The sequence below is a fragment of the Lithobates pipiens genome, unplaced genomic scaffold (assembly GCF_037356315.1).
Source record: "Lithobates pipiens isolate NorthernLeopardFrog02 unplaced genomic scaffold, aLitPip1_a1.2 Scaffold_16, whole genome shotgun sequence".
Lineage (NCBI taxonomy): Eukaryota > Metazoa > Chordata > Amphibia > Anura > Ranidae > Lithobates > Lithobates pipiens.
This window is the reverse complement of record NW_027507748.1, coordinates 151,568,753-151,700,588: the sequence shown is the minus strand read 5'-3', so window position 1 is coordinate 151,700,588 and position 131,836 is coordinate 151,568,753. Positions and strand designations below refer to the sequence as shown.

General features: G+C 43.3%; 1 protein-coding gene across 1 annotated transcript; it reads right to left on the bottom strand.

The window, feature by feature from the left end:
* Positions 1-39,240: 39,240 nt before the first annotated feature.
* On the bottom strand, positions 39,241-102,495 carry VPS37D (VPS37D subunit of ESCRT-I). The gene is made up of 4 exons (XM_077480624.1): positions 102,207-102,495; positions 57,352-57,523; positions 49,798-49,880; positions 39,241-41,358 (listed from the first exon to the last, which is right to left on the bottom strand). Exons 1-4 carry the CDS (start codon positions 102,426-102,428, stop codon positions 40,567-40,569), a joined length of 1,269 nt encoding a protein of 422 aa, XP_077336750.1. The 5' UTR covers positions 102,429-102,495; the 3' UTR covers positions 39,241-40,566.
* Between the last annotated feature and the right edge of the window lie 29,341 nt (positions 102,496-131,836).

The window sequence follows — 131,836 nt, the reverse complement described above, 5'->3', positions numbered from 1 at the left end:
AAATGTCACAATTTCTGCCAGGGTATGCAAACTTTTGAGCACAACTGTATTATATCTTTGTTTTATTATATTTTTTGTTTATTTGCACATTTTTTTTCTCTCTCTGCAAGGAGAGAGAAAGATGTATTGTATCTTTCCTCTCCATTCACAGAGAGAGAGAGACAGACACAGGGATGGGCTTCACAGTGACTGATCACTGTGGTAGCCAATCAGAGGCTACCACAGCAATCAGGTGACCCGGAATCGTGAGTTCCAGGTCCCAATCGTTACAGGGCTCGGGGCTATTGGTGAGACCTCAGATTCTGTGCGCTGTGCAGCGTGCTCTCAGCATAAAGGGAGACAGGCATATATGCGGCCCCACAGAAAAAAAACCAGTGCAGTGAGGCAGACATCAGCGTCAAGGGGTTAAAGCCCTGATTTGATTACAATTGACATTTTGTAGATTTTGAAATGAGCAGTTCATACAAGGAAACCCACAAACATCTTGCAACTGAGGTTGTTGTGCCTTGAGAAGTGCTCAAAATATTTCAGAGACTTGCAACCAGCTGTACAAAATAATAAGACATTTCTGCTAGAGGGGGCAATAACATCTTTTGATGCAAAGGGTATACTTACTTTTTCTGCAGTCCACTATTACATCTATGGGTATTGCCTGTTCAAGTATGTTAAAATAGTAAAAAATTTCCACAAAGCATATTTCATTTTTCAAATTACGGTACAAATCCCCAAAGTTGATCATTATGGAGAACCATGAAGATTAGCGCAAACTGCTGGCGCTATATACATCCTGTATAATAATATCCTGGCAAGTCCTCAAATGCTAAAAATAACAAGCAAAGACCTCATTGGTGTTAATGTTTCTAGAGGGGAGTTCCTGTGAGATTTATTGACACAATACCATGGAAATGCTTAGATGTAAGGTTTAAAAAAAGGTGTAACAGTCACAACTTTTAGGAAAAAATGTGATTTACCAGCTATAATCTGTAGAAAGAATGTGATTTGAAGCTTGGCTTCCACTTTTAATACTCAGAAAAGGAAAAAAAGACAAACAGCAGACTTTACGGGGAACCAGGGAAACTACAACAGTTAAAAATACCAATGCTTTATTGAATGGTAAACTTAGACAAGTTAAAAATACCATAGGATGGCATATCTTTAATATAGAGTCACATCTCTCATATTGACATTATGTAATATGGATAATTCAACACTTAACTTCATAACATAGCAGTCCAAGAAAAAGGTTGACACATTTTGCATAAATGTTTCCTTTTACACATAGGTCTACCTAGGATCAAAAACAGGGGTGAAATTATGAATTCAGCAGTGGCGATGACAGTTAAGCTGTTAGAAGAGGAAGATTATTTTTAATTTTGGCAACTGGGAATTCTATCCTTTTATAGGAAAGCTTGATGTTGTGGTTGTAGACTTCCTCTTTACAAGAAGCACCCTTATATATCCTACTTATGGATTGTCTGCTGCTATCTCTTTGGATTGATGCATGTGTTTTGTAGGTCCATCCTATCCATCCAGGTGCCTTTGATTGCCCCCAATGGGATTTGAGCTATTATTTTTATCATTTAAGCTTATGTTGGCTGTTGCCAGATGCCATCCCTGTTTTTGATCCAGCTTCCTTATTCTACCTGAAAGCTACAGCTTCTATGATGGCTCTTGCCACATCCAGACAGTAAAGACCAATCTTCTTTGGGTGCTTTGGAGTAGAGCAGAATTAAGGACAAAGTCTTCATATAGGTGGAAGGCTGACATCAAAAGCACATTTTTGGAAGTTGATTACCCTACCTAAGCCTGAGGTATCCGAATAGTCATGTGGATGTTTGCAGATAGCTGGAAGGGAGATTAATCCTTCAGAAGACGGTCATCCAGATACCATGTGACCTGAGGGCAAGAAGGGGTTAGAAGTACCTTTGTGAATACTCTGGGAGTAGAGGATAGGTCAAATGGCAGTGCAACAAACTGGGAATGTTTGCCTCCTACAAACCTCCATTCCAAAAAAGTTGGGATAGAGTAAAATGTACATAAAACTAGAATGCAATGATTTTAAAATCTCATAAACCCATTTTTTATTCACAATAGAAAATAGTACACATATCAAATGGGTAATCTGAGAAAATTTGCCTTTTTAAGAAAAAAATAACGTATTTTTTAAATTGATGGCAGCATTTATGTCTCAAAGTTGGGAGAGCGCAACAAAAAGCTGGCAAAGTACACAGAAAAGCTGGAGGAAAATTTTGAGAGCAATTAATTGGCAACAGGTCACTAATATGACTAGGTATAAAAAGGACATCTTAAGCCTCATACACATGATCGGACTTTGTACAAACTTTCCCATGGACTTTTGTACAAAGGGCGTAGTCCACAAGTTTGTATTGCATACACACGATCGGACATTTTAGACAACAAACCCGAAAGTAGTGACGTTTCAACGTACTGACGACGTACTGAGTTCAATTATTCCAGCGCCACCTTTGGTCAACTTCTCTATTGTTGTCTGATCTTTTGCATTGGTTCTGAGCATGCGTGTTTGTACCGTGTCCAAAAGTCTGATGGTTTTGCGTACACATGATCGGACTTTGCTCCATCGGACTTATGTTGTCAAAAAGTTTGTACGTTCGCAACAGCCAACAAAAGTCTGATGAAAACGGAAAAAGTTTGTCCGATGGAGCGTACACAAGGTCGGATGTTGCTCCAAAACAGCTAATTTGCATGTTTGTTGTCAAAAAGTCTGATCTTGTGTACGGGCCTTTAGAGTCAGTGGGGTTGATTTACTAAAACTGGAGAGTGCAAAATCTGGTGCAGCTGTGCATGCTAGCCAATCGACTTCTAACTTCAGCTTGTTCAATTTAAGCTTTGACAAAAAAAACTGTAAGCTGATCGGTTTCTTTGCAGAGCTGCACCAGATTATGCACTCTTCAGTTTTAGTAAATCAACAGCAGTATGTTTCAGAAGTAAAGGTTGGCAGAGGTTCACAAATCTCTGAAAGGCTGTGTCTAAAAATTTTCAAACAATTTCAGAATATTGTTCCTCAATGTAAATTGCAAAGACTTTATCACCATCTACAGTACATAATATCATCAAGATTTAGAGAATCTGGAGAAATCTGTGTGCAAGGGACAAGGCCAAAGGCAATGGGGAGAATTCAATAAAGCTGCAATTTCTAGGAAGATCGTGGATTATCTTGAACTTAACTTGGTCCCAGTGTTGGCTGACATAAAATTCAAACTGAAGGCATGGAGCAACCTCCCCCTTTCTTTGACTGGTCAATTAACCTTTAAAAGATGAAAATTCTCCCGAAATGTATGTACCTCTTTAGGAACTCCCTGTGACGGCTCTCACACACCTTTTTCCTCGAGTTGAAACATTTGTTTCTTTTGTTCATACTTAATGTGATTGTAGCCGTATTAGTGCAATTGTGACAGAGAAAATTGAGTACTGTCCGTGATACTTTTTTTATTTGCACTAACATACAATTTTTCAGGACAAGCTTTCGGGTATGTCCCCTTCTTCAAGGTCCAAGCAGTACTGATTTACTGATTTTTGTAAATCAGTACTGCTTGGACCTTGAAGAAGGGGACATACCCGAAAGCTTGTCCTGAAAAATTGTATGTTAGTGCAAATAAAAAAAGTATCACGGACAGTACTCAATTTTCTTTTGTTCGTTATTCAGTCGCTTAGTCGTGTCCGAATCTTCATGACCTCATGGAACATAGCACGCTTTTCTGTCCTCAGCTGCCTCCCGGAGCTTGCATAACTTCATGTTCATTATTTTGATTGATGCTATCTATCCATCTTGTTTTCTGTCATCCTCTTCTCTTTCCTTCCATGTTTCCCAGCATCAGGGTCTTCTCCAGTGAGTCCTCTCTTCACATTAGGTGGCCAAAGTATTCAAGTTGCAGCTTCAGGATCTGTCCTTCCAGTGAATATTCAGGGTTGATCCCCTTCAAGATTGACTGGATTGATTTTCTTGCCGTCCAAGGGACTTTCAAGAGTCTTCTCCAACACCATAGTTCAAAAGCATTGATTCTTCAGGCTTCCTTATGGTCCAACTTTCGCAGCTATAGGTTACTACTGCTATAGCTTTGACTATACAGAACTTTGTTGGTAGGGTGAGGTCTCTGCTTTTTATAATGTTTTTTGGGTTTGCCATTGCTTTCTTCCCAAGAAACAAGTGTCTTTTAATTTCATGTCTACAGTCACCTTCTCCCGTGATTTTGGATCCTAGGAAGATAAAAATCAGTCGCTGTATCCATTTCTTCTCCTTCTATTTGCAGAGTGATGGGATCGGCCGCCGTGATCTTTGTTTTCTTATGTTCAATTTCAGGCCACCATTTGCGTCTCCTCTTTCATCTTCATTAAGAGACTCTTTAGTTCTTCCTCACTTATTAGTGTGGTATCGCCTGCATATCTTAGGTCGTTGATATTTCTCCCGGCAATCCTAATTGCGGCTTGTGATTTGTGGATCCTGGCATTTCGCATGATGTACTCTGCATATAAGTTAAATAAGCAAGGTGACATTATACATCCTTGCCACGCTCTTCTCAATTTTGAACCAGTCAGTTGTTCCATGTCCTGTTCTAACTGTTGCTTCTTGACTTGCATACAGGTTTTTCAGAAGACAGGTGAGGTGGTCTGGTATTCCCATTTCTTTTGGTATTTGACAAATCGTGTTGTGATCCACACAATCGATGGCTTTACTGTAGTCAAAAAAGCAGAAGTAGTCATTCTTCTGGAACTCCCTTGCTTTCTTCACGATCCAGCAAATGTTGGCAATTCGATCTCTAGTTCCTCTGACTCTTTAAAAATCCAGCTTGTACTTGTGGTAGCTCTAGGTTCACATGCTGCTAAAGCCTAGCTTGTTCAATATTCAGCATAACCTTGCTAGCGTGAGATGAGTGTGATCGTACCGTAGTTTGAACATTCTTTTGCACTGCCCTTCTTTGGTATCAGAATGTAAACGGACCTCCTGTGGCCATTGTTGAGATTTCCAATTTTGTTGGCATATTGAGTGCAGCACTTTAACAGCGTCATTTGTTATTAGCAATGCTTTCTGAGGCCCACTTGACTTCACTCTCCAGGAGATCCAGTCTAAGGTCAGTGACTGCATCATTGTGGTTATATGAGACATTCAGATCTTTATCTGCATAGTTCTTCTGTGTTTTCTTGCCATCCAAACCACCCAGGTACAAATATACCACTGTTACCAGGGCGGTTGACCGAGGGGGCTTAGCCATGCCAGACTGCTTTAAATACTTTTTAGCAACTCAACTTGTAACAGTCTACTGGTGGCTGCAGCCTTATTTAACCAACACCTCTGTGGTATTGGAGGTGGCAATAGTTAGATCCCTGAAGGCCCTGCAGTCTCTGGTATTCAGAGGTCCTAAAGCCTCACATGACCTTGCCACTTCTATGTGCACCACGCTTCCGGCTTGGAAAGTGGGAACTCCCATAGAATCTCTTCCCCATACTACCTTGTCTCCACATACCCCTTTATGTTTGAACCCCACTCTTCCACACTTTCATACTAGTCCCAACCCTCAAGTCTGGGCCAAATACAACATTAAGACACTGGAACATATTGCTGGGAACTCCTTTTCCTATTCCCAGATCTAAATGTAACCTACCCTCTCATTTTTACTTTAGGTACCTTCAGGTTTCATATGCTTTCATTTGCAAATTGTTAGGTCACCCAATATCCCATTCCTACTCTGGGTTGGAGGCTATTCTCCGATCGCCATACCCAGAAAAGCCCATTTCTAAGCTGCACAGTTATCTGTTGGTGCTTGTTAGTCCTTAGCTATCCCCTCTGCACCAGAAATGGACTGTGGATATCCCTAGACTGGATGACAATGATTTCTCCAATCTAATCTCAGCCAGAGACAAACTAATTCAATTTAAAATCCTGCATAGGGCCTATGCTACCCCACACAGACTCTAAAAGATGGTCGCCTCACTCTCCCCAACATGTTGGAGATGTTTGTACCAATCCGGCGATATTTTTTCACATCTTCTGGACCTGTCCGACTATTGTACAATTTTGCCAGTGATTGGTTACACAACACAGATAACTATACCTCTCAACCCAAGATATTGTCTGCTAGGACTAGTAGAACAGCTGGCTGTGACAGTGGTCAAGAGGACCCTTATTAGCCTCCTCTTATGCCGCGTACACACGAGCGGACTTTTCAACATCCAAAGTCCGACGGACTGAGTCCGTCAGACTATTCGATCGTGTGTGGGCTGCAACGGACTTTTGACTCGCCAAAGTCCGAAGGACTTTAGAACATGGAACATGCTTCAAATTTTACCGACGGAACTCCGCCGGACCCGGTCCCTTCGAAAACTCCGCTCGTGTGTATGCTATTCCGACGGACTAAAACCGACGCTAGGGCAGCTATTGGCTACTGGCTATGAACTTCCGTATTCGAATCCAGTCGTACGTCATCACGTTCGAATCCGTCGGAGTTTAGTGTGATTGTGTGTGGCCAAGTCCGCTCCGCCGAAAAGTCCGTCGGAACTCCGGCAGAACTCCGACGGAACTCCTTCGGAAGTCTGTCGGACATAAGTCCTCTCGTGTGTACAGGGCTTTATTTTACACTCGTAAAGCAATCGCAATGCGCTGAAAGCAAACTTACCCTCCCACACTGTCTTTCTGGATGCAGCTGATTAACACAAATTTGCCCCTTTACCGAGAAACCTATTCTAATATGGGGATCCCCCATAAATTCCAGAAAATCTGGTCTTGTTGGATACCTCCGCAGCCACAATAGAGGCGGATGAAGTACATTAGCATTTCAGGCGATGCTATAGTGCAATATTTGGGGTTGCAATGATTTTTTTTACTAATGATATAATCCTTTATATGCTGTTTGAGCCTTCAAATATTTTTATTGTCCCCATTCCTCACTGGGGTTTTATTTCGTTTTTCGTTAACTTGTTATGTTTGTTTTATGTTAGGCCTTCTTTTGTATGGCCCTGCCCTGTGGTGTGGGTAATTTTGCACTATGTTGTGTGTACCTTGTGAAAAATTTAATAAACAGATTTTTCAAAAAAAAGGAAAAAAAAAAGAATACTTCCAAAAAAATCACTGTCTGAACACAATTCGCCGTGCCATCCAAAAATACAAGTTGAAGTAAAAGTTTACCCATAACAACTTGATAAAAATAATGTAATGTAGCAAGAAACATACATTAAACATTATTAACCACATGCCAACTGGGCCATAGCCGAAAGACTTCTACAGCGCGGTCAGATTATTCTGGGTGGACTTCCGTGGGACGTCCTCACAGAATTGCACTCCCTGGGGCTCGCACCCGGGAATATTCGCATCATGGTAAATGGCCACTGATAGCGATGGAGCATTACTTGTAAACAAAAAGATTGGTACAGTGTGAGAGGGGGAGAGATCATTTGCAGCACTGTGGGCACTACAGATCCAGCCCACAGCGCTGCTCAGTACCAGTACTCTGCCATACTATGCAATACTCTGCCAAGATTTTTATTTTTTACTGAATTTTCAGTCTTTTTTGATTTATACCGCAAAAAAAAAAACCCAGCGGTGATTAAATACCACCAAAAGAAAACTATTTGTGTGAAAAAAAGGACAAATATTTCATATGGGTTCAGTGTTGCATGACTGAGCAATTGGCATTTTGCTGAAGCCCAAAGCCCCTGATGAGTCTTTAGGCTGTCAGCAGATTGTCCTCTAAAAATTCAGCAAACTGAATAAAAACTATTGAAACAGAAAATGGTCTGTTGCAAAGTAAAAAGCTGTTCTGTGGTCAAACTAATCAAAATGTGACATTCTTTTTGACAACCATGGGTGCTGTGTCCTCTAGGCTAAAGAGGAGAGGGACCTTCTGGCTTATCAGTGCTCAGTTCAGAAGCCTGAATCTCTGATGGTATGGGGGTGTATTAGCGAGTATGGAATGGGTGGCTTGCACATCTGGAAAGGTTTCATCAATGCTGAAAGATACTGTATTATCCAGGTTTTAGAGCAGCACATGCTTCCATCCAGGTGACATCTTTTTCAGGGAAGGCATTGCATAATTCAGCAGGACATTGCTAAACCTCATACTGTGTTTACTGTATGTCAACAGCATGACTGATGAGCAGTTAGAATCCTATATCACATAAGAACTAAACAACATTCCTCTCCTAAAACTCCAGAAACTGGTCTCAGTTTCCCGACATTTTCAGTGTTATTAAAAGATAAGTGGATTTTACACTGTCGTAAACATGGCCCTGTCCCATCTTTTTTGAGATGTGTTGCTGCCACCAATTTCAAAATTACCTTTTTTTCTTAAAATGGTACATTATGAATAAAATATGAGTTTATGAGATGTGCCAATCATTGCATTCTGTTTTTATGGATATTTTACAAAGCGTCCCAACTTTTTTTAGAATCGGGGTTGTACTGCAAATTGCATAAAGCACTGATGAGGTGAGTAAATGGGAACATGCAGATAGGCATCTTGGATGTCTATGGATGCCAGATATTCCCCTTGCCTCAGAGAGGCAATAACCAACCTTACATAGGATGAAAAAAGACACAAGTCCATCTAGTTTAACCAATAGAGACAAAATAAACAAACAGAAATCTCCATATACACAATCCTTTACCCACAGTTGATCCAGAGGAAAGCAGAAACTTAATGAAGCATGGTTTAATTTGCTCCAGTGGGGTGAAAAAAAAACCTTTCTTGATTCTCTAGGAGACAATCAGATATTTCCTGGATCAACACTCTCTGGTGTTATTACCTATACAGTAAATGGTAATATTCCATTATATTTTGTGGACTTGGGAATGGATCCGACTTTATTAAAAAAATAAAAAAATAAAAAGCAATCCACTGAGCTGGCCAGAATTTTTTGAGGGAGCCTATTCCACATTTTCACAGCTATTACTGTAAAGAAGCCTTTCCTCATGTGGACCTTGAAGATTCTATATAAAACTTTGGAACTAGGAGGTACTTGTTTAGCGATTTTAGGTCCAGGATAGGACAAATACTCCCGATCTGAGATGTCTTTGATCCTTAGAAAGGCAAACTGTAACAGTCATCTCCCAACTCTAATCATTATCATAATCATTAATAAGGGTGTTGTTTCATTGGAAAAAGGGCTTTGGGATAGACTTAGTGGATTTTGTGTTCCAAGTCTTATGCCAAAGGGAAGGGCTGAATTTTGGCTTAGCAGTTGAAGCATGGGAAGAGTGTTGAGATGCTCTGTGTTTTGAGGAGGTAGAAGCCCCTAAATGAGGAGATTTTGGAATTTTGCACTGTGGAAGAAGGACCTTTCCTCCTGTGACATCTTTGATGAATGCCAAGTGCCTCACCAAAGAGATACCCTCCTTCAAGAGGTATACTTTATATGTGAGGTGGCTTGCAGGCAGCTTCAGCTGACCAAGCTTTGAGCTACAAGATTATGTGTATTCTAATAGAAATCAGAACCAGTCTAGAGATTTGTGTCATGACTTGTTCTAGGGCAGTGATGGCGAACCTTGGCACCCCAGATGTTTTGGAAATACATTTCCCATGATGCTCCAGTACACTGCAGAGTGTCAGAGCATCATGGGAAATGTAGTTCCAAAACATCTGGGGTGCCAAGGTTCGCCATCACTGTTCTAGGGCATCTACACAAAAGAGTAAAGCACAATGTAATTTCTGTAATTGTTCAATTAGTACAGCCCTGGAATACAGGATTGTGTTAATTGCTCTAGTTCAATTAGCCTGGATTGGAATATCCTTAAACTTCAGCAAAAGCTGGTTGCAGAGCTGGGCCTACAAGAGTAAAGAAAACCTTTAACCTCCCTGGCGGTATGGATTATTTCAGATTTTTGATGCTCAAAGCAGTACAATGTTTTGCATGGAAATTTGGCATTTTATATTGTAGGCCTGTAATTCTTATGAGGGCAGCTAAAGCCGCGTACACACGTAGCCGTCTGTCCGACGTACTTAGTCTGGCGGACTTCCCGCCAGACTGTCCGTCAGACTTTCCGAACGGGCTACTTGCCCACACACGGCACTTTTTCAGTGGACTAATACGGCGTACTAAGTTCGCCGTACTATCCGCCCTACTTTTGAAATGAACGGACTCGCCCACACACGCGGAGGAAAGTCCGCTCATTTCGAGCACGTCTCCAGGTAGGCGGGGCCCGCGAAGGATACGTCGCTGGCCCCGCCGCCTGGTATGGACTTAGAGGGGAACCCCAACGCCGAAAAAAATCGGCGTGGGGGTCCCTACAAAGTCCACAACAGACCCTTGTCCGAGCACGCTACTCGGCCGGCCAGGAAAGGAGGGGCGAGCTAGCGCCCCCCCCCTCCTGAGCCGTACCAGGCCGCGTGTCCTCAACATGGGGGGTGCCTTGGGGAAGGGGGGCCGCGCGGCCCCCCCACCCCAAAGCACCTTGTCCCCATGTTGATGAGGACAAGGGCTTCTTCCCGACAACCCTGGCCTTTGGTTGTCGGGGTCTGCGGGCGGGGGGCTTATCGGAATCCGAGAGCCCCCTTTAATAAGGTGGCCCCCGGATACCGGCCCCCCACCCTATGTGAATGAGTATGGGGTACAATGTACCCCTACCCATTCACCTGTAAAATAAAGTACAAAAAAAACACAACACACAAGATAAAATAATTTATTGCACAGCTCCGGGGGTCTTCCGGGGTCTTCTCGCCGGACTCCTCCGCTATCTTCTTGTAGCTCTTTTACTAGCGGAGGAGCCCGGCATTCTTCTTCGTCGCCGCAGCCTCTTCTTCCGACTTCGGGGGTCTTGTCCCCCTCTTCGGTTCTTCTGCCGGGCCACCGCGCCTTCTTATAGCTCTTTTACAGGCGGTGGCCCGGTCTTCTGTCGCCGCCGCCGCCGCCTTCCGTTCTTCTTCTTCTTCTTCTCCTGGAGATGTTGACTCGACGTTCTCTCCGGCCGCAATGCCAGGGACGCGCTGCGCTGCCACTTATATAGGGACAAGGGGCGGTGTCACATGGGTTGATGTCACATGGGTTGGTGTCACATGGTGACACCGCCCCCTTACGATGTCACAGTCCCGGAGGATGCTGGGACTGTCGCCATGTGACATCAACCCATGTGACCAACCCATGTGACACCGCCCCTTGTCCCTATATAAGTGGCAGCGCAGCGCGTCCCTGGCATTGCGGCCGGAGAGAACGTTGAGTCAACATCTCCAGGAGAAGAAGAAGAAGAAGAACGGAAGGCGGCGGCGGCGGCGACAGAAGACCGGGCCACCGCCTGTAAAAGAGCTATAAGAAGGCGCGGTGGCCCGGCAGAAGAACCGAAGAGGGGGACAAGACCCCCGAAGTCAGAAGAAGAGGCCGCGGCGACGAAGAAGAATGCCGGGCTCCTCCGCTAGTAAAAGACCTACAAGAAGATAGCGGAGGAGTCTGGCGAGAAGACCCCCGAAGACGGAAGACCCCCGGAGCTGTGCAATAAATTATTTTATCTTGTGTGTTGTGTTTTTTTTTTGTACTTTATTTTGCAGGTGAATGGGTAGGGGTACATTGTACCCCATACTCATTCACATAGGGTGGGGCTCCCGGATTCCGATAAGCCCCCCGCCCACAGACCCCGACAACCAACGGCCAGGGTTGTCGAGAAGAGGCCCTTGTCCTCATCAACATGGGGACAAGGTGCTTTGGGGTGGGGGGGCCGCGCGGCCCCCCTTCCCCAAGGCACCCCTCATGTTGAGGGCACGCGGCCTGGTACGGCTCAGGGGGGGGGCGCTCGCTCGCCCCTCCTTTCCTGGCCAGCCGGGTAGCGTGCTCGGACAAGGGTCTGTTGTGGACTTGGGGGGGGCCCCACGCCGATTTTTTTCGACGTTGGGGTTCCCCTTTAAGTCCATACCAGGCGGCGGGGCCAGCGACGTCTCCTTCGCGGGCCCCACCTACCTGGAGACGCACTCGAAATGAGCGGACTTTTCTCCGGGCGGGAAAAGTCCGTTCATTTCAAAAGTACGGCGGACTGGCATACACACGGCCGGATTGTCCGCCGAAATGCGAGCCCGGCGGGAAGATTGGAGTGTAAAACTACATTCTAAGTCCGCCGTACTTTCGGGTCAAAAAAGTATGCCGGAGGCTACACACGGGGGGGATTGTCCGGCGGACTTGAGTTTGCCGGACTTTTCCACCCGCTTGTTTGATCATGTGTACGCGGCATTAGGAATAACACACTTAAATCTGTCCAAACAAGAGTCTAGTAGACAGCCCAGGTATGATAAAGTTTGAAACACAAAATCATGAATTATAATATAATAAATAACTATAAATAATCATAACAAATATTAATAAAAATGATTCAAGGATGTAATCAAATCAAAAACACTAAAACTTTCTCAGTTGCAGAATTGTCGCTGTCATTACTTTCAGTGTTTGATGACGGATCTCCCCACAAATCACTATCGCTCAATTCTGCAAGTGATTCTAATTTTGGTTTTGGTTGCTCTGGACAAGCTCCAGTTTCCAGGCAGAAAGAACAGTATTTATAATATAAAACTGTATGCAGGGCACTGGAGAAACCACTAGGGACAAAAGAGATGTGAAATTATTTGATACAGTAATATAATCTGTGTACGGTATGTATAGTGTGTCTTTAACTTTTTGAATTTGGCACCGTTCTCCATCCCCGTGCGTCGCAACGGTAGCAGGGAACGGAGCCCACCGTTGTGATGATTTGAGCGCAGGATGGCTCGCACATACAGCGGGGGGACATCGCAGGATCCTGGGGACCAGGTAAGTAACTGTATCTGGATCCTGTGATGTGATCCCCAGTGTGGCTCGGTGTTACCGCTTTTGGTACTGAAAATCCACCCTGAGCCACACTCGGGAATATCGCCAGGGAGGTTAAGAGCCTCTCAAACTTTGTCAGAAAAATCCTTGAATTAAGGAGTATATTCTATAGGTACAGTAAGGTGTTTAAAAGTCAGTGAACAGTGATGGCTGTAATAAAAAGGTTTGTTGTCTGAGGAATTGTGACATAGTTGCATAAAAATTGCCTTAGTCAGGTAGGCTACTTGTAATGGGCCCGAGACCGAACTTAGAATTGGAGGCAGAGACCGGGGATAAAATAGGGTCCTGCTGTGGTGCAAGGGAAGCATCTTCACTCTGGGTGTTGAGTTTTTTGCAGGCCTTCAGCAGAGCAAATATTTGCCTGAGCTTTTACTGTGTTTCTCTTGCACCTGCTTTCTGCCATTACGATCAGTGAGGGTGATCCCCTGTGGGGTACTTACAGAGTAGTGTGCGGAAATGGAGTAAGCGTTCGGAGGAGAACGCAGCAACCCAGAGGTGACTGTCCTTTAGTGAAGTTCTTGCGTGAAAAGGCTGGAAGGAGTACTTTATAAAGGACTCTAGGTGGAAGTGGCAGTAAAGTGTGCAACCTGTGATGTGATGTAACACTTGCTCAGCCACCTGAAACGAAACCGCTTAATGCCAAGTTTGAAATGTTTAACACTGTGTGAGTGATTAAGTTTCAAACACAATCCTGGTTTCCTTATAGTTTTAATGTATAAACGCATACTATTTAGGATACATAGTGTAAAGTAAAAGAGATATCATATCATATTTGCTGTGGGACAGGAACAGTGAAAGAAACAGGGTGACTCTGCCTGACCTGTCCATGTCACTTATTCCTATTGGGTCCAGGCTTTGCCCATCACAGTGAGCATATGCGCAAAGGAGTCTTCATGATCTGGGTTCCAAGGGCATGGACTACAGCTCTGGACCTGTATAGCATCCTGCAACTAACTCCACATGTTGCAGCGACAAGGTGAGTGTCCATGCAGGATCCACTGCCTGAAGCAACATTGAAGGCTGTCCTCATGGAGTGGGGTCCCGATATGGCTCCCAAGGTTTTACTGAGATTACACTGCCTCTATTGTATTAGAAGATGGGTAATAGTTGTTTTTGAGTTAAGCAATGAGTGATTTCTCCATAGCGGAGAAGAGGTCCATTACCTTAAGATACTAGCAAAAGCTTCACCGGTGTCCAATCACCTAAAACAGTGGTCTCCAAACTGCGGCCTGGGGGCCAGATGTGGCCCCTTGCCTGCCTTTATCTGGCCCTTGGGGCACTATTCCACTAACTGACACCAATGATAGGGCATGATTTCTTCTACTGACACCATCAATGGGGCACTATTCCTCCCATTAAAACAAATGATGGTGCACTGATGCAGGGGCATAATCTACTCCCACTGCCCCCCCCCCCCCCTAAAGCCTGAAGGACAGTAAACTAGCTCCTTACTTAGAAAGTTTGGAGACCCCTTACCTAAAAGGTACTAGCCTATATCACAGGGTCTATGAATATCAAGCAATGTGCCCTGTACTATGCAATTAGGATAAAGCAGAACTCCGTGAATTATCTTAACATGTTTATTGAACTATGCAATGTTCAAACCCAAAAACTACAAAAAATATGGAACTTGTGGTTCTTTGTTTCACAACTTTTTTACACTTTCTTTTACTAGTACTATACTTGTTAAAAACAACCCAGGGAGAGGTTGTCAGTGCAGTCTTAAGCCTTGTAGACATGATGAGACTATTAGAAAAATGATCATCCATTTTTTTATTTATTTTTTGCATGCTAGTCCCATATTGAAAATTAAAAGGCCTTCATTAAGCTTTGTACCAACGATCAGATTATCATACAATCACTTTGAAAGCAGCATTTTTCATCCAATATTTTGATTGTGTGTACTAGGCATTACCGTTGTGGTTTCTGTCACTTGTGGTCAGTTTTCAGAACTATTTATAGAGGCGGAATGAGGCAGAATAATATTTGTTTGAGGCAACCTTTTTGAAGTTCACAGATCATTAACCACACTAATTAGTCAATGAGTTAGGAGTGTAGCCTAAAACAGCTGAGCAGCAATTAGAGAAAATGAAAACAGGTCAGACCATCCAGATGAGCAGAGGAGACCTAGACAACACTGTTAAAGCCCGTACACACGAGCGGACTTTTCGACATCCAAACTCCGACGGACCGAGTCCGTCAGACTATCCGATCGTGTGTGGGCTGCAACGGACTTTAGCTTCGCCAAAGTCTGACGGACTTTAGAAATGAAGCATGCTTCAAATTTTCCCGACGGAACTCCGCCGGACCCGGTCCCCTTCGAAAAATTCGCTCGTGTGTGTGCTACTCCGACGGACTAAAACCGACGCTAGGGCAGCTATTGGCTACTGTCTATAAACTTCCTACGTCGAATCCAGTCGTACGTCATCACGTTCGACTCCGTCGGAGTTTGGTGTGATGGTGTGTGGTCAAGTCCGTTCGGTCGAAAAGTCCGCCAGAACTCCGTCGGAACTCCGGCGGAACTCCTTTGGAGGTCTGTCAGACTTAATCCCTCTCGTGTGTACGGGGCATTACAAATCCCGCTATAGAGGATTATTTGGGGTGCACTCTCTAGCTATGTTTTTGCTCCAAAAGAAATCAGACAAGAACAAATTGGAAACAAAAATGAGAAAGAAACAGGATTTATTTGTATATATCAGAGGATCATAAAGAGTTACATCAACCAAACTACTGCGCAGACTGAGTGACACGCAGTATACACACAGAAACAAGAGGAGAGGCATCTGAACCCACATCTGCAGAGCCTCACTGCACATACCCTGCACTCACCAAACCAACATTCTAGGCGCATTGATTCTGCCTCACACTGGCAGACGTCACTGTGTACTCACCAAATCACACTTGCAAAGCACAGATATACATTAACATTCATCAGCACGCATATAGAATGGCAATCATTTTATACTATGGCTCACACTACACTTTATTAATCTTTGTCTGGCAATTGTCATATTCTCCCTTTCGTTTTCTTAGTACAGTACATTATAACAGAATGAAAGGAAGGCTCTGATTAATACAGGTGACAATTATAGTTCTTCTTTCAGACACTGATTAATAAAGCCTACGGATCTCTGAACTCACTACAAAGTAATGAAGGACAAATATCCATAAAGACTATTCATTCAGGTAGAAGTTCATACACACATAAAAGAATCAAATCCACACAGAGTTTATGAAATGTATACTTCTGAATACTGTTCAGGTTGATTATGAATGCTAGAGAAATGGGTTTTTCTCATTAGTTTTCAGTAGTTATTTTTTAAACTCATCCAGTTTTTCATAGACCATCTCCACATCTCATAATAAATGTAAAGTGTATGTCAAGGAAAAAATAAAATAAAAAACATTTGCACAACATCCCTGCAATACATGAACATTTCTCAGTGTTTTATATCTTTACAGATCCTGCAAATATAGAAAAATACCTGTTAATCGGCCAGAAATGCACTCCGCTTCTATGAGTTTATACACATCTTGTTGTGTGAAAGTCTTAACATTCACACAAACTGTGGTGAATAAAGTAATGTTTGTGATATGAAAATGTATTTTTTATGCATTCCCTATAAATTGTCATTGTCAATTTGCCATAATGCGGTATTTTCCTGAAATACCACAATCAGGAAAATTAAACTGATAATCATAGGGACAAACCCTGAAAATGGCATTTGACAAACATTACAAGGATTATGAAAATACTGCGATATTTGTACTGCAAATTTAGATTTATTTTGTTTGGATCGAGTTGGGATGTATTAGAACAGGATAGAAAATCTGGGGAAATCCCTCTAACAGCAACACAGAGGGGAATTCCAGAAACAATGTCAGCTTTTTATGGTTGTTGGTTTCTCCATTTAAAATTTTCCCTGACTTCCTGTCCTGTCCACTTTAGCTAATGGAGTCCTGGATACAGTAAAACCTGACAGGGGTTCAAATATTTCCCCAGAAGAAAAGTTTTGGGTGTAGTTACTGTAATTTCCTATTGTAGGCTAATAAGTCACTAAGGACTGAGTGTTGTCAGCCCTACCCAGTATCTTTTGCTAAACTACTTGGTTACTCCCACTCTCCGATCTCTACAACATAAAACCTAATCATTCTGTATTCCAAAAAATAGCTCTTGGGCTCTTTGAGACATTAACTTTTTTTTAAAACCGGTATAACAAAATGCTTCCAGTGGAATATGTAATAGAACATAGGTGAGCAAATAAGTTAATTGTAAGCGTTTATTTACACTGCAGGAGAGAATTTGTTAGCCGAGCATTTGAGTTTATAGAGAAAGTAAACAGTTTAATTCAGATTATCACTGGTGACTCGTAATGTAATGAGGACTGGGTCTACAACAAGGCCTTTAGATATCAAACCTTGGATACATTTGCCAGCAGTTGTATTGCTGGAAGCCCCACATTAAGACATCAAGGCTATGCTATGTTGAATAATGGTTCCTAAATTAATGTCACACTTCCCTGAACATTCAATGTTCCCAATGCTTTGGGGAGCTGGCTACCCTAACTCATTAGCTGGCGAACTGCACCTCTAGATGAGGCTTGTGACCCAACTTGTAAAACCTTAACACAATGATGCCACCATGACTGAAGTGCTTTAAATGACTAAAGAAATCTAAATTTTAATCACAATACAGACAAGGGGCTAATTTATATAGGACCACAGCAAGGCTAAAGATTTCCACCAATCAAGTTTTCAAATAAAACATTGAATATAACTGGTCACTATAGATAACTTATTTATCTGTGCTCCAGTTTTTGCACTAGTTGTATAAATCAGGCTAAAGTTCATTTAAAATAAGGTAAACTTAAGTAAAAAATAAAATTCTCTCGCAAATTTAATTACACTTTATTTCATAATTCACATTTTAAACCAGGTTGTACAAATAACCCTTTAATTCTAGTTTAACATCAAATTTAGGACATCCTAGATAGGGATAACAAATGTAAAATTTTGTGGCACATTTACAGGCTTTTGCTGAAGAGGTCTGAAGGCTGAGCTTTTATTTGTTATTCACAGTCAACAGATTTTCTTTATTACACTTACAAACTGCACTAGAAACATGGAAGACAGTGTTTGACTAGTGCATTTGAAAACCAGATCTACTTTTCTTTGATATTTTGATTATGACACTCGATGTAAGCTATACAATTTTAACAGAAATGGAAGTAATATTCAGACCTGTTCCTATAGAATAAAAATGTAGTTATAAAAATTATAAAAGAGCAGTAGCTTAACCTGCCATTCTAAATGGATCACCAATACACTGAACGGTTTCATACAACTGTAGAAAACAACATATAATAAGTCCATTTTTAAAAAGGTACCCTCTTGTATGCAAGCATTCAACTCATTCCAGGTCTTCCACAAAAAGATATTTTTTTAAGTTCTGGTTGGATAGTTCAGGCCAATTATGAACTTCTTTTTTGGTTCTACAGAGTCTGTTTGAGAGGTCAAATAATAAGTGGCTACAGAGGCTAACCATGCTCATCCTCTATTGAAATCTAACATAACAGATCAAGAACGGTGGAGGGGTAATAAGAGGCACACGAGGGAAAATGACACACCATGTTACTTATGAAGCAACAGCTGGTACTGAGAGGTTCCAAAAGTCTGTTTTTATGGAGGCATTTCATACCTAAAACACAGAACATCTATGGAAATGTTACACCGATGTCACAGGCCCTAAAAACATTTGTTTTACTGCTGATTATCAGGTTAAAAATAGCTGTAGCCATTAGAAATCCTTCATATGTCCAGTTATCAAGGCTGTTGTCTATTTTTCTGTTTTTTGGAAACATTATGCTGGTGGGCTGTTCTCAAAGGTACTCATACACTGTGTGCACAATTATTATGTCCCATACAGACAGTCGGACATTCCGACAATAAAATCCATCGGTTTTTTTTTTCCAACGGATTTTGGCTGAATTTTGTCTTGCATACACACGGTCACACAAAGTTGCCCGAAAATCTGATCGTTCGGAACGAGGTGACGTACAAAACGTATGACGGGACTACATAGAGGCCAGTAGCCAATAGCTTTTGTCTCCAAATTTTTTCTGAGCATGCGTGGCACTTTGTCGGAAATTCACTGCACATGATCGGAAAAAGTCCGATCGTATTTTGTTGTTAGAAAATTTTAGATCCAGCTCTCAAACATTTTTCAATCGGAAATTCCGACAGAAAAAGTCCAATAGAGCCCACACACAATCGGATTTTCCGACAACATAATCCGATCGTACTTTTTCCACCGGAATTTACGACCGCGTGTATGGGGGCATTAGACAAGTGAGTATTTTGACCAAAAAGATCATTTTTATTCATATCGTCTAACTATAAGCTGTATAAGCATGAATGCTTATTGGATTTAAAGGGGTTGTAAAGGTAAATGTTTTTTCACCTTAATGCATTCTATGCATTAAGGTGAAAAAACATCTCACACTGCCGGCGCCCCCAGTCCCCCCGTTTTACTTACCTGACCCCTCGAAAATCCCACGCTCGCCCCCGCCGTCCTCTTCGCCGCTCAGCCTGGCCGCTGATTGGCTGGAGTGGATGGATTGAAAGCAGCGCAGCCATTGGCTCGCTCTGCTGTCAATCACAACCAATGACGCAGCGCGCCGGGGGCGGGGCCTTGTGATACAGCGAGCGGCTATAGCCGCCGGCTGTATCACGGGAGCATGCCCGCAGTGCTTCTCACCAATGCGAGGGAGCTCGCATTAACGTGAGAAGCACCTGCGGGAGGAAGCTGAGACAGCCGCCGAGGGACCCCAGAAGAGCAGGTTCGGGGCCACTCTGTGCAAAACGAGCTGCACAGTGGAGGTAAGTATGACATGTTTGTTATTTTAAAAAAATAAAAAATTTTACTTTACAACCCCTTTAAGCATATCAGATGATGTGTATTTGTGTAATGAGGGAGGGTGTGGCCTAAGGAGATCAACACTCTATATCAAGGTATCCATAATTATTTGGCAGGTCCTTTTCCACAGGCAAAATGGGCCAAAAGAGAGTTTTTTTAACTGACTCTGAAAAGTCTTTCAGAAGGGTGCAGCACTCTTGAAATTTCTAAGATATTGGGGCGTGATCACAGAACCATCAAATGATTTGTTGCAAATAGTCAACAGGGCCACAAGAAACGCGTTGTGAGAAAAAAAAGCAAATGAACTGCCAAAGATTTGAGAAGAATCAAACATGAAGCTACCAGGAACCTATTACCCTCCAGTTCTGTAAATTCCAGAACTGCAACTTACCTGGAGTGCCCAGAAGGACAAGGTTTTCAGTGCTCAGAGACATGGCCAAGGTAAGAAAGGCTGAAACTTGATCACCACTGAACAAGACACAAAGTTGAAACATCAAGACTGGGCCAAGAAATATCTGAAGACAGATTTTTTTAAAGGTTTTTTTGGAGTGATGAGATGAGAGTGACTCTTGACAGACCAGGTGGCTGGGCCTGTGGGCTGGATCAGTAATGGTCACAGAGCTCCACTTTGATTCAGAGGTGGAGGTGTGGTACTGGTATGGGCTGGTATTATTAAAGATGAGTTAGTTGGACCTGTTTGAGTTGAAGATGGGCTCAAAATCAATTCCCAAACCTACTGCCAGCAGTGGTACAGGAAAAAGTCTGCATCTTTCAAGAAGATCATGATATTTATGCAGAACAATGCTTCACTGCATGCATCGCAAGTACCCCACTGCATAGCTAGCCAGTAAAGGCCTTAAAGATGAAAGAATAATGACATGGCCCCTTCCTCACCTGACCTAAACCCTATTGAGAAATTGTGGGAGATTTATGGTGAAGGAAAACAGCACACCCCTCTGAACAGTGTCTGGGAGGTTGTGGTTGCTGCTGCACAAAAAGTTGACCGTCAACAGATAAAGAAACTGACAAGACTCCATGAATGGAAGGCTTATTTATGACCGTCATTGAAAAGAAGGGTGGCTTTATTAGTCACTTTTTTTTTTTTTATGTCAGAAATGTTTATTTGTAATAGTTTCATTTTGTTGCATAATAATTCCGCACACTAATAGTTGCCCAATAATTGTACACACATAGATATTCTCCTGAAAAAGCAAAAACCTCACTTTTACTTTCTTAAATATTCAGGTTTGAAGTTTATTAACATTTTGGATTGAGAAAGCACTGTAGTTGTTCAATAATTAAATGAATCCTCAAAAACACAACTTGCCTAATATTTGTGCACACAGTGTACATGAAATGGTCATTGCCCAATCCTACCAATTCATCTGCCTGCTTCTCTGGTACCACAGGTGACTGCCTTCACCTACCCTATAAGAATTAACATGCATGCTCAGTCAATCGTAAAATACAAAGATTTTTTTGTTGCAAGTTGGATTGTGCCAGCCATTCCAACCATTGTCTAATGTCTCTAGATTGCTCTCTATTCACATGAATACTTTTTTATTATAAAACACTAAGCCAACGCTTTGCTGCTATGGGCTATTGAACTCTGACAACCCCCAAAGTTCCTTCAGCACCCCCCCCCCCTCCCATTTCCCAGAATGACAATCCCAAATTTCAAGAACTTCATTGTGTTGTTCTTAAACCCATATGATAATAAAACAAATCAATTAATACTGTATTACATGCTGTCCATACTCACTGTAGTCACTATGGGATTCATTTTTTCTGTATTCTGCAAAAAAAAAACTGGTTGATCCTGCTGCTTTCTCTCTTTACCTTTTGTTCATGTCCCCAATATAAGCTAGGGATTTTGCATCTGTGGTGGAAACTCTGCACATGTTCAGTTTTCAGTGAGTTTCTGTGCTGAGCATTTTCTCCCTATCACATCTGAACAGCCCATGTGACTATGGAGTAACACATGTGAACGTATACACAGTGGTAAATGACAGCCCACTCCCTCTCTTCTCCTCCATGACCACTAACCAACTAAACACAATGGGGGTGGGATATTACAGTTAGTCTGGTTGAAAAAAAAAAAGACACGTTTATCTAGTACAACCAAATAAATAATTACATGTAGATTGATGAAGGCTTCACCTCTCTTTTATTCTAAGACACAGGCTGAAGGGGCGTGACTGGTAGGAGTCCGCTCGCATGTTATTGCCAAAAGTAATAAAGATTTTATTTCAATATATATAATATATATATATATATATATATATATATATATATATATATATATATATGACCATCTAAAATAGTTTGAGATTATTTTTACTTTGTATTCCACAGGCTGTTTTTTTTTTTCGTTTTTGTCTTTAACGTGGTCAGCAGCAGAGGACTAGAAGCTCCTCTTGCTTATGTTTCCCTGCAGACAGGCTGGGAAAGGTCTGGGTTATGTGGCAGCTGTATTTCAATTAGGAAAAGGTTACTTAGATGTTGTTGTTTTTTTAAATATTTACAGTGCCATTATCCACATTCAAAAATAGAAAGGACAATGTAAATTTAATAATGTGTGTTTAGTATTACTTTATTATCATAAAAATATTTTTTAGAGACGTTGCTATAATGATTTTAGTGGATGTAGTAGAAAGCACAATTTAAATATGTAAGGTTTTACCCTATCACAGCAGATGTATTAATGTCCAGACATTTCATTATCTTTATTTGTGAGCAGCAATAAATAGTTTTTTAGTATAAATAATTGTACTGTATGTATATTATGGCTCTGTTAGGTTTCCTCTTCCAGGGATGTATGCAGACTGGTGCAAGAAGAATGTGGCTCCAATGGCAGCTGTATATAACTGGTAGGAAACCTTACAGTGCAAGATTCCCTCATTAAATTTACATTAGTCCAATGGCAGTTGCCATCAATATTAAGAGCAGGGCAATTTTAGCACTGCAAATAAAAGTGCAGGTAAGCAAAAAAAAATATAGCTATTATGTTCACACTATACAGAAATGAATAATCCTTGCAAACATACAATAATTTTTTTGATGACTGTTAAATTCTGAATGCATATGTTTGTTACTAATCTTCCTCAGATACCGCCTTAATATTAGCTTACCATACAATAACTCTTGTTTACTGACCATTAACACTATCCATTGTTTTCCATATCATTCTACTAAATACTGTTGCTAAAGTTGCCGTACACATTAGATAGTGACACATTTTGTTCCTCATTACAGATTTGTACATGAGCACACACTTTTTGAAAGCTGGAGTGTGTATGCTATTACCTATAAAGGTTGACTTATCTTGGAAAACAAAGCAATTGGCAAAAATTAACCAACACTGACAATGTCTATATCACTTAGGATCAGTTGACCAGAGATATGTGATGTGCTTTTTTGGTGGCCATACTCGTGAAGATTAGCTCAGGCCTTTGACCACTTTTAAGAGAACCAGTTAGGCTTATACAAGAATCTGAATATTCAGTCTTTACCTCTAAATGATTTATATTTGCCTCTTATTCAGCTTCATTTATCCCGAGGATGACTAAGCCCAAAGAATTAGAGGTGGGAGGCCATTTGAAGACAAGCAATTTCTCTTCTGCCAATAGCCTGACTTTATGCTACTGTCTCCTAAGTGTATGTAACAGCATCAAATAACCAATTTTAAAATGTAATAAAAAATCATTTTAAAATTGGTGTGTCAAGATCAAATGCCCTGGTTTTAAGCAGTATAGCATCCAGCAAGGTCTTCAGCATTGAAAACCCCACCACATACTGTGGTATTTCCCACTGGCCTCTATGACACTACAGGGCTCAGTACTGATTTGGGGGCCAGCGAGAGGAGCCATTGTTTTGGCATTCGACTCTCCCAGAAGTGTGTAACACTGAAGACTTTGCTGGAAGCTGTACTGCTTAAAGACAATGGAGTTCAGAACTGTCAGGGGTCATGCTTTGAAACATTTTTTTTTTCTTTTGGAAAGTAAGGCTGGGTTCACATATGTCCGGCCGCATGTTCCTGTACACTGGGGTTCAGATGCGAATCAGGTCCGAATTTTTTACTGAATTTGCACCTGAACCGAACCCAAACCAAACATGCACATGACCCTTTTGGAATGCAGACCGTGGCCTCCCTGGACCTGTGTGAACCACCTCCATTGAGAACCAGTCGTACTCGCATGGATCAACGTATACAGATTATCACACAGGGTATCACTCCTTAGTGATACCCTGTGTGATAATCTGTACACATTCATCCAAGTCTTTTTCAGAAAGTTGAAAAGGAAGCACTGAAGGCTGCCCAATCGGAAGTGGAGCTTTAAAACACTTATTGTAGCTTAGCTTGAGGCGATTGTAGCTGTATTAAGCCGCTTTGTACGATTGTATGAAAAAAAAAAACTGACAGCTCAGGTTGGAGACACTGTACTGTACAATCCAATGTTAGTACAGCGATCTCCCCTGCTGTCCTATTGTGTGCTGTCCCCCCATACTAGAACATTCCAGTCAGCAGACCTTTTTTAGACATGAGCCTTCGACAGAAGCTGGCCAAACGGCTTCTGTCGGACCGGCTTCCACACACACAGGTTGCATGTTGCTCTTTTTTTATTGAACCAGCTGACATTCAGCTTGTGTGTACTAGGCTTAAGTGCACTTGCAACAACAAAAAAATTGCGTAATGCCCGTGATACTTTATTTTATTTTTTTGCACTAAAACATCATTTTTTGAAAGCTTGTCCTGAAAACTTATATGTTAGTGAAAATAACAAAAAAAAAGTATAAAACGGACAGTACTCAAATGTTTCTGTCTTGTATCTTAGCAATGGCAAATATGGTTGTCTGTCATCAATTTGTGAAATGCTGGAGGCTTAAGGGGGTAAGATAAATATAGCTACTGCTTCCATAATAGTTTGGATTTCCAAAATGGAAAGACATGGGTATTAGAAGATCCTGGACTCCCAAACACCTGTAGGTACATTCTCGCAATTCCTGGTGACAATAGCAGTTTAAAGTGAACATGTACCTTGTCCATGCAGGGCAAAGCAACAGGTTCACTTTAAGGGCTCCTTCATATAAGCTGTGAAAATAAGTGGTTGAGTGGCTTCTACCGATTCCCAACTGTCTATCAACAGCACTCAAAATTCTTAAAATAGGGAGCAGATGTACACACTGCAGCATTAGCATTGCATCAGGGTAAGGCAAAAATAACGCTGCCTGCAGACCTCAGCAACTGCTTCCACTCACTTTTTGTGAAACCCACCACAAGCTTACCATAAAAGGTACTGTATACACGCCTATGTCGCTTTTAGCGCGTTTTTAGGTGTGGTTCCAAAGCATCAAAAGTGATCATTTACCATTTCAACCTTGTAAAAAATACAAATCTCAGAGAGTTTTTAAAGAATGTTACCTGACATAACTTGAAAGCCTGTGAAACACATCCAAAACACTCATTAAAACTACAGGTGTAGTAATGTACGTTAAAGACTGCTCTGCAATCACTGAATCTCTGAAGTTGATTGTAAATCTCCATTGATGGGGAAGAGTTGTACTGCAATGTATGCAATGGATAGTTTGTGGCATCCACAAAAACAGACATTTTCAATATTGTATGCGGTCTTACTTTCTAACCTGTATTTAACAAATGACATTTGTCACCAAAGGTGCCTCTATTTTCTTTATATATTTCCCATGGTTTAGTCCAAACATATACGTGGATTTAGAACAGTGGAGATCTACTTATTCCATCTGTAGCACACAATTTAATTTCAATTCTGAATATTTTCGATTTTTGTCTTTAGCTCTAACTGTACAATTTATTCACAGTGCATACCACTTACAAATATAGGGTAGGTACCACTTTATCTATACCATTTCTAGTATGATGTAGGGGAGTGGACTGGCTCAGAAAGGTGGTGGGATGTAAAGTATTAAGTTTGCATATCAGGTGCCTAACCTTTAGAAGGTAAGTAGCTTAATGTGTTAGTTGGTTCTGTTATGGTCCCTTTCACACTGATAAGGTGTTGTTTGACTGCACCACGGGTGTAGCTCAGTGTACTCGTGGGTTTGGTGCAGGTTATCTGCATTTTCCCATAGAGTTCTATTATGTTCTGCAGTTTTGGTGCTCTTTTGGAAAAGGGGAAAGCACAGCTAACGCGCAACAAACCCGCGGGTACACTGTAGTCAAACCCGCACCCCATCAGTATGAAAAGGGCTTTAGTGATCAAAAAGTTCCTCAAATTAAAAGCCAAACATAAAAAAATAGGAATGGACAAATGTTACCCGATGTAAAAGAGAAATTGAAGAATCACCAACAGAAGAAATAAGCATTCTGAGAACTGTATATGGTTAGCACAAGTAATTATAGAATTTATGGTTTGAATTATTTTTCTTTATTTCAAATTTTTGGGTTTATATTTTCTGCAAATTTACCTGCAGTCTAAGTTGTCCAATAACAGCCAGAGGTGCTCAAGATGTTCTAGCAAAGGGTGTCAAAAAAAAAAAAAAATAAATAACTTTAAAAAAAGATACAACCCATGTGAATAAAAAATAGCCACTGCAAGCAGCCTTGGCAGCTTTATAGTTTTTTTTTTTTCACAAACCCTTTTACTGTAACTTGCTTGATAGGCACAAAAATGTAAAGTATAAATAATGGAAAGTATCACTTTAAAAAATCCATCCATGTTATCACGAAACATACAGAACATTTTTCCCCATAGTAGTCATTTATTATGATCCACAGGAAACCAAGATATTGGACATTGGTATAAGTATGCTGCCAACCCTCTGAGTTATCTGCCATGTTGGGCCAATGGAGGCAGCAAAAGACAATAATAGTAGTAGCAGCAGTAGTTGTAGTAGTTGGGGTTTCTGAACAGGAGGTTAATTGTGTTATACCACCTTTAATTTTAAAAATGTTCTGTTAAATTTCTGAAAGTTTTACACATTCACCCATAGTATTAAAAACTATTATAGAAACCAGTTTATAAAAATGGTACCATTTATAATAAGGGATGTGGTTTATCAGGCAGGCTGTAGATATACAGATCAGGTAAAATAGTTGAAGAGTGGGGCTCAGTTAAAAACCAAGGCAAGGAATAAAGCATTATTGCCAAAATCAACTAATCAGATTGCAGATTCTATTGTTCTAGGCAAACTGTCACAAAATGTATAAAGATGTTAAGAGACATGCAAACTGACCGAGAATGGAGTGGAGTTAAGCCCCGTACACACAAACAAATTTTTTCGACAACAAAACCATGGATTTTTTTCCGCAGGATGTTGGCTCAAACTTGTCTTGCATATACATAATCACACGAATGTTGGCCCAAAATGCAGAACGTGAGAACGCGGTGACGTACAAGACTTACGACGAGCCGATAAAAAAGGAAGTTCAATAGCCAGTGTGGCTCCTTCTGCTTGATTCCGAGCAGGCGTGAACTTTTGTGCAACGGACTTGTGTACACACAATCGGAAATTCCGACAAGTTTTGTTGGCGGAAAATTTGAGAACCTGCTCTCAAACATTTGTGGGTGGAAATTCCGACAGCAAATGTTCTATGGAGCATACACAAGGTCGGACTTTTCGACAGCAAGCTCACATCCAACATTTGTTGTCGGAAAATCCGATCATGTGTACGGGGCATAAATCATGTCTACAATGTTTTATAAGGAATTATAGCAGAAAGAATTTGAAAGTGCACAACTTAAAACACATATTCAGAAATGGTTGAAATGGTTTTACTTGCCAAAAGATTGTAACGTAGTGTCAGTTCTCATTTATCAAGAGCATGGTATCGCTAGCAGTGGTTATTCACAGTCAACTAGACTTGTTCTGTATTGCTGAAGAGCTTTTGCAAGTGTTCTTGGACAATCAACATCTGTCTTAACAAATTTCATGACAGCATGGTGGTTGGATTAAGGCAACTATGTATCAGTAGTGTGACTTTTACTACTAGGGTATGTGTCTGACAGATTTGGCCACTTGAATGAATGGTGGAACATCTCCAACATTCCAGAACAAGTCCAGCTGAATGTGACAGACTATTACCATTATAAGTAGTGCTCATGCATCTGTTGTGTTCTACCTACTCCTGTAATGCTAAATGACCTCCTCCATGCTGTTAGGACTACAAGTGGTAATACCCAATCTGAGCGCTCTCCTTTTGTAAGCTCAGCCAAGTACCCTGCCCTCCTCATCTTATACGGCAGACAAACCCAACTGCAAGTGTGACTTCATCATTCAGCTAGCATGAGGCAAATCATTAAAAAGACAGTTTCAAACAATACTGAAGATGAATAGGAAAACAACTTCATTACATTTGAAGAGTCACATTACTGAACTAACAAGGTGTTTTTATATATTTACCTGTAGTTCTTCTTCAAAAGGAAAAGCACAGTCATGACTAAAACTAAGAAATTTTAGATTAGCAAGAAATCACAAATAAGAAATGATCATTATAACACATTCCCTTAGAGAGCTACATATTTTTTTTTATAGCATATCAAGTTAATTACTATCATCAATACAGCCCAAATCTGAATCTAAATTTAATACGTAGCATATACTTATTTAACTAGTTCACGTGTCAATTCAATAACATTTTGTGCTTGGCTGGACTTTCACAAGCTACTCCTAAATTTATTTTACATATTTAGATTTTCTGGGACATTTTACTGTAATGTTAGCTATTTAAGTGAAAAGACATCAAAGTATGAACATAAATACACTTTATTTAGGCGCTATTAGAGCGAAGATGGTGTGCAAACTCGTAAAAGCCGAGCCAATCAACCATTTAGGAATTTCAGGCTGAACTTGACGCATGGCTAAATGCACACTAGAAATATACATATCTGATCTGCAAAAGGATCTGTCATTTTGTCCAGCCACTTTTGTGATTCATACACATGGTGACACCCCTTTTTCTCTCATAGGTAAATAATACAGTGGTGTCATCTCCCCACTTACAGGTGGCTGACTGGACAATAAAGGAGCAGCAACATATGGATAAGTCATATACTCAGCACACTCTGCTCCAGGGCTGGGACAAGGGGTGGGCGGATGGAGAAGTTGCCCTGGGCGCAATGATTTACTGTGGAGATGGGGGTGCTTTCCTTCTGTTGCAAGGCTGACAGGAGTAGTGACAGCAGCGATTGACTGCTGGGTGTAGGATCCCCTAAGCTTGCACATCCTGAACAGGAAAGGGTGCGCAGTTTGGCATCTTTGCCCTGGGCACTGGATGACCTTGTCCCAGCACTGCTCTGCTCTATGCTGTCAGCTTGTTTCTTGCAAGCACATGTGCATGTAGCAGAGCCAGATTGGCTCCTACTGCTGCCACCCCCTCTTCTAGTGTGAATGCTGCTGTGCAGGAGGATCACCTGATTCTGCTTTTAAGAGTTATATAGGCAGGTTGGTATCTGCGCCAGCTCCTAATACCTTGGCTGGAACTTGATTTTCCAAAGCCTGCTTGGTGTCTGGCAGGGCCACGCAGTGAACTTGGGAGCAGAGCTGAAGGCAAGTATTTTGATAGGTGGCTGCCACTCAGGGTGGAGGAACACTTAAAGGACAGCTTGCATTTAAATTAAAGTTGTTCTTTAATAAAATTTTAAAGGAATACACAACTACATTAAAGCGGCACTTCAGTAATTTTTTCATCTTTCCATCTATTAAATCTTCTGCCCTTGTTTTAACTTTGAATAGTAAAACATTTTTTTCCAGTAAATACCTTTTACAGCCCACTTCCTGTTTCTTGTCTGGTAAAAAGCCTAGGCTTATGACATCATGCACAGTTCTCTCTCTCTCACTCTCATGAGAGTTTTTCAGGAAAGGAGAGGGGTAAGTCATAAGAAGGCCAATGAGAGCTGCAGAGCTGGAGGTGTGTCTGTGTAAATCCAGGAACTAAGCAGGCAGAAGCTTAAGCTGCCCACAGTTAAAATGAGTGCAGCCAGACTCAGTGGAGGAAGATTTCTGTAGCATATTTGGCAAGTACAGAATCACAGTATATATAAAATAATATGCAAAGTGGTTGGAGGGAAGCTTCAGAATGGCAAAGTTGTTTTTATTACAAATTATGTGAGCAGGCTGCAGTTCCTCTTTAAATTGTAATTTTATATCTACCTGGAGTTCAGCTTAAAGGGGAATTAAATGCACATCATGGTGAGTATGCTTTAGCCATTATGTACAGGTAGGGAAGTCTCCAGCACCCTTTAGTTCTATTGGCACAACTGACATGTTTGATCAGTCTTCTTCCTAGTTTGCCTTTCTCAGTCGTCTTGATTGGCCAGTTTAGGATGATGTAAATCCCAAGCACGGCGCATGGGAGTTAATTCATCCAAAGGCATGCTGAGAATGTACACTGTCTACTTTCTACAGAAAAGGTGCTTGCAGGCAGAAGCTTTATTGCAGTACAGATAAGCCAAATCTCTTCTGAATCCACAGCCTACCTGCCAGCAATGTTGTTTTTAAAGAGCTTAGTCCAACTTCAAAGCCGAACTCTAAGTACAATAATCTTAACAGGGCTCAAGCAATAAAAACATCCTTTTGCTAAAAAGCAACCCCTTGTTATGCAGGCTCTCTCCTACATCTTGCAAATCTGCTCATTTACATGCCAGGATTAGTACTGCTCCCACTGCACTTCCAGACCAATTGGAAGTAAGCACTGCTGGTTTCATGTCCATACCCCTTTTCCCTGGCCATTCAAAAGTGAAGCCCAAGTGTTTTGTAACTGGCCCGGAGGAGAGAGGGTGGAGATACGACTGCAGCGCCGGGGTCTGAGATCTGCAGCGCTTACATCTGAGCAGCCAGGAAGTACAGTGGCAGCTGTACTAATCACAGCATGTATGTTTAACTGCTTTAACCCTAGTAGGGTTTGTGTCCAGAGGTGGGCTTTAGTTCATTGAAATCTGGAAGTACCTAGGCTTTAATGTAAATTATGCTTGATAATGAGATTACGTTTATTATATAATAATACAAAGCACTCTGATAGATAAGAGTGTATTTCTCCTTATATTTACCAGTGAAATAAGCATTTTGTGAGATGATAAGACCAAAGTACTAAGAGTCCTCTATTATCAACATTATAAGCAGTGTTAAACCCAAAGCAAAAATATAATATCATTTATTTTTCACCTGGTGATCTGACTAGGACCACACCTCCTGAAATAGAGTGCTCCCACTCTAGATCAGTGATGGCGAACCTTGGCACCCCAGATGTTTTGGAACTACATTTGCCATGATGCTCAACTATACTTATACTATATATTTGTCATCACTGCTCTAGATCAGAGGTCTCCAAACTGAGGCCCTTTACTTGCCTGCATCCAGCCCTTGGAGCAATTTTCCTTCCACTAGCACAATGGGGCACCAATTGCTGCTACTTACATCGACATTGGGGCACTATTTCTCCCATTGGCACTAACAGTGGAGCACCAATTCTCCCAGTGACACCAACAATGGGGCACCATTCCTCCCACTGATGCCAACGATGGGCCACTATTCCCCCCACTGACACCAATGATGAGGCATTATTTCTCCCACTGATGGCAATCATGGGTCATTTCCCTAACACTGACACCAATAATGGGGCACTATTTCTCCCACTTACACCAGCGACAAGGCACCATCCCCCCCCCCCAATACCAAAGATGCATTTTTATTCCCACTGACGCTAGGATAATTTCTACTCCCAATGCCCGCAGTCTGGCCCCCGTAAAGTTTGGAGGACTGTAAACTGGCCCTTTGTTCAGAAAGTTTGGAGACCCCTGCTCTAGATGAAGAAGCACAGAGACACCTTTTGGACAGCAGCATTGCCAGTCTGGGGGGAGGGGAGTGTTAGATGTACTATTAGATTTAGATACACTAACAAGTTGAAGCCCAATTCCAGCTAATGCATTATAAGCAGTTACAGAAAAAAAAAATTATTTTGGGTAAAGGTTTTACATAAATAAAAGCCAATCACTGTAAGCATCCCTATTAGTCTTCAATGGCTTGCCACATTCCTGTAACTGCTACAGTTTTTTTGAAAAACAACAGACTTACTAGCTGGATCACCAGGTGAAGATAAAAAGGGAAGAAAGCCTAAAAAATAAGACTAATGCAGCCATCACATCTAAGAATTGGTAAGCTGCAATATAATAAATGTTTACTTTTGGGTTTAAAGAAGTAGTAAAGTCCCTGTTGTTTACTTGTACCTACAGGTAAGCCTGTAGGTACATACACATATTTACTATAGTAGCAGCCCGTAACGTCACCGGCACAGCACTGCACTTCACTGGACAGCATGCCGTCCATTGAGAGAGCCGTGCAGCAGGAGTGACGTCATCACGGCTCAGTCGGTCAAACAGCCGAAGCCAGCGAACCCGGAAGGAAGACCGGGTGAAGATAGAAGCCCTGTCAATTGTGACAGAGCACCACTGGAGGGCTCCATTGTAATGCAAGTCTTTCATAATGTGCTAGTATGCAGTGCTATTATCCTGCACGGGACTATTTTGTGGGAATTTTTTATTTTTTTGCAGTTTACTACTGCTATAATATTGCTGTAAGTTTGTATAATCCTGGACACATTGTACCTGAAAGGTGCACGTTCACATTTAAAGTTGACTTTACAAGTTCTTACAACCTTAAAAAAACTTGATCTATTAATACTGCAACGTATTCTGTGTATCTTAGAGCAACTTTCTGTTGTACGTAATCAGAAAATATTAAGTGAATCTGTCAGGATTTCAGATTTTTTTCCAAAGTTGTCATACTTATCTTGCTTAGCGAGTCAATGATGTTGAACAAACATATACTGGATATGCAACAGGTTTCTCAACACCCAATCCACACATAATTGTTCTAGGTCAGTGATGGCGAACCTTGGTTTTGGAATTTCCATGATGCCCATGGATTCTGCAATGTAACTGAGCATCATGGGAAATGTAGTTCCAAAACATCTGGGGCTTGCCACCACTGTTCTAGGTCAATGACCCATTAATAGTAAAGAAAGGATAAAAGAGGAAAGCCCCGGAGTTTGTAGCTTTAGGGAAAAAAAGTCAGTAATGGTAGCTCCCATATTTCGATCTTGACATGATTCAAGAAAGGTTTGCTTCATTGCCCCTCAGCATAAGTACTCAACATTAATTACCCCCCCCCCCCCCCAAATATATCCAATTCTAAATAAAGTTCTGAATCTTTTCCAAATATTTCTGTTTTTTTAAAGCTCCTTTAAATAAGTCCTGTTATATTTGAAATCCAACATTGCTTTGTATAAAATAGCCATTATTTACAGAAGAACAATATATTCGACATACAGTATATCTTAATATACCTCAGCCAAGTAAACATTTTCATGTAAAACCATAATAAGCCCTACAGCAGCTCTCGCATTTGCTAATAAACCATTTAGGCAAATTAGGCAAACACACATTCACATGATCATGGAAAAGTCCACTTACATTTTAAACGTTGCAATGGAAAGATGGTATGTCTGTCATTTTAGTATACACATTACATCAGCATTTGTCTCTGCTTGTGATTTAATATTGCCTTGGCATGATTATCTCATTGTAGAAAGGCAACTGTACACAGAGGGGCTGATTTACTACTACTACCTTTGCAAGGAACTTTCCCTTCACTTAGTGAATAAGGTGAAGCTCTGCTGGCTTCCGTCATCCAACCACGCTTAAGCAAAAAAAAATATTTTTCCCCTTGTGATTGGGTATTCTTTCCACTTCATTCACTCAACTAAGAAAATGTTCCCTTTGCAAATCGACCACAGAACACCTCTGCTGTGTTCCTTTCTGTGTTTAGCTCCAATTATGCTATTGGGAGTCCAGTAAAGGTATCTGTCTTTATGATTGCCACCACACTTAAAAGGGGACAGTGTATGTAAACTCCTGCATCAGGTTCCTTCTGATTTCTAATGACTTATACTTCCAAAGAAGTACCACCAATATTAACTGCCAAGTGACAGTAATTGTCTACCATAATAGTCACAAATGCCCAGCACTGTAATGACAAGAATCATAGATGTACATGGTTTTCTGGCTCCAGAAGACTGGTCTGCTTGTTTTCAGGTCACAAATACCAGCTCTAAATTTATACAGCACATACATTTTCAAAGCCATAAATAATACAAATTGTTGTCGTCAGCTACAGATATTTGTCCCTGATGCTTTTACTGCATTGTGCACAAATCTTATGCAAATTAAGAACCAGTACTAAACGACTCAATCTAACACCGAAACCTTAACCTAGCCTTTATTAAAGTGTATCAAAACCCAAAAACAAAAATTTAATATATTACAGCTTACCAGTCCTTAGAGTGAATGCCCCTGATAACGTTACATATGACAAAACGCGCTGGGCGGAGCTAGGACGTACGACACAATATTCACCATGCATGCGCGACCGTTCCTGGCCATTTTGGAAACTGGCGAGTGGCATTGTTATATGCAAACCATAATGTTTGTGTCTGTATACTGCAGTGATCATGTAAGTGCAATTTTTTTGTTTTAATAAACGTTTTATGCTGGATTACCCTATGGTTGGCTTTCCATTCTATATATGATACCTGACCCGGTGGACTAAGTCTGAGGTCTGGATAGGGGACTGGCCTGGAACTGGGAACATCTTCTGCCTTAGTGTGGAGACCATTGGATTCCGTGTATACATATATGAGACTGTTTTGACCACCTAATCGGGGTCAAAACCATCTGGTAAGCCCTCCTATTTTTCAGCACGATGTGTAGTGACCTTCTCTGGAGGGCTTTTCAGGTTTTTTCCACACTCTTTCCCTAAGTGACATTCCAACTCATGTCTGGACCGCTTGCTGTAGGACTATTGAATATATCGCTCCTTATTCATCTGATGGACAGTCTTTTGGGTTTAATTACTTTGGGATTGTTTTCAATTGCACAGTAGATGAAGTTTACTGCACTGCTACAACTTTATGCACTTTGCACACTTTTTTTTGGGACTATTGCATTTTGTATGAAATGTTAGATGTCTTTATAATTTGTATTTGATGAATTTATAGCACCATTATATTTATATGCACATTAGCACTGCACATTTTCTAATTCCAGTCCTTAGATATGGTAGCTGCATTTGTTTTCTGTTTTTTTAGGTTTTTGTTCTTTATTATTCTATGGTGAGCCTGCCATTGAAAAACTCTGTACTAATGTGACAACGCTTATTCACAGTACTGCATCCAAGGCAGTAGAGCCTTGTCGCCCTAGTACAGGACCATCGACCACCACCCGTCTGCTCACCCATAACATGGGGGGGAGGGGGGGTTGTAGTGCACACAGCTGGGAGCAATATTAAGAGTACAGCACAGGTAGTTATCAGCTCGCAGTATTTCTGGCAGGATCAAAGGGTATTATTTTGCACTAATCAAACTGATATAGCAAAATACTTTCAAATGTATTTTTAACATACCAAAAGAGAGCAAAAAAGAAGAAGTTCACTTTAACCGAAACACTAAACCTAATAAATAACCCTCAACCTAACCCCAAAAGCTAATCCTTATGCCCCGTACACACGATCACACTTTCCGACAACAAAACCGTGGAATTTTGTTTGAAGGTTGTTGTCTCTACTTTGTCTTGCATACACACGGTCCCACAAATGTTGGTCAATTGCTAACGTAGTGACGTACAAGACATACAGCGAGCCGATAAAAAGGAACTTCAATAGTCATATGCCACCCTTTGGGCTCTTTCTGCTAATGTTGTGTTTGGTGAGCATTGATTCGGAGCATGCGTGTTTGTACTTTGGACTTTTGACCGACAGACTTGTGTACACACGATCGGAAAGGCCAACAACACACATTTGTTAGCGGAAAGTGCTAGCCAACATTTGTTAGTGGAAAGTCTGACAAATGTCCGATGGAGCATATACACGGTTGGACTTTCCTCCAACATGCTCACATCCAACATTTGTTGTTTGAAAATCCGATCGTAAGTACGGGGCATTAAAGTGTTACTAAACCCACAACAGTAAAATCAGTCTGCATATGCTTGTTATACTCACAGTGGAACTTAAGGGGTTACTCCTCTGCATTGTGTAAAAAGGCTGTTTGATCTTGTCTTGTCTGATTCCCCCCTTCTCCACATCCATCTGTTGATAGTACAGAGACTTGGGGGAACTCACACTGTACACTGAACTGTACATGCTCAGTTTGGTGTGTATAGCTAGAGAGATTTGTTTTTTTGGGAGGGTGCATGTGATCAGCACAGGGCCAATCAGCACTGTCCAGACAGAGGGTCAAGAGTCCTGAAGCCTCATAGGACAGTCAGAGGAGAATTAAAACTCCTTCCACAAGCTTAAACCAGTGTTCAGCTGGACACTGATAGAAGTCACAAGACTGCTATATACTGCCAATGAGGAAAGGTATTTAGCAGTTTATATTTACTTTATATTTACTAAAATAAAATGCATTTCCATGTTCTGTGTACTGTGGGAGACCAGATATGGAGGATGCAGGGTCCTGGATTTAGTAACACTTTAACATCAACATTATACCTAAACCTCTCCATTAGCTTGAGCCTAAACTTTAAACTACAAATTACCTTAAACCTCAAGCCCTGCCATTATTTTAGCACCTAGGATATCGTCATGATGAAAGTTACACTTTCCCATCGATATGAGTACCATTTATACTAATGTGTTAAAAAGTCATATGCCAAGAACAATTCACAGTAGTTTATGCAAACATACAAATTCCAATTTACTGATGCAAAACACTAAAACATCCATGTCAAAGGCAACCAACCCAATTGATAACACAAGATTTTGGACCTTCATTAATAAATTACTGCCTTTTTTTTTAAATGATACTTTTAACTTTTAAGTAATTTTTGTTTTTAAATATCAGAAAAATGCCTTGAAAACATCACCACTAATCAAGGGTAATTAAAGATCATTGGGCGTAATAGCAAAATAATTTCCTAAACTCCCCTATGGTTACAAAAAGATGCATTATGTTTGTGGTGGCTGCCAACACATAGCAATTACCTTTACATTTGCCCATCAGTACAGCCCCGAAGCAACTCCAAAATGAATGTGCAAATGTTAACATTCTATTGCTTCTGTAAACAGATGCCCCCCAGGTGCCAATGGCCAGACCTGCTGGTAGGTTTCTCAGACCAAGGACTATGAATTGTGGGAGGAGGGCAGGGTGTGTACATAATCCTCATAAACAAGTAGTAGCAAATATTGGGGGCTCTGGAGGAGCAAATGTAAAGTAAGTGGTATCTGCAGAGAGTTTAATTTGTCCATTGTAAGTCTGCCTTTGGTCACAACAAGAGTTAAATTTGAAGTCAAGCTAGTGATTACTTCTGTTGGCCATTATAGGTTGCTAGGCTTTGGATGCAAATTTCTGTGCCATACCGAATAAGCCTGAAAGCGTCCTCTTCTTTTCTTTTATTCTTTTAATTTTCATTCATTTATTATTCCTTTTGAGCATTCATAACCCTTATGCTAAAATGTGTCTTGTTGAAACTCTCATGCCTAAAACGACCATGCCAATTTTACTTGACTGAAAACAAACGTAACGCGTGGAGAAGCTACAGGGAGTAATCACCAGACTCTCTGCAGCACTGGTAACATACAGCGATTCTCTCCAGTAGAGTTACTTTTTTCTGCTTGAAATTTAAAGACCAGTTGGTCCTGCACATGGAAAACATGTAACTTGTCTGCAACAGCAGCTCAAAATTAGAATTCTGCAAGAATAATCACAAAGCATGAATGTGAATACAGTATGTGGAGCCTGTATGACAGGATATCATACATTATATTACATCTTCCTAAGACAGGATGAGCTATAAATACAGCCTGTGTCCTTTAAAAAAAAGAAACATCAGGTTGAGCAGCTAAAATTCACAACTCTGAATACGTAAACCGGTACATCAAAAAAGAATGACAGCCCAGATAGCCCCTTTTTTGATAAATTAGTGGAACGGTAAATTTCTTATTAATGAATTATAAACAATATGAAATATTCCACAAGAAATATTACAATGGATGTTTGCTAAAGATATAAATTCACAATATAACTACTAAGTGCAAAATAAACAAAAGCAGCATGTCAATTTTAAATACCTAGTCCAAGAACTGCATACGTATAAACTAACCTACATCATGGATGTATGAGATTTGTGACTCACAGGTAGTAGAAGAAATGTAAAATGCTTATGTTTTACATATATCAAAAACACTGTTGAGGCTCAGTAAGGCTTAGGGCCTACAAGAGAATACTAAGGTGGTGTTTAGCCAGTCTAACACTGTGTAATTCTGCATTTTGTAAATATGCCACTAGATGGAGATGTAATGCCACATATACAGTATATACGGCCACGCTCATTCCTTATCACTTTTCAATAGTTGGGAATTTGGTCATTATGTGTCAATAAAAATATATAAATTAACTTGCCAGAATATGTAATAACCTCAGGTTGTCTTTGCATTTTAGCCTGTTATAAATAACAATAATAAATATATGATTTACAAAAAGTGCAACAATTCAGATAATTATGTTTCACACTCATCCTTTATCCAAACACATTCTCAGAAATTGAGTTTTGTCACTGGGACCTGGAGACACACAACCTTTGGCATCTATACCAAAAGCATTTATCAGGCACAGCTCCGAGCATTATTCAGCTTTGCTGCTTTTGTTACAATAGTGAATACAGACATACCCTTTGCTTATAGAGTTGCCTATTACATACTAGTAGAGCTGCACGATTAATCGTTAAGAATCGTTATTGCGATTTTGAAAAAAAGTATTTCCCGATTCTTTCTATGTAGAGAATTCTCTTGTTCTGCTAAAGCCGACAGCCATTAAAAGAAAAGAAAAAAAAAAACGGCCAGTGTGCCAAAAATCAAAACATTCTTTAGCAGTGAAACTTAAAGCGGAGGTTCACACAAAAATTGAATCTCAGCTTTTCGGAACCCTCCCCCCCCCTCCAGTGCCACATTAGGCACCTTTCAGGGGCAGGGGGGTGCAGATACCTGTCTAAGACAGCTATTTGCACCCACTCTTGGACATAGACTCCCACAGGAGTCTACGCCTCTTCCCATCCCACTGCGCTGTCTGCTGGGACACACACAGATCCCAGAGACAGCAGGGACCATTCGGATTGCGCTGTGCAACTTGCGCATGCGCAGTAGGGAACCAGGAAGTGAAGCCGCAACACTTCACTTCCTGATTCCCTCACCGAGGATGGTGGTGGCAGCTGCCAAGAGCCGAGCAACTGATCAGCTTCGGCTGCCGACATCGCTGGACCCTTTTTTGGTGGACCACCTCATTAAGTATAAACATTATAACAAGTTGTCCTTTGGATAAAAGGAATAGACTTTGGTGTGAAAATTAGGGAAGTTTAACCACTAAACCTTTTTCTGACATTTGTTGGTTTCAAGTTAAAATTACTTAGAATCCCCAAATATATATATATATATATATATATATATATAAATAAAATTACACTTTAATGAATAAAAAAAAAATATAATATAATGTGAAAGATTTTACGCTGCGAGAATTGTGATCTTTTTATTCTAAGCAAAAAAAATTGGTTCTCATTTTGGCCAGAATCATGCAGCTCTACATACTAGCCAACTATTGTAATGAGAAAACTTCCACAAGAAATAAAGCCAGTTGGGAACAGCTACCGCTTGTTGAAATAAAACCTGATCTGCATGATCAGGAAAGGACTTCATCAAATCACAATTTATATTGGAGGTATGCCTGCATCCCATTGTCAATTGCTAATTAAAAGAAAAGATCATTTTCACAATTGCTGTGAAGAAACAAGGTTCACCCATCACCATACAGTCCGCTTAAAAGATCACTCCAGCTAAAAGTAACACTTTAGTGTTTGGTGAATATTGGTGAATATAGGAGTGTTAAACCAGCAAACGGTTTCCTTCATCTCTCAGGGACTCGAATTTAAAGAATGCCCTGACTTGATTTTCTTTCCTTCTGAAAATCCTTTGATTTCCCCCTCAACACATTCTGTATTTGATACGAAAAGATCGACTTGGGTACAATCAGACTGCCCATAAATGGATTGATATTCAGCAAGTCCCTGCTAAACCAAATTTCAATCCATGTATGGCAGGCTTAAAATCTCTGTGCTTTAGTTCCCAGGACTGCACACCTTCTGCAGCCATTACCCTTCCTACTTGGTTCATCGTTTATTTCCTGTTATAGAAAATACAACAGGAGTGGGAAAACTCCACGAGCATGGAAATATGGCAAGGAGATCTACCCTAGAGATACAAGAAGCCAGTGGTACAGCCTAGCAGTCTCCTCCTATAAAGCAATATTTCCTTTTAGTTAATGTGACCTTTTAAGTACAGACTTACGATGAATTATCATCGTCATACATATAGATCACTTATGCATAATGTCCAGTGACAATGCACACATACTCTGCATTCACACAAATTTAACATTCATATAGATTACTCTAAAAACATCAGGCAGGCACAGCATACACAGTGATTCTGCACAGACCCACTCATTTTTTGTTACACAGTAAACAACCAGGAGGGAAGTATTGAATACACAGCATTCACATACACATTGCGCGCCAAACAAAATGACTCACTCAGTTACATTCTATACAGGCAATAAGTTCACTTGGAGCCAGCCTACACCTGCACACATGTACACTCACCTTTCATACGTTGAAAAGAATCAGACGAACATTCTGCTTTGACAAAGGAACAATGTCTGCAAAAGAATCACACAGCCATACTCACCCACAGGCTCACAGACAACTACCCTGTCCCCCGTCCCATAAATTGCCCCACTCCCTTGTCCACCCGCAACCCCTCACTTATCGCTTTGGAGGGTGTTGCTGCTGCTGCTGCCGCTGGGCTCTGGACAGCACCCTTAGGTGCCGAGTGCTCAGGAAGTAGATGCGAGCGATGAAACGCAGAGGAGCCCGAGGTGGCTGCTGCTGCTGACCGTTAGATCGCCCCAGAGGTGGCACACATCCTGGGGACTGGGCATTTGGACCCTGAAAAGGAGACAGCACCTCCGCTGGGATCAACAAAGCAGGCCCCATCCCACATGGCAGAGGAGGCAGACGAAATACAGCCGGGGGCATCTGTGAGGGGGCAGCAGGGGAAGGGATAGACTGAGCACAGGCCTGGGGGGTCTGATCTCTGGGGTTGTGGGGCTTTTCCTTGGGGTTGGAAGGCAGTTTCCTTTCAGGGGGCACTTTGCTGATTTGGATGGGCAGTTCTCGGGGTCGAGAAGGCTGTTTTCCCCCTGGAGCCACATCACGAGGCTTCATTTGAAGATCCCGGTTAGGGGGCATTTTGGTGGATTGAGGGGTGGGCAAGGCCTGCTTGGGGGGCTGTTTTCTGGACTGTGGGGGAAGTTCCTGCGACTTTGGAGCCAGGTTCTGGTCAGAGGGTAATTTGGCAGGTTGTGGGGAAACTTCCCGATCAGGAGGCAGTTCCTGGTTTGGGGCTGAAGTGTCCTGTTCAAGAGTTTCTCCCAGAAGCTCAAGCATCTTCTCATTCTGGATCCTGCGAATGTGACACTGAGCCCGAAGCAAGTGGTAAGAATCCAGGAAAAGAAGGAGAGGGAGGGAGCCCTCGAGGAACAGTTGAGAGAGGGCCTGGGGTAGATAGAAGACATAACAGGGTCAGAAGAAGTCAACATACAATCAGAGAGAAAAAGTAGAACATATCAACATAATATGAATCTATATGCAAGTAAAACATGACTTATTATTAAAAGAATAATGATAATAATAATAATAATAATAAATGCATTTTGTAATGCTTTTATCAGTAAATTTAGAATGAGGAATGCTCACATACAGAGAATTCCCTGAATGCATCAAATTAGTCTAAATTGGAACCACATGATGTTCTTATGCATGAGGTCCAAATGTCAATGAGGTCAAAAATAGCTCTAAAATGCCCTTGATATAGCTGGCATTGACGACTGTACAAACGTATACTTATCACTTGGTAGGAATGATCAAATGACAGAGGAGTGGTGCGTACATCCCTTAATAAACTCAAAAAATAAGTAAAAATCCTGGTTTCTTAATCATTCAGTAAAGGTCACAGAGTCAGAGGAAATTCAAGACATGATACATTCAAAAGCAATCCAACTGAGGGGCAGCAAACACAAGAAGCAAAGCACTAATATACCCACAGGAACCTTGTCGTTAAAGCCTCATACACTGACAGCTCAGGTCGGAGCCGCTGTATTAACAATCCGATGTCAGAACAGCTATTGTGTTCTGACAAGGGGAAGCCCCCCCCCCGGCCACAAAACTCCAGTCAGCACGCTCCGCCATTGGCGGAGCATGCTGATAGGTAGCCGGTCGGCAGACCTTTTTCATTCATGACCCCTCTCCAGAAGCTGGCTTGTGTCAGACCGGCTGCCATACACACAGGCCTAATGTTGGCCAGTTTTAATTTAACTGGCCGATGCCACTCGACATTTGGCTCGTGTGTACTAGGCTTAAGTCTGTAGGCTTGAATGATGAGTTGCCTAAGCCACCTAGAAATGGATGAACGAAAGGAAGGTAGCCTCTTATGGAGACCTTGAGCAATGACAAAAAGAGTCAGTCTGAAAGAAGCCACAGCCAAGAGATAGTCGAAGAGCTTGTGCCATATCCAAACAAGGGAAATCTACTTAGGATGTACTGAAGCACTATAAAGAAATGCAAGTACAATGTCCTGGTTAAGGTAAAAAGAAAGAAACTACCTCGGGGAGAAAGAAGGCCCTGAGCCTCAAGACAATCTTGTCTCTGTTTTGCACAGGAAAAAAAAGGTAAAACAAATGGCAACGACAGAGGCGGCTTTTGTGCTTTGTGAGTGAGAGTAGACAGAATATATCAGATAGGTTAAAAGTACAGTTTTTGAAGAGCTTTCAAACCCAAGTTGGGGTTAGGTTATAAAATAAAAAGCCCAAGCTTTGAACATCTCACCGAGAACTGTTCAATCCATCATTCAAAAATGGAAAAAAGTATGGCACAACCGCAAACCTATCAAGACAAGGCGGTCCACCTAAACTATTGGGCAAGGAGAGCATTCATCAGAGAAGCAGCCAAGAGGCCCATGGTAATTCTGGAGGAACTGAAGCAATCCACAGCTCAGGTGAGAGCTGTGCATCTCTGCAATTGAGAATCTGTGGCAAGATCTGAAAATTGCTGTTCACAGACACTCTCCATCCAATCTGACAGAGCTTGAGCTATTTTGCAAAGAATGGGCAAAAATGTCACTCTCTAGATGTGCAAAGCTGCTAGAGACATACCCCAAAAGACTTGCAGCTGTAATTGCAGCAAAAGGTGGTTCTACAAATAGAAGGGGCTGAATACAAATGCACGCCACACTTTTCAGATATTTATTTTTAAAAATGTTTGAAAACCATTTATCATTTTCCTTCCACTTCACAATTATGTGCCACTTTGTATTGGTCTATCACATAATTAATAAAAATAAATGTACATTTTTGGTTGTAGCCAAAATGTGGAAAATTTCAAGGGGTATGAAAACTTTTTAAAGGCACTGTAAATCAGCAATACCCTAAAACAATGGCATTTACTAAGGAATGAAAGGCAAGCAGCCTTTGTAAAAGATTTGCATGAGAGAATATCTGACCTATATTAATACTCCATGCCAAATGCTGATCCAGACCAGACTGGAGAAAGGTCAGAATATTATCCACAAAGCATTCCTGGGTTGGAATTTTCTTGCTTCACACAATGCAAAGAGCAATCATAAACCTTGCAAGAGGTGGCTTTCCTAGCCTTTAGGAGTATAAGAATAACGGAATTAAAGAGGCCCCCTATCTGTTAGAACAGTCATGTCATTAAAGGCAGCAGCTTTGAAGCAGGATGGTAAATCAGGTCTTAGGACAAAAGATCCATGTGATCTCAAAGAGCCCATGGACTGTCTGCCAGGAGTCTGATGAGAGCGAGTACCACATCCACCTAGGCCAGTTCATTGCAATGAGTATCATCAAAATATCCTCCATCTCAATCCTGCGCAGTAGACAAAGGTTCAGTCTGGTTTTGCCCGCCTGCGACATAAGTCTTGAAACACCTCTGGGTAAGAATACTATTGTGCAGAGTCCAGATATTGATGAGTGAGGAAATCTGACTGCCAATATTGCACGCCTGGAATGTGTATATCAGACAGGGCTGAATCATGAAGTTCTGACCAAGCCAGAATCTGATTGGCTGCTTTGAGACTTCTGGTTCCTTCCTGATGGGTGATGTATGCCATCACCGTAGTATTGTCAAACTTAATCCAGGTTAGATGGCCCTGCAATCAAGAGGGCCAGCATTGAAGGGATAACAGAATCGCTTATGACTCCTGATCAGGATATGAGCTACCTCTGTTGACCAAGTTCCCTGCATTGAAAGGTTGTCCAGGCCTCCTACCCAGACGGGCATCCATTGTGAGAATCTTCCAGACATTGAAGGATTTCCTCATTTCCAGGGCTAGATTTGTGAGCCCCCAGGCCAGAGAAAACCTGATCATGGGTGTCAGGCAAATCTAGAGACAGTTATTTATTGTCCCATACAGCCAGCGAGGTTGATTTGCAACAATCTGGAGTGCAATTGGGCATACAGAACTGCCTCAAAGGAAGCTATCAAGCCCGGAGCCCTCACACAAGCAGAGAATTGGACAGCTACAAGACTGGGAGCAGAGAGTCAGACGTTTGTCTTGCTAAAGAAAAAAAAACTGAGTAGTATGCAAGATGAGACCTAGATGCTCCAAGCACTGACTTCTGGAGGTGGAGTTCAAACTGATTGTCTGAACAGAGTCTGAACAGTTTATTAGATATTGACTGATAATTGTCAGCTGTTTTCTCGTAGGAGGTCCTCCTGATATCTGGCTATTGGTATGCTCTGTGCATATAGCAGGACTAGCACAGGGGTTAGTGCCTTGTTGAATATTATAAGTGTAGTGAACAGATCAAAGGGAAAGGCAACAAACTAGTAGTGATACGTGCCAACCGCCAAAAGTAGTCATTGTTGATACAGTGAGGGAAAAAAAGTATTTGATCCCCTGCTGATTTTGTACATTTGCCCACTGACAAAGAAATTATCTGTCTAAATTTTAGTGGTAAGTTTATTTTAACAATGAGAAACAGAATAACAACAAAAATATCCAGTAAAACGCATTTAAAAATGTTATAAATTAATTTGCATTTTAATGAGTGAAATAAGTAATTTGACAAAACATGATTTAGTATTTTGTGGCAAAACCCTTGTTGGCAATCACAGGTCAGACGTTTTTGTAGTTGGCCACCAGGTTTGCACACATCTAAGCCCTTGTACACATGGTCGGACATTCCGGCGGACCGTGTTGTCGGATAATCCGACTGTGTGTGGGCTCCATCGGACTGTTTCCATCGGAATATCCGACGGACAAAGTTTTAGAGCTGGGCTATAAAACTTTCCGACAACATGATCCGATCGGACTTTGTCTGATTGTGTGTAGAGAATTCCGATCGGACAAAGTGCCACGCATGCTCAGATCAAATTCCTAGACCAAAGCTATTGGCTACTAGCCTGAACGTAGTCCCGTTGTAAAGAAATAACGTCATCACGTTCTGAACGATCGGATTTTCCGACAACTTTGTTCTACCGTGTGTATGCAACACAAGTTTCGGACAAAATCCGTCGGACAAAATCTGACGGATTTTGTTGTCGGAATGTCCGACCATGTGTACAAGGGCTTAGGAGGGATTTTTTCCCACTCCTCTTTGCAGATCCTCTCCAAGTCATTAAGATTCTGAGGCTGACATATGGTAACTCGAACCTTCAGCTCCCTTCACATATAGTCTATGGGATTAAGGTCTGGAGACTGGCTAGGCCACTCCAGGATCTTAATGTGCTCCTACTTGAGCCGCTTCTTTGTTGCCTTGGCCGTGTGTTTTGTGTCATTGTCATGCTGGAATACCAATCCACAACCCATTTTCAATGCCCTGGCTGAGGGAAGGAGGTTCTCACCCAACATTTGACAGTACATGGCACTGTCCATCATCCCTTTGATGCAGTGAAGTTGTCCTGTCCCCTTAGCAGAAAAACACCCAAAAAGCATAATGTTTCCACCTCCATGTTTGACGGTGGGGATGGTGTTCTTGGGGTCATAGGCAGCATTCCCCCTCCTCCAAATACGGGGAGTTGAATTGATGCCAAAGAGCTCTATTTTGGTCTCATCTGACCACAAAGATTTCATGAAGTTCTCCACTGAATTATTCAGATGTTCATTAGCAAACTTCAGATGGGCCTGTACATGTGCTTTCCTGAGCAGGGTGACCTTGCAAGCGCTGCAGGATTTCAGTCCTTCACAGCATAGTCTGTTACCAATTGTTTCCTTTTTGACTATGGTCACCAACTACACTATGGTGTAGTTCTGGGCTGTTTCCTCACCGTTCTCATGATCATTGAAACTCCACAAGGTGAGATCTTGCATGGAAGTCCCAGACCGAGGGAGATTGACAGATATTTTGTGTTTCTTCCATTTGCGAATATTCGCACCAACAGTTGTTACCTTCTCACCCAGCTGCTTGGAGATGGCCTTGTAGCCCACTCCAGCCTTGTGTAGGTCTACAATATTGTCCCCAAAATCCTTGGACAGCTTTTTGGTCTTGGCCATAGTGGAGAGATTGGAATCGGATTGATTGATCCTCTGGACAGGTGTCTTTTATACAGGTAACAAGCCTAGCTTAGGAGCACTCCCTTTAAGAGAGTGCTCCTAATATCAGATCCTTACCTGCATAGAAGACACCTAGGTGCCAGAAATCTTGCTGATTGATAGGGGATCAAATACTTATTTCACTCATTAAAATGCAAATCAATTTATAACTTTTCGAAATGCATTTTTCTGGATATTTTTGGTTTTAATTCTGTCTCTCACTGTTAAAATAAGCCTACCATTAAAATTATAGACTGATCATTTCTTTGTCAGTGGGCAAACGTACAAAATCAGCAGGGGATCATATACTTTTTTCCCTCACTGTAGCTTGAAAAATCCTTAAGATAGCCTCTTCTCAGGTCCCTCTTCTGTGGTCCTGGCTCCTCCCCCCTGTCGAGTGCCCCCACAGCAAGCAGCTTGTTATGAGGGCACCCGAGCTGAGTCACAGCTCTGTGTGTCCATTCAGACACGGAGCTGTCATTTGGCTCCGCCCTTCTCTCTCCTAATTGGCTAACTGAATTTGATTGACAGCCACAGCTGTGTCTCAGCCAATCAGGAAGAGAGTCCTGGATGTTGGAGGGACTCGTGGACATCCCTGGACAGAAATGGGGCTCAGGTAAGTATTAGGGGGGTGCTGAATGCATTAAGATAAAAAACCTTTTGCCTTTACAACTCCTTTAAATCTGTCTTTAGAAGCACCAAAGAGGCTGTCTCAAGTGGCTTACACAGTAAGCATTTTTGTACTTCTGCTCAGCTGACCAACATTTAGGCCAAAAGAGTCCTCCACATATGTAGGAGGAGCTTCAACACAGTAATGTAGGACAACAGACAAAATCAAAGGATCATTTCAGATCATTCCAGCTTACTTAGACATATCCATGGTCCAAACACCCAAGGTCTGATAAATGGACAAGACAGAAAAGGTGAGATGCAGAGCCTGCAAGGGAAAAGAGGAACTTGGAAAGGGTTTCCAGTCTTTTTCATCCGGGTCTTTAAACTTCTGAATGTCCTCAACAGGAATGGATAGAGTTTTGTTAAGGTAAGAAATGGTCAGGTCCACTTCTCCTCAAAGGGATATTGTTTAGAAAAATGCTTGAGAGAGAAAAATAGCTTGGGAAGAGAGGACCAATCACTATATGAAACTGGCTATAGTAGAGAATGTACTTTGAGCCTTGACTGATAACTTTAGTGAATTCAGATGCAGGTTGCTCTAGACATGCATGCACTGTGTCAATAAGAACCTAAATGATATCTTTAAGCCTAGGAGTTATGCAAGTAGACTTAATTTCCTCAGGCAAAAATAATCAAAAAAAAATAGGGTAAACTCTTCATCATCTTCAGCTGTGGGTGATGGAAAGGCCCACAGGACCAGCTCCCTTGCACTTAAGTACATGTAATAAAACGGAGGCGCAAGGGCACAAGAATCAGTAAAAAAAAAAAAAAAAAAACATTTATTGGTGAAAACCTAGCACACTTACATAAGAGTTGTGCAGAAGGGTAATGTGCGTGTACCTCCAGGTGTGTGGCAGTACACAATTCCTTTCTGCACTCTGATCTGAACAGAGGCAACTCCATTGTAAGAGTGCTAGGTTTTTACCAATCAATGTGGTACTTTTTAAAATGATTTCTTCCCCCTTTCAACTCTGTTTTCGTACAGATACTTATACTGAATCGTCTCACATCTGTATTAGAAGCTGCAGGACCAATTTTTTCTGCTTTGCCATTACACCAAAAACTCTCTTGGATTGATTGTGAGTGCTTACATTGAGCACTGAATATATTTATGTGCATTTACAGTACATAAACAAGTGTTTTGTTCCCTTGCACATATGAACCACCACCACATACAAAAGAAAAGGTTGCATGACCTTCTGTGACTAAGTCATTGTAGGTAGCAGTGAGGAGGACTGATTCTGGGACCCTCAGGTAAGCCAGCAATGATCTTTCTGAGGTGAGAACAGGAAAAGAATGCACGCATACACAGGGCAGTGAACTTACTGCAGCTTGTCGTAGCAGTGGCCTGGAGAGCGCCCTGCAGCTAAAGGACAGCAGTAGGGTACAGGAAAGTGCCAATGCAGGACCCAGTGAGAAAATCACATTCTAAATAGTCTTTGCCCCTCTGGTGGGCATGCTCCCAGGAGATTGGGTATCTGGAGAGCACCGCACGCAAATCCCAGTGCCCAAAGGTCACATTAAATGCAGACCCCGCATTGTCAACATAGCCGGCCCAGGTACAGCCTGCAAGGCAGGGGGTTCTCTTGGCACTGCAGTTAATGAAGAATCCAGATTAAAAAAATGTTGTTGTTTTTTAAAGGTAAAAACTGAAGCCTGTGGGAGAGGTTATTCTTGTTGACCAATGTTTTTTCGTTGCCAGCGTCCAATTCTCCTAAACATGGAAGTATAACCCATACATCTCAGAATTCCTCCTGACTTTGTGTCTCTTAATCAATGATTAAGAGAAGTGTTTTGTGCGTTTTTTTTATTTTTACTATTTCATAAACTTATTTGTAGATCTTTTCATGAAATGAGAATTGTGTGTAAGAACATTCAACATAAAATGTGCTAGATCATTGCCTCAGCATAAACCAGTGATTACATTAAAATATTTTGTTGAATAACTTTGCTTAAATAAATATCCCATTCCATTTTGGGAAAACATCAATCGTGTATACTGTACATGTATAAATCTAGATCCTTTACTATTTCATTTCCAAGATGGACAAATAAAGCCTCTCCCTTATAATGAAGGAACAAGTAATCCTGGTCACCTTTAGGTTTCCAGTGTAGTCGTACAGAACAGCAGAATTAGATAAGTTATCCTGGGCAATAAGACCCAGAGAAAGACGAATACAGAATGTGGTCATATGCAATGTAGCATCTTTGCCTCCGACCCATCTTTTCAATGGACATTGATATGTATTGCAAAAGGCACATAAAAGCCACCCTATCGGCACTGAAGCATCTTTACGCCTCATTACTTTAACTGACATTGATAATGACTGCAATAGGCACAGAGAAGCCACCCCATTTGCATTGCAGCATCTTTGCCCTCCCCATTTCTTTATTTGACATTGATGCAATAGACACAATAAAGTAACAAAATTGATTTTCACTGCCATGGCCTGCTCCATCAGACACTAGCTGCCTACAATTTCATCTTCCCTTGTAAAGGACTAGCAGGTACACAGCTTTGACCAAATACACTATTCCCCTATTTACTGTAGGGCCATGAATGGTGCAGCTGGGCACCCTGCTCATCCACCAGGCTCTAAGATCCTGGCTACAATTTGGCACTGAGAAGACTTGATCTTCCTTCGGACATGTCCTGCACGAAACACAATTATTAACAATTACATTTTGTTACTTTTACATGAAATGACACTGACCTCACATTCTGCCTCGGTACTCTGCAGCTCCTCCTGCAGGTGGCTGAGTGCAACATGTGGATTACATTCCTGCAAGAGGCACTCTGGAAAAGAGAAAGAAAAAATGATTTTCTTTGGTGTACTGTACTGAGCTTTTACACTGGCTCCAATGACTCATTTCTATTGATCACATTACAAAACATTTGGCAGACTTTGAGGGTGATGTGCTCTCTACAAGAGGAGGAAATAGAAGTACAACGCAGCCGAAGAACTGACCTACTGATTTTTCAAATATAATGCACAGGGGGACTTTATCGAGTACATATGTAACATTTATATTTTATTAATGCAGCTCCAAGGTTTTCCCCTTTCAGATACAAGTAAAAAAAATATTACTGTGAACTGTAGTGAATTAGTACACTTTGCAGAGATAAAGTACATGCCCTAGGATTACTATCCTGATTCTGGTTTCACTACCTAACAAGTCAGTGACATGAACAAGCATACACTGTAAGAATACAACCTTTCAGGATTTCATTGGCTACTTGCTTGTTATTCATTTACTCACTAGGTAGTAAAATCAGGTCAGTTATACAGCTGAAATTTAGTTTTTAGTTTTTTTTTTGCTATAGCTACAGTCACATAACATACCTGTAAAGAAGCATATCCCATGCCCCCAAAGGCTGATGGTTTCTATTGTAATCTTCTCTCCAGTGATGCACAGTCCTCTTCACAACATTGAACTGCCAGCACCGAGAGGGTAAATCACTTTGGGTCTATTGTTGAAGAAAGTCCCAACAGGCATCCACCCCTTTCTGTCCCCTCCTTCATTGATAAAAAGTTTTAGCTTTGCTTTGACAATATGTAATGTTCTGTGAATGGGGGAAAGGAGGATGAATGATGGGATCCCCTCCATCAATTCACAAAAAGTGCTGCATTCTGTAAAAACAATGTAATACGGTAACTTTTATCAATGGAGGAAGAGAAAGTCTGTTCGGACTTTCTTCAATGTACTTCAGTTTTAGATCCAAAGTTATTAACCCTCTGAGTGCTGGAGCTTCAGTGTTGTGAATAGGACCAGGCATCACCGGAGATAAGAGTTCCACATGAACCATCAGCCTGCAGGTTGTGGAATAAACATTATTACAGTTAGGTTATGCTCAGTTGTAGCAATAAATATTTACCTAAACCTAAAGCGGTGTTCCACCCAAGAATGGAACTTCCACTTTAAGTGCAGGTGACCCCCCGACATGCCACATTTGGCATGTAATTTTTTTGGGGGGAGGGAGTGGATACCCTCTTTTTAGAGGCATCCAGCTCCCACTTCCTCCCAGGGTTTCGTGGAACCAGAAGGAAGATCACCTCTCCCCCCTCCCTCCCTGAAATCTTCTGGGACATGTCACAGGTCCCAGAAGATTGCCCGGCCATTCACATCCATCAGCGCGGCTCGCGCATGCACAGTGGGTGCCCGGCTGTGGCTACACACTGTAAGAATTCCGGCTCCGTGGAGGGGAGGGGGGAGAAGAGCAGGCTTAGTACGCCCGCACCGCTGGACCATGGGGCAGGTCAGTGTCCGATTATTAAAAGTCAGCAGCTACACTTTTTGTAGCTGCTGACTTTTAAGTTTTTTTTGGCGGAATTACGCTTTAAGCTTTAAAATCTGGGAGCCTATATGTTTGAAAACAATTCACCATGGGTATCTCCCAGATCCCTTTCCTGACAGGTTGTCTGTGAAGTTTATTTATTCAGGTCATGTATACCTAGTAGTAGTTAAAGAGGAACTCCAGGCTCCTTCAGAAAAACATAAAAGTCAGCAGCTACAAACACTGTAGCTGCGGACTTTTAATATTAGGGCACTTACCTGTCCAGGCATCCAGCAGTGTCCTCATCTGAGCCAATTCTTCAATCGGCTATCGAGTGCTGGCACCGCCATCTTGACTAAGGGAAACCAGCAGTGAAGCCTTGTGGCTTCACAGTTGGATTCCTGCTGCACTGTGCAAGTGGGCTGCAGTCTTTTGGGACCTGTGAAGTGTCCCAGAAGGCTGCTGGGGAAAGAGGGGGAACGAACTTCCGTCTCAGTTTGCCATGGCCATACATGTCAAAACCAGATACCCGCTCCCCCCTACAAAAGGTGCCAAATGTGGCAGTGGAAGGGGGGCAAGCAGACAAGCAGAGCTTCCCCTTCTGGGTGTAGCTCTGCTTTAAGTGGACTTGTTTGTAATGACGAATATATTGTTGCTACTCACACAAGTAGCTTCTTCAGCTGAAAAAGCTATTTGGCCAAGTAGCTGAAATTTCAACATTACAAATCCAGTTGAATGTCACTGCTACTGGGCATCCAGACAGGTTCACTTTATTTATTATTTTATTACAGGTACTATACTAATTTACGCATCGCGTTACACATATATTGTACATTCACATCAGTCCCTTACCCTCAATAAGTTTACAGTCTAAGGTCCCTCACTCACATTCATACATACACATATACTAGGGCCAATTTAGACAGGAGCCAATTAACCTACCAGCATGTCTTTGGAGTGTGGGAGGAAACCGAAGTACCCAGAGGAAACCCACGCAGGCACAGTGAGAACATGCAAACTCCAGCCAGGTAGTGTCGTGGTTGGGATCACTTTAACATTTTCTTCTCACACAAGAGCATGAGAAAATAACACATGATCAAAAAAGTGTTTTACAGAACGTACAACATTCCATAGCAGCAAAAAAAACATTCTATTTATCATATTATTTAATTCAGAGAAGCACTGATTTGTGTAAAATCGGATTTGTTGCTTCTGGCAAATGACTAGCAAAAGATGTCACTTAAATGTAAACATCCAACTGGTTGCTCCGAGCATCTTTAAACACTCCAGGTATTTGTGTACACTTGTAGATGAAGAAAGTTTGATCTTCCACAATAACTGAGTTTCTTAATCCAGGTATGGTACAAATAATGCAGGGCTTACGCATTTCAGCGTGTAGTCTTAATAATATGATTAAGGAAACACGCCAAAACACGTTATTTTGTACTACACCTGGATTAATAAACTCATTCATTGTGGAAGATTGAGCTATCGGCCTTCTTTCATCTACAGGTTTGCTCAAGTGTTAGGAGAACAATCGAGCTGCCGACTTTCTTTCATCTAAATGTTTTCTATTATATTTATTTTTTTGTACACTGACCTATAAGTTTATTTCCTGAAAACCTTTGATGACTGTAGCACATGTGGCAAACACAAGGCCCACAGGCCTAATCCGGCCCAATAGGCTATTTCATGTGGCCCTTGCACCTCTTCTGCAGCTGCAGCACCCCACTCGTCTCCACCGCCACCTGGTCTTGAGAGGACAGACCTCCTCTCACCTCTCCATGCAGCTGCAGGGAGGCTCGTCTCTGCCCCGTTTCAGCAGTCGGCAACAGAGGAGAGGACAGAACTCCTTCTACAGATACTGTGTCTCTCTGTGCAGCTGCAGCACCTCGTCATCTTGGCCTCCCCTAGACTCGGCATTGAGCAGACTCCGGCAGATGACTTTAGCCCTCCTCTGGTCCTGCACCAAACCTTGCACTTTCTGCTTCCAGCTCCACCCCCAGCTTCTTCCTGACAGCAGCACATCTTAAAGGTGGTGCACTGTGAGGTAAGGGAGGGTGGGGGACTCTTGACATCTGGTATAAGGGGGAGGTGCTCTGGACATCGGCTTATAGTTGAAAAGAAGGGTCGCACATTGCTGGTATAATCCACAATAAACTTTACTGGAGACTGCTTAGACAGAACTCAGAGGCAAATATAACTGGCCCTTTAAGGTCAACCATAATGCTGATGCAGCCCGCAATGAAATTTATGAGGTAGACACCCCTGATGTAGAGGGTAATAAGCTACTTTGCAGGGCATAAGTATAACCTGAAACCTATGCCTTTAGTCAGGGTAACAAATGCACTTTTACAAACAAAAAGAGCAGGGGCACAGCTGCACTCGTCAGGGTGCCAACTGTACACAATGTTTCAACTAATATAACAAATCTAGTAGGAAGGGTTCTGATAGCCAATACATACAACACAGTGGTATTTCCATCCATGCAATGAAGAGTTTAGACATAAGAATAATTGAACCATGGTCAAGAATTCTTTAGCTCAGAAGCTGTTAGCAAGAATTATCAGCCAGTAGCCATTCTTAGCTTTGTTAGCCCTGGTGCTATGCCACTAACCCTCTTCTTCAGCCAGGAATAGAGAAGAGCTGACTTGCTCCAGCTTCTAATGCACATTGCAAGAAGCTGTGAGTAAGCTATTCCAGTACAGGAGAGGAGCACAACTTTGCAAGAATGAAGGCAAGGCTGGAGTTTAACTTTAAAATTGTACTTGCTTCCTAGCTTTTCTCTGCTCTATTTAAAACTTACAAAAAACTTGGCTGGAGCTGAGCTTCAAGTCTCTTGAGCTTCTCTATACTATTCTTCACGAATGAGTCTTCTCAACCATTGTAAGCACAGGCAACCCTTAGGTGATCTGCATACTTACATTCTGTTTATTTGTCTCTTGGACAATTAACCCCTATCTATTGTACTTCTCCAACAAGATGCCTCAACACCCCATGCCTGTCCATATCCTTTAAACAGTAAGGTTCTGGGGACTAGGAAACTTTTAAAAGTGGACTCTACAAGAAGACAAGAGGTTAATGACAATTGCTTCTGCCCTTTGACTACCTTCCACAATATATTAAAATACATTAAATTGGCAATGTGCATGTCATGAGAGAAATCAAAGGACTGATGTTGCTTACGATAAATGCTTGAGGGTTCCCACAACATGTTTTGCCCCACCACCCAGGGCTTAATCATGGACTCCACACAGATGAAACAGACGGTACATACCTACAGAAATCTCCAACTCACACAACTCAATTATGGTTGTGATGAGAAAGAGCAGAACAAGTATTCATACTTATTCAAATATTTATATTAACTAAATGCCACCCATCTCTAAATTTAAAGAAGAGTTATGGCCAAAATTATTTTGGCCCTACTTCTCCTATGTATCACAGGAGTGCAGTTCGTTCTGCACTCATGTGACCCGTTTTTAACGGACAGCCGGCTAAAGCCCACTGTAGGCTTATGTCACTCAGCCAGTCCAGGCTCTAGATTGATCCTGACTTTATAGTCGGGATACACCCAGGTGCCTGGACCGGCAGCTGGCTCAGCCGCTCAGCGAGCCACTGGGTGACTGAACAAGCTGCTCTCGCCCTATTGGCAGTCTGGAACTCTAGCGAGCACTGGAGAGTGCAGAGCAGAGAGCCAGTGACTGACAGTCACTGCTCTCTGCTGTGAGTGGAGGGGAGATCTGAGCAATCAGTGGTAATTGGTCTTTACTTTCACAGCAGCTTTTTTTCCAACTTTAATGATTGAGGCAGCAATGGCTACTTTCATTTTTCTCTGAACACAGGGTCACAATAAAAATTAGCCATAGTCCTCTAAAAAGGCACATTTTTAATATGAATGGTACTTGGCTACAAAACTAAGGGTTAATCATAACTATATACAAAGCAGTGTTTCCACTCACTAGCTTAAAGGAACACTGAAGGCCGGGGCTATTTTGCCATATGTGTCCCTTTGGAAGTCAATTACACTCACCATGTTAATTTTGATGTAAAGAAGTTGAGGTTGGTGTGTGACCCTTGATAGCAAGGTGTGTAAAAAGAGAATCACACAAACTTTAATATATCTTGATTTAAAATGCTTACTTTACTAGCACTTAAAGTAGAATTGTAACCAGGCAACATACATTCACATATTTACTTACTGCTTAATCACTTGAGCACTGGAAAGATTTTACCCCCTTCATGATCAGGCCATTTTTTTCTATTCGGCACAGCTCTGTTACTTGCTCAGTCATTTAACACTATACCTAAACAAAATGTATATATTTTTTTCACATGAATAGAGCTTTCTTTTGGTGGCATTTGATCACAACTGAGTTTTTTATTTTATGAGATATAAACTAAAATAAGACCGAAAATGTTGAAAGCAAAACAATATTTTTTACTTTCTGCTATAAAACATGTCCAATAAAAAAAATGTTTAAATCTAATTTCTTCATAAATTTTGTCCAAAATTTATTCCGGTAAAAGTCTTTGATGAAAAAAAAAAATCCCAGTGTATATTGATTGGTTTGCATGAAAGGTATAGCGCCTAAAAACTATGGTGTATATACGGTACTGGAATTTTCATTTTTTTATACTTCGAATAGCGGCAGTGACTGTGATAAAGCGGCAGGCAATCTGACACTAACTGACACGCTGGACAGAACTGACTAACTTCCACTGACATTAATACAGTGATCAGTGCTAATACTATACACTGTCACTGTACTAATGACACTGGTTGGGAAGGGGGTTAACATCAAGGACGATCAAGGAGGTTTAATGTGTGCCTATGTGTAATGTGCATAAAGTGTGCTGCTTTTACTTCTAGATCTCTAAGTTTCTCATCCCTGCAAAACTGACAGATCACTCCATCTGTACAGAGCTCTATGTTGTCTAGTAACACAGAGCTCTGGGCTGTGATTGCACACAACCAATTAGCAGCTATCAACCACAAATCACTGTCCGGGACTTGCTGAGAGGCTCCTGCTGTGTACAATCACAGCAGGTGGCGGGCATGCATGCATGCACCCTAAACCTGGAACTATGCAGCAACGTATGGGTACGTTGCTTTGCCTACAGCAGCCGCTCGCCCACAGTACATTGCTGGCAGGCAGTCGACAAGTGGTTAAGGTGTAATTAAAGGCAAACTTTTTCTTTTTTTTTTTTTTTTTTTTTGGGCATTTCATAGAGCTGCATGGGGTTAGAAGTTCTCTCAGGTTTTTATTCCCGTTTGTGTCCCTGGAGCTGGGTTATCCAGAGAAAGTAAAACAGACGCTTTAACTGCAAACTTTGGAGGATGAACTACTACCCAGTGGCTGCAGTTACACTGGTCAGTAAAGGCTTAAATTAAAGTATTTTTACTTGTTATGAACAAGCAAAAATTTGAATATGAGAATCAGGGTTATTGCACATTTATACTTACCTAGAACCGAGCGATCTAACACCACAGATGGCTTGGTTCCCACAGCTCCCTGAGCAGAGAGCAGTGATTGTCAGTCACCGCTCTCTGCTCTCCCCCCTCCTCACTCAGTGGAGGATTGGGCTGTAGAAAAGGCTTGAGTGGCCGGGTCAGGCTCTCAATGGCTTGTTGAGAGGCCGAGCCAGGTGCCAGCCCAGGCATTTAGGCGGATTCCAACCCCAGTGTTGCGATCTTGCCAAGCCTGGTCCGGCTCTGTGACGTCAGCAGACAGCAGATTTCAGCCCACTGTCTGCTGAAAACAGGTCACAGGAGTGCAAAACGAACTGCACCCCTGTGATCCACAGAAGTACAGCCACCCGAGCTTTGACTGTACTTTTCCTTTAAGAAGAAGAACACAAAATCAAATTTGATGTGTCATGAAGACATGGACAGAGACACACAAAACTCTGGATGACCATTCCGAACTTATATAAAAATGACAAATTTTGTACATCCTTATGCAGAGTACACATAGAGGACATTACTTACGGATTTTTCGTAGTTTCCCACGACAAGATGCACACGTCTCACGTAACAGCTGGTACTTAATTGCCAGATTGGCCTTCCCAGTTTCCAAACGTGGGCGAAGAGACAAGTTTTTCTGAGCAAGCTCAAAGTTAGAAGCCAAAGAAATTTTCCTCTCCTCTTGGAGTGCTTGTACCTGGGTGGGAGGTATGAGTTACAAAGTACAAGATGCAGGCTTTAGAAACTGAATAGAAATAAATATAGGTATAAACATTGTATGAAAATGGGAGAAAAGTAATTTGGCACAAAAAAAACAACACATCATTATACATTCCCATTAGATAGACAATGGATGGACTATTTAAATGCACACAGATTTACAGGAAAATATATCTTACTCTATATTTAGGACTATATAGAGTGACACCAAAATGCATATATCTGCACCTGACCCGGAACAGTATTTGCAAGACAAATGTGCTGAGGTCAATAACCCAACTCATTTGGCTTCATCTTGCTGGAATATAATGATCGAAGGATCTACCATTATTTGTGTCCAAAGCCATAGGTTCATGAGGGCCGCAATCCAAGTTCAGTTGCTATGGCAACTTGGAATGCCAAGCTAGTATTGGAATCTGTAACACGTTACTTTTACTGTATCCTTACCTTGTATGCTTATGCAAAAAGTCAGATGGATTTAACAGTTCCTCACTAAAGAGGCTCTTAACGACAGACTTCTTACTGGATCACAACAAGAAATCATACTGTAGCTAAGTACTACAGCCATGACCCCCCCCCCCCTTTTTTTTCTGCCCAGCCCCTGGATTCATGCAATGAGCTAAGCAAGAAGTTCTAGTATTTTCACTAATAATTGTTTCACAAGAGGCAGATTTTGCAGAGCTGCTACCTTTCAAACATACAGTATCTCACAAAAGTGAGTACACCCCTCACATTTTTGTAAATATTTTATTATATCTTTTCATGTGACAACACTGAAGAAATGACACTTTGCTACAATGTAAAGTAGTGAGTGTACAGCTTGTATAACAGTGTAAATTTGCTGACCCCTCAAAATAACTCAACACACAGCCCATAATGTCTAAACCACTGGCAACAAAAGTGAGTACACCCCTAAGTGAAAATGTCCAAACTGGGCCCAAATAGCCATTTCCCCGATCCCTTCCGAGTGTCATGTGACTCGTTAGTGGTACAAGGTCTCAGGTATGAATGTGGAGCAGGTGTGTTAAATATGGTGTTATCACTCTCATTCTCTCATACTGGTCACTTGAAGTTCAAAATGGCACCTCATGGCAAAGAACTCTCTGAGGATCTGAAAAAAAATATATAGTTGCTCTAGATAAAGATGGCCTAGGCTATAAGAAGATTGCCAAGACCCTGAAACTAAGCTGCAGCACGGTGACCATACCATACAGCGGTTTAACAGGACAGGTTCCAGTCAGAACTTGCCTCGTCATGGTCGACCAAAGTTGAGTGCGCATGCTCAGTGTCATAGCCAGAGGATGTCTTTGTAAAATAGACGTATGAGGGATCAGCCTGTCAGTTCTCAGACCATACTCCGCACACTGCATTAAACTGATCTGCATGGCTGTCATTCCAGAAGGAAGCCTCTTTTAACCACTTGCTTACTGGGCACTTAAACCCCCCTCCTGCCCAGACCAATTTTCAGCTTTCAGCGCTGATGCACTTTGAATGACAATTGCGCGGTGTGGTAGTTCGGAATCTCCAATCCTGGGACCGGGTTTTGGGAACAGCCAGAAGTCTGGCTGGATGATTGCACAGGTGGGTCTTGGGCTTAAAACAAAGCCAACACCATGGTTCTGGGCTCCACCCTCCCGAGGAGTCCAGGCGTGCAAGGGAGAAGAAGTGTGCATGTCTGCACAGGTCGGTCTGTCAGAGCAGACAGAGGGTCCAAGCTTGTGGGCTGAAAGAGAAGCTGTTAAAGAGTGCTGAGGTACTGGGTGTACAGGAACTCTGTTAAAGAGCCAAGAGGGCTGCAGCAGAAGTCTGAGCAGCAGTGCTGCTAAAGAGAGCCAGGTGGCTTGGTATTTTTGGTTCTACATACATTACTGCTGTGGAAAGCTGAAACCCCTGTGTGGGCAACTATTTTGTTATCTGACTTTTCTTTCTTTAATAAAAGTGGGCCTACGAGCCCTTAAACGACATCTGGTGTGGATCCAGCTCACTGGTAAGCTCTACCTTTAAGCTAAAATAACCCCCAAATATTACAAGTGGTGGAGAATGCGGGCAGAAGACGGTGGAATCCGGGTCCTTGCTCTACAGTAAGTTCAAGTCAGGAACTATTGGCTGTGTGTGGAAGTGCAGCCAGGCAAAAGGCATTGCGTGTTGCAGGTGGTGTACCTGTGAATGAAAAGTCAAATTTTTTTTTTCTCTTGCTATGAACTGTGTTTGTGTGTATGAGACAGCACAATCAGTGTGTGCAATGTGCAGGTGAGGAAAGCTTGCACGAAGAGAAAAGCAACTTGCTTTAAAAGAGACACTTTCATTTTCCTGGACGGTGTAAAGTTGTTCTGGAGTCTCTAAGTATGGGGCGGTCAAAGCTCTTAAAAGAAGCCAGGTTTGCTGAAATGAGAGACAGAGCTCTGTGGTTGGAGGGGATGTTACCGCCCGAACGAGCCCCATACATACCTGATCAGAGTTTATCAAGGAGAAAAAGGGCTGGGGTTGTCCCTAGCAACCCTAGTGCAATGAGTGCACAGGTGACTGTTGTTATGGAGAGTCCACCAGCATTTGAATCTGCAGTGGATTGGTGCAAGCGGCATTTAGCAGCACTGAACCAAGCTACAGAGGAAAGGAAGCCAACCCTCAGTGCAAGGGGAAAGCCGCTGGATGTCCATAACTGGAAGAGGGCTGTTGTTGCCCCTGGCAAAGCTGCTGCAGTTAAAACAACAGCTATTGTGAAAGATGTGAATGTGTCACAGCATGAGATGGGATCCAGCAGAGAGAAGCCCATGCTATATGCAAGGAGAGAGGCTGATCAAAGGCTGAGGATGAGAGTGGTTGCCCATAGCAACGCAGAGGAAGCCAGTCGGGCTGTCTCTGTACCATGGGCTATGTCTAATAAGGATCGTGGAAAGTGGCTTAAGGAGGAGCCAATTTATCATGTTGGAGAGAGCCAGCAAAGTTCTGCTGGGAGAGTGCGGTCTCCCATGGCAACCGGAGTGAAATTTATGCCTGAAAGGAGCTGCAGTAGAGGTTTGGTTCAGCGTCCCCACAAAGAGGCCTGTGCATTCCGGCCAGCTGGGAATCACCAGGAGAGAATCGCTTTGGAAAAAAATCGTCCAGTACCATGCCTGGAATGTGGCCAGCTGGGGCATGGCAGGTTTTCTTGCCCTAGGTTGTGGAATACGGCTGAAGATAATGTTGCTGAGAGAGTTTTGTCTGTAGGACCAGATTCCGGTGAAAATATGTTTGCAGTCACCCCTAGCAACAAGAAGTTTCCTGTTGTGCCTGCAGGTGGTGCTAAACAGTGGGAGATGCCTGCTGTAGTTTCATCCCATGGCCACCAGGAGGAATTGGCCAGTAAAAGTGCAGCAGAGGACTGGTGCATAAGACAACGTACTCAAATGAAGATGGTGACACCAACTACTGCGGTGGGTAAGACTGTCTTTAATGAAATGATGGCTGGAACTGCTGATTTCATGTATAAAAGGACTGGTTACGAGACTGTCCATGATGATGTGAGAGTGACCCCAGTTAGTGGGGCCACTGAATGTGCACTTGAGAATGACTTTTCCCTATATAGTGGGAATGCAAGGGTTAAAATCCAAATAGAACCTGTGTTGATGACTAAAAGTGTTGTGTCTAGTGACTATCAGGCTCAAGTTGACCATGGGCTAGGACAGCCTACAAATGCGAAAAATGCTATAAGTGTTACTGTTAATGAAAAGTTTAATGCTGTTGGGAAAACTTTTGCTCTGAAAGAACCTGGGGTTATCAAAAATGGGCCGTTGCCTGTAGCAACTGGTGGTAAGACAGCACAGTTGTCCACAGGAATCTCCAGGGAACTTCATGTGTTGGAGTCAGAGGTTGCCCTGGACAACTGCGATGTCACTCTGGTGGGACAGAATGGAACTGTACCGTGTAATGGTAATGTGTTAGTGCAAGCTGCTAGTACTAAAAATGTGCAGGTAAATGGTAGATTAACACAACCTGTGGAAAATGCAAAGGTGTGTGAGGCTTATGAAATGCAAGCTGAGAAAGGTGGTGAATATGGTGTATTGCAACCTGTGCTACCACAGTCTGACATGATTTACAATGATTGGTGTAATGATTTTGCAACTAAGCCAGTCTGTTCTTATGTGTCTCCTTGGGCAGATGGATCGGTGCTGAGGAGTACCGCAGAAGGGAGCGCACATACAACAGATTGGGATAGTTGGAGCAAAAATCTTATCTCCCTGATAGATGAGGCTTTTATGCACAAAGATAAGGTGGACACGGTTTCTGCTGGGCCAGCAGGAGGGGCTGCAGAACAGCTTGTACCTGAGGGCGCGATGGCTGCTGCAGGGGTTAACCCTGGTGAGCAGGATGAACCAAATAAGGGCACAGCAGAGGCATTGTCCGTGACCCACAAAACTGAGGTTGGCATGGAGTGTCAACGTGACGTTGTCACTAGTAATGTTCTGGAGCAGTTCACTGATGCTGGGCCTGAGAAGTTGTGTATAAGTCCAGCACCTGGCAGCGCTCTGGTGGAGCACCAGGCTGTGTTTACCTCCAGCCGGGAGGAGGTTCCGTTAAACGTTGCAACTTTTCAAGTCTCAGCAAGTGAGTCTCTCTGCATCCCCAGTGTCATGAAAATCCCCAGGAAGGACTTAGGTCTGGAGTCAAGGGCCTGGTTATTCACCAAAGCATTAAAAGAGATGCTTGAACTTTGGGATGTACAACCAATCTATACTAGTGTGTCTCCTCCACAGTCTGATGGTCCGGTACTGCGGAGTACCACTAGGTGGAGCACTTTATGGCAGGCTGTACAGAGCAAAGCAATACAGGACAGGAATGATTTATTCCTAAATTTGCTACTTTTGTTAAAAGTTGCCGCTACGTATGCTGCTAGATTAGCTCCAGAAGAAATATTTGAGACAGATATTGGAGAAGTTGAAAATAAGCCTAAAATGTCTGTGGTTACACCTCCTAACAGCCAGATGGGAAGCATTTCTGCTGCTATGGTCCAGTGTGGTGCTGGTCAGTTGTTGGTGAAGGGCGTGTATACTGCACCAGTAGAAAAACCACATGAGGTGGAAGGGCCATGTGTGGACCTGAAAGCAGCAGAGATCCTGACCAGGGCTCAAACAAAGGTGGTTAAAGAGACTGGGGTCCCCAGTCCAATGGTTGGTTTAGGTGACAAACCTAATAAGGTCCCCGGGACAGGGGAATGGGCAAGGAGCGTGATAAAAATTGTATGTGGATCAGACCAGAGCTTGCCTGTTCCGGTGGATAAAAATACAGATGGCATCAGAACGGGTCAAGTGGTAGGACAGCTGCCTGCAGAGTGGGTGAACCCAGGAGAGGTGGCGTCCTGTGAGGTTCCTGTGGGTGATGGCGGCCCTCCAGTATGTGTGCCCTCTGCAGACTCTGCCCTAGCAAATTTTGAAAAAAAAGGCATTGGTGACATGTGCAACATTGAGAGGTCTAATGTTGGTTTGAATATGTCTGTCAATGATGAACCAAATAATGTGTTAATGGTACATGATAATGTGGTGTCCAAAGGTACAGGTAAACCTGGTAATCAGTTAGTGACTGCTGCGTCAGGTACCAGAAATAAGAGGTGGGTTTCCGTTCTAAACACTATAGAAATGGGCCCCCTACAGTCTCAGAACAGTACTGCTGAGAGAGTTTTGGGGAAACCTGGGAAACTGAAGCGTGGAGGCAGAAGGGTTGGTAGAAAGACCAACGGGAACCCATTTAGATTTCAGGAGAGGAAGTGCTTATGGAAATTCACTCGGAAGAAAAGTTGGGAAGGTCGCATCAAAGCTCATAGCAGAGTGACAGTAAGGCTTAGAGGGAGACCCCAAAGGAGGCATTGGGTGGAGTTCCCCGTTAGGAGAAGCGAGGTTGGACAGGAGGGTACTTCTGTAAATGGTATCTGGCACAGAGGTGCCAAAAGTAACTTGGGTGTTCCGCCCTCTGGGTCGAAACAAAGGGGGGGGATATGTGGTAGTTCGGAATCTCCAATCCTGGGACCGGGTTTTGGGAACAGCCAGAAGTCTGGCTGGATGATTGCACAGGTGGGTCTTGGGCTTAAAACAAAGCCAACACCATGGTTCTGGGCTCCACCCTCCCGAGGAGTCCAGGCGTGCAAGGGAGAAGAAGTGTGCATGTCTGCACAGGTCGGTCTGTCAGAGCAGACAGAGGGTCCAAGCTTGTGGGCTGAAAGAGAAGCTGTTAAAGAGTGCTGAGGTACTGGGTGTACAGGAACTCTGTTAAAGAGCCAAGAGGGCTGCAGCAGAAGTCTGAGCAGCAGTGCTGCTAAAGAGAGCCAGGTGGCTTGGTATTTTTGGTTCTACATACATTACTGCTGTGGAAAGCTGAAACCCCTGTGTGGGCAACTATTTTGTTATCTGACTTTTCTTTCTTTAATAAAAGTGGGCCTACGAGCCCTTAAACGACATCTGGTGTGGATCCAGCTCACTGGTAAGCTCTACCTTTAAGCTAAAATAACCCCCAAATATTACAGCGGTCATACAACACTGTACCCAAATGAAATTTTTATCATTTTTTTCCCACAAATAGAGCTTTCTTTTGGTGGTATTTAATTCCAGCTGGGAGTTTATTTTTTGCTAAACAAACAAAAAAAGATGCAAAATAAAAATAAATAAAAAATAATGTTTAATAGTTTGTTATAAAATTTTGCAAACAGGTAATTTTTCTCCTTCATTGAAATGCGCTGATGAGGCGGCGCTGGTGGGCACAGTTAAGGTGGCACTAATAGGCACAGATAAGGTGGCACCGATGAGCACAGATAAGGCAGTACTGATGGGCACAGATAAGGCGGCACTGATGGGCACGGATGGGTGGCACAGATGGGCACCACTGATAGATGGGACTGATGGGCACTGATAGGTGGCACTGATGGGCAGCACTGCTGGGCACTGATGGGCGGCACTGCTTGGCACTGGTAGATGACACTGATGGGCACGGATATGTGGCACTGAGGTGCAGCACTGTTTTTGCGGCAGATTGTGGGCACCGATAGGTGGCACTGTGGGCACTGATAGATGGCACTGATAGATGGCACTGTGGGCAATGATAGGTGGCACTGTGGGCACTAATGTGTTTCACTTTTTCCCCTACTTAGGTGGCACTGGCAGGGGGCAGGTGGGCACTGATGATCTGGCCGTGATCGGCCGTGACTGATGTCCCGATCACGGCCGCCGGTGATCGGCTTTATTTTTTCTCCTCGCGCTGCCAGCGCGAGGAGGAAAAATAGCCGATTACCGGCTCTGTTGCGATCACATGATCAGCGGTCATTGGCTGACATCTGATCATGTGGTAAGGGGTCGGGATTGACCCCTTGCTCCGATCCGTGATCAGGCAAGTCTCATAGACTCGCTGATCACAGAGCGCACCGCATGCGCCCCTCAGGGAGCGCGCAGGCCGCTCGTGCACGGGACGACGTCAATAGACGTAGTCCCGGCAAAGCAGGTCTGCGCTGTAGCCGTCACTCGGCTATAGCGCGGATCTCTAGAGGTTAAAGATGATGCACAAGAAAGCCTGCAAACAGTTTTCTGAAGAAAAACAGACTAAGGACATGGACTACTGGAACCATGTCCTTTCGTCTGAGGAGACCGATATAAACGTATTTGGTTCAGATGGTGTCAAGTGTGTGTGGCAGCAATCAGGTGAGGAGTACAAAGACAAGTGTGTCTTGCCTACAGTCGAGCATGGTGGTGGGAGTGTCATGGTCTGGGGCTGCATGAGTGTTGCTGGTGTTCTTCCAAGAAAAGTCCCCGGATAGTGTCTGCCCTGTACTGTGCAGGCGCAGCACTGAGGACAAAGGAGACGCAGAAAGTCTCCAAACATGAACAGCTGTTCATGAGCTGTACACAGCGCCTGTGCAATTAAGACTACATTGTGCCACATGCTCCCGATGCTTGTGCAACTCTGCAAGGGGAGTTAATATATGTTTGAAAAAGACACCTTTCAGTTGTGTAAACACGCCCCAAAAAGACATGTAGTTTATTGATAAAACCACCTCGAAAACCAGCCCCAACTTATCAACTCTGCCCATCATTGTAAAATACGGCCTCTTCTGTAGGCACCTGCCCCTACACCCACCCCTTGCAGAGTTGCACGAGCATTGGGAGCATGCAGCACAATGTAGTCTTAAATGCGCAGGCACCATGTACAGCTGTTCATGTTCGGAGACTTTCGGTGTCTCCTTTGTCCTCCATACTGCACAAGCGCTGCACCTGCGCAGTACAAGGCGGACACTATCTGACCTTTCTCGACAAGACACCGGCACTGGGGAGCTACAGTTCATTGAGGGAACCATGAATGCCAACATTTACTGTGACATACTAAAGCAGAGCATGATCCCCTCCCTTCAGACTGGACCACAGAGCAGTATTCCAACATGATAATGACCCCAAAAACACCTCCAAGATAACCACTGCCTTGCTAAAAAAAAGCTGAGGGTAAAGGTGATGGACTGGCCAAGCATGTCTCCAGACCTAAACCCTATTGAGCATCTGTGGGGCATCCTCAAATGGAAGGTGGAGCAGCTCCATGACGTCATCATGGAGGAGTGGAAGAGGACTCCAGTGGCAACCTGTGAAGCTCTGGTGAACTCCATGCCCAAGAGGGTTAAGACAGTGCTAGAAAATAATGGTGGCTACACAAAATATTGACATTTTGGGACCAATTTGGACATTTTCACGTAGGGGTGTACTCACTTTTGTTGCCAGTGGTTTGAACATTAATGGCTGCATGTGGAGTTATTTTGAGGGGACAACAAATATACACTGTTATACAAGTTGTACACTCACTACTTTACATTGTAGCAAAGTGTAATTTCTTCAGTGTTGTTATATGAAAAGATATAATAAAATATTTACAAAAATGTGAGGGGTGAAGCCAGGAGGCAGCTGGATATCTTTTAAAACTTAAAACAGCTTGCAGGACCTGTTTGTTCACATTAGAGTGCTGGCAGGCTGCTGTTTGGACAATGCACCGAATGCTACTAATGTGTAGGGCAGCATGGAGGAGCATACTGCCCCAAACATTAGAACTACTCGGTGCACCGTCAAGGGTAGGCAACCTTGGCCCTCCAGCTGTGTTGAAACTACAAGAGACATTGCAAGACCCTGGCAATCACAGGCATGACTCCCAGAGGCATGATGGTTTTGTAGTTTCACCACAGCTGGAGTGCCGAAGGTAGCCTACCCCTGGCTTTAGCCCCATCCAGCTTTGGCAACTGTCAGACTCTCATAGACTTTTACAGGCTCCCGACAGGACTGGTACACCTGTGCCTTCTGTCCGCACCTAAAGGTCGGAAGCTCATGCACCCAGGCCAAGCACCCAGTGTGTAGGAGGCCAAATAATTTCTACAGGTTTTCTTAATTACAGTTAGAAGTACATGAGACTATTCATTCACCTGCTGAGATAGTTGTGCCTCATTAAGTGTCACAAAGTCCCATATTAACTCAGAAGTGGTCGGACTGATATGGGAGTAAGGGTGGTAAGCCAAGTGACTGAGTAGCATAAAACTGAGTGCCAAACAGGCATATAGACTGCTCATATGCAACTCGATAAAAGCAAGCAATGGTCCCAATTTCAAGCAGTGCTTGTGATAAATGGGCCTATTCTCATACCTTTATAGGAAGCCTGTACTGAAAATACACAGGCTGTCTTTACTAAACTTCTCTGTTAAAAAGGTTAGCTATATGGCTATCATGTTCATCCAAAGGCTTCAAAACTTTATGGAAAACTAAGTAGCTGTATGCTTGTTTAGTGACTTGAAGTATTGTTTGAAGAGATGACCAGTCAATCAGCGTTTTAAGGGGAAGGTCAGCAATGTCAAGCTTTCATATTTCTCTCAGTACTGATATCCTCATAACTTGAGCAGTCATTGGTGCTTATTGAGGTCTCTCAAAGAAAAACCTCTCTGCGGGCCTAGTGCCAGGTAACTATTGTAGCTGGTCCTAGCATTCAAAAAAGTCATGCAAGGATAAGTAGAGATCCCAGCCACTGACTTCAGGATGATATCTTCCCGTCTATGGTTCGCTTATATAAAAGTACATCTAAAGCCAAACTTTTTTCATTTTGCATAGATTAAGGGAGGGTTAAACAAAAGCTGTCCGTTTTTTCCATCTGTGTCCGATTAGGGTAGACTTCGCTTCCTGCACATATCCCCCTCATGGCCAGTTGTCACAGAAACAAGTGGAAAAGACCCCCTCTATTCCTGTTCTGGTGGAAAATCTAATTTTTGGATTTACACTAATTTTGATTTTCAGTGACATTAGTGATCAAGACAATTAGAGAAAATGAATCTCCATAATGGGGACAAAGACAGCAATAAAACCTGACAGCGTTCCAACCTTTCACCCCTAAAAAAAAATATTATATATACACCGGTGTATAATATATATATATATATATATATATATATATATATATATATATATATTTCAATTTGACTTAAAAAAAATGTCATTAAAGGAAAGAGCGCCATTAACTGCCCTGTCTCTCTCTTAGATATTCCATTTGCCTCTATACTTAAGGGGACTGTATTGTTACCCATTTAATATCTTGGTCCGGTATCCATGGGCCATCTCTTGGTACTATTGGTAAGTACTATTCATATATACTCTCTGGATATCTTCTTTTGTAATTTTTCTTTATTATATATACACCCTATCTAAAAGGTCAACATCTGATTATTGACTTGGTTTATTTTTAGATATTGTATTGAACACGCTTACAGTGGAAATTTGTGACCACTTACCGCTGTGTGTGATTTATACTCAAATATCTATACATGACTACTATATACCAGGTGAGAGCTAAGTCTAGTATAAATCCTTCTTTGAATTGGGGGACTTTTATAGTAGCACCTTAATCTATAACGCATATGCTTGTTGTTTCTTGTTTTATTTAGTGGTATCTACTATAGATTAGGGGTGCAACGGATCCGCGGCCTTGGCCTTAGGAAAGGCAGTGGCTTCGGCCTAGCTCCGGAGCGGCAGCCATCTTGGTGCACCCGTTGGCCGTTTACAATGTGATCGCTCCGTCAAATGACGGAGCGATCACTTGTAAACAAACCGGCATCATGATGGCGCAGGTTCCTCTCTGCCCTCTGTGTACAGATCTGTACAGTGGAGGGGAGAGATTGGATGGCAGAAGCACTGTTGGCTGCATCTGTAGTGCCCACAGGGCTGCTCTGTGACAATTGCAGTCACAGACATCCCTCCATACCCTGCCAATACTCGGCCATACTCTGCAATACTCTGCCGATATTCTGCCATACCCTGCCAATACTCTGCAATACCGTGCCAATACCCTGCCAATACTCTGCCATACCCGGTGATACCCAGCTGTACCCAGCCATGCTCAGCCAATATTACAGTGGGGGAGACCAGGTGGATATTACAGTGGGGGAGATGTATATTACAGTGGGGAGATTGTGGATATTACAGTGGGGAATATATGGTGGAATTTTCACAGGTTTTTGCAAATTCAATTATTATTTGCTGATCCGAAAAAAGGATCCGATCCGTGACTCTGATCCGAGGAAAGATCCGATCCGTGAGTTTTTTGATCCGTTGCACCCCTACTATAGATCACATGATAAATGTGTATCCCACTACTTTAGACACACATGTTTTTTCAGCTGTTTGTCAGTTTGGTCAAGTTCTCCCACACCTTGAGCCCCAAGTTTACCAAGCAAGCTTACACATTGTTATGTTTATATATAATTAATCTCTGTGTATATGTACTCCTCCTAAAGAAATGTTGTAACAATCATAATTCATACTTATATAGATATATACTACATTGAATACTTACACATGTACTTTCTTGTTTTTAATTATACCAACACCTACCCAGTATCTGTCCTGAGGAAGCTAATATGTTAGTGAAACACGTCGACGAGCAAGTTTTTGGAGGCATTACTGGATCAGAAATTTTTCTTTTGCCTTGATAAAGTATTCAATTAATCTTTGTACCGTAGGTACAGTCCTCTATAACTGCATTATTGGGTAACTGATAACTGTGTCCATACATGGTGTTTATATGTTTTTTTTAACTATGTTGTAATGAAATGTATACTTTTTTACTGATTCTCTCTCTCTCATTATGTGCCCACAAAGTCTGTTAATTTTTTGACCTGGTCAATCCTTGAATAGAAGATACAGTAGTGATGAGGCCGTCAGCAGAAGGAATCAGTGAAAGCTACAGGGAGTTCAAGAGTTTGACATTCCTGGATGTTTCAGTTTCCTAGATTTTTCAGTGGACCATTTCATGGCATTGGAACAGAGTTTGGTAACATGGGCAGTGAGAAAGGTACATATTTATCTTTTTCTTTTACACATCAGATCTGACTTTGCTGGATATTTTTTGCCCTTCTTCACACTGTCGAGACTCCGACATCCCCACTTGACTTCATTGCGGCTTCCATACGACTTCTTTAATAGAAGTCAATGCAAGTCATGTTAAAGTCGCACCAAAAGTAGTGCAGGAACCTTTTTCTAAGTTGGAGTGTCTTGAGTTGCACTGACTAGAATGGTTCAGACTCTCAAATCACATGACAAGTCACGGCACTATGAACCAGGGCTTAAAGTAAACCCGTACAGCTGTGCTTTTTATTTGCCTGACAGAAACAAATCAAAGAATTGAACTACCGATCAAAATTTGTGCAATGTTTTCTAGAGCTGTTACTGTCCTTACACAACAAGCGATAACTGTGGAATGCCATCACCAGTATCCGAAATCTTGAAAGTATCCAAAAAACTTGAAATGAGAAAAAATATGCAGGCTGCCATTGCTGACTCCCTGATGAAAGTGCTAGCAAAAGGGGCTGGCACAGAAAAAAAGTCAGAATTAAATGAGAATTCTTATGCTGTATACCGATTTCTGCTCAGGGACTTAAAAGATACCAATGCCATTGGATTACCATGACAGCCAAGTAACCAGTGTTATTATAAGTAGCAGCTTTCATACTTTATCACTATATGGTTTTATTAAAGTGGAACTTTAGTTAGAAAATCCAGTCCTGCTAGATCACTTCAGGCTGACCCCTTTTACAGATATAGCTATGTTAAACATTAAAAATAAGCGTCTATACTGTTTAAAATCCAGTAATACACTGTCTCACATGCTCAGTTGTTCTCTATTTTTAAGGCACTGCCGAATTTGTAGAGGCCGATCTGCTGACAGCCTTAAAACTGAATAAAACCCTCCTATCCTTTACAGCCAAGGAAGCTGCTTCCGTTTAATCTGCAACTGCCATGGTGCTGCACATGTGGTCAGATATGACACCAGCCATTTGATGGTTTGACAGTTTGGTTGAGGGACACAAGCAAACATGATTGTTAGCAATGCCGGCATTCCAGGAATGTGACTGTTTTTTGAAACCGTTAACTCAATGGATTTAGTTCCACTTTATTTTATTATTAATTATTTATGTGGAATATATGGTCTCTGGTAAAGTTCTGCTTTAAGTCTCATTGAGCACAAACATATTTCTCTATTTATGAATCCTTTTGTGTCACCGAAAACTTCTACTAAGTTATAGAACCTGCTGTGTTGGACTAAAATTAGTACACAATATTGTAAGCATTTATAGTATAAGGAACCCAACTTATACTATACTTGTGCCATGTTCACACAGGTGTTGAATTTTAACACTGCCTTTGCGTCAAGCAACTCTCTTCAAATGCCCTCCTTGCTGTGTTTCTTTTCAACCACTTCAGCCCCGGTGTATAGTCATATGATGCCCGCAGATGGGATCTCCCATCCTGGGTGGGCATCATATGATGTCCTCTGATTCCCGGCCGTCTAGGGGGCGCGCAATATTTATTATAGCAAAAAAGTAAAAAATATTGTGTTGTTTTTTTTTTTTCAAAATTGTCGCTTTTTTTTTGTTTATAGCGCAAAAAATAAAAACCGCAGAGGTGATCAAATACCACCAAAAGAAATCTCTATTTGTGGTAAAAAAAACATCAATTTTGTTTGGGTGCAATGTCGCATGACCGCGCAATTGTCAGTTAAAGCAACGTAAGGAAGGGGGTAAAATCCTCCGGGGCTGAAGTGGTTAAATATGCCAAAAATATTATAGGCGTATTACAATAAAAGTCAATGGTGTTGCTTGCAAAGCTTTAACACCTGCTGAACTCTGTAGGCAGTGTTATTTTTGTCTCAGCACAATGGGAGGTAACTCATTGTATGCAAGTGTGCAGCTGTATCCACTAGAGGTCGACCGATATATAAGCTGATATTTGGCGTTTTTTAATTAATCGGCATCAGCCGATTGTGCTGATAAAAAGGCCGATATATCTTCAGTGTGACTTGCAAATGACTTCTGTAATAGAAGTGCAAGTTGCCTGAGTCTTCAGTGAAGGGACTTGTTTCCTCTCTGGGCAGTCTGCCAAGAAAAGAGCAAAGAGATACAATGTTTACACTTAGGCTCGGTTCACACAGGGGCAACACGACTTTCAACATGACTTTTGGAGGCAACTTGGGCAGGACTTGAACACGACTTGGGGCGACTTACAACACCACTTTAAGTCGTCCCAGGCCAGGCGACTTCGGGGGTCTTGTCTCCCTCTTCGGTTCTTCTTGCCGGGCCACCGCACCTTCTTCTAGCTCTTTTACTGCATCTGGGACTATGACATCATAATGGGCGGGGACATCATCCGGTGATGTCCCTATATAAATCGCCGCACGCCACGTGTCCTGTCATTGGGACCGGAGACAGCGACGAGGCAACATCTCCAGAAGAGAAGAGAAGAATAGAAGAGAAGACAGCGGTGACAGAAGACCGGGCCACCGCCAGTATAAGAGCTAGAAGAAGGCGCTGTGGCCTGGCAAGAAGAACCGAAGAGGGGGACAAGACCCCCGAAGTCGGAAGAAGAGGGCGGCGGCGAAGAGGAAAGACGGGCTCCTCCGCTAGTGAAAGAGCTAGCAAAAGAGCAGAAGATAGCGGAGGAGTCCGGTGAGAAGACCCCGGAAGACGGAAGAAGACCCCGAAGCTGTGCAATAACTATTTTAACCCTTGTGTGTTGTTTTTTTTGTACATTTTTTTCACAGGTGAATGGGTAGGGGTACATTGTACTCCATACTCATTCACATAGGGTGGGGGGCTGGGATCCAGGGGCCCCCTTATTAAAGGGGGCTCGCGGATTCCGATAAGCCCCCCACCCGCAGACCTCGACAACCAACGGCCAGGGTTGTCGGGAAGAGGCCCTTGTCCTCATCAACATGGGGACAAGGTGTTTTGGGGTGGGGGGCGGCCCTTTTGAGAGCTGATAATTCTGTGAGAGTTGCCTCCGTATAGACGGAGATCCGACTTGGAGGCGACCTCCATTAAAATCAATGGGTACCAGTCGCCTACAAGTCAGATTGAAGTAGTACAGGAACCTTTTCTGAAGTCGGAGCAACTTCAGTAGTGTGCATTAAGATGGCTCTCATTCACTTACATTGATTTCTACATGTTGTGTGACCTGAGGCGACTTGGGGCAACTTGAAGTCAGATCTGAGTTGCCCCTGTGTGAATGGACCCTTATGAATGAATTAAACTCTGTGTGTAGAGTTCTCAGTTTAACCATTTAAAGTGGGGTTCCACCCTAAAGTGGAACTTCCGCTGATCGGAACCCTCCCCCCCTCCGGTGTCACAATTGGCACCTTTCAGAGGGGAGGGGGGTGGAGATACCTGTCCAAGACAGGTATTTACACCCACTTCCGGGCATAGACTCCCGTGGGAGTCTATGCCTTTTCCTGTCCTGCCGCACTGTCTGCTGGGACACGCACGGGTCCCAGAGACAGCGCGGACAATTCCTATTGCGCTGCGCGACTCGCGCATGCGCAGTAGGGAACCGGGAAGTGAAGCCGATTAGCTTCACTTCCTGATTCCCTCACCTAGAATGGTGGCGGCAGCAGCCGAGAGATCGATCGGCCTCGGCTGCCGGCATCGCTGGACCCCGGGACAGGTGAGTGTCCATTTATTAAAAGTCAGCAGCTGTAGTATTTATAGCTGCTGGCGTTTAATATTTTTTTCCCCAGTACAGTCCCGCTTTAACCACTTCAGGACCGCCGTATTGCCAATGTACGTCAACACAATGGCACAGGCAGGCATAATCACGTAAATGTACGTGAATGCCTTCTAGCGGGTGGGGGGTCCGATCGGACCCCCTCCCGCTAGATACGGCGGTCCCTTTCGGTGCCGGAGCGATCGGCGATGAGGGGATGGCCGTTGGTTTCCGCCCATCCCCTCTCGATCGCTCCTGGCCAGTGACGAACTTCCTCCCCTGTGAAAATGTAAACACAGGAGGAGGAAGTGATGTCACACTCCTCGTGGCGGTCTTTTTGAACCGGACAGCGAGGAGTGAAGACGCAAGTAAGTGCACCAACAGTCCACTGACACATAGGTACACACAGGCACACATTTCACCCCACTCACCCCCCGATCACCCCCCCGATCGGCCCCCCGCCCCCCCCCCAGTCACAGTGTCACTAATGCAGTGTTCATTTATTTATTGATCACTACATTTAGTGTCAGTTGTGACTGTAAAAAGTGTCAGGGCAGCTAGTGTTAGGCCCCTTTAGGTCCAGGGTAGCCCCCTACCCCCCCCTAATAAAGGTTTAACCCCTTGATTGCCCTCCCAGTTAACCCTTTCACCCTCTTTTACCAGTGTCACTAAGCGATCGTTTTTCTGATCGCTGCAATAGTGTCACTGGTCCCGCTAGGAAGCTAGTTTTTTTTTAGGTTCAACGCCAGGTTTTTATACCGTTAGGTACCCCGATATATAACCTAATAAAGGTTTTAACCCTTTGATTGCCCCTAGAGTTAACCCTTTCACCAGCGATCGCTGCATAAGTGTCACTGGTGACGCTGGTTAGCCAGTTAGTTATTTAGTTATTTAGGTTCCCCGTCAGCTTTTTATAAAGCTTCAGGTACCCCCATATAAATACCCAATAAAGGTTTTAACCCCTGATTGCCCTTAGTTAACCCTTTCACCAGTGATCACCGTATAAGTGTTACGGGTGACGCTGGTTTGGTAGTTCGCTTTTTATAGCATCAGGGCACCCGCCATTTATTACCTAATAAAGGTTTAACCCCCTGATCACCCGGCGGGTGATATAAATTTGGTTTTAGGGTCAGAAAGGGTCTGCGTCGCCCCAGGCAGTGCTAGGTTAGTGCCAGCACCGCTAACACCCACGCGCAAAGCATACACCTCCCTTAGTGGTATAGTATCCGAACAGATCAATATCTGATCTGATCAGATCTATACTAGCGTGCCCAGCAATTTAGGGTTCTAAAAAAACGCATTGTTAGCAGGATCAGCCCAGATACCTGCTAGCACCTGCGTTTTGCCCCTCTGCCCAGCCCACCCAAGTGCAGTATCGATCGATCACTGTCACTTACAAAACACAACACACATAACTGCAGCGTTCGCAGAGTCAGGCCTGATCCCTGCGATCGCTAACAGTTTTTTTTGGTAGCGTTTTATACAGTCGCTGACAGGCTAGGTGCTTTTTTACCTGTGAGTCTCACTACTGTACCCCTAAATTTAGAGCCCAAAATGGCAAAGCGAAGGTACACTAGTGAAGAGGCCTACACGTTTCTGAGCATGACAGATAGTGAAGAGGAAGACACTGATCTGTCAGAATCAGGCTCAGAATACGAACCTGTAGAGGACAGCGCCTCCATGTCAGATAGCTCTGACGACGAAGAAGAGGTCCCTGCTATTGTCAGGCGTACCCGACCCCGATTTTCTGATGTTGTTGAGGTGCAGGAACCGCAAGTCCCTCGTATGGAGTATAGAGCCAGTACTAGCGCCGCTCATCCTTTTGGTGAACTGGCAAGCACCAGCGGCCTAGTACACCCTGGACGTACATCCAGCACTGCAGTATCACGTGGTGACGTGGCGAGTCCCATAAGTGCAGTTCAAGCTGGCGAGGTGGCAAGCACAAGTAGTGTCCCGCTGCCACCAAGAAGAAGAAGACAAAGACAGGCCCGTCGTACCCATAGTGCCCTTCCTGCAGAATTCGCCTATCCCAATTGGGTGCCCACCACTTCTGCAGAACCCGTACTTCCCCCATTCACTGCCCAACCCGGTATTCAGGTGGATACAGATGATTTTACGCCACTCGATTTTTATTCTCTGTATCTCACGGAAGATCTCTATAGATCTATTGTGGACCAAACCAATTTATATGCTGGTCAACGCATCGCCGCTAATCCCCAGTTGCCGTCTCTTGCCAGAGATTGGAAACCAGTTACGGTTTCCGAATTTAAGTCGTTTCTGGGCCTTTCCCTCAACATGGGCACACATAAATTTATGCGGATGCGGGCTTATTGGTCCACGCATCCGGCTGACCACATGCCCCTGTTCTCTAACTCCATGCCCAGGGCACGATACGAGCAGATCTTGCGGTTCTTGCACTTCAGTGACAATGAACTTTGTCGTCCACGTGGAGACCCTGAATACGATCGGCTCTACAAAATTCGGCCCCTCATAAACCACTTCAACCAACGTTTTGCAGACTTGTTTACTCCCCAAAAAGTTGTCTGCGTTGATGAGTCCCTGGTTAAGTTTACTGGTCGCTTGTCATTCAAACAGTACATTCCCAACAAGCGTACCAGATACGGGGTCAAGCTCTATAAGTGCTGTGACAGGGCCACAGGCTATGCATGGAGCTTTATGGTTTATGAGGGTAAAGATAGTTACGTAGAGCCGGAGAACTGCCCTGATTACATAGGAAGCGCTGGCAAGATAGTGTGGAAATTGGTGTCACCCTTATTCGGAAAGGGGTACCACTTGTACGTGGACAACTATTACACCAGCGTGCCACTGTTTAGTCATTTATTTGATAATCAGATTGGAGCATGTGGCACCGTGCGACCTAATCGCCGGGGCTTTCCCCAGCGGCTTGTAGATTCCCGTCTTAGGCTGGGGGAGAGAGCCTGCTATCGGTGTAATAATTTGCTCGCTATGAAGTGGAGGCATAATAAGAATGTTTTCGTTCTTACCTCCCTTCATGCAGACACGACGGTCCAAATTTCTACGGCGACTGGTATTGTGGAGAAACCCCTCTGTGTCCACGAATATAACAAAAATATGGGAGGGGTGGACCTCAATGACCAGATGTTAGCGCCGTATCTAACTTCCCGTAAGACCAGACGCTGGTACAAAAAAGTGTCTGCTTACTTATTTCAATTGGCTTTGCTGAATGCTTTTGTGCTATACAAAGCTTCAGGCGGAACATTAACCTTTCTTTTCTTCCAAAGAGAGGTTGTCACAGAGCTTCTGTTTCCAGACGGTTCTGTACCTCACCATTCCCAACCAAATGCAGTAAGCCGGCTGTATGAGAGGCATTATTCTTATGTCCTCCCGAGTACCCCTACCCAACGAGCCCCCCAAAAAAGATGTCGTGTCTGTAGCAAGAGCGGATATAGGCGTGACACCCGTTCTTATTGTCCACGCTGTCCTGGCAATCCTGGTCTTTGTCAGGGTGAGTGTTTTGAACGCTACCATTCACTAGTGAAGTATTAGCGTAGGGTACAGCATTTCACAGGCTAGGCACACTTACACAGGGTCTCCCAAGATGCCATCGCATTTTGAGAGACCCGAACCGTTACAGTTACAGTTTACAGTTCAAAAAAAAGTGTATAAAAAAAAAAAAAAAAAAAAGTAAAATAAAAAAACCAAAAAAAATATAAAATATAAAAACCAAAAATAGTTGTCGTTTTATTGTTCTCTCTCTCTCTCTCTCTCTCTCTCTCTCTTCTCTCAAATTTTTTATACTTTACTGTTTACTGTGTTATTGTTAACCATTTTTCATGTTTTCAGGTACGCCATTCAGCTGCAGCGTGGATTTATTTATCTTGACAGCAACAGCGTTTGCTCCCACGATACATAAAGCCGCGACTCCAGTGCTGTAGGAGGTGATTTCACCACCACAGTTAAAAAAGAGCATATATGCCGAAGCATGGGGGCATAAGGGGTGGAGGAGCGATTTTGCTCCTAATGCCGCGTACATACGGTCAAAATTCCGACGGAGGGCTTGCCCGTGGAAAAGTTTGAACGTATGTACGCAGCATAACTTTTTTGCGGGAGGATGCCCCCATGCTTCGGCATATATATATTTTAGGCACAGGTTGTGTTAAAAAATGTTTTATTTTTTACTGTTTTTTTTGGCAATTGCTTTGCAGGTATGGTATGGTAAGGTTTTACTGGGATGTTACTTTGTTTTAACGTTAACCATAATTTGCTTAGCAGGTACGCCATTCAGCTGCAGCGCGGATTTATTTATCTTGACAGCAACAGCGTTTGCTCCCACGATACATAAAGCCGTGACTCCAGTGCTGTAGGCGGTGATTTCACCACCACAGTTAAAAAAGAGCATATATGCCGAAGCATGGGGGCATAAGGGGTGGAGGAGTGATTTTGCTCCTAATGCCGCGTACATACGGTCAAAATTCCGACAGGGGGCTTGCCCATGGAAAAGTTTGAACGTATGTACGCGGCATAACTTTTTTGCGGGAGGATGCCCCCATGCTTCGGCATATATAAATGGTGCATGTATGTCCATCATTAGAAGTGGGTGGATGAAGGGAGGTATCTAATGGTGGGCATACCCACCGATCAATCTCTTTTTTTTCGTTCAGACAACATGACTCTCAGTAAATAGCTTGGGGTGTCTACTTTCCAAAATGGGGTAATTTGGGGGGGTTTTGTGCTATTTTGGCATTTTATGGCCTTTGCACCCTTAGAAATCCTGAAGGTGGTGATTGGTTTTCGGGGTGCCGTACGCGACTAGACTCCCAAAAAGTCCCACACATGTGGTATCCCCATACTCGGGAGAAGTAGCTGAATATATTTTGGGGTGCAATTCCACATATAACCATGGCATGTGTGAGCAATATATCATTTAGTGACAACTTTTTGTACATTTTTTTTTTTTTTTTTTTTTTAGTCATTATTCAATCCCTTAGGACAAAAAAAATAAATATTCAATGGGCTCAACATACCCATCAGCAGTTTCCTTGGTGTGTCTACTTTCCAAAATGGGGTCATTTGGGGGGGTTTTGTGCCATCTTGGCATTTTATGGCCGTCAAAACTGTGATAGGTAGTGATAGGTAGTGAGGAGTAAAATAAAAAAATTATGCCCTTAGAAATCCTGAAGGCGGTGCTTGGATTTCGGGGTCCCGTACGCGGCTAGGCTCCCAAAAAGTCCCACACATGTGGTATCCCTGTACTCAGGAGAAGCAGCAGAATGTATTTTGGGGTGTCATTTCACATATGCCCATAGCATGTGTGAGCAATATATCATTTAGTGACAACTTTGTGCAAAAAAAAAAAAGTTTGTAATATTCCCGCAACTTGTGGCAAAATATAAAATATTCCATGGACTCAACATGCCTCTCAGTAAATAGCTTGGGGTGTCTACTTTCCAAAATGGGGTCATTTTGGGGGGTTTTGTGCTATTTTGGCTTTTTATGGCCTTCGAAACTGTGATAGGTAGTGAGGGGTGAAATCAAAAATTTGCACCCTTAGAAATCCTGAAGGTGGTGATTGGTTTTCGGGATGCCGTGCGCGACTAGACTCCCAAAAAGTCCCACACATGTGGTATCCCCGTACTCGGGAGAAGTAGCGGAATATATTTTGGGGTGCAATTCCACATATAACCATGGCATGTGTGAGCAATATATCATTTAGTGACAACTTTTTGTACATTTTTTATTTTTTATTTTTTTTAGTCATTATTCAATCCCTTAGGACAAAAAAAAAAAATATTCAATGGGCTCAACATACCCATCAGCAGTTTCCTTGGGGTGTCTACTTTCCAAAATGGGGTCATTTGGGGGGGGGTTTGTACTGCCCTGCCATTTTAGCACCTCAAGAAATGAGATAGGCAGTCATAAATTAAAAGCTGTGTAAATTCCAGAAAATGTACTCTAGTTTGTAGACGCTAGAACTTTTGCGCAAACCAAAAAATATACGCTTATTGACATTTTTTTTACTAAAGACATGTGGCTGAATAAATTTTGCCCTCAATGTATGACTAAAATTTAGTTTATTCGATTTTTCTTATAACAAAAAGAAGAAAATATCATTTTTTTTCAAAATTTTCGCTCTTTTTCCATTTATATCGCAAAAAATAAAAATCGCAGAGGCAATCAAATACCATCAAAAGAAAGCTCTATTTGTGGGAAGAAAAGGACGCAAATTTCGTTTGGGTGCAATATTGCATGACCGCGCAATTACCAGTTAAAGCAGCGCAGTGCAAAATTGGAAAAAGACCTCTGGTCCTTAAGGTATTTATTGGTCCGAGGCTGAAGTGGTTAAAGACTAAATCTTTTCTGACACTTGTTGCTTACAAGTAAGTTTCTGCTACAAAATCACTTAGAACCCCCAAAATTATATATATTTTTTTAGCAGAGACCCTAGGAAATAAAATAGCAGTTGCTGCAATATTTTATGTCACAAGGCATTTGCGCAGAGGTCTTTCAAACGCAATTGTTTTGGAAAAAAGACACTAATGATTAAAAAAAAAACGAAAACAGTAAAGTTAGCCCATTTTTTTCGCCCAAAAATTTTGATTACCTGTTTTTGTGTATTTAATATATAGTTTTTCTGTTTTTAATCTAAATTATACATACAAGTGAACTGTTGGAGGTTTGTTTTGTTTAATAAATGTTTAAATGTAAGAAATGTGCTGTATCACTTATTACTGAAGGCTGCTTTCACACTGGAGCAGGCAGGCATTGAACGCTGCTAGTTTTAGCGGCACTTTACCGTAATTTTAGCGGTGCTATTCGGCTGCTAGCGGGGCACTTATAACCCAGCTAGTGGCCGAGGAAGAGGTTAAATGTGCCCATGAAGCGCCGCTGCCAAAGCGCATTGCATGCACTTCGGCAGCAGTGCCCATTCATTTCAATGGGCAGGAGTGGTGGAGGAGCGGTATACACCACTCCAAATGTGCTGCTTGCAGGACTTTTTTTAACGTCTTGCCAGCGCATCGCCTCAGTGTGAAAGCACTCGTGCTTTCACACAAACTGCAGGGGAGCCGTTTTGCAGGCACTTTACAGGTGCTATTTTTAGCCCAAAAGCGCTTGAAAAATGCCCCAGTGTGAAAGGTGTCTGTTAGATTTTATGAGATGAAGGGGCAAAAAAAAAAAAAAAAAAAAAAGGACAAAAAAATTTTAAATTGGCCTAACGTATCGGCCCAAAAAAAAAAAAAAAAAAAAAAATCGGCATTATATATTGGCCATCGCCCACCACCAGAGAAAATCCCATATCGGTCGACCTCTAGTATCCACTTGCCATTTTAAAATCAATGAAGAGAGCTGCCAGACTGTGGGGGGGACACCAAAAACAAGAGCCACACGGCCTCTTTTGGCTGCCTGATGAACAAGGCCTTAGCTCTGGTTCACACAGAATGCGGCTTTGAAATCTCACTACTTCAGCTGCAATAGCGCAATTTCATGTTCGGTTTACTGACATCTGATTTCATGCACAGATGTCAATGCAAGTCGCACATGAAATCACCAAAAAATAGTGCAGGAACCATTTCTGTTCCATAGGCACAAATAGGGTGCTACTTGTCACTTGATTTTGAACCGTTAGGTCGCATGACAAGTCGCACCGGTGTGAACGGGGACTTAAAGTGTATGTAAAGACAAAGTTGTTTGTTTTCATTTTGGATAGAGTAACAAATTATTTGCTGTGTCCTGCTGGGGAGATTTCTTTTTGCTTTCTGTCATGGAAACCCCTTTTTACTTACCTGATCCTCTGCTCCTGCAGGCTCCTCTGTACTGCTAGACCGGTCCAGGCAGCCTCTTGTGCTCTGCACTCCTGCAGACTACGGCCCTCCAAGATCATCAAGACAGATGCAGGGACCACAGCCTTGCACAGGATGTGAGAATACTGGGAAATAGGGGTGCAAGGGATCGTCACCGATCCGTGATCCGAACGGGTCACCCTGTTCGGATCGGCACACGCCACGATCCAGCAGCGGCCATCTTTGTACACCCAGTGGCTGTTTACAATGTGATCGCTCCATCAAATGAGGGTTCCTCTCTCCCCTCTGTGTACCGATCTGTACAGTAGAGGGGAGAGATCGGATGGCAGCAGCGCTGTGGGCTGGATCTGTACAGATCCACAGCGCTGCTCTGTGACAATTTCAGTCACAGCCATCCCTCCATACTCTGCCAATACCCTGCAATACTCTGCAATACCCTGCCAATACTCTGCAATACTCAGTGATACCCAGCCATACTCGGCGATACCCAGCCGTATCCAGCCATGCTCAGCTGTACCCAGCTATACTCAGCCAATATTACAGTGGGGGAGATGATGTGGATATTACAGTGGGGGAGAGGACGTGGATATTATAGTGGGGGAGAGGACGTGGAAATAACAGTGGCGGAGATGTATATTACAGTGGGGAGATTGTGGATATTACAGTGGGGAATATATGGTGGTGGAATTTTCACAGGTTTTTGCAAATTCAATTATTTGCTGATCTGAAAAATGATCCGATCAGTGTCTCTGATCCAAGGAATGATCCGATCTGTGAGTTTTTTGATCCGTTGCACCCCTACTGGGAAACAATCCTGTGGAGGGGAACACTGTTTGCCAGAAGAGCAGGGGATCGGGTAAATAAAAGTGCTCTTACCATCCACTAGATTAAGCAAACAGGTAAACTTTATAGCACGGACGCAGGGAAGGTTTTTTTTTTTTAGTTTTCTGGAGTTTGGCTATAAAGCATCAGGTATTTTTAGTCTCTGTCAGACTTGTGGTGTGTCTGCCTATGTGCAAGATACCACAGATCTTTCAGGTCCCACAATACCTTATCCCCAAGTGTAAAACCACCTCCTTGGATGTGTGACCTGACATCCCAGGAGGCAGCAGGGTAGGGGGGCAATCTTTAGGTTTGCCTCATCTTCACCTAGGCAGGGATGTAAAATTAGCAGACTGCACCAATTAAAAAGGTATTTAAAGCAAAACTTCCCCTGAAAAAGGGAAGTTCCACCAATCCTCCTCCTCCCCCACTCCTCTCCTACTTTTGGATGTTTTTTTTTCTTTCCTGGGAGTGGGTACATATTTCTGACAGGTATTCACTTCCACTTTGCCATAGTCAGGGAAAGCGGAAGTTTGGCCTCCCTTGCCTGCCGGGATAAGTCACATGTCCCAGGAGATTGCTGGACTAGTGAGAAAGTCCAGCGTGTCTCAAACATGCACAGTGGGAGGCCAGCTGTGAAACATCAGAAAGTCATAGCCGGCTTCTCACAAGCAAGACAGTGGCACCGTGGACCTAAAGACTGGTGAAGAACAAGCTCAGGTGCAGGGGCGGATCCCCCCCCCCCCGAAAATAGTGAACAGGCTGTCGGTGGCTGTGCGGGCCACCGACATGGATGAGTGATCAGTGGCGACAATATACTGTGCCCCCTCCTCGCCCAATTAAATTGCCTTTTTTTTGTGTAGCGCATGCTGATGCTGACCCCCCCCCCCACACATTCCATCAGCCGCTTCTGCCACATGACACAGGGCAGCAGTGCCAAAACTGACAGGCTTTGTGAAGGGACACAGGCAGAGCCACAGCTGCAGGGAACTTCCACCTCTCCTACTCCTCCTTGAGCCAAGCAGCTCTCATTCACCCGGCAATGCCGGATTATGGGACATGTAGACCCGGAAACCAGCAGGCCCCAAGCTGATACCCCGACAGTGCACTGCAGCCCCCAACATGCCTAGCGGGATAGGGAGGGGGATGAGGGGAGAGAGGACCGTGAGAGAAGATGGACCATGAGGCCATGAACTTACCACCAGGTGGGGGGATGAGGAGAGACGAGGATGCAGGCTTCCATAGAGGTACAGGACCTTATCACTGGCTGCTCCCACCCTGTCCTCCCCTCCACCTGGCTGCTGCCACCCTGTCCTCCCTTCCACCTCACATCTCCCACTCTGTCTTCCCTTCCACCTAGCTGCTCCCACTCTGTCCTCCCCTCCACCTGGCTGCTCCCACTGTGTCCTCCCCTCCACCTGGCTGCTCCCACTGTGTCCTCCCCTCCACCTGGCTGCTCCCAATGTGTCCTCCCCTCCACCAGGCTGAAACCACCAATACTTTTTCAAGATGCTGAGTATTTGTGTGTGTGAGTGTATATATATTATATATAAAAAATAATTGCATTTTATAGTTGGCCCACCTACTTTTGTCCCTGTCCCCCCATTTGCCCCCCTAAATATGAAAGCTGTAGGCGCCACTGTCTCTCACTGCTTTCCTGAATTACCACATTTCTGCATCTAAAAGAAGACTGCCACTGCTACTGTGCAGGCGTGGGCAGCAGAGAGATGACATCATCTCTCACTGCCCCGCCCTCACTCTGGGACAAGAGGGACACTGTCACTGGCCGCTGGCAAGTGACAATCAGCATCTGGTGGCAGGTGACGACGGCTCAGGGCTCCCATTGATTTTGCATTATGGTGAGTTGAACTATTTCATTATATATTACAATGTAATAAAATAAATAATGCACTTCAATCATCCTGACACCATAACAACCATGGTGCTGTGATCAACACCAGCCATTGCCCCAACAAATTGCCCACGGAAAATTTCGCAGTATCCCTCCCGAGAATAGACTCTGGATCCCCCCTGCCCATGTGATGACGGCGCTGAAGAGTCAGCAAGAGTCAGCAACTACAGTATTTATAGCTGCTGACGTTTAATTTTCTGAATCAAGGCCCACTTTAACCACTTAACAACCGGCCCATAGCCGATTAACGGCTTCAGGGCGGTTGTTTAACTCTGAAAGGCCATTAATTAACGGCCTCCCAGAATTCTGCTGTTGCTCGCCCCCTGGGGCACGCACACGAGAGCATCCATGACCGCATCACGGTAAACGGCCGCTCATCACGGCCGTTTACCACATGATCGCTCTGTCAAATGACGGAGTGATCACCTGTAAACATGACGCCGGTTCCTCCCTCCCCTCTCTGTACTGATAGGTACAGCGGAGGGGGAAGAGATCGGTGTCAGCAGCGCTGTGGGCTGCATCTGCAGTGCCCACATCGCTGCTCACCGACAATTAACCCCTCAATACCCTGACAATACTCTGCAATACCAGCCAATACTCTGCAATACCCCGCCAATACTCTGCAATATCCTGCCATAAATTGCCATACCCAGCCATACTCGGAGATACCCAGCCATACTTGGTGATACCCTGCAAATACCCAGCCATAGACGCCCCCCCCCCCCCCGCCCCCGCCGCCCTCCGGTGCTTCTACCAACTCGCCAATACGATCAAAGCCAGAGTCTTTTAATTAAAAAATAAATAAATTATAATGTTTTGGGGTTCTATGTAATTTTCTAGCAAATAAATTATGATTTTTACATGTAGGAGAGAAATGTCACAATTGGCCTGGGTGCTCCAGAACGCCTGATGGTGCTCCATGCATGTTGGGCCTCTGTATGTGGCCACGCTGTGTAAAAATCTCACACATGTGGTATCGCCATACTCGGGAGTAATAGCAGAATGTGTTTTGGGGTGTAATTTGTGGTATGCATGTGCTGTGTGTGAGAAATAACCTGATAATATGACAATTTTGTGAAAAAAAAAATCTTGATTTTGCAAAGAATTGTGGGAAAAAATGACAACTTCAAAAAACTCATCATGCCTCTTACTAAATACCTTGGAATGTCTTCTTTCCAAAAAGGGGTCATTTGGGGGTATTTGTACCTTTCTGGCATGTTAGGGTCTCAAGAATTGATATAGGCCGTCAGTACTTCAGGTGTGATCAATTTTCAGATATTGGCACCATAGCTTGTAGACTCTATAACTTTCACAAAGACCAAATAATATCCACCAATTTGTACTTATTTTTACCAAAGATATGTAATGGTATAAATTTTGGCCAAAATTTATGAAGAAACATTACTAATCTTCTAAATTTTATAACAGAAACGAAGAAAAAATATTTTACTGAATTTTCGGTCTTTTTTCTTTTATAGCACAAAAAATAAAAAACCCAGTGGTGATTAAATACCACCAAAAAAAAGCTCTATTTGTGTGAAAAAAAGGAAAACTATTTCATATGGGTACAGTGTTGCATGACTGAGTAATTGTCATTCAAAATGTGAGAGCACCAAAAGCTGAAAATTGGTCTGGTTATTAAGGGTGTTTAAGTGCCCAGTGGTCAAGTGGTTAAAGAGGAATTCCAGGTATGGATATTTTATATATACACACATACATACAGTGAATAAAAAAAGTCTGCACACCCGTGATATAAAAAAAAAAATGCGACAAAAATAAATTATTTCAGAACTTTTTTCACCTTTAATGTGACCCAACTCAGTTGAACAACAAGTGTAAATCTTTTAGGTGAAGGGAAGTAAAAATAAAAATAATTGGTTGCATAAGTGTGCACACCCATAAACGCCTACTTTGTTGAAGCACCTTTTGATTTTATTACAGCACTCTTTTTGGGTATGAGTTTATCAGCATGGCACATCTTCTGCACATCTTGACCTGGCAATATCTGCCCACTCTTTTGCAAAACATTGCAAATCTGTCAGATTGTGAGGGCATCTCCTGTGCACAGCCCTCTTCAGATCACCCCACAGATTTTCAATCGGATTCAGGTCTGGGCTCTGGCTGGGCCATTCCAAAACAGGCCATTTATTTGTTGATTTGAAAATATGCTTTGGGTCATTGTCCTTCTGAAGAAAGTTTTGTGACAAAATTGACTGCTATTTGAAACTGTTCATAATTCCCTCTACCTTGACTAAGGCCCCTGTTCCAGCTGAAGAAAAACAGCCTCAAAGCATGATGCTGCCACCCACCACCATGCTTCACTGTGGGTATGGTGTTCTTTTGGTGATGTATGAAGAAAAAAGTCCAAGCCCTGCTACATTTTGCAAACACAAATCTAAAGTCTCCCAAAAGCATATGGGAAAATGTGTCATGGTCTGATGAAACCAAGGTTGAACTTTGGCCATAATTCCAAAAGATATGCAAAAACAAGGCACATGATGCCAAACATATCTTTTGGAATTATGGCCAAAAAGTTAAACCTTGGTTTCATCAGACCACAACACATTTTCCCACATGCTTTTGGGAGACTTCACATGTGTTTTTGCAAAATTTAACCAGGCTTGGATGTTTTTCTTGGTAAGAAAAGTCTATCTTGCCACTCTAACCCATAGCCCAGAGATATGAAAAATACAGGAGATTGTTGTCACATGCACCACACAGCCAGTACTTGCCAGATATTCCTGCAGCTACTTTATTGTTGCGGTAGGCCTCTTGGCAGCCTCCCTGACCGGTTTTCTTCTTGTATTTTCATCAATTTTGGAGGGATGTCCAGTTTGTGGTAGTGTCACTGTTGTGCCATATTTTCTCCACTTGATGATGACTGTCTTCACTGTGTTCCATGGTATATCTAATGCCTTGGAAATACTTTTGTACCCTTCTCCTGACTGATACCTTTTAATAAGATCCCTCTGATGCTCTGGAAGCTCTCTGCGGATCATGGCTTTTACTGTAGAATGCGACTAAGAAATGTCAGGAAAGACCTACTAGAACAGCTGAACTTTATTTGAGGTTAATCAGAGGCACTTTAAATGATGGCAGGTGTGTACTGACTCCTATTTAAAGCAGAAGTAAATCTGCACTTTTTTTTTATATAAACGAAAAACTTGCAAGGCAAAGGTATAATGAGCTAGTATGCAGCGCATACTAGCTCATTATGAAATACCTTAGAACGAGGCGTCGGTATCTTGCTTGATCCACGCCGAGGGAGCTGACATGTTGCCTCTGCGTTAATTCCGGTATCGCGGCTCCGACGCTGTGAGTGGCCGAAGCCGTAATACGTCACTCTCGCTCTTGCATGTGGGAGTCTTTTTCCCAGCAAGGTCTGGCAGTTCTGCTGGACCTTCAACCGAGTCTTAAACGCCCATGCGCCGCATTACGTCAGCAGCTGCACTAAACGTAAATATCTCCTAAACTATACAGGTTTAGGAGATATTAATTTTACCTACAGGTACACTTTATTATAAGCTTACCTGTATGTAAAAGTAAAAAAAAAAACAAAAAAAAAACTATACAACCGCTTTAACATGAGTTTGAATGTGATTGCTTAATTCTGAACTCAGCTACTTTCCCAGTTATAAGAGGGTGTGCACACTTATGCAACCACATTATTTTAGTTTCCATTAAACCCCCCCCCCCCCCCCCCACCCAAAAGATTTCAGTCTGATTTTCAATAAATAGAGATGTACAGTTGATAGGTCACATTGAGGCTGGGCTCACACTAGTGCGAATTGGATGTGGATTTCTCCGCTTCCAATTTGCATTACAGGAGATTGTGACCGGCTCTCTATGGAGCTGGTTCACATATCTCCATGGCAGCTGCGGAGCGGCTTGCACAGGAGTTCTGTGCATCTTTGGCTCTGAAAATGGAGAACAGGGATGTACCGGACCCCTGCTGTGAGATGCATCAGGCAGCAGTGTAAACCCAACCTGAAAAGGTGGAAAAAGTTCAGAAATAATTTGTATCTCAATTTTTTACATCAGAATCCTGACATTTTAACAGGGGTGTGTAGACTTTTTATATCCATTGTACAGTGCCTTGAAAAAGTATTCATACCCCTTGAAAGTTTCCACAATTTGTCATGCTACAACCAAAAACGTACATTTTTTTTGGGGGGGGGGGGGGGGATTTTATGTAGAACACAAAGTGGCATATCATTTTGAAGTGGAAGGAAAAAGATGGTTTTCAAAATGCTACAAATAAATATCTGAAAATTGTGGCGTGTATTTGTATTCAACCTCCGAGTCAATACTTTGTAGAACCACCTTTCCCTGCAATTACAGCTGCAAGTCTTTTTGGGTATGTCGCTTTGCACATCTAGACAGTGACATTTTTGACCATTCTTCTTTGTAAAATAGCTCAAGCTCTGTCAGATTTAATGTAGAGTGTCTGTGAACAGCAATTTTCAAGTCTCGCCACAGATTTTCAACTGGATTTAGGTCTGAATTGTATCAATTGGATTTGGATCTGAACTTTGACTGGGCCATTCTAACACATGAATATGCTTTGATCTAAACCATTCCATTGTAGCTCTGGTAGGGTGGTTATCTTTCTGGAAGGTGAACCTTAGCCACAGTCTCAATCTTTTGCAGACTAACAGGTTTTCTTCTACCACAACATGATGCTGCCACCAACATGTTTCACAGTGGGGATGGTGTGTTCAGGGTGATGTGCAGTGCTCGATTTCCGCCACACATAGTGTTTTGCTTTTAGGCCAAAAAGTTCAATGTTGGTCTCATATGACCAGAGCAGCTTCTTCCACGTGTCCCCCACATGGATTCTCGCAAACTGCAAACGGGACTTATTATGGCTTTCTTTCAACAATGGCTTTCTTCTTGCCACTCTTCTATAAAGGCCAGATTTGTGGAGTGCACGACTAAGGCCGCGTACACACGGGCGGACTGTCTGCCGAAACTAAGTTCGTCAAACAGTCCGCTCAAACTTTTGAATGAACAAACTTGCCCACACACGGCACTTTTTGAGCGGACTAAGTTCGTCGTACTAAGTCCGCGCAACTTTTGAAATGAACGGACTCGCCCACACAAGAGGACAGTCCGCTCATTTCGAGCGCGTGTCAAGGTAGGCGGGGCCCGCGACGCTCCGCCGCCTGGAATGGACTTGAAGGGGAACTCCAACGCCAAAAAAAATCGGCGTGGGGGTTCCCCCAAAGTCCACAACAGACCCTTGTCCGAGCACGCTACCCGGCCGGCCAGGAAGAGAGAGCGACGTGTCAACATCTCCTGGAGAAGAAGAAGAAGAAGAAGAAGAAGAACGGAAGGCGGCGGCGACAGAAGACCGGGCCACCGCCTGCAAAAGAGCTATAAGAAGGCGCGGTGGCCCGGCAGAAGAACCGAAGAGGGGGACAAGACCCCCGAAGTCGGGAGAAGAGGCCGGCGGCGGGAAGGAAGAAAGCCAGACTCCTCCGCTAGCAAAAGAGCTACAAGAAGATAGCGGAGGAGTCCGGCGAGAAGACCCCCGAAGACGGAAGACCCCCGGAGTTGTGCAATAAAATATTTTATCTCGTGTGTTGTGTTTTTTTTTGGGTACTTTTATTTTACAGGTGAATGGGTAGGGGTACATTGTACCCCATACTCATTCACATAGGGTGGGGGGCCGGTATCCGGGGGCCCCCTTATTAAAGGGGGCTCCCGGATTCCGATAAGCCCCCCGCCCGCAGACCCCGACAACCAACGGCCAGGGTTGTCGGGAAGAGGCCCTTGTCCTCATCAACATGGGGACAAGGTGCTTTGGGGTGGGGGGGCCGCGCGGCCCCCCCTTCCCCAAGGCACCCCCCCATGTTGAGGGCACGCGGCCTGGTACGGCTCAGGAGGGGGGGCGCGCTCGCTCGCCCCCCCTTTCCTGGCCGGTCGGGTAGCGTGCTCGGACAAGGGTCTGTTGTGGACTTTGGGGGAACCCCCACGCCGATTTTTTTCGGCGTTGGAGTTACCCTTTAAGTCCATTCCAGGCGACGGAGCCCGCGACGTCTCCTTCGCGGGCCCCGCCTACCTGGAGACGCGCTCGAAATGAGCAGACTTTTCTCCGGGCGGGAACAGTCCGCTCATTTCGAAAGTACAGCGGACTGGCCCACACACGGGCGGACTGTCCGCTGAAACCAAGTTTCAGCGAACAGTTTTACGGAAATTCCGTAAGACTTTGTTCGTCAAACAGTCCGCTGAAACTGTCCGCTGAAGCCCACACACGAGCGGACTGTCCGCTGAAACACTGTTCAGCGGACAAAGTTGGGCGAACAGTCCGCCCGTGTGTACGCGGCCTAATAGTTGTCCTGTGGACGGATTCTCCCACCTGAGCTGTGGATCTCTGCAGCTTCTCCAGAGTTACCATGGGCCTCTTGGCTGCTTCTCTGATTAATGCTCTCCTTGTCTTGCCTGTCAGTTTAGCTGGACAGCCATGTCTTAGGAGGTTTGCAGTTGTGCCATACTCTTTCCATTTTTGGATGATGCTTTAAACAGTGCTCCGTGAGATGTTCAAAGCCTGTGATATTTTTTTATACCCTAACCCTGCTCTTAACTTCTGCACAACTTTATCCCTGACCTGTCTGGTGTGTTCCTTGGTCTTCATGATGCTGTCTGTTCACTAAGGTTCTCTAACAAACCTCTGAAGGCTCCACAGAACAGCTGTATCTATACTAAGATTAAATTGCACACATATGGACTCTATTTAGTAATTAGGTGACTGCTGAAGGCAATTGGTTCTACTAGATATTGGATAGGGGTATCAGAGTAAAGGGGGATGAATACAAATGCACGCCACACTTCTCAGATATTTATTTGTACAACATTTATCATTTTCCTTTCACTTCACAATTATGTGCCGCTTTGTGTTGGTCTATTACATAAAATCTCAATAAAATATATTTACGTTTTTGGTTGTAAAATGACAAAATGTGGAATATATCAAGAAGATATGAATACTTTTTCAAGGCACTGTAATTACATTGGTCCAGTTTAGACCAATGTAACTATGTATATACCATACCTGGCCGATGCCCCTGGAAAATGGAAATCACTGACGTAGACATGGCTACGATAATGATCTACACTTGCTTTCGCATCCTTTGCCAGGTATTATATACATATACCTTATAACGCGCACTTTTCCCCCCTGAAAATAGGGGGAAAATCGCGTGTGCGTTTTATACACCTACAGCGTACCTAGGAAGGAGACGAGTGCCGTCGGAACTCACCAAGCCGTCATCTCCACTCCATTTGGCGCTCACGTCACACAGACAGTCCCACCTCCGCTACCGGCATTGGACCAGTGTTTTGTCTATAACAGGAGCTGGTCCAATGCCGATGGCGGGGGCAGGCCTGTGTATGTGACTGCCGTCTGAGAGCCGAGTAAACAGGAGATGACGGCTCTGTGATTTCCTATAAGATGGTGAGCTGCTTTGATGGGGGCAGATCAGGATGCAGATGGGCGCAGATCAGGCTGCACTGAAGCTGCAGATGGGCACTGATTAAGCTGCATTGAGGCTGCAGATGGGTACTAATCAGGCTCCATTGATGCACACTGACCATTATTTTGCTTCAAAGTGGTTTATTTTAAAAAAACGTTTTTTCCCTGAAACTTCCCTCTTAAATTGGGGCGCGTGTTATACGTCGATAAATACGGTATATGTTATTGGTCCAAGCTAGAACAATATAACTATGTAGAAAATATCCATACCAGGGATCCTAGAGGGAAGGATTTCATTGAGGCATTTCCTCAAGGAATGGTGTCCAACGGACATCTCTTTGCTCAAGGAGGAACAGATTGTGCATTAGGAGTAATTAGCCAGCATCCTTAGTAATTAAACTAATTACTCTTTGAGGTCCCTCCAATATTATCAGATCAGTACAGACTTTGTTCAACAGTGGCAAGCCCTGATGAGGGGCCCTTTGAACCACCAATGCATGTTTTATTATACAAGAGAGAAAATAAAAAATAAATCTGCACTTTTGGTGCTTTCTCTTTCTTGTACACCCAGCAATACAAACTTGACACTATTCTGAAATGCCCATTATCCCAGTATCTATGCAAGTTTGTTACCTTTTAATAAAATCCGTGGCAAAACGGTTTTACACTATATTGAGAGCTCTTGTTTTTTTATGGATGTTCGAGTTTATAATATGACAAGTGGCCCGGTTGGTGTGGAGAACCTTGCTGCCTACCCTTAAATACCATCCCTGTGACTACCATACTGACCATCATTACTACATGCTTGGTTAAATTTTCCTCATGGTAAGTGTATTCAATCTCCTCTTCTGGGTGGTTGATGCACTTGTCGTGGTGACCCCTTAAGTCAATGTTTGGAGTTTTTCCATAATCACCATTGAATATGAACTTTTGTCTCTCTTCACTATTTTGGACTATTTAATCATTTTGCACTGTGCACTTTATTATGCCGTTTACTTCCGCAATGCGCGCTCCCGCAGGCGCGCATCGGGGAAGTTCTGTGCTGGCCATGTCCTTTGGACACAGCCAGTCACAGATCGCTGTAAATGGCCAATCACAGCGGCCGTTTACAGCACAATTGGCGTGTCCAATGAGAGATGATCTCATATGTAAACATATCAGATCACCTCTCATCGCTGGCTCTCCCTCCTCACACAGAGACAGCGCGTGAGGAGGGAGAGATGAACCGCTGCAACGGTTAGTGAAAAAAAAAAAAACGAAAATAAAGTGCCTTGTGTCCCCAGTGCCACCTGTCCCCAGTGCCAAGTATAAGTGCCATCTGTCATCAGTGCCACGTATTAGTGCCATCTGTCATCAGTGCCAAATAATAGTGCCATTTGTGTCACGTGTCATCAGTGCCACATCAGTGTCATGTGTTATCAGTGCCATCCGTCATCAGTGCCACGTGTCATTGTCCTGGTGCTCCAGGGCCTTCAAAAGTATAATAGGTAGTCAAACAAGTTAGATGTGTAATTTATGCTCCTAGAACACGTGACGGTGCTCCCTAATGTTGGGCCTCTCTAAGTGGCTAGGCTGTGGAAAAAGTCCCACACATGTGGTTTCACAATACTCAGGAGAAGTAGCAGAATTTATTTTGGGGCATTATTAGTGGTATACACATGTCATGTGAGAGAAATAACCTATTAGCCTTTGTACACACGGTCGGACATTCTGACAACCAAATCCATTGGATTTTGTCCGAAACTGTTGCATACACACGGTCTGACAAAAATCCGATTGTACATAACATGATGACGTTTTTTCATTATGACGGGACTACATTCAGGCTAGTAGCCAATAGCTTTGGTCTAGGAATTTGATCTGAGCATGCGTGGCACTTTGTCCGTCGGAGTAGGCTACACATGATCGGAGTATGTCCGATCGAAGCATTTTGTCAGAAAATTTTATGGACAAGTTGGAAAACTTGGTCCGTCGGATACTCCGACGGAAACAGTCCGATGTAGACCACAAACAGTCGGATTATCCGACAAAACGGTCCGATAGGACACATTCTGTCGTAATCTCCGACCATGTGTACAAGGGCTTACAATGACAATTTTGTGGGGGGGGGGAAAAATAAAATCTTCATTTTGCAAAGAATTGTGGGGAAAAATGACATCAAAAACCTCACTATGCCTCTTACTAAATACCTTGGAATGTCTACTTTCAAAAAAAGGGGTAATTTGTGGGGTATTTGTACTTTCCTGGCTTGTTCGAGACGCAAGAAATGAGATAGGCCACCGGTACATCAGGTGTGATAATTTTTTTATGATTTGCACCACAGCTTGTAGACTCTCTAACTTTCACAAAGACCAAATAATATCCACTAATTGGGTTATTTATACCAAAGATACATAGCAGTATAAATTGTGGCCAAAATGTATGAAGAAAAATTTATAATTTACAAAATTTTATCACAGAAACAAAGAAAAATGCAATTTAAAAAAAAAAAAAATCAGAATTTTTTCATTTATAGTGCAAATAATAAAAAACCCAGAGGTGATCAAATGCCACCAAAAGAAAGCTCTATGTGTATGAAAAAAAGTGTTTTTTGGGTACAGTGTTGCATGACTGAGTAATTGTCATTCAAAGTGTGAGAGCGCTGAAAGCTGAAAATCTGGTCACGAGAGGGTTTTACGTGCCCTGTTGTCAAGTGGTTAAACCTGCAGGGGGCCTGATTTTTTTTGGGTGGTTTAGTACCACTATAAAAATGTTACAGGGAATCTAACAATCAATAGAAAACTAAATAAAAAAATAAAAAAATAAAAAAAACACACAACCCTTTAAATGCCTGTTTCACCAGTTTGCATTGTGTACTTTATAGAATGTTTTGCACTTATTCTTTGATTGAATGCCTGGATGCTGCAGATAATTATTTAAAATAGGGTCAGCGACATCAAATTTAGCAATACACTATAATAAATCCAGACACTAACACACTTGGTAAAAACATAGAATTAAAAGGACATAAGCTTGGTTTTTCAGAGAGCCAGCACCATCAAGTTGCTTTCACACTTGAGCTGAGCGTCTGATGGTTTTTACAGGCTTTGTTTTAAGCAGTTTTGCTTGAGCATGTTTTTATTATTATTTTTAGCCAATAGAAAGTTAATTACCAGGTGAAAAACAGATGTGCAATATACATGTTTTGCACTTTTTTGGACATTCCCATTGAAGTCTATTGGGGCCAAAACATGTAGGCTGTGTGCACACTCAGCGCAGCTCACAGCAGGGGTCCGATGCATTCCTGTTCTCCGTTCCAGGGATGAGTCAGGCCCGAATTCGGACGTGAAACGGAACCAAACACACACAGGACCTCTGTGCAATTCACTCTGCTGTCACCACAGAGATGTGTGAACCAACTCCAATGAGAGCCAGGCACACTCTCCTGTCATGCGACCTGGATGCAGGGAAATCCGCATCCCATTTGCACTAGTGTGAACCCAGCCTTAAAGTGTTTGCAACCCTAAAAAAAAAAAAAATTGGATCCTGTTACTTTAAAGCATGTTATACAGCACAGTATTTGTGCTGTGTAATTTGGCCCCCTATATCACCTGAAATACCTGGTTGATCCTGCCTGGCTATGCCCCTCCCCCCTATAAACAACGGACCACGGTTTATAATGGCTGCTGGGCCCTGAAACCGTGGTCAGTTTACGTGCCTCCATCAGCTGCAGCTCTCCTCTGTCCTCTCCCCCCTCCCTCCCTACATGTCTGTCAGCTCTTACCAGTGAACCCCCCCTCCTGCCGCTGAAATAACTGTAGAAAATACACACATTCCTCTCTGTTAGAAAGTGTCCTATGCAGCAGTGTCTGTTCTTTGTAAATAATATGCCCATTATAACTTGATTTCACAGCGCCGCTCAGCGCTCATGCGCTCATGCGACTCCTAGCTGCTCCCCTCCTCCCAACTGACGTTAGCAGGGGATTCTCGGCCCCTCCTGTTCTAGCTGTCAGATCAGGATAGGGAGCAGTGAGGAGTCACGTGAGTGCCGCTCTGAAATCAGGTAGAAATGGGCATCTTTTTTACAAAGAACATACACTGTGGCATTGGGCATTTTCTAACAGAGGGGGATTGTGTGTAGTTTACAAAGTGGCTTAACAACCACTTTAAGCTTGTAGCTTAAAAGACGCTCATGTACTTTTTCAAGCTACTAGCTTCAAGCGGCCTTACACTCATATGTGGAAGGGCACAACTGAAGTTGTTGAGTGCTTTGTATCTTCAAGCTACAAAATGTTCAGGTGTGAATGGGGCCTAATAGCTATAGGTCAAGTTACATTTTAAAGTTGAACTAAAAACTCAAAGAAATACTAACCTCTGCATAAACAGACACTCACCTGTACCAGGATCCAGCGATGTGCACACTAGAGCCATTCTTTCCATCAGACCTTCTGTTCCCGGGGCTAGCATCTCAACTGTGGGTACCTGGCTATGACAGCCTGCGGCTTGCATACTCGAGCTACACTGCACATTGCACATGGTCCCATAGTCTACTGGGAACTTTGACAGGGGGTGGGGGTGGCAAGGAGAACTTCTGCTTGGATCACCTAGGTTAGTGATGGCGAACCTTGGCATCCTAGATGTTTTGGAACTACATTTCCCATGATGCTCAACTACACTGCAGAGTGCATGAGCATCATGGGAAATGTAGTTCCAAAACATCTGGGGTGCCAAGGTTGCCATCACTGGCCTAGGTATTTTGAGCAGAAGTGGGTACCTGTCAAAACCAGGTACCACCCCCCCCCCCCTCAAAAAAAGCCATTACTTACTGAAGGAGGATGGGGCCTTAAAGCGTAACTTCCTCTTTTGGGCTGCCAGCTGTCACCTTCTCCCCAGATACTTCCAGATATCAGGTTTTTGGCCTCCTAAATTATATAATTACATGCACGGAAGTCTATCATTTTGCCATAACTGGAGTTTTCCGTGAATGCAGGCAGGTCATTATTTGTTATTGCAGAAGAGGCATTGCATGTCCCTTCTGCAATAAGGAGCTGCCTGCTCAGTTTTTTGTTAGTTCTATTTAGCTCCACTGTAACACATGACATACTGCTAATCTCACAGTCCAAGTCACTAAACACTGTTCCTCGAAAGAACTTAAAAATATAACCATAAATAATAATGATAAACTTTATATAGTGCCTTTTATATACTTTCTCAAAGTGCTTTACAATACAAACAAAGACTAATTATGCTATTAAAAAAAAGGATTAAAAGAGAAACATTTAGCTGAAGGCTGTCTGAAAAAGAAAGTTTTAATTTGAGAGAGTTTAAAATCGGAACAAACTGGGAAGCTCTGCTTTATGCCATCTCTCTCAATCCTCCACTGCTCCCCATCCGCTAATGCCACTTTTTTGCTTTTGGGGAGGGGGGGGGGGGTAGCGGGTACCAAGTTTTGACAGGTACTCACTCCCACTTCTAGTCGGATCGATTTGGCGATCCACCAGAAGTTCACCATGCCCCCCCCCACCCCACCTGCAACCTTCTATGACATGTCACAGGTCCCAGAAGGAGGCTCTGAGGAAGAAGGTATTCCTTCGAAACGCATCACACAGCAGTGGTTCTTGTGTCCTCTCCTCTGTCACCTGGAGACTATTGATATCAGACCGATTAAGGCTTTTACATTGCGGTTTTCCCTCACATGTTTGTGAGTAGTTTTTAATTCATTTGTTTATTAAACGTATCAAAGGATAATGCACAAGGCTGGTGCACCCTCTATTTCTTTTTTATTGTTTCACGGGTCCCAGAAGGCTGTGGGACCATTCACAAAATGCAACGCGAATCACGCATTCGCAGCCAGCTGTGAAGCCCTAAAGAAATCCCAGCCAGCGGCCCACAGTCAACTTGCTGGCGCCAGGGACCAGATCAGTGAAAAAGTGGTTCGAGTATGGTGCTGGACACCTGGACAAGCAAGTGCCCTTATTATTAAATGTCAGCTCATTGGGGTTGGAGACCACATGGGACTGACTCAGTCTGTCTCTGGTTGTGGGTGGGTGATGGAGTGGGCAAGGGAGAAGGTCTTGCTTCCAATGATTTTTGCCCAACTTGAAAAAGATGATGACGGTCAGTCCTTTTTTTAATGGGGCCTGGGCTGCTACCGCTGGGTACTGCCTTAAAGTAATTTCCACATGTGAACTAGGAAGGGTAGGTAAAAAAAGTGCCTGATTTCCAGTAAATACAAGTTGGAAGGTGAATTTTAAAGTGATACAAAGCAGCTTAGATCCACCTCTCCTTGTGCCCCTCCCTTCTGCCCAGTGCCCCCAAAGCAAGTAGCTTGCTATGGGGGCACCCAAGCCACTGCTCTGTGTGTCCTGTGTGACACAGAGCCACCCCCCCCCCCCCAAATTAGCTCACTGACTCTTCTGCAACATCACTGGATCAAGATGGGGCTTACGTAAGTATTAGAGGGGGCTTCTGCACACAGGTGTTTTATCTTAATGCTTAGACTTTAGAACCACTTTAAGGTGTTTATTGGTGATTGTAACAACATTGCCTCAGCGAGCACAGTCGACACTCAGACAAATATCCGTCTGCCCTGAAGAAGGGGGAGTCTTTGTCCCCCAAAACGCGTTAGTTTGTCACACGTGTTACAATCTCCAATAAACATCTTTAACCGCTTCACGACCAACAGCCGCAGTTATACTGCGGCAGGTTGGCTCACCCGCGCGAGCCGTCGTAGCTATACGTCGGTTCCCAGGGTCGGAATAGCGGGCATGCATGCCCACTGCACAGCGGGGGTGTCGGTGCTCGTGGCCAATGGTCACAATGACCGCCAGACATGAGTGATCGTGGAGAGGAGAAACAGAACAGGGACGAGTGTGTGTAGAAAACAGACTTTCCTGTTCTGACAGGAGTGACAGATCGTGTGTTCCTATTAGCTAGGAACCACGATTCATCACGTCCTTCAGTCAGTCCCCTCCCCCTTCAGTTAGAATCACCTCCCATGGAACACAGTTAACCCCTTCACTGCCAGTGACATTTTTTACAGTAATCAATGCAATTTTATAGCATTGATCACTGTATTAATGCCAATGGTCCCAAAAATGGGTCAAAATTGTCCAGTGTCCACCATAATGTCGCAGTCCGGACAAAAAAAAAAAAAAAAAGATATATCAAATCGCAGATCGCCCGCATTACTAGTAAAAAAATAAATAAATAATAAAAATGCTATAAATCTATCCCCAATCAATATACCCTTATTGCATTTTTTTTTTACGAAAAATATGTAGAAGAATACATATCAGCCTAAACTGAGGAAAAAAAATGTTTTTTATATATTTTTGGGGGATATTTATTATAGCAAAACGTAAAAACGAATGCGTTTTTTTCAAAATTGACTCTGTTTTTGTTTATAGCGCAAAAAATGAAAACCGCAGGTGCGATCAAATACCACCAAAAGAAAGCTCTATTTGTGGGAAAAAAGGACGTCAATTTTGTTTGGGTACAACATTGTACGACCGCGCAATTGTCAGTTAAAGCAACCCAGTGCCAAAGCGCAAAAAGTGCTCTGGTCAGGAAGGGGGTAAATTCTTCCGGGGCTGAAGTAGTTACACTCACCTTCCAATTTACTTGACACTGGGTGCTCCTTTCTACCTACTCTTCCTTTTATCTAAAGTCAACAAGTACTGTATTGTTTCCAGAAGGTCAAAGAACCACTTTGTATATAAAACACCATAGAGGCACCTTCTTCAGCGTCTCACCCCTCACATTAAATATTTTATTATATCTTATGTGACAACACTGAAGAAATTACACTTTGCTGCAATGTAAAGTAGTGAGTGCAAAGCTTGTATAACAGTGTAAATTTGCTGTCCCCTCAAAATATCTCAAACACACAGCCATTAATGTATAAACCGCTGGCAACAAAAAATGTCCAAATTGGGCCCAGAGTGTCAATAATTCTGTGTGGCCACAATTATTTTACAGCAGTGCCTTAACCCTCTTGGGCATGGCGTTCACCAGAGCTTCACAGGTTGCCACTGGAGTCTTGTTCCACTCCTCCATGGTGACATCACGAAGCTGGTGGATGTTAAATACTTTGCGCTCCTCCAACTTCCATTTGATGATGTCCCACAGATGCTCAATAGGGTTTAGGTCTGGAGACATGCTTGGCCAGTCCATCACCTTTACGCTCAGCTTCTTTAGCAATGCAGTGGTCATCTTGGAGGTGTGTTTGCCGTCAGCACTCATGCAGCCCCAGAGCATGACACTCCCACCACCATGCTTGACTGTAGGCAAGACAAACTTGTCTTTGTACTCCTCACCCGGTTGCTGCCACACACGCTTGACACCACGTGAACCAAATAAGTTTATCTTGGGCTCATCAGACCACAGGACATGGTTCCAGTAATCCATGTCCTTAGTCTGCTTGTCTTCAGCAAACTGTTTGTGGGCTTTCTTGTGCACCATCTTTAGAAGAGGCTTCCTTCTGGGAAGACAGCCATGCAGACCAATTTGATGCAGTCTGCAACGTATGGTCTGAGCACTGACAGGCTGACCCCCCACCGCTTCAACCTCTGCAGCAGTGCTGGCAGCACTCATTTGCCTATTTCCCAAAGGCAACCTCTGGATATGACGCTGAGCGTGTGCACTCAACTTCTTTGGTCGACCATGGCGAGGCCTGTTCTGAGTGGAACCTGTCCTGTTAAACCGCTGTATGGTCTTGGCCACCGTGCTGCAGCTCAGTTTCAGGATCTTGGCATTCTTCTTACAGCCTAGGCCAGTGATGGCCAACCTTGGCACCCCAGATGTTTTGGAACTACATTTCCCACGATGCTCACCTACACTGCAGGGTGCAAGAGCATCATGGGTAATGTAGTTCCAAAACATCTGGGGTGCCAAGGTTCGCCATCACTGGCCTAGGCCATCTTTCTGTAGAGCAACAAATCTTTTTTTTCAGATCCTCAGAGAGTTCTTTGCTATGAGGTGCCATGTTGAACTTCCAGTGACCAGTATGAAAGAGTGAAAGCGATAATACCAAATTTAACACACCTGCTCCCCCATTCACACCTAAGACCTTGTAACACTAATGAGTCACATGACCCCGGGGAGGGAAAGTGGCCAATTGGACCCAATTTGGACATTTTCACTTAGAGGTGTACTCACTTTTGTTGCCAGCGATTTAGACATTAATGGCTGTGTTTTGAGTTATTTTGAGGGGACAGAAAATGTAATTCACACCGTTATACAAGCTGTACACTCACTACTTTACATTGTAGCAAAGTGTCATTTCTTCAGTGTTGTCACATGAAAAGATAGAATAAAATATTTACAAAAATGTGAGGGATGTACTCACTTTTGTGAGATACAGTGTGTGTGTGTGTGTGTGTGTGTGTGTGTGTGTGTGTGTGTGTGTGTGTATTGAATTTTTTTATTTTATAATAATACATTTCATTAACCAAATAAAAGGTCATTATCAGCCAGCACCACATAAATCGGCAGAGACTTGTAGACATCCAACACAGAATGACATCAGTGTACACAAACCAGTGTATGAAAACACAGCTAATGACTAAAGCCTTACGAGGGAGACCATCATGCAAGTAAACAAACATATAAAACACACATAGACCTGACGGGAGAAAGAGAGAGAGAGGGAAAAAAAAAAACCTGAATGACAATAATGAGAAGGAGAGAAAAGGGAACAAAGGAAAGATGTAAGGGGAGGGAGACGTAAAGAATAGACAAAAAAAAAAAAAAAAGACAGACTGAGGGATCAGCTCACCAATACAAAAGCATGTCACCACCAGCAGGCCTGTAACACAATAACAAAACACTGGTGTAGGGTATGGGAGCCGAGTATAGCGATCGGTGGGCTATAGGTGAATGGATGTGGCAGGTGTGATCGGCCAATAAAGCGTAGCAGACCTGGCACACATCTGCACACCCCCGAGAGGAGGCCTGTACAGAGGCATGACAAAGAACGCTACAGGTTCTGTGTACACCATCCTAGAGCTACAGGCTGGAAGCAGGAGATGTGGGTGGTACAGGCCCCAGTCTCTGCCCATACACAGCCAGATGGTGTGTTTGTTGTAAGCCTCTCGGAATATGGATGGAGGAATGATGCTGCAAGGACCTGTGCCTTGGTGTGGAGGGTTCCCTGGTTTGAAGGAAGGGAGGGAGGCCAGGCCTTTGACGAACCTTCATCCATAGCACAGGTTTCTCCAACACAACTCCATCCATGGAGACGGCAGGTTCTGTTTATTGACAAACAAGTGCAGATGATGATGATGATGAGGATGAGGATGATGAGGATGTCTATGGAAAGGAAGGAGAGGCACAATGAAATGTGTGACAATGGCAGGAGAAATAAGACACACAGGGGCCTAGGGGGGAGCTGATGACCACCAAGGCCCATGTATAGGTCTATATAGGTGACAGTTGATGGCCCCAGGATGGAGAAGGTGGGTAGGTAGCATGGATGTTAGGGGGTCTATGGCACAGGTGATGTATAGAGATGTGTAGGGTGTTATGGTGGTCCTGAGGATGGTTGGTGGGGTGGATGATGGTCTCCAGGCTCAACAGGCACAGTCTGCATCCTGTCCATGTCTCCTCCTCAGGTGATGTATGAACCCCCATCCATCCAGACACCTCTACACCCAGCGGCTCCCTCCCCGGCCGGCCTGCCGGCTCACCTGCTCGCTCAGGCGGACGATACGTTGCAGCTTCCCCTCGTCCTGCAGCAGCTGCCGGAGCTGTTCGGTGCTGAGCACCCCGAATCGGTCGGCCTCCGGGGAAGGCTCGGTGCGGGTGGCGGGCTTCGAGCTGCCGGCTTCCGTGGACGGGTGGGGGCGGGCGGCCCCGGGCTTGGCGCTTTCGTGCTCCGGGGACGGATGGGAGCGGCTCCCCGGGTTCATGCTTGCCGGGCTCCGGGTCCACTCTCAATCCCGCGGTCCCCGCAGTCTGCAGCGGGGGGGTGCACTACCCGGAGCGGCCAGCAGAGGGCGCCCGGAGCCTTCTCTTCTGTGTCCGGCTCGCAGTGTATAGAGCTGCCGCCTGGAGCCGTGTCTGCCTATACACAGAGCTAAATATATACACCATCCGGGCACAGCCAGACATACCGGCCTACACCGGGCTCTACAACCGGCATTGGACGGACACTCACCCGCCAGGGGGCGGGGGGAGCGCCTGGCAGCAACGCCGGACCGCCCAGCAACCGGCTGCCTGAGGAACTTTGAGGAGGAACTTTATGTGAAGAGATTCCAGGAACAAAGAAGTCAGCTGCCTCTAAAGATGGAGAGGAAAAGTCTGAGGAGAATTCTCACAACATTCCTATGTCCTTCCACACGCTTTGTTTGCTTTTAACATTTGATTTTGGAATGAATGGGCTTTACCGAACAAAAATCACATACACTGGTAGAAATCTGTTCATTGGAGAAAAAATTTCCATCCTGCATCCTGAATTTTCTCATCACTACGGTCAAAAACGCACATCAATTTGACCTACTAATGAGTCGAAAAATGGACAAACTTTCTTAGAACGTTTTTTTCCCCAAAGAATTTTCATTCAAAATTCTACTGATGTTGGTTCAGGGGATTCCCATCATCTCCTTGGAGGAACCAGTCTCACTTTATGCGGACCGTACGCTCATATATCTGAGGGTCTCGCAGACGACCTTGCCACAAGTTCTGCAAGTAATCCAGAGCTTTGGCCAGTTCTCTGGATTTCGGGTTAATTGGAGCAAATCAAATCTTTTTTTGATAGGGGAGACTCCTAATTTTGTGTTGTCTCTGAATTGTTGTCTGCAGATTACTTCTAAATTTAAGTATCTAGGTGTGAAAATTCAACTTCCTTTAGCTAGGTTTTTCCGAAAATAATTTGGCCTCCCTGTATTTCCGGAAGGAGGAACAGAACGGACCTACTAGTGATTCGCAAAATGGACAAACTTTCCTAGAACATTTTTTTCACAAAGAATTTTCATTCAAAATTCTACCCATGTTGGTTCAGGGGATTCCCACCATCTCCTTGGAGGAACGAGTCTCGCTTTATGCGGACCATACGCTCATATATCTGAGGGACTCGCAGACGACCTTGCCACAGGTTCTGCAAGTAATCCAGAGCTTTGGCCAGTTCTCTGGATTTCAGGTTAATTGGAGCAAATCAAATCTTTTTTGATAGATGAGACTCCTAATTTTGTGTTGTCTCTGAATTGTTGTCTGCAGATTACTTCTAAATTTAGGTATCTATGTGTGAAAATTCAACTTCCTTTAACTAGGTTTTTCCGAAAATAATTTGGCCCCCCTGTATTTCTGGAAGGAGGAACAGAACGGACCTACCAGTGATTCGCAAAATGGACAAACTTTCCTAGAACATTTTTTTCACAAATAATTTTCATTCAAAATTCTACCCATGGGGGTTCGGGGGATTTCCATTGTCTCCTTGGAGGAACGAGTCTAGCTTTATGCAGATCATACACTCATATATCCGAGGGACATGCAGACGACCTTGCCACCGGTTCTGCATGTAATCCAGAGCTTTGGCCAGTTCTCTGGATTTCGGGTTAATTGGAGCAAATCAAATCTTTTTTGACAGATGAGACTCCTGATTTTGTGTTGCCTCTGAATTATTCTCAACGTATCACCTCTAAATTTATGTATCTAGGTGTGAAAATTCAACTTCCTTTAGCTAGGTTTTTTACGAAAACAGTTTTGCCCCCTGCATTTCCTCCTTCCGTTCTGGAATGGAAGGAGGAACGGAAAGGACCTACTAGAGATTCAAAAATGGACAGACTTTCCTAGAACATTTTTTTTTCCCAAAGAATTTTCATTCAAAATTCTACCCATGGTGGTTCGGGGGTTTCCCATTGGCTCCTTGGAGGAATGAGTCTCGCTTTATGCGGACCATATGCTCATATATCTCAGGGACGACCTTGCCACAGGTTCTGCAAGTAATCCAGAGCTTTGGCCAGTTCTCTGGATTTCAGGTTTATTGGAGCAAATCAAATCTTTTTTTGATAGATGAGATTCCTGATTTTGTGTTGCCTCTGAATTGTTCTCTGCAGATCACCTCTAAATTGAGGTATCTAGGTGTGAAAATTCAACTTTCTTTAGCCAGGTTTTACAAAAATATATTCGGCCCCCTGTATTTCCTTCTTCCGTTCTAGAACGCCTCAGTGGGTTAATCTGCCTCTCTCTTTGATAGGTTGTGTTAACCTATTCAAGATGGCCTTTCTTTCCAAATTTTTATATATTTTAGCAAATTCCCCAGTTTTGATACCGAGAAGTGTATTTGCTGAAATTGACTCAATACTTACTAGTTTTTTAATAGCATCCCACGACCCCTAGAATGTTGCTAGCCACCCTACAATTACTAGGGGAGTAATAGGGGAGGTCTGGCACTTCCTAATCTCTGTATGTACTACCTTGCAGCACAACTCATTTATATACATTGGTGGATGTTCCCACAGCTCAAAAATGCCGCTACCGCTAAGGAAGCTACCGTAGTTTCATTGTATGAAACGCTATCCAGTTTTTTGTATAGACACTCTATACCAGTAAAAGAAGGCACTTCCATTCTTAAAATGTCCCTCCAAATCTATTTCCAATGTTCTAATATATTAGGGGAGGATAGCCATATAAGCTCCCCTAACCATCCTCTTTGGCATAACCCTAGATTACCTCACTTCCTTTCACTTTCTTGTAGTCTGCAGTGGGTAAGCTAAGGTCTACGGTATTTACATCAATTATATGAGGCCGGTACACTTAGTCAAAATTCTGCCCATCTATATGCAGCCTAAGCTGGTTATACATCAGTAGAATTTTAAAGCACAATTTGTATGGAAATTCTCAGAACATTTTTGACCTTCCAAAGACTTTGCTTTTAACATTTGATTCTGAAATGAATGGACTTTACCGAATGACAACCACATATACTGTTAAACGTTCCTTCCTTTGAGAAACATTTTTCATCCTGTACCATCATTGTTTCTCGTCACTGCAGTCAAAAAATGAACATCCATTTAACCTACTAATGATTAGAAAAATAAACAAACTTTCTTAGTTTGAATTTTTATTCAAAATTCTACCCATCTATATCCAGCTTTAAGCTGGGGATACACCAGTAGAATTTCCAACCACAATTTGTACAAAAATTCCAATGTCCTTCCAAAGTAGTTCAAGATTTCGTTTGCTTTTAGCATTTGATTTTGAAATCAACAGACTTTACTGAGCGAAAGCCACACACATTCCAGGAAAATATTCCATACGGCTCCTTCAAATTTTCTTGTCACTACAGTCAAAAATAAACATTGTTTAGAAAAACAAAAAAATATTCTTACAACTTTCTTAAGGAGGTTGCATACACTGAAAAAACAAACATTTTTTTAAAACATACTGTAAGCATAATGAGCTAGTATGCATCGCATACTAGCTCATTATGTAATACCTTAGAACAAAGCAGCGGCGCCCACTCACGGCTGACATGGCTGACATCTTTCCCGGAGTTGCTTCCGGGTTCGCGGGCTCCTGCTGTGATTGGCCGGAGCTGTGATTACATCACTCCCACTCATGCGGGTGGGAGCCGCCATTCACGGCACGGTGCTCGGAAGGAAGGGCACCCGTGCCCATTCCTTTAGAGCGCATGCACCAGTGATGTCACTGGCTGCATGTAATGTTAATATCTTCTAAACAGTACACGTTTAGGAGATATTTTGGCTATAGGTAAGCCTTATAGGTTTACCTATAGGTAAGTGGAAGCAGAGGAAGTTACTTCCTCTTTAAGGCTGGTTTTGCATACACTATATTACCAAAAGTATTGGGACACCTGCCTTTACACACACATGAACTTTAATGCCGTCCCAGTGTTAGTCCGTAGGGTTCAATATTGAGTTGGCCCACCTTTTGCAGCTATAACAGCTTCAACTCTTCTGGCAAGGCTGTCCACAAGGTTTAGGAGCGTGCCCATGAGAATGTTTGACCATTCTTCTAGAAGCATATTTGTAAAGGTCAGGCACTGATGTGGACAAGAAGGCCTGGCTTGCAGTCTCTGCTCTAATTCATCCCAAAGGTGTTCTGTCGGGTTGAGGTCAGGATAGTGTAGGCAAGTCAATTTCCTCCACCCCAAACTTGGTCATCCATGTCTTTATGGGCCTTGCTTTGTGCACTGGTCCAAATCATTTGGTGGAGGGGGGATTATGGTGTGGGGTCGCTTTTTAGGGCTGGGGCTTGGCCCCTTAGTTTCAGTGAAGGGAACCCTTAAGGCATCAGCAAGAAATTTTGGACAATTTTATGCTCCCAACTTTGTGGGAACAGTTTGGGGAGGGTCCCTTCCTGTTCCAACATGACTATGCACAGGAAAGGATATAGTAAAAGGTTATACTCATTGGCTAGCTGTTTTCCCGCTAGAAGATTTGTCACCAATCCAGCACTCAGCAGACTGAAGATCTGCCCAGCATCTGACTTAAATCTTCCTGGCAACAGCAGACAGCTTATAACCTGAAACACAAAACAGAAAGAACCAGCAAAGCCAATCTAGAGAGACATGACTCAACAAGTCACCATAGACCTCTGCTAGGAATATTAATATTTTAAAAACCAATTGGGTGATAGGGGGGGAGCAATCCGAAGGGCAACTTTTCAACTTTTTACTAACAGGAAGCTCCTGCACAAAGGCAACATTTCACACTGGATCACTGCACAGATCTGGAAAAAATTACACAAAGCACAACAAAATTCACAGAATACACTCTTCTGTTTAGACAATTTTTGCATATTCCAAGCAAATCGACTAATAAGGATAACCCCTTGCCCCCCCCCCCCCAAATGCTGGCTCTTTAAGTGAGCTGTGATGCCAAAGGTCAGTAGGAGAGGCTCTTAATCATGCGACACTGTGATTGGCCACACAGTGATGACTTCATCAGGAGCCTATTCATTTGTAGTTGATCGTGACCTGTTGGTGACAGCTCAGTCTCATTTCTAGGGGTGCTGATAGAGCATGGCCCAGAGCAACACAGCAGCACATATACAGTATCCCACAAAACGGAGTACACCCCTCACATTTTTCAGATGCCTGATGAAGGAGCACGCATGCTCCCAACGCGTGCAACGTAAACCACAACGAAACGTCATCGCAGCGCGCCCCTCAACATAACAACGAACGGACGAACGGACCTCCCTGACGCTGTTACACCAAGCCGTGCGACGCTGGGAACCACCGGCGCCACCGGACGAGAGATACAGCCGAACGAGTTACCGCTTCTCCTCGAGAGCCCTGCGATGCCCTCTAGATACATGATGTGCCTGAAACCTTCTGGTAGAGTGTGAGTGCATAACTTCACAAATTAAATGTCTTTGATTCAACAATACTGCACTTAGATTGGCGCTGTTTTTTCTTCTGTTTATATGTCTTTTACAAGGTACCTTCTATCCTTGAACATGCTGCCTACCTGCCTGTGCTAAAGAAATCATCCCCTTTCTATGACTATTTTCCACAACCAGTAACTGTGGACTATAATTTGTGATCCTGCCAGCTATCCATTACTTCTGCTGCATTTACTGACATACACAGCAAGGATTGCAAAACTCTGTGATAAGCAGACTTGACATCCCTAAATCCGCCACACCAATTTATCAACTTCAGCGGTTTTTTTCCCCCAAACCTTTTTCCCCTCCCCCATAAAAAACCCCCTCTTTTTTCCTTCCTCACTCCCCCCATCCAGGACATATATAATCCAGCAGCGCAACGCACAAAAAAACAAATTTTTCTTACTCTGCAGTCAGTGTATAGTCTGAGCACTGACAGGCTGACCCCCCCACCCCTTCAACCTCTATAGCAATGCTGGCAGCACTCATACGTTTCCCAAAGACAACCTCTGGATATGACACAGAGCATGTACACTCAACTTCTTTGGTAGACTATGACAAGGCCTGTTCTGTTAAACTGCTGTATGGTCTTACCCACTGTGCTTTAGCTCAGTTTCAGGGTCTTGGCAATCTTCTTATAGCCTAGGTCATCTTTATGTAGAGCAACAATTCTTTTTTTCAGATCCTTAGAGAGTTCTTTGCCCTGCGGTGCCATGTTGAACTTCCAGTGACTAGTATGAGAGAGTGAAAGCGATAACACCAAATTTAACACACTTGCTCGCCATTCATACCTGAGACCTTGTAACACTAAGGAGTCACATGACACGGGGGGGGGGGGGGGGAAATGGCTAATTGGGTCCAATTTGGACATTTTCACAAAGGGCTCTTTCACACGGGGGCGGATCAGTGATGATCCGCCCCTTGGATATCCGCTTGCTCAGTGGGGATCGCTCCGTCGATCCCCATTGAGCAGGAAGACGACAGGTCCGTCTCTGTACACTGTGCAGGGACGGACCTGTCAGAGCGCTGCTCTCCCCTACGTGAGATCGGGTGACGATGGACCGCAGTGTGCGATGACGGATGGAAAAGTAGGTTTTTCCTCTGTCACACTTTTTTGAATCGGAGCGGGTCGGATGTCAGCGGACGTGTCACCGTTGACATCCGACGCTCCATAGACCTCTATGGAGCATCCGTTCAGGTCCGCCTGAAAAACTGACAGGCGGACCTGAACAGATCGGCCGTGTGAAAGAGGCCTTAGGAGTGAACACACTTTTGTTGCCAGCAGTTTAGACATTAATGGCTGTGTGTTGAGTTATTTTGAGGGGACAGCAAATTTACACTGTTATACAAGCTGTACACTCACTACTTTACATTGTAGCAAAGTGTAATTTCTTCAGTGTTGTCACATGAAAAGATATAATAAAATATTTACAAAAATGTGAGGGGTGTACTCACTTTTGTGAGATACTGTATGTGGAGGCTGGGCAAAAGGGCCCACTTACTGTGATGTCACACATACGTATAAGGCTGTTGTAAAGGGGTTAAGAGGAAGAAAATATATTTATCATGGCCAAATTTAAGGCACTCAGCACAGAAGACAATTGTCAAGATTAGGGTTGAGCTGGGTTCGGTCTTGATCCAGAAGGGATCTGTCATTGCCAGGTAAATGAGATCTGGATGGGAGATTCCTCACTCCAGAGCTACATGTATACAGAGGGGTAGGGATGCTCCTGACATCATTGACCTGAGATGGGCACATGGCATATTAGTTCAATTATGTCACAAGCATCCCCAGGCCTTTATGTAAGTGCAGCTGTGGGGTGGGGAATTTCTTGCCTGCAGCTTATTGGTCCAGCAATGACAGCTAACATCCAGATTCAGACCAAATCCAAGCTCATCCCTAAGTAAGATTACAAATGTAATTAATTTATATAAAAATGACAACACATATTATAAAAGTATATGGGGGTAAGAACAGGATTTTTTCCCCTAAAAAAATAGGTGTAGGTACTTACACCCCCGCCAACTTCCCGACCCAGAAGTAAAGTAGCACTCTTGGTACTCCATGTAAGTAGTGGGTGTGGTTAGGGCTAAGAACTGTACAGAGCTCTCACCCATTTACTCAAGTATAGAGCTCCCCCCCTAAAAGTGACATTCGCACCGTGTTTGGCCAGCCTAATGCTGACCATACGCTATACGAAAAATTTGCAGAAATTCGGTCATTTAGACAGTTTGTTCGTTTTTTCAACCAGGTAATGGGCACAAAATCGTGGGACGTTTTTGAGCCGAAAAAACAAAGGACAAGTTTGGAAATTTTCTGCTGAACAAACGATAAATTGAAAGGTTAATGTGTTTCCCATCCAAGCTGTCTGCACTAGGTATATGTAAAATAACGAACAAAAAATACATTCATTTATGTCCACTGAACGATTTATCGGTCATCACATGATGGCACTATCGTTTGCTCTCACAGCTGAATGTTATTTTTTCGAAAGCGGGTTCGGCTGATTTTTCGTAAAGTGTATGGCCAGCATTAGGCTCTCCATGAACTGTTTGCAATACCTGCCACCAGGTGTGAAGTGCCAAAGAGTGCAACGTTTTTCATTCATACAGTATTCAGACTGTTCTTGCCAATTGATTTGCACTGTAGTGCTCTCCAACACAGGGCTGGTCCAAGAGTGAAATGCTGCCCCCCCCCCAAAAAAAAATAATGTCTATATCCATTATTTCATATCATGATATTTAAAACTAAAATTAAATTTACCAGGAAGTCAGATTTACATGCAACAGCACCTTGTTTATTTGAAAAGTTATATGACATACCATTATGTTCAAATCCAGGGGGCCGGCAAAGGATAGTATAGGTGTGGGCTAGGGCAGTATAGGGGCAGGCTAGGGTAGTATATGGACAGGGTAGGGTAGTATATAGACAGGCTAGGGTAGTATATGGATAGGCTAGGGTAGTATATAGACAGGCTAGGGTAGTATATGAACATGCTAGGGTAGTATATAGACAGGCTAGGGAAGTATATGGACAGGCTAGGGTAGTATATAGACAGGCTAGGGTAGTTTTTGGAAGGCAACATAGTCTAATGTCATATTTCTGGAGTTTCTACATATCTGTTTCCTATTCCCAAAGAAAGGGTAAAGGTTTGAATTTCTTTCTGGTTGATACAACCGAGGATTTGCTTTCCTGGGGGTGGTCTGGAATGTTGTTTCTCAGCTCTTGGCTCCGGACCGTCTGTTGCTATAATGCAAACTCGAAAAGGACCATAGCTGACAAGATGATTGATGAATGTCCTGCTACAGAAGATCAAAAGATCAGAGGCATTGAAGATTGACCTAGGATACAGAGACATGATACATGAACAATGCTGCCCCTAGAGGCCAATACAGCATTAGACAGTAATATAATCCCTATAAATACTGATTCGTCAAAAGTCTAGATGGGATGGCAGTGGGGTTGGGTTTGGATGGTGTATGATTGACGTTATAAAAGACTGAACGAGTGAGAAAGCTACCTCTTTGCCTCTACCCTTATCGCTTTTGGCTTATGCCTGGGCGCATGGATTTATCCACCATTTTTGAGCCACATGGCTCTCTCTTTGTCATCTGAGTCAAGCCTGATGATACAAAGCCTCAAGGAAAGCATTGTGATAAGTATCTTTCATATTCTTGTATTATGTTTTCTATTGGTATACGCTTGTAATATTTTTCTTTAGTATTTTTATGTTAGCGTTTTCCTATTTTCTTGAGAAATAAATAAGACTTTGTTTTATTAAGCCGTGTGTTTGGTTTCATAGCTAACCTTGTATTATTGTGATATCAACAGTAACATGTGATCAGAGTTTTAATACACTGGCTAACTAGGGGAATAGACAAGTTAATACATAGGTATATATAGAGGGAGTCCGTAACCACCCTCGAATAACTACTACTTCAGTAGTATATAGACAGGCTAGGGTAGTATATGGACAGGACACAACAAAAAACAAAATTGCCCATGGGACTTTTAAAAGAGTAGATCTCAAAACGTGGCAAGTAAAATTTATAAACAACATGTAATACAGAAAAAAGAAAATATAGTAAGCATCAACATATTAATAAATTTTACATTCATGTAATAAACCTTTCCGCGAGACCTGGATATGTCATGAAAATGCCTGCCAACACTCTGGGATAGCTGTGCTAGGTCTCAACGCGTTTCGTGAGAGGAGTCTCGCTTCTTCGGGAGAAGCACAGATAGATGCCTGGAGATCAAAAGCACAAATTAATAAATAAGCCAGTACAAAAAAAGGGGGGAGGGGTACCAAACATTTAAATATAAAATCCAGTATATTCCACTTACAATTTGTTGTTTTCAAATGTTTGTTAATAAATCATTTATAAATTTTACTTGGGACGTTTTGAGGTGTACTCTTTAAAAGTTCATTTTGTTTTTTGTTGTGTGCATACTATTGGGGACTGAGTATCACCTCTACCCATCTCATACCAACTCTGTTTTTCTTTGTAGTATATGGACAGGCTAGGATAGTATATAGACAGGCTAGGGCTGTATAGGGGCAGTCTAGATTAGTAGGAGGACAGGCTAGGGTCGTTTAATGGCAAGCTATGGCTGTATAGTGATTTTTGAGCGTTACAGGTTATGCAACATTTGGCCATTCGGCAGATCAGCTTGCCCCTAGATGACACACAAAACTGCTGGGAAAAAATCTTGGGTGTCAATTTCACAAAGTGCCACCTGGGTCCAATAGACCTATGGTTGGGCCAGCCCTGCTCCAACACCAACTTAGTTTTTTATGTCTTGCAGAACTGGGGTCCCTGATTTGTATCTCAACCAAGACAATATCTTCCTGGAGTTTGCGTGCCCTGCCTGTACATATGCAGGTTTCCTCCAGATACTCCAGGTTTTTCCCACACTCCAAAGACATGCTGGTAAGTTAATTGCCTCCTGTCTAAATTGGTCCTAGTATAAGTATACAAATTGGCTATGCACATTCTGCATGCCAGGCCCAAGCCCGTGCAAATGGGGAGGGTTAAGGTCAAAATTTGCCAAGCAAATCCTTTGATAATGCTCTGAAGTGCATCAGATACGGTTTCCAGAGAGCTGGCCCATAGAAGAACTAACACATGATACTGTTACTGATACAACTAAATGGGTAACATAATGCCACCAACAGGAGAGCATTCAGAAGGTTCAGGATTGCTACCAAGTGATTGGGGAAATTCATTCTCATTAACTAGTGACTTTTGTCATAAAAAAAAGGAAGCGAAGAGAAATCTAAAATGTTAGAGGTATAAAGCCCCATACACACTATCAGATTATCTGCTGAGTTTTTCCTTCAGATTTACCAAAACAATATAATATGAGGACAAACCTTAGGAGTTTCAATGTGTATGCAATCAGGCAGGCCCTTCTACTACATGGTTTTGGTAAATCTGAAGGAAAAACTCAGCAGATAATCTGATAGTGTGTATGGGGCTTTAGCGTTATCACCAGAACAGTAGTAGAGTTTGATCTCCCAATGGGGAAATCCATTTCAGTGAGAACTGTCTAAGCTGAGATTTCCTCTCACTTCCTATTGAGTTGTGATTGAGACAGCAACAGAAGTGATCTTCTCAATTGTAAAACAGGCTACTTTCACACTGAGCAGCAAAAACAAATACTCTTGCGCACGGTGCGTTGGCTAGGCAGTCCAAAGTTCAGGATGGACAATAGCTTTCGGTCTTGCTGCCCTCCAAGATAGAGATATCCTAGTAGTCAAACAGAAAAACAGAAAAGAGAGAGAGCACCAGCCTTGTGCATTATCCTTTCATACATTTATTCAGAAAAAACATAATTAAAAACTACTCACAAAAGTAGAAGGAAAATCATGCTTGTAACCGTCTTTGACTGGTGACAGTCTGTCCACTGATAGCAGTCTCCAGGTCCTGAAGAGAGAACATGCGAACCACTGCCGCTGACGCGTTTCAAAGGTTTACCTTCTTCCTCAGATCCTAACAATGTTACTTTCACACTGAGGTGTTTTACAGGCTTTTTTGCACTAAAAATTGTGCATGAAAAGCTCCTGTAAACTGCCTCTTCTGCAGCCCCAGTGTGAAAACCTGAGGTCTTTCACACTGGGGCGGTGCGCTTGCAGGCCAGGAAAAAAAGTCCTGCAAGCAGCATCTTTGAGGCGGTGTGGGAGCACTGTATACACCGCTCCTAAACCGCACCTGTCATTGAAATCAATTCAGTCGATTCAGCAGCGGCGCTTTGCAGGCGCTTTTAACCTTTTTTGGCCGCTAGCGGGGGTTTAAAGCACAGCTAAAACAACGGTAAATCGCCACTAAAACTAGCGGTGCTTTACCATCAACGTGGACAGCGCCTCAGTGTGAAAGTGGCCTTAAATTGACAAAGGTTCAACCTTTCCCTATTAAAAGTAGAAAAAAACATTGGCTGAAGGTCTATTTTTAAGTGTATGTCCAGAGCTGAATCCCTTGTAAGGTTTTCACATCCTGGGCTCTGTTAAAGAGAATGACCCTAACTTCCTTTGAGCAAAACAGGCACAAACAAAATAGCTTTTCTAGTAGACCCCCTCCTATGTTTTTATCTGTCAGTGTTCCCTTACAAAAATCATTTTGACTCAATATACACTTTTATAGTGTGGAGTCATCTTAACTGAACCATGGTAACATTTTTTAAGGGATAGCTTGCTGTTGTTGCAAGGCACAGCTTAGCTAAAAGCTGGATTCAGAAATGCTTTACTTGGTAATGGAGACTTATCAGTACGTAGTGGGATATATACTAAGCTTATGTGTAATAAAGATGATCCTTTATATATTTAGCATGTAAACCCACTATAGCCAGATAGCTTACATAACAATGTCAGTCTGTCATGTAATCTATCTTTGTTATCTATGCCCACAAGGTAAAGCATGGCTTGAAATGTTTTCAATGTACTTATGTTTAGAGGTCGACTGATATATTGGCCGATATTTGCAGTTTTTTAATTAATCAGGATCGGCCGATTGAGCTGATAAAAGGCCTATTTAGAACTACAGCGCGACTTGGAAATGACTTCTGTAATAGAAGTCAATGAAAGTTGCCTGAGTCTTCATAGAAGGACTTGTTTCCTCTCTGGGCAGTCTGCCAAGAAATGAGCAAAAAGATACAATGTTTACACTTGAATGAATGAACTCAACTCAGTGTGTAGAGTTCTCAGTTTAACCATTTAAAGACTAAATCTTTTCTGACACTTGTTGCTTACAAGTAAAAGTCCTGTATTTTCTGCCAGAAAATCACTTAGACCCCCAAAAAATTATATATATATTTTTTAGCAGAGATCCTAGGGAATAAAATAGCGGTTGTTGCAATATTTTATGTTTTTTTGGGGAAAAAAATACACTAAATGATTTTAAAAAAAAAAAAAACTAAAACAGTAAAGTTAGCCCTTTTTTTATTTTTTGTCCAAAAGTTTTGACTACCTGTTTTTATTTTATAGGCTGCTTTCACACTGGAGCGGGCAGGCGTTGATGGTAAAATGCTGCTAGTTTTAGCAGCGCTTTACCATCATTTTAGCGGTGTTATTCGGCTGCTAGTGGGGCGCATATAACCCAGCTAGCGGCCAAAGGAGAGGTTAAATGCGCTGTGCAGCACCGCTGCCAAATTGCATTGTATGGGCTTCAGCAGTGGTGCCCATTAATATCAATGGGCAGGAGTGGTGGAGGAGTGGTATACACCACTCCAAACGTGCTGCTTGCAGGACTTTTCTTTAACATCCTGCCAGCGCATCGCCTCAGTGTGAAAGCGATCTGTCTTTCACACAGACTGCAGGGGAGCCGTTTTGCAGGCACTTTACAGGCGCTATTTTTAGCCCAAAAGCGCCTAAAAAAACGCCCCAGTGGGAAAGGTGTCTGTTAGGTTTTATGAGATGAAGGGGGATAAAAAATTTCAATAAATAAAATAAAAAAAAAGCCCCAAAAAATCAGCATCATATATCGGCCATCGGCTGCCATGATTTCTAAATATCGGCATCGGCCAGAGAAAAACCCAAATTGGTCGACCTCTACTTATGTTATAAAGTTCTCCATTTAGCCTGAACTGGCTCAGCCAACTTTCGCACTGCAGACAGTAAGAGCCGGTTCACACAGGGGCAACACGACTCTGGTTGCAACTTTGCAAGGCAACCTGGACACGACCTGATCGTGCACCACAGCGCAACTTGGGGCGACTTACAAGGCGACTTCAAGTCGCCTCCAGGACAGGCGACTTTCCAGTGGCCAATCAAACAACAATCAGCTCTGTGGGAGGGAGGGATTTGCCTGAGAAAACAATTTTCTCTTCCTGTATTTCTGCTTCAGTTAAGACACGATCCGACTTTGGAGGCGACTTCCATTGAAATCAATGGGTACCAGTCACCTAGAAGTCGGATTGAAGTAGTACAGGAACCTTTTCTGAAGTCGGAGCGACTTCAGTAGTGTGAATTAAGACGGGTCTCATTGACTAACATGGAATTTGACATGTTGCGCGACTTGGGGCGACTTCAAATCGGATCCCAAGTCGCCCCTGTGTGAAGCGGCTCTTAGCATATTTAATGGATACACATGTTTATAGACTTCCAGAACCCTAGTGGATCATTTTTGGCCATATGGATTACCTTAGGCCAGAGTACTGCTAAAAATGTGAATATTCCCAACATTATTACATTTATTTTATCCTTAACAGCCAGGAGAAGATTAATGTTCACTAGGCAGAGTGGGGTATTTCAATTAAAACAGACAGAGCACCAGGTATGTTTGTTCATGTTAAGTGCATGCTAAATATTGTGCATGTTTAACACTTATTACTTTTCATGAAGACCTCAATACTCCCCCTACCAATGCCTTCATTTGCCTTTTTTTCTATAATAATCTTTGTTCTTGCTCTACACAGGATCATCGTCTACTGTACTTCTTGGACAGAGATGCTGGCTCATGGATGACACAATTACTATGTACTGTTAGAGCTGCACAATTCTGGCCAAAATTCGATCACAATTTTTTTGCTAAAGATAATGACTCTTGCGGCGAAAAATCTTTCACATTATACACTTTGCTGGTTAGTTTTAATTTTTTTTTCCCAAAAAATTTCATTTGAACGACTGCTGCACAAATACAGTGTGACATAAAATATTGCAACAACCACCATTTTATTTTCTAGGGTCTCTACTAAACAAAATATATATAATGTTTGGGGGTTCTAACTAGCAAAAAAAAATATTTTAATTTGAAACCAACAAATGTCAGAAAAATGTTTTTTTTTTTTAAAAGGTGTTTATTTAAAATTTTCAACATACAGCATATAAAACAATCAGTATACATGGCGAATAGTCACATACAGAGGTATCGGTGGAGATGCCCACTGGAGTAAACAAAACTGTTACTGTTATATGCAAAAACACAGAAAAACCCCAACAAAACAAAGACACAACAAATGACATACAGGCATTCCATCACACACACACAGCACACTCACACAAGTCACCGTACCACTGTGCAGTATTATTTTTAACATAAATAGCAGCCTCGTAAGGTCATACAATAGCCGATTACCACCCTGGTTCGTCAGAAAAATGTTTAGTGTTTAAGTGGTTAAACTTCCCTCATTTTCACACCAAAGTGTATTCCTTTGATCTAAAGGGCAAATTGTTACAATGTTTATACTTAAAGGGGTTATAAAGCTTTGTTTTTTATTTTCTAAATAGGAACCTTTAAGCTAGTGCATTGTTGGTTCACTTACCCTTTTCCTTCGATTTCCCTTCTAAATGTTTTTTTTCTTTGTCTGAATTTCTCACTTCCTGTTTCTCCTCAGTAAACTTCACACCATCACCCGAGCGGTGTTTAGTCAGCCAGAACAGCTTACTGAGGAGGAACAGGAAGTGAGAAATTTAGACAAAGAAAACAAAGAAAAAAAAAACATTTAGAAAGAAATCGAAGGAAAGGGTAAGTAAACCAACAATGCACTAGCTTAAAGGAACCTATTTAGAAAATAAAAAATAAACCTTTACAACCCCTTTAAGTTCCACTGCTAAAGAATGTTGTGATTCTTGGCAAACTGCCGTTTTTTTGTTTTCTTTCTTTTGACTGCTGTCGGCTTCAGCAGAGCAGAGAGAATTTTCTGCATAGAAAGAATAAGGAAATACTTTGTCAAGGGTGAAAAAATTGCGATAACGATCCTTAACGATTAATCCTGCAGCTCTATGTACTGTACATGCCACGTTAGTGGTGCATTTCTTGGCTGCATTCACAAATGTCTTGCTTAAATGGATTTTACACAAATTGAATTTCAGCCAGTTCTTAATGGACTGGTCAAAATTTGAGCCCTGTCAGTATTGTGAAACCAACCCATGTGACATCAACCCATGTGACACCGCCCCAGTTGTGACACCAACCCATGTGACATCAACCCATGTGACACCGCCCCTTGTCCCTATATAAGTCGCAGCGCAGCGCGTCCCTGGCATTGCGGCCGGAGAGAACATCGAGTCAACATCTCCAGGAAAAGAAGGAGAAGAAGAAGAACGGAAGGCGGTGGTGGCGACAGAAGACCGGGCCACCGCCTGTAAAAGAGCTATAAGAAGGCGCGGTGGCCCCGGCAGAAGAACCGAAGAGGGGGACAAGACCCCCGAAGTCGGAAGAAGAGGCCGCGGCGACGAAGAAGAATGCCGGGCTCCTCCGCTAGTAAAAGAGCTACAAGAATATAGCGGAGGAGTCCGGCGAGAAGACCCCGGAAGACCCCCGGAGGTGTGCAATAAATTATTTTATCTTGTGTGTTGTGTTTTTTTTTGTACTTTATTTTACAGGTGAATGGGTAGGGGTACATTGTACCCCATACTCATTCACATAGGGTGGGGGGCGGTATCCGGGGGCCCCCTTATTAAAGGGGGCTCCCGGATTCTGATAAGCCCCCCGCCCGCAGACCCCGACAACCAACGGCCAGGGTTGTCGGGAAGAGGCCCTTGTCCTCATCAACATGGGGACAAGGTGCTTTGGGGTGGGGGGGGCGCAAGGCCCCCCTTCCCCAAGGCACCCCCCATGTTGAGGGCACACGGCCTGGTATGGCTCAGGAGGGGGGGCGCTCGCTCGCCCCTCCTTTCCTGGCGGGCCGGGTAGCATGCTCGGACAAGGGTCTGTTGTGGACTTGGGGGGAACCCCCACGCCGATTTTTTTCGGCCTTGGGGTTCCCCTTTAAGTCCATACCAGGCGGCGGGGCCAGCGACGTATCCTTTGTGGGCCCCGCCTACCTGGAGACGCGCTCGAAATGAGCGGACTTTCCTCCGCGTGTGTGGGCGAGTCCGTTCATTTCAAAAGTAGGGCGGATAGTACGGCGGACTTAGTACGCCGTATTAGTCCGCTGAAAAAGTGCCATGTGTGGGCAAGAAGCCCGTTCCGAAAGTCCGACGGACAGTCTGGCGGGAAGTCCGCCAGACTAAGTACGTCGGACAGACGGCTGCGTGTGTACGCGGCTTTACTCTACCCAACATCCTTCAATCTGAAAATCAAGGGAGCAAGGTGAAAATTAGTCAGCTGCCTTTACACGCACATGAACTTTAATAGCATCCCAGTCTTAGTCCATAGGATTCAGTATTAAACTTTTCAGCTATAACAGCTTCAACTCTTCTCTGAAGGCTGGCCACAAGGTTTAGGAATGTGTCTATGGGAATGTTTGACCATTCTTCTAGAAGCGCATTTGTGAGTCAGGCACTGATGCAGACAAGAAGGCCTGGCAGTCTCCACTCTAATTCATCCTAAACGTGTTCTATCGGGTTGAGGTCAGGATTCTGTGCAGGCCAGTCAAGTCCCTCCACACCAAACTCGCTCATCCGTGTCTTTATGGACCTTTCTTTGTGCACTGGTGCGCAGTCATGTTGGAACAGGAAGGAGCCATCCCCAAACTGTTCCCACAAAGTTGGGAGCATGAAATTGCCAAATTGTCTTGGTATGCTGATGCCTTAAGAGTTTCCTTCACTGGAACTAAGGGGCCAAACCCAACCTCTGAAAAACAACCCCGAACCGTAATCTCCCCTCCACCAAATGATTTGGACCAGTGCATAAAGCTAGGTCCATAAAGCCATGGACGCGCAAGTTTGGGGTGGAGAAACTTGACTGGCCTGCACAGAGCCCTGACCTCAACCTTATAGAACACCTTTAGGGTGAATTAGAGTGGAGACTGCGAGCCAGGCCTTCTTGTCCACATCAGTGGGCGACAGACAACACAGAGGAAGTGACGCTAGGTCCGTCCCTTCCTCTAGCCTGGAATGCAAACACAGCAGCATGCGTTCCAGGCATGGAGATAGACCAGGAGCACTGCCTTCTCTACGGGGGAGCATATGGGCATAATGGCACGGTCCTGTATACCCCACGGATGGTGAGATTGGCCATTCACAAGGGCGCCATGAGCCCTGATGCCACGGCCTGAGAGAGACCCTTAGTGGTATTGATCCTGAATGTACAGTTGTTAATGATTGGTCCAATTGCATACACTATATGTATTGCATGCTATTGCATGTAGTAAGGGTTAAGTAATGCCCCTCCAGTGGGCGGTCTACCACTTGGGCCACCAACTGGGTTAAGGGGGAGGGGCCTTAGGCCCTTGACTGGTTGACTAATAGAAGGTACTTATGTGTATATATATATGGGGATTGCTGAAGGAGTGCTCACTGCTGAGCTCTTAGCAAGAGGGGACGTTTCCTTTGAAATGCGTCAGCTGGCAGTGATCCTTGTGATTTCCTTTGTGACCTTTGGAGAGTTTTGTTGATCTTATACTGAATGCTGCTATTTGATGACTTCATATTGCAAGAATTCTACAATTGTTTGTGAGTAGTTTTCTTTTTATTACTTTTAATAAATATATAACCAAAGGATAATGCACAAGGCTGGTGCGCCCCTTCTTTTCTTTTTATTTCTTCGTCCACATCAGTGCCTGACCTCACTAATACGCTTCTGGAAGAATGGTCAAACATTCCCATAGACACAATCCTAAACCTTGTGAACAATCTTCCCAGGAGAGTTGAAGCTGTTATAGCTGCAAAGGGTGGGCCAACACATTATTGAACCCTACAGACTAAGACTGGGATGCCATTAACGTTCACGTGTGTATAAAGGCAGGCATCACAATACTTTTGACAATATAGTGTATCTATATCACATGGGAGATTAAGCTTTCATTCGATCATTATTTTATTTTATGAACTTTTTCACAGACGTGGACACTTATATTGTTTAATTGTGGGTGTTGTTAGGGGCTTCATTTTCATCTTTATATTGTCTTTCTCTAGTTGCATCCTGTTTAGATTTATTTTGCACTGCTTCTGCATATGTGACTCTCCCTGGTGTAGTGTTAGTCAAATTAAATTGATTCTGAGTGGTCTGTTGTTGCCATTTAAAAACCTTCTTGGATTTGTAATCATTACAGTCCATTTTAAATGTACAAATTTTTCTCTGTTATTCTCATTGCATCATTATGGGCTATAAGAAAATGGTGATGAAAAAACGCTATACAAACAATAGAACATTCGTCAGCCAATGATAAATATAGCTTTATTTCTGATCAGTATTTGATTATATGTAAAATAGGGTCAAAACAGTATTGAATTAACGCAAAACGAGGGGAAAGAAAACGGGTAAAGGGGAAAAAAAACACACACAAAAAAAACCTCAAAAAAAAGTGTTGGTTACGTTGGACTTTTTAGGCATAATATTATATTTAAGGCTGGGTTCACACTGCTGCGGGGGGAGATCCGGATGTGATTCGCACCGCAAATCACATCCGATCTCCGTAGCGATGCGAGTACAGCCATACAGATAGTATGGCTGAATTCGCATCGCTCCCGCAGCAAACTCGCACGGGACCCTTTTTTTGGTCCGCAACAGAATCGGATCGCATGGGGGTTCACACCATGCGATCCGATTCCTGTGCGAGTCGGCAGATCGCACTGCGATATGCGGACGGATCTGGGGGTGTCATTAACATATCATTGACACTCCCAGCCGTCCGCATAGGGCAGTGTGAACTGCCGGCGGGAGTAATGCGATGCGGGAAAACGCCGCGGATTCGCGGCGTTCCCGCATCGCAGCGGTGTGAACCCGGCCTAAATATACAAAAGTGAAAAACAAGAAAAGAAAAGGAATATATAAAAAATTATTTATTTATAAAAAATAAAAAAGAGTAAAAGCATATCAAGTACTGTTTTATATCCTGTCTATATTAGTACAGTTTAGGCAATATCCATATCTATTTCTATTAGGTATATATACCCAGAGGATGAGAAAATGTACATTAATATTCAATATAAGAAAAGATTACAATAGACAGGGTATTGGTTACAGAACTGATCTTAGATGTATTCTGGCGCTCTACATGTTTCGTGTTTTGGTCAATGCTTCCTCAGGAGCTTTATCAATTTTATTTCTTCATGGGGGTACCCCAAGAGAAATATGCAGGAAGAAAAAGGAGAACAACAAGGAAGTATTTCTCTGGGCAGATAGAGCGATTTTCACATCGACATCACACTTTTATATGCCTGCGGTTAGTATAAGGACAGATAATTATGGTATAAGGCAGCAACGGGAGGTGATTTTGCACCATACTCTCTTAGATTCAGTTAGCCAATTCCTGTATCTTCTCCAACAGGGTAAGATGTAGGCGAGCTTGTCTCAATAGCTTCAGGGTTCAGAGGGGGACCTTTGAGCCCCTCAGGTGTCTTCCTCTACCAGGAGATAGGAACGCTAGTGCACAGCGGTCCTATCTCCCGGTCACCAGCAGCTTGCTACAGGGGGCACCCAAGCCGAGTCAGAGCTCTGTGTATCCATTCAGACACAGAGCCCTGATCTGGCCCCGCCCTCTCTCTCCCCTGATTGGCAGACTGACTTTGATTGACAACTGCAGGAGCCAATGGCGCAGCTGCTCAGTCTCAGCCAATCAGGAGGGCTGAGGTGGTTGTGGACATGGCTGGAGAAAGAAGGGGCTTAGGTAGGTAATTAGGGGTGCTGGTAGGCTGCTACACACAGAAGGTTTTTTATCTTCATGCATAGAATGCATGAAGATGAAAAACCTTCAGCCTTTACAACTCCTTTAATATGGGCTACAAGAAAATGGCGGTGACAAACAGCTAAATAAACAGTAGGACATTCGTCAGCCAATCACATCTCCCCGAGGAAGTCACAAGGAGTGACTAAACTAGTAGGAGGGACCTGAGAGGATGATGAAGGTGGAACCAGGAAGGACTACTCATAGTGTGACGGATGGAGAAAGCACTGACGGCCGGGGATGCAAAGCCAGTTGAAAGGTGATACGTTCGTCCTAGCACCGCTGGTATAAGTTAAACACACACAAGCTTGCTAGCGTTTTTTAAGATGTGAGTGCATATTTGTTATGCTTTTTTTAAATAAAATATCTTAAAATGATAAAGCACTATTGCAAGATATGATTGCTTTGCATGTGATCAATGTGATTGGAGTTCACGGGCAGCAGTAACGAGGCTGAATACCTAAAGTGATCGATGTGACTGGGGTTCACCCAGGCTTTTTCCCCTTTTATATTGTAAAGCGCCGTGTAAACTGTTGGCGCTATATAAATCCTATATAATAATAATAATAATAATATTTGTATGCACGGATAAATGCTGATACAGCTGTAGCACCCTGGGGTTTAGTCAGGGGCGCTCCTCACAAATTTACTTGCCAGGAGTAGCTACCCCGGTCAATTATTACAGATCTATTGATTTCTCCCTAAGCTTGACCTGGTTGTACTTTTCTCTTCTACCAGTAGGTGGCCAGGCACTTGTTGGTACTAGATATGAGAAGGACAACTCAAGATCAGGTTATGGGTATATGGGGTGTCTCGGCCTATGGGCAGGGGTTTTCCTGAATCCCTTGGCCTGCTGGGAGAGCCTATATATTCGGGTGGATTCAGGTGATCTGTGTTCTGTGCCACCTGGATGGCTGCCTGGGTAGACGTGTGTCTTGTGCTAGGCTGGAGATTGGGCCTATCCCGGGGCATCTGGCTGCGAGAGAGCAGCGCAGGATTGGGATTTCGGCTCTCAGTCCAACCAAAAGTGACGGTCTGCCAGCCGGAGAACCTGCCAGTGGTCGGAGGTAGAAGAAACGCTGTCACCACAAAGGGACCAACCACCTTATTACCAGGGACCATAGTGAGTAACTGAAGCAAATACCGGAGCAACATTCTCACCGAATGGGCACAGTAGAGAATCGGAAAACTTCAGGCAGTGATCAAGTCAGGGACCCAACCAGCGGAGGTGACACTTGGAGAGCAGCCTTGTATGTCAAGCCAGGGACTGAGCCGGTCAGCAGGGGTGAAGCTTGAAAAGTATCTGGAGTGCCAAGCTAGGGACCCAGTGATAAAGCGGGGGTGATGATTGAGGGTGATGCCACTGCAAAGATTGGAGAAGCTCAAGGGATTCAGAGTCAGTGAATCAGAGGGTCCAGTGAGAGATAGGGAGCTCAGTGTTAAAGAACACTTACAAGAGGCAGTTGTAGTGAAGTTTAAGGAACTGTTACGTTTGAGTTGGGAATTGTTAAAGACTATTGTCATAGGAGACAGCAATCCTGCATGTGCAGATGTGGTGCCTTGATGGGGCCTTTCCCTGCATGGCTGTCCTCCTATTGAAGTCTCGGAGTCCACCAATTGAATTTACAGCAACTTAAGGGTGTCCTGGCCCTAACTTTCCTTCGACCCCAAAAATACTAAAAGGACTGTTAAGAGAAATAAAACCTCTTTTACATCCAAGAAGTGTCTGGCGCCCAATAACTTTGTCCACCTTGCACCCACTATGCCTCACAACCCACCACATACAGAAGGATGTCAGGTATCTTTGGCCTAGAAAGTTCTCATTAGACTGGACAAGGCCAGAGACCTTGCTACACAGCTATGGCCAGTAGACATGTGCAAAATGAAAAAAAATGTTTTGTTTAATTTGTTTTGATTCATTATTAGTTTAGTTAAATTTGTTTAACCACCTCAATGCAGTGCACTTACACCCCCTTCCTGACCAGACCAATTTTCAGCTTTCAGCGCTCTCACACTTTGAATGACAATTACTCAGTCATGCAACACTGTACGCACATGAAATTTGCGTCCTTTTTTCACACAAATAGAGCTTTCTTTTGGTGGTATTTAACCACTACAATACAGGGCACTTTCGCCCCCTTCCTTCCCAGCCCAATTTTCAGCTTTCATCGCTCTAGCGCTTTCAGTGACAATTGCGCGGTCATGCTACACTGTACCCAAATGAAATTTTTATCATTTTGTTCGCACAAATAGAGCTTTATTTTGGTGGTATTTATTCACGACTCCGTTTTTTATTTTTTGCGATATAAGCGCAAAAAATGCGGAAATTTGGAAAAAAAACAATATTTTCTTTTTTCTATTTTAAAAGAAATCCAATAAAATCAAATTTTGTCATAAATTTAAGCCAAAATGTATTCTGCTACATGTTTTTGGTAAAAAAAATTCCGCTAAGTGTATAATAATTGGTTTGTGTGATCACGGACATATGTACGCAAATGATCATGTACATATGTGTGCAGGTGATCACGTACATATGTGTGCACATAATCATTGGGACAAGTGATTTTAGTGGGACATATGTGGGGGACATGTTTTTATTATTAGGGACATGTGTTTTTATTTTTTGGGGACATGTGTGTTATGGGGACATATGTGGGGACTGTGTTTACACTGTGTGGTGTGTTGTGTGTTTACACTAGACTGAAGATCAGTGAGTAAAAAGCTGTAAAAAACAGCTCATACTCACTGATCATCAGCCGGCTGCAGCAATCTGCTCTCCTCTCCTCAGCGATGACTTCTGTGTGAGGAGAGGAGGAACCGATTGCCTAGCAACCGGCTGTTTGTTTACATCACATGACGGCCGTGATTGGACACGGCCGTCATGTGATCAGGAGGGCCAATCACAGAGCCCTCCTGCCGATCTGAGATGCGCCGTGTCCCGGTGACACGGGCGCATCGGGATCGCGCCGCTGCGCGGGCACGCGCGCGCGCGCGATCCCGCTCCTCCTGATGGACGTTCCTGAACGTCCTATCAGGAGTAGACGGCTCCCACCCGGCCGTATATGTGCATTGGCCGGGTGGGAAGTGGTTAATCACTAGTGGGTTTTTTATTTTTTGTGCTATAAAAAAAAATGCCGTAAATTTTGTGAAAAAAATGCCTTTTTCTTTGTTTCCGTCATAAATTTATTTTGCAAATTAGTAATTTTTCTTCATAAATTTTGACTTTGGCATGCGACTTGTGCTCTGATGATCTAGAAGGGGAACTCCAAGCCAAATAAAAAAAAAAACAGCATGGATTCGCCCCCCAAGAGCATACCAGGCCCTTTGGTCTGGTATGGATTTTAAGGGGAACCCCCATGCCGAATAAATGGCATGGAGTTCTCCCGAAAATGCATACCAGACCCTTATCTGAGCATGCACCTCAGGAAAGGGGATGGGGACTAGCGGTTCTTTGAGACAGGGGGGCCCTGCGCCCCCCCACCCCAAAACACCTAGCCCCCATGTTGATGGCGACAAGGGCCTCTTGCTGACAACCCTGGCCATTGGTTGTCGGGGTCTGCAGGCGGGGAGCTTATCAGAATCTTGAAGCCCCCTTTGACAAGGGGGCCCCCAGATCCTGGCCCTATGTGAATGAGTATCAGGTACATTGTACCCCTACCTATTCACCTAAAAAAAAGTGTGAAAAATAAAAACACTACGCAGGTTTTTAAAGTAATTTATTAAGGCAGCTCCGGTATCTCTTCTGATTTCTTCTCCCCTCGCCGACTCTTCTGTCTCCTCAGCTGACATCTTCCGGCTCTGCCGTTTCTTTTGCCCTCTCTGAGTCTTCTCCGCTGAAGTTTTCTAGCCCTCTCCGATTCTTCTCCCTCTGTCTGCTGTCTTCTGCCTCTGCCGGGTCTTCTCTGCTGTCTGCTCGCTCTTTTGATGGATCGTATCCACTGTCTTCTCCCTCTGTGCTTCTTCCAAAGTTGACCCAACACTCTCTCCCACTCTAATGCTTGGTGTGCCACTACTTCTATTGGCATGGGGCGGGTCACCAGGTGATGTCACCCAGAGGCCCCACCCATTATGACATCACCACCCGGGCATGATGGGGTGGTGACATGCCAACGCGCACCCAGCATTAGAGCAGGAGAGAGCATTGAGTCAACATCAGAAGAACAGAAATCACTTGTTTGACACAGCAGGGAAGTCCCACTGTGGCAGGTTTTGTGTATGAGAACATGATCAATGATGTCCCGCCTCCCACCGGTATTGTGATTGACAGCGCACTGTTCCAATACCGGCGGGAGGCAGGACATCAGCGTTCGGTGTTCTCCTATACAATACCTGTCACAGCCGGAGATCCCTGCTGTGTCATACAAGTGATTTCTGATAGTGATCCAGCTCTACACTGGTGGTCCCTGACATGAGGCGCTGGTGGGACAGAAATGCGGCACTGGTGGTCCCTGACATGCGGCACTGGTGGTCCCTGACAAGCAACACTGGTGGTCCCTGACATGCGGCACTAATGGTCCCTGACAAGCGGCACTGGTGGTCCCTGATATGCAGCATTGGTGGTCCCTGACATGCGGCACTAGTGGTCCCTGACATGAGGCACTGGTGGTCCCTGACATGAGGCAATGGTGGTCCTTGACATGCGGCACTGGTGGTCACTGAGATGTGGAACTGGCGGTCACTGCGATGCAGCACTGGTGGTCACTGCGATGCAGCACTGGTGGTCACTGAGATGCGGCACTGGTGGTCCCTGACATGCGGCACTGGTGGACACTGACACTTTGCACTGGTTTGCATTTATATTAAATGCATTACATTTATTTTATATTAATATGCATTTATATTTAAATGCTTTGCATTTGTAAGGCTGTAACCTATCATACTGTGTGTTACTGAGTAGCATGGCTTGCTGGCTGCAGAATGAGGGATGTGATTGATATTGAAGTGGGCTTGTTCACAGTTACTTGTACAAGCCTAGTGTACCTCCCACATTCATTGCAATTCCAAGGATTCATGGGAAATGTAGACTGATTACAGTTTAGGGAGAGAGAAGGGGATATGATGCAATCAGTGTTCTAAGAGATCCTCCCTGCCAGAAAAGATGATGCATTTTTTGAATTACAGAGCTGACTTCCTAAAAATTAAATCAGACATTTCTCTTAAACGGTAAGAAATTTTGCAAATATAATAACTGTTTAGTGTTTTGTGTGGGGGTGTACTAATGGTGGATTTTTTTGAAAATCCCGGAGTTCTGCTTTAACTAGTTTCCTACACTTACATTTTAATAACATTCTGTATAATTTGCATAAACTATTTAAAAAGTAAACCCATATTTCTTATCATAATGTTAACAAAAACCTGGCTCTGTTTTACTATGATCATTATGATTAAACCATGCTGACTTAACTACACCTATTAAGCCAACTTTAAGTCACACACACTTTTCTCAGTTAGGCTACGTGCTGCACAACTTGCCTCACAGACAAAGTTGTTAACTTGTGCAAATATGAGCAGTTGTGGCTGCCCGAGGTGCTTGATAACACCTTATAGCACAACAAATCATTGAAATCATTACAATTGATTTGTTTATGGGCAGCATTAGGGCTCGGTTACACAGGCTGCAGACCCAGAGGCAAATGAGGTGCAGTATTCTTCTAGTTACTCTTGAGTTGCTTTGACTGAAAATTTTGCATTTCATTTGCTTTTAAAGTTGTGTTTTCTGGGATATATTGGGCAAATTTCATGGGGTAAGAAAAGCAACTCCCCTGACATAGACTTAGTGATGTTAAAGGCAGAGTCTGCCCTCGCGCTTTTCTTTTTTTTTTTAAATAACAGTTTTATTTATTTTTCCATAACAAACAAAGGAAAAAAGCATTCAGGAGTGTAAGCGCAATGTACACAAAGAGCGATTTTCAAACAATAAAGATATTTTGAAATATCCATGAGCATAACTATTATTAATAGCATGATTTCAATTACAACATTATTACTACTGGAACATTGTAGCACTAAAAAGCGGCAGAAAAAAAATTAATAGGACTTAAAATAAATCATGAAAAATCAAGAAAAATCAAGAAAAATAAAAAAACAGAAAGAAAGGGAGAGATAGAAGAAGAAGAAGAAGCAGCCTGTTCACAAGCTCAAGGGGGATCTTCCCGGAGATACCAGAGCTCCCAAACATGATTATGAGCCTTCATTCTATCCTGTATTCTAGCAGTCATTTCTCCATCAACTCCACATCTTTAATCCGAGCATACAATGCGTCTGAAGTGGGAGGGAAACTCAGTTTCCAGTTAAGGGCGATAAGATGTGAGAATGTGGAGGAGCAGCTTCTTCTAGGGTTCAGCAATCTTCAGCAGAGAGAGGCCCAGCAAGAAGAGTTTCAGTGTCATAGGGATGGGCACCTCAAAAAGGCAACCCAACAACTGTTGAGTTGAATGCCAAAAAGGGGTAATCAAGGGGCAGCTGCCTTTATACCTATGACAGCGCCAACATCGATCTGAGCTAGTTGGATAGATGGCGTGGAGCACATCCAGCATCGGGTACCAGATGTAGAGAATTTTATAGGCATTTTCCTTATAAAGAGCACAGAAGGAACTTTTAGCTGCCTGAGACCAGATCCCCCGCCATGCCTCTAGAGGAATTTTCTCACCTAACGCCTTCTCCCATCTGAGCGTGTACGGGTGTTTACCTTGAGCTGGAATGGAGTAGGCTTTCAGTATCTGGTAAATGTCAGAGATCAGTCCCTGACATGCAGAGCCTTCCAAAATGATGCGTTCAAAAGGAGACAGAGAGGAAAATCGTGTTTTGAAGTTATATATTGGGCATAATGGTGGATCTGCAGATATCCATAAAACACCTGGCGGGGTAAATCAAATTTGTCTTGAAGTTCAGCAAATGGCAATAATTTGCGAGACCTAGGGTCTACCAAATGGCCAAAAGGAAATAAGTTTTGCTATGCCCAGGGAAAGGACATCCGGTTAGTGAGGCTATCAGGCACCTTGAGACTATAGAGAAAAGATGTCAACAATGATTTTTCAGATTTAATTGCATATTGGCGTGAAAAAGGTTAAGCCAGATTGTCCTAAACTGGGACATGGCCCCCAACATACGATTAAGATCTACCTCCGCATTCGTGTCCCAAAGTAGGTTATTAGGATGTACAGGCGCTAGCCATATCATTTAGATTCCTGTCCATTTGTTATAAGAGCGCTGAGTAAACTTAGAGCCTACAGCATATAATTGGGTCGCTTGATAATATTTTATAAGGTTGGAAATTGCTAGACCACCATCTGAAAGCAACATCATAAGCACTGAGCAGGGTATCCTGTGCCTTTTGTAGTTCCAAACATAGTGAAGCAGATCAACTTGTAATTTTTTCAAGTGTAAATAGGTGACAGGGATTGGTAGTGTTTGGAACAGATATAAAAGCTTAGTAAAAATAGACATCTTAACAGAGGCAATAGGTCCCAAAAGGGAGATGTGATGTTTCTTCCACTGTTGCAGCGTTAACCTAATCAGTCAATAGAGAGGGAGAAAATTTTCCTGGTATAGTGTATTAAAATGCAGGGTGATATAGACCCCTAGATATTTTAAGCAGGTAGATTTCTGAGTGTAGGGGAAACAAGTCATTAGATGTTAAACTTGATCTTTGTGTATGTTAACCAGGAGGGCCTCTGATTTAGACGCATTTATTTTATATCCCGAGAGGGCTCCGTAACGATCGGGTTCAGCATGCAAATTCGATAGGGAGATCCTGGGTTGGGTCAGAGTAAGGATGATATCATCCGCAATCTAAATTTCCTACCTCTAACCGATATGCCCTTAATGTCTGAACTTCTACGGATAGATGCAGCCAAGGGTTCAACACACAATGCAAATAACAAAGGAGAGTGCATACAGCCCTGTCGGGTACCATTAGTTACTTGAAAGGAAGAGCAGAGGGCATAGGGGGTTTTCACTTGGGACATCAGGTTGCTATAAAGGTGTTGGATAGCTCTTAGGAAAGCCCCTTTAACTCCTATGTGGCATAAGGTAGCAAACAGGAAAGGCCAGCCAAGACAATCAAAAGCCTTTTCTGCATCCAAGCTAAGTACCAAGGACGCCACACCCTTCCTGTTCGCCACGTCAATCAAGTCTATGACTTTTCTAGTATTGTCCCTGACCTGACAAAGGGGAACAAAGCCTACCTGATCTTTATGGATCAGGGAAGGGAGAACATTATTAAGGCAGACTGAAAGAAGTTTGGTAAAAAAATGTAAATCTGAATTCAGGAGGGCTATGAGCCTATAGCCAGCACACAGGGAGGGGTCTTTACCTAGTTTAGGAATTAAAGTTATACAAATCTCTGCATATCGGGTGGAATAGGGGTGTCTTGAAGAAAAGTGTTAAAGAATTTGCACAATTGGGGAGGTAACAGGGAAAGACAGGACTTCTAGTCCGGATCGGGGGCTTTATGGGAAGGTAGGATTTTGATAGTTAACTCAATTTCTTCCTCAGTGATGGGTGCATTAAGAGAGAGAAGGTCAGAGGACTGGAGTCTGGAGACCCCTCTCTGCTCGAGATATTGATGCATACGGTCCATTAGGTTGTGAGATGGAGAGTCATGAGGGATACCAGGGTTATTGTATAAATCAGTGTAAAATTCCTCAAAGGAATGAATAACATCTTGAGGGTGAAATAATAAACAGCCTAATATAGGGCACAAAAGGTAACTGCTTGCGTCTGCCATAGACCACGTAGGATAACAAAATAGCCCCGTGGATCGATGTAGGATTGAGAACAGGTAAACGGGGAGCCACGTTTAAAGAGGAAGTAAACCCTGATGGGTTTAATTTCTCTTTGATTCCCTGCAAAGTTAAAGCATAATGGACTACTATGCATCAATTATGTGTCACTTACCTGACACAGGAGCCAGCA

Excerpts from the sequence above, each read along its gene's own strand:
- VPS37D (XM_077480624.1), bottom strand. The coding sequence starts at position 102,428 with ATGAACCCGGGGAGCCGCTCCCATCCGTCCCCGGAGCACGAAAGCGCC. Across the intron at positions 57,524-102,206 it reads TCGTCCGCCTGAGCGAGCAG|GTACAAGCACTCCAAGAGGA; the intron begins GTGAGCCGGCAG and ends CCTCCCACCCAG. Across the intron at positions 41,359-49,797 it reads GTACCGAGGCAGAATGTGAG|GCCCTCTCTCAACTGTTCCT; the intron begins GTCAGTGTCATT and ends TATCTACCCCAG.